General features: G+C 34.5%; 2 protein-coding genes across 4 annotated transcripts in view; one reads left to right on the top strand and one right to left on the bottom strand.

Annotated features, from left to right (window-relative positions):
* LOC150097673 (mediator of RNA polymerase II transcription subunit 25-like) overlaps positions 1 to 9822 on the bottom strand; it is a 35390-nt gene extending 25568 nt beyond the window's left edge. Inside the window, exon 1 of the mRNA XM_090406971.1 lies at positions 9676 to 9822. Within this exon, the coding sequence (XP_090263097.1) occupies positions 9676 to 9822 (147 nt within the window). The remainder of the gene's footprint in view (positions 1 to 9675) is intronic.
* A 10047-nt stretch (positions 9823 to 19869) lies between these two features.
* Positions 19870 to 103240, top strand: NKAIN (Sodium/potassium-transporting ATPase subunit beta-1-interacting protein). 3 transcript variants are annotated; one of them, XM_090407442.1, is made up of 7 exons: positions 19870 to 19964; positions 30368 to 30505; positions 42436 to 42516; positions 59715 to 59906; positions 72557 to 72617; positions 102110 to 102509; positions 103218 to 103240. In XM_090407442.1, the coding sequence occupies exons 2-6, from the start codon at positions 30410 to 30412 to the stop codon at positions 102460 to 102462; spliced, it is 783 nt and encodes a 260-aa protein (XP_090263568.1). In that variant the 5' UTR covers positions 19870 to 19964; positions 30368 to 30409; the 3' UTR covers positions 102463 to 102509; positions 103218 to 103240. The 3 variants fall into 3 exon arrangements, with proteins under 3 accessions (XP_090263568.1, XP_090263567.1, XP_090263569.1); XM_090407441.1 differs by lacking the exon at positions 19870 to 19964 and adding an exon at positions 20406 to 20817; XM_090407443.1 differs by lacking the exons at positions 19870 to 19964; positions 103218 to 103240 and adding exons at positions 20406 to 20817; positions 89804 to 89882 and having other exon boundaries at positions 102110 to 102279.
* Positions 103241 to 117803: the final 14563 nt, after the last annotated feature.

The raw sequence follows: 117803 nt of genomic DNA, 5'->3' as shown, positions 1-117803 counted from the left end.
TGCTGGGGGCAGTGTGACCCCAAGCCGGCGATCCGTATGAGAAAGTGGATCTGATGATTGTTTTGTAGATCTTAAGTTTGTTTGTAATATTCATTTTGCTTCTTCGGTTGATGAGGGAGTAGAGCTGGCTGATTGCTGTGTTGGCTTTATTACAAGCATAAGTAATGCGAGGGTTGAAGCTGAGTCGGCTATCCAGTTGTATACCTAGATACTTGGTTTTGGTTTTCCATGGAATTTCTGTGTTAAAAAGTTTGATTACTCCGTGGTGTGTTGCTTTTCGTCTTGTGAAGAGGATAGCAGTACTTTTCTCCGCATTGACTTCTAATCTCCATTTCCTGAACCAGTCTTCCAGGCTAGTTGCTGCGTTTTGTAGACGCTGCATTGCTAAGTGTGGTCTGAGAGATCTGCTCAGAATCGCCATATCGTCCGCATAGCTAGCAATGGTCGTGACGACCGACCGTTCGTCAAAACACACTCACTCTCGGCACTATAACTCTGAAATCATCACTTTTTGGATGTTAACTTCGCTCAGGCCAGTTTTTGGATGGCCCAGCTTTTCGTAGTCCTCAAGCTCTCACGACCACTTTGAAATCGCTTAAACCACTCATAAACTTGAGTACGGGATCACAGTATGCTTTTTGAAGCATTTGATGCGTTTCGGTAAAACCTTTACCAAGTTTAACACAAAATTCAAACTCAACTCTCTGTTTGAAACTCATTTTCCGACCGTTCGTCAAAACATACTCACTCTCGGCACTATAACTCGGCTTCTAATGTCATAAACAGTTGCCACAACACTAATGAAGTTTGCCGCTTTCGACAATAAAAAGTACAACAGGTGGCGCCACTACTTTCTTTTATTTCCAAAAAGTTCCTTTTCTTTTAGGACAGAGGATATAATAGAAGAAATTCTTGTATATGAATGTTATTTCACTGTACAGATGGTATAATAATAATAAATACTTAGAACTATAAATAAATAGGACATTAAGATTGAAGGTGCCGGGAATCGATTACGGTACCTCTAGCGCTCTTTCATTTGAGCCATGCCCCTGGGGATCGAATTCTACTTTAACCGTGGAAAATTATCGGAAAAGTTCTGACAATGAACCGTGTTACTGCAAAAATATTTTAATCAAGAAAACATATGATGCATACTATTACAAATAAGTAAGAACAACTGTTCCAGGAATAAGTCAATTTAATTAAAATTAGTATTTTCCCAATTTACTGAAGTTTTTTAAGAAATTACATCTAATATAGACGTCTGTATGCCCTGGGGAACCCTACAAGTTGTCGCGAAAAACTAGTAGGGATGGTACAATTTCCAGAATGTCCGACCCTTAGTAACACCACACCAGTCACAGTAAGGTACAATACGTTTACAGATGGGTGGAATTCACATAAAATATGAGAAAATTACGACATAAAAAAAAAACTTTACAGGTATATCCCCAAAACTACAACAAAACGAGAAACAATATTGGGTTTCAGGAAGTACGTTCATCCTCATGACTCTAATCCGGTATTTCACAGGACTAATTTTCTGAAACCATAAACAATATCTTTCGTTTTAAATAATATTCAGAAATATTATTTAATATTTCTTACACATTTATCTCCCTACAGATTAAAATAGTTACGTTACGTTTGTTTGTTTGTTTGTCAACTAAGACGAATATACATCTTGTTCACAGGACAGCAATCAATTCTACTTTTAACTAGTATTTCTAGCAGTAGCATTGCTTATCCGTTTCCGTTAGGTGTGCTGTCGTGTGGCTTATGCAACCAGCGATACAAAATTTCCGTCAACTTGACCGATTGTATTTTGATCGATGCATGAAAGTTTTAAGACATCTTAATTGGACCGATTAAGATGTCCTGATGCTCCCAGCGCATCAGGACATCTTAATCGGTTCAATGCAATTAATTGTAGGATAACTTTTGGATATTTTAATTTAAATATGGAAAGCGTAAAGGTTAAATGAACAATAGCTATGCTTCAAGCGCCGTTTACACGAGAAGCACAAATAATAGAATGAGATACGGATAATTTGAATTTTGATACGATTTTTAAATACACCCATATAATACGCACAGAAATCGGAAGTAAACGCTTGGGAAATTATTTTTTTTTTTCCGATTGGTTGAGCCAAACAAAGGCTGAAATAACTCGTTTTACTTATTTATACAGAAGTTCTAGCCTCCGACTCTAATCAACCGTACGACCCACGAAAGTACTGGCAGAAAACGGGACATTCAGTAGATGGTCAACACTGTTTCCTATTGTAAATATGGGCGAAGTTATAAATTATTTATAGAAAATCATATATTAAAAACTTGTCTACATTGGTGTCATAAACACGTCAGTTGACACTTCGCGCATGCAGAAACTCACAAAACAAAAACATTAACTCATGACAAAGGACAATGTTCAATTGAATTGGTTCACACAATAGCCAATCGCAGCTGCATACGACTTCTGGGTGCTATTGTCTGATCGCGCACCCTACTATTTGCCTTCTGGGCGGTTTAAAACCGCTAAGAATTTGACCTGCTGTGCCAGCTGTAAGTCTGTTTAAATGGCTCAAATGTGTCTGTATTTGTGACTACACACCCGAACTATTAACCTGAATGTGACGGAATTACGAGATTATTTAATAGGAATAAATGCAAAAAATATATCCATGATATTGCTATTCCATGGGTGTGAACCGCCCGTCCTGATTTCTAGTTAGAATTTAAATCAATTCCTATAAACATAAGGTAAAAACAAATTATTTAAAATTTTCAGTTATACTCCATTTCAGATAAATCATATATATATATATATATATATATATATATATATATATAGTATAATATGCAGGTACTCAATACAATATACAATATTGCAATTTTGAATACTGCAGAAATTGCAGTGGTTGGTTAGTTGTCGTTTTGTGTGCATATCAATGCATCTTATGCAATATAGCTAAAGGACCAGGTTTAGTCCATTTAACTGGATGAGTATGCTATGTATGGGATGCACCAAAAGGCTGGTCCAACTTGGAGTACAGATGCTGAAGCCTTACGCCTATCAGCTTTGGCCTTGGCTTACTCAACTGCGGGGTACTGCTCTCCAGTATGGATCAACAGTGTTCATACTTCTAAAGTGGACATCCAACTTAATCAAACAATGAGAAAAGTACCAGGAACTATAAGATCTACACCAAATTATTGGCTTCCTGTCACCAGTAACATCGCACCTCCTAACTTATGCAGAAAAGCAGTTCTTGCTAAGTTATGGACAAATTTAACCAACAATGATAACCAACCTATTCACGAAGACATACAGAATCCCCCCCCCATAAGAAGACTAAAATCAAGAAATCCTAGTTGGAGAACAGTAAAGGAATTAATAGCTGAATCTTTCAACTTGACCAATAGATGGAAAGGTGAATAACTCTCCAATATTATACTGTCACGCATGCACAGTAAAATTTGCATAATCCTTTTTACCTGCATTAACTGCAAATATTCGACTGCTTTTGGCTCCTCCAGCGCCAAAATTTCCCCTATCGGCGACTTTTGGTACTAAATCTTTTTTTTCACGGAATTCATCTCCCCATGCCTTCGAAAGTCTCAATATAAAATGTGGTGGTCCCATTCCGTTTATTGGTTTAAGCTACAGATGTCTCCAAAGAGGGATAGTTAATTCATGGCCACCCTGAATATACAGTAGGACTCGGTTATAACGAATTCCACGGGACCCCATGTATTTGTTCGTAATAACTGTTATTCGTTATATCCAAGAAGGTCATAATTTGAGCGAATTAAACATGTTTTCAGATTTTTCTCAGCATAGGTATATATAACATAAATACATATCTGCATACATACATATAAAGAACAAAAATTCATTTTAAAACTTCACATTTTTACATAAAAAATCATCAAGCGTGCTTTGCTTTGCCAAGAAGCATATTTCATACGTTTGAAATTGTTCCTTATACCACTTAGATGTTTGAATGTGTCGTCTGAACTTACAGATCGCGATTCCATAAATCTTGTTAAAATATGTAAAGCACTTTCTGCTTCACACCAGGTAACGATTTTCTCATCATTGCTATTTTCTTCCTCGGAGTCACTACTGCTATTATCTTCTTCTGGTGTATGAGAGATTTGTTTTAAGATGTTAGTCTCTGTCGGTATACCCTAACTTGCGACGCCATTATCAATGTCTATAAAATTATCAATCTCTGCGCACATTTCAAAATTGCTCAAGTTTCGCGCTTTTAACCACGCTGATAACGGTAAGTTATCCTCTTCATCTTTTTCAGATTCTCACTCGTATTCCACAAGACCGGCTTTCTTAAAAGAGTTTTGTATCGTAGATGATGACGCCAAATTCCAAGCATCACTCATTAAACGTATTGCGTGAAGTACACTGATAGAGTCGTAAGCATAAGCATTTTCCGCGGATTTTTCTCTGCGTTCTATCAGTTTCAAGACTAACAGACGACGAAAATGGGATTTAAAACATTTAATTACGCCTTGATCAAGTGGTTGCAAAACAGATGTCACATTCGGTGGCAAAAAAAAAAAGTTTTAGGTTTGTTAAATTAGCCACTACAGGATGGGCAGGACAGTTGTCTATCAATAACAAAATTTTCTGGTTTTCACTGCGAAGATTTTTATCCCACTTGCGAATTTCATTTTCGAAAATTTAAGATATCATCCAGGCCTTCTTATTCGCTATATAATCAACGGGAAGTTTCTTTATGTTTTTAAAGCATAAAGAAATATGACCGGTAGCGATAAAATTTCTTTTATCGCTACCGGTCATGTTCGCACAAACAAAAACTGTGAGTCTATTTTTGATAAGTTTTCCGCCAATGCACTTTTTCGTTTTGAAATTGAAAAGTTTTATCGGGAGTTAAATTATAAAAAAACCCTGCTTCGTCTGCATTATAAATGTTGTTGTATCCATACCTTCGTTTGATGTCCGGCCATAGATTCTTGATCCTGTCAGAAACAACATTTTTGTCAATGGACAACGCCTCGCCACTTACTTTTGCGTAGACGATGTTTTTTCTGTTCTTAAAGCGATCAATCCACCCATTGCGGCATTTAAAATCGCTATAACCAAGTTGAACAGCAAATTTTTCGTCTTGAACTTTCAAAATTGGTCCGCTAATAGGTAAGCCAACAGTTCTTTGCACTTTAAACCACGAAATAAGTGCCTCGTCAACGTCACTTTTATTACACTTTTTAAGTTTTTTACGCTTCGATAAATTGTTTTCAAAAGCTTTCAGAGTCAACTCGCAATTCTTCCAAATTGTTGATATTGTAGATGGGGACAAATCATATTTCTTTGCTACAGTCAGATTTGATTGGCCACTTTCCACCTCCCGTATAATTTTTACTTTTTCGGAAACCGATAAAATTTTCCGTTTGACTCCCGACATTTTTCCACAACCAGAAAATGCGTACGTACGAAATGTCAGTAAAATTTAATACACGTCATTCCGTTTCACGGGAATAACGTGTATTATTCGTTCGTTATTCCCGCGAAACGAATTCGTAATAAACATGAAATACGTGCATTAAATCAAATGTAATTCAAATATATCTTCAAAATTATTCGTTATAAACGTGAATTTGCTGTAACCATGATCGTTATAACCGAGTTCTACTGTATATATATATATATATTGTGTGTGTGTGTCTTCTTGCATGCTGTCGTGAAGGAATATATTTAGTATATTGCCAATGAGACAACATAATGCACTAAACAGTAACTAGCTCATGCCATTCTCAAATAAGCTCGACATAAGTTGTAAGGATTATGATTATGAATTCGATCATATTTGAACCAGGCCTAATATTTAAAATACTGAAAGGACTGTCAAACAAAAACGGAAAAATATATTCTTTTTACAAATAATGTATAAGCAGAATAATATTAGAATGTTATAGGATGCATGTACATTACATATAATGCACTGCTGGAGCAATTACAAGGAGTATGGGGCATTTTGTCCTTTGAAAAGACTTGGATTCAAATCCCAATTCAGACGCAAAAAACTTTTATAACAGATTTTCCTTTGAAGTGAGTTAGACAATCTCTTTCAGATGGCATGATTTTTCTTCTCCCAGAAATTCAGTTTTTATTTTATTTTATCTTTGTGAAAGAAATGGGTATGACATTAGGATGATAGCTACTCTCCGATACCCACTATGTAAACAAAACCACTTGACGTGGTGGGAGGTCACTTCCGGTGACGATTTAATGTCAACCGAAGTGATATCATACTGCAATCGAAACGTCTTCCATTCTAAGGCTATGAACAAATGCGCCGCCACCCTGAAGACTAGAAGTCATTCCGCAGCAAATTTGGGAACCACCGAATTTCAAAAAGCAAATAAGCCAAGTACCTAATATCCAGAAAGAAATGCTACATAATCATGACAAACAACTCGAATAAACGATAACCTTTCTACAATGCTTTTATTTGCTTAAAGCAGTTCCACCTTCATATATTCGTAATCTACAACCATTAGTTTTGGTCAGAATATAATAAATGCTATATATTAGCATTTCTTTTACTTTTCTTTTCTTTTCTTTTCTTTTCTTTTCTTTTCTTTTCCTTCTTCCAACAACTATCAATTTCACTAAGTTCGAAAAATTATACGATATTCGACTATTTTATGTTCCATCAAAGAAATCATTATAAAAACATTATAAATTATGGAATGAAAGAATAATAGAAGCTAGAATAAAAATAGATAGAGGCTATTTAACAATAATTGGTTTATATGCCCAAGAAGAAGGAAGAGAATAGGATAATATTGATTTTTTTAATCAGCTACAAAACATATATAATAAAATAAATAAAAATGATTACATAATTTTAGCAGGAGACTTAAATGCAAGAATTGGAAACACGAACATTAATAATAATATAGGAATACATGGAGAACATACTCTAAACAGGAATGGTAAAAAATTCATTGACTTTGTAGTTTATAATAACCTAAAAATAATGAATTCCTTCTATAAACATAAAGACATACATAAATATACTTGGGCAGCAAGAGGATGGAAATCAATATTAGATTACTCCATATTAAATGAAAAGACATCAAAATTTTCACTAGATGTTAGAGTTCACAGAGGATATGAAATAAGCAGTGACCACTTCCTTGTTAAAATAAAATTAAGATTACCACCTAAATGGCTACAAGTAACAAGAACAGAAAGAAAAATTGAAACATTTGTTTATAAAACTAGACTATTGAATGACACAAATGTACAATGGCTATATGAACAAAGAATTAACCAGTATCTAGATAAAATAAAACAAAATGAAGAAATAGAAATAGAATGGCTTAATATAAAAACGATACTAAATGCAGCAGCAAATGAAAGCTTAGGAAAGACCAAAAAATTCAATAAAAGAAAAAAACTGAAGAGCTGGGATGATACAATCAAAGAAATAATCAAAAAGAAAAAAGAAGCCTATCACAAATGGTTAAGCAGTAAAAGATTAGAAGATGAAATAGAATATAAAAGAATAAGAGCCATAGCTAGAAGAGAAGTCAGAAAAAGACATAGAGAATCATGGAATAAATTTGTTTCTAATTTAGAACATGATTTATATAAAATAAGACCCAATGTATATAAGATTTTGAAACACCTAAATGCAGATACCAAAGAAAACAAAATTAAACACTGAATTGAAATTAGAAGAATTTCTAAATTACTACACAGAACTGTGGACAGACAAATATTTTAAAAAAGACAACTGGCAAACAATTAACGAAAATGAAAAGGAAATAACTGAAGAAGAATTAGAAATCAGCCTGAAAGAAACAAGAAACGGAAAATCACCTGGAGAAGATAAACTAGGTTCAGAACTATATAAATACGCAGGAACAAGATTCAAAGAAAGATTCTTATTATTTTTAAATAAAATTTACTCAACTGATATTCCCCCCCCCCCCCCCAATAGAATGGAAAAAAGCAATTGTGATTCCTATCTTTAAGAAAGGTAATAGAGATGGCCCTAAAAACTATAGAGGTATCAGTATACTAAATTCATGTTACAAAATATATAGCAGAATCTTAAATAACAAACTAATGAAATATTCCGAAAACTTTATTCTAGAGGTACAAAATGGATTTCGAAAAGGACGATCATGTATAGACCCAGCCTTCTGCCTAAAATTAATAATAGAGAAAAGAAGAGAAAATAATTTAGAAACACATATTGCATTTATTGACTTTGAAAAAGCATTTGACAAAGTTAAAAGAAACATATTATTTAACATATTAAAAGAAAGACAAATACCAAATAATATCCTAAAAGCTGTCACAAGTATATATGAAAATAATCAAATACAAATAAGATTAAATCATGAGCTATCATATACAAGAGAGATAAACCAAGGGGTCCGACAGGGATGTCCCCTCTCAGCAATTCTTTTTAATATCTACTTAAATGAAATAATAATAAAATGGAGTAAAAATTTACATCAAGGAATTAAACTTTCACCTACAGTTAACTTAAACACTCTCCTCTTTGCAGACGACCAAATAATAATTACAAATTCTGAAGATAACTTACAGAAATCTATTTTAAATCTAAATGAGATATCCAAAGATTATGGTATGATAATATCAACGGAAAAATCAAAAACTATGGCCTTTAAAGGACAAGATCCAGCAAGAACTAAAATAGTATTAGATAACAAGATCTTAGAACAGGTGAATTAATTTAACTACCTAGGATGTATGATCACTTATGAAAATGAAAAAGATATAAACATAAAAATTGCAAAATATTTAAAAATAACAGGAGTAATTAACTCTATATTTAAACCAAACCTAGTTCAAAAACAAACCAGGCTAAAAGTATACAATACATTAGCCCTACCGGTCTTAATGTATGGAAGCGAAATCTGGACAATAAAACAAAAAGACAAACAAAGATTAACAACAGCAGAAATGAAGTTTATGAGAAAAACTGCAAAGTATATCCTATTGATCACAAAAGAAACGAAGATGTTATGAAAGAATTAAACCAAGAACCAGTAATTGAAAAAATTAAAAAATATAAACATAAATGGATGGAACACGTTCAAAAAATGAAAACAGAAAGATTACCAAAACAAGCCTTAAAGTACAAGCCATTTGGAAAAAGAAAACCAGGACGTCCTCTTAAACGATTCAACGATGACTTCTAAGGCCGGAACAGGCCATACTAGGCCTAAATCCTTGATACGTATGATGATGATGATGATGATGATCAAAGAAATCAAAAGTTCTCTAAGTTTATTTAAGTTTATACTTGGCACTGTTTGCGTTATGCAAATAGAAAATTCATGTCAAAAACTTATCATTATCCTGGTGAAAACTAAGTTATATTGCATGCTTATATTCTTCTGTTACAGTGATTATTAACTTAAATACACTCATTAATGAATATGTTACTGGTAGTATTTCTTCACTTCCAGTAATGAAATTTAACATCCAATTTATGAAAATGGGCAAAGTCACTGAAACGAACAAATCACCACTTCAACATAAACAATAAAAGCATTTAAAAACATGAAAAACCAATATCAGAAACCATCAACAAGCACCAAACATCTCGGGCCTGTAGCCCTCCGAGATTAACCTACAACTACCTGCTGTGTCCCACCTAAAAACACCCACCATCCTTTAGGTACATCACCGGAAGCAATGTCATTGGCAGCCGATGTGCCACCACGTCGTTCCCCCACCCATTTCAACCTAAAAACACTCACCCTGGTCGCCGAATCAAACCCATCCATCTTCTACCACAAAAACACCTCCACCCGCTGGTGTTCATCTATAAACACCCATCCGCCATCCCCAGCTCAAAGAAACCGACCTCAAAATACACACCCGCCAACTCAGAAACACATGCTTACTTCTCCCCACCTCAAGAAACACCTGCCGCCTCCCCAAAAAAACCATCCTTGCCATCTCCAAAAACACATCTACCACCTTAAAAACTCAATCCTCATAATACACACACTTTCTCCTACAACACACACACACACACACACACACACACACACACACACACACACACACACACACACACACACACACACACACACACACACACACACACACACACACGCACGCACGCACGCACGCACGCAAGCACGCACACACACGTACGCACGCAAGCACGCGCACACACGTGCACGCGCCATTCTCACGTCACACTTATTATAAAAAAATGAACTGCAATTCATAATATAATATGAACACAAAGTAACAAAACAACCATCACAAAGAAGAACATAATAATGACAATTTTACAATTAAGCCACTCAATTCCACATACGAAAAGTATGAAAAACAAATATCCAGTCAAATAGCCCTCTAAAATTATAACAAAAAAATAATAATAATAATAAAAAAATTATCCACATAACAGTTTCCCTTCTTTTGTTGGCTGGCACATAATGGGTCCGAATCTTCCGCTCGCCTACGTACCTCTCACCATAATGTTATACTTCAGGTGACATTTAAATCGTATGGCCACCGTGTCACCTGAGTTTGTTTACGTAGCGAGTATCGGCGAACAGGCGAAGAGAATTTATTTTTAGAGTATTAAAAATACAACGTATTTCGATTTTCTTTCTCTATTAGCTTAGAAGTAGATTAATGTTCTCCCTGTCAGATACTAGCCTGGTGATGGATACTCCAGTAGTAGAGTTGCTACCTTAAGGCTTCTGAACTACCCTTCTTTCCAAATTTAAACCCGAGGAGGATTAGGGTATATTGAAGGGGAAAGAGTAGATTTTAGAGGGGACATAGATATAGGCGATATAGAAAGACCCTACAGTATTTGAATACTCTAAAAGCATAAGGATCATAAAATAAGAAGCGTTGGCTGATAAGGCCATATAGGAGAGTTAAAGTGAGTGGATCTTCCTCAAATTAGGGAAGAAGAGGATAGATTCAGCTAGGGAAGCATGGAAGTCCCACTTCCCTTACAATCAAGATCATTTCCCCTTATGGCCCTGTTGGTCCATGAGTCCTTATTCAATATATTTGCACCACACCACCATATCTAGTTGGCTTCCTTATCCGCTAACCAGGGGACAAGCTCTCTCTCTTGGTTACAGGGTCCCCGAAAATGGTTTACAGACCATTAGGAAAAAGAAAACTAGGACATTCTATAAAGAGATTGAATGATGAATTCTAAGGCCAGAACAAACCACAATGAGCCTAAATCCTTGAAAAGCATGATGATGAAAATACAAGTAATCTCTCTCTCTCTCTCTCTCTCTCATGAACACTTGTTCTGGTATATTGAAATATTTACAACCTATTGCAACTCAGTTCTAGTTGCATTCTCATTGAGGTTGCACTTATTCCTAAATATATATATTACAAAATCTGATGAGTATCTTCGGTTAACGATTAGCGTTTATAGTCTTTTTTTTCTTTTAAGTGTATACTGCAATTATCCAGGTGGTTGGGTTTCTTAGGAGGGAGCCGAAAGATTTCATCCAGTAGATTGATTTAATTTTACCGCTGTTTAAGATATGGCAGACTGAAGCTGCAGCATAGAAGTAACTATGACGACAGCGACAATTGTCATTCGGTTGGGAAAAAAAACCTGGTTTTCAATCTGATGATAAACCTATATAACAGCTTTTCAACCTAATGAAAATTATCCGGTCTCATACAGATGCTGTGGATTTTCTCCTTCTAAAAACAGTATTTTTACATGTATTTTTATTACAGTAAACAGAAACTGTTTGAAGAATAACAGACCAAATCATAACCTTTGTTGCTTTCTGATGTTAACTCTAAACCAACCACCACGCCAGACTGAAAGCCTGTCTATAGCTTGAAATGGTTAGAATTCTGAGATTCAGACGCAAATAATTAATAATCACAGGGAATCGTTTTGTTGCTCTTCCATATGTATCGTGACTCTTAGGAGCAGATATAAGCGCATTCATAATCTTATAATGTAAACCATTAGCTGCATTCGATATTTGTACTTGAATAAGTTCTAAAGGATCGTTAGAGTATGTCAGCTGAGCAGTGATAACGAAATTTATTTTTATCGTTATCATCTTACATCTTGATCTATCTCGTATGTTATTATATTCTGGCTTTAAGAGATTTCATTTTGTGGAATTTGAGCCTTAATTTTGAATTTGAGTTAGTAACGAAATAAGGTTTGACATAGTTTTTTTTTTTCTTTTGAAATTGTGATTGAGCAATGTCTTTAATTTGAGAAAATTTCGATTCCAGGATTCACATTTCTCGGTAATGATCAATATGAATTGTCCACTTCATATTTTCATCTCTGTGGAGACCAAGTTGATGAACATTTTTCATAGTTGTCACTTGAGTTTATTGTATTTCATTTTTATTGGCATACATTGGGTAAGCTGCTGTTTTTGGTGGGCAACTATCTTTATGATATACATGGAGCATTCCGTAATTAATATCACCACTGTGATCTCTCTACCCAAAAGAGTTATATCAGTGAATAATAATAATAATAAAATAAAAAAGATAAAGTCTCCATTTTATTTTCACACTGTACTTTTTGAAACATAATCTTCCTTACTTTAATAATTTTCTCACTGCATAAGAAGTGTTTATCTTCTGATTGTTTTTGGATTCCCCACTTTTTTTTTTCATCTCTGCTTTGACTTGTTCATTTTCAAAGTGGACACCCTTGAGATGCATCGTGAATTTAGGAAACACGTGAAAGTCCAATGGTGTCAAGCATAGGATGATTTTCAACGTGAAATTAGATATCTTCGAAAGCCGTTGAAGCAAACTTGTTTGTGTATTGCCTCACGTTGTCATACTGGTAAAACAATAGATGTTCTTCAGCCCTGATACAGTTAACTTATTGTTACAATATTCGTGAGATGAGATCTCGGTGAATGACACTTTTGCTGTCCCAAAGATAGCAAATACTTTCTGGCAGAATGTTCAGGTTTGAAGTTTTGGGGCCCTGTCGTCAGCCAAAAAATCACATTTCCGTTCGTCCATCAAAATTTAATTATTACTGTTATTTTCTGCTTTGACAAACTTGCAAGTGCTTCTTACCTTATATACATGATAATAAGAGAAATACCATTTCGATCTTACAGCACGGTATACTAAATTGCAGCAAAGAGAAGATGAAACAAAACAAGACCAGATAGGATTAATGCCACTCTGCCTCCAAGCTTAATAATTCGCGCGCAGGCATTATTTTCAGAAACCTTCTGAAAAATAGTCTGTTGTTTAAATTTTGATTAATATCAATACTAAAATCATGTAAGGAATGATTCTGGAACAGAATCTGTTCAATGTTCAGGTCCAAATTTTTAAGACGTTGAATAATTAGATAAAGTTATTGCTATGTATTTTTTTTTTTCAAACTTTAGTCGCAATTATTGAATATGAGACGGAAACCAGAATGATGTCATTAGCATAATGAAATTTGTCTAATTTGTCTAAATACGTTTGGAGAGAGAATTGCTCTGAGATGCTTTAATGCTGTGTAGATGTAATCTTCTATACGAATGGCATGCATGCTCTCATGCAAGTAGTTTAGAAACCAATCGATCCAATTTGCCAAGTGGATAGCATTTCTACTTTCCAAAAATAGACTGAATTGAATCCGATTAAGGTAACTGATATTTGCTGATATTTATGGGATGCCTTTAGGTGGGAAATGAATTTTTCCATCTCCGGACTTGAGCTCAAATGTTCAGTCCACCATCCTGCTCTATCTTGCTTATTAAAGTGACTGGAAAAGCTTCGTGTTTGTTCACTAGAACAAGGTTTACGACTTACCTAATAAGTAGCTTACACACAGTGCCAATCTGTGTGTTAAACCCTTCAGAAGTAGATTATTATTATTATTTCGGGCAACTCCAAAGAGTCGACAGACTCACCGAGGGAGGCCCTAACATCATGTCAAGAACAACTATTCGACATTCACACAGTATCTATCATACCTTGCCTTGAACTCATTCACAGTAATAGCACCCACAACAGACTCTGGAAGCTTATTCCACTCATTCACCACTCTCCAAGTAAAAAACCTAGCTCTAACACCCCCTGCTAACCACATTCTTGCCCAGCTTCCATGTATGGCCCTTAGTCCTCCCACCACCAGTCCTATTCTCAAAAATATCTTATGGATTAATCCTATAGAAACCCTTCAGTAATTTGAATGTCTCAATCATATCACCCCTTTTCCGCCTATCAACCAATTTCTGCAACCCACAAATCTTCAACCTGTTCTCATGAGGTTCATTTCACAGACCTGCTATCATCTTGGTCACTCATCTCTGGATCCTTTCCACCTCCTCCCCATCAAGAAGAAACCCTGGCGTCAATATCTGGGCACAGTAGTCTAGATGTGGTCTTATCAAGGCTCGATATAGTGGAACAATAACTTGTTTGTCTCTGCTTGTTAAAGTATTTTTCAGCAACCAAGTGATTTGATGAGCTGATTTAGCCACTTTTGCAATGTGCCTCTAAACTTCAACTCCCTATCCACCAACACTCCCAAATCCCTGGCCTCATCAATCTCCTGGAGTATGGTTCCACCAATGTGATACACTGCTGCTAATCTTTTCACTCCAAAATGCATAACCTTACACTTTGCCAGATTAAATTGACATCCATTTTCCCTAGCCCAGTCCTCCAAACTATCCAAATTATCCTGCAAAATTTTGACCTCCTGTGCACTCGCAATTCCTCTACCCAACTTTGCATCATCAGCAAACAAATGAACACTTCCCCTCAGATCCTTTCCTATATCGTTAAGGAACAAATTGAAAAGTAGTGGTCCAAGAACAGAATCCTGCGGCACACCACTAGTGACAAGCCGTCTTTTGGACTCCACTCCTGAATAAACCACTCTCTGGTATCTCTCCATCAACCACCCTCCTATCCATCTCACCAACCCTATGTCCATCCACCATCTGCTCCAGTTTACTGATTAGAGTTCCATGTGGTATCCTGTCAAAAGTCTTGTCAAGGTCCAGTAGAATCACTGTAAACCCATTATCCTTATCCAGTTCAGCCGTCAGTGTGTTAAAAACTTGTTTCATATTTGTTTTATATTTATGTTTTATGATTTGCTTTTTTTTGCCAACAGGACCTTTCTGTAGAGAACATCGAATCATTTTTTCCCTGATTACACCCGAATTATATTAAGGAATACAGTATTATCATTACTTCTCTCACATGAGTTTAGCATGAGTTTCGATGTCTTTTGCTACTGGAATAATTAATATGCAAAGTGATTTCAATGTTGAGTGTTAAATGTAAAATCTTCATTGTCACAACTGCATGAACAATAAATATTTCATGAACTAATGATCACCCTATGTAACATATTGTGCAACTGAGGACACCCAAGTTATAGAATTATATGCGTTCTTAACACATTGAGAAATTACATGTACCATTTAAAAAGTAATGTTGTTTTTTTAAAAAAAAAATGAAAGTAGGATGTGTTGCACGTGTTTTGCTTGTTAATTGACAATAATTACAATTGTCGTAACATTCTTAACAAACAATAATTTTCATAATATTTAGTTTGCTTATTTATTTTATTTAGAATCTATTTATTTTTTCAAGATGTAACCTGTTACCACAAAGAAGGCCCTGGATTACCGCAGTATGTTTGGCATGCCCTTCAATAGTATTATCATTACTCTCACACTACATGATAATAATAATAATAATAGAGAAAAATGACAAGAACATTTGTTAAAGGCAGTTTATGAGAAGAAAATACAATAAAACGTCAGAATTTATCATATTTATCAACTGAGGAGCATTTGTTGGGGGACATTTTTAGATTCGTGAAGTCAATATCCTATCAAACCTATTGTTCTGAATGGGTTAGACATGCGTGAAACATGGATGGTTAAACTAGTGTTAAACCTGTATATATATATATATATATATATATATATATATATATATATATATAGAAAGTATTTTACCTTGGGTATAATAAATGTTAATAATACCAAGCAATTTTTAAACCTGGTTTTACTCCATTTCCCAACTAAGCAAACAGACAAATAAGTCAAGTTTGCGCCTGCAAGTGATGCAAGTCTAGCTGATCCTACAGGTAGTGCAGGACCAGGGCAACTCGTGGTAAAGGTGGCATGAGCTCTGATCACTAATCTTAATATTTACCCTTAATGCCAAAACACATCTCCAAGAAGGAGATGCATGATGTTTTGTATTAAAGGCAAGAGGCCACTACCCAGACCGGTTTCGACCTTTATTGAGGTCTCATCAGTGGGAGCTAGGCTAGAAATACCAAGATTTAGCAATACAGAGCTCATAAGTATTTTACCAGAACAAGTTGCCATAAGGTGTTTTAACCTTATTAAATAAAAATCTCTGGAGGAGATATAAATGTAGAAAGTATTTTACCTTGGGTATAATAAATGTTAATAATACCAAGCAATTTTTAAACCTGGTTTAACTCCATTTCCCAAGTAAGCAAACAGACAAATAAGTCAAGTTTGCGCCACATCATGCATCTCCTTCTTGGAGATGTGTTTTGGCATTAAGGGTAAATATTAAGATTAGTGATCAGAGCTCATGCCACCTTTACCACGAGTTGCCCTGGTCCTGCACTACCTGTAGGATCAGTTAGACTTGCATCACTTGCAGGCGCAAACTTGACTTATGCGTCTGTTTGCTTACTTGGGAAATGGAGTAAAACCAGGTTTAAAAATTGCTTGGTATTATTAACATTTATTATACCCAAGGTAAAATACTTTCTACATTTATATCTCCTCCAGAGATTTTTATTTAATAAGGTTAAAACACCTTATGGCAACTTGTTCTGGTGAAATACTTATGAGCTCTGTATTACTAAATCTTGGTATTTCTAGCCTAGCTCCCACTGATGAGACCTCAATAAAGGTCGAAACCCGTCTGGGTAGTGGCCTCTTGCCTTTAATACAAAACATCATGCATTTCCTTCTTGGAGATGTGTTTTGGCATTAAGGGTAAATATTAAGATTAGTGATCAGAGCTCATGCCACCTTTACCACGAGTTGCCCTGGTCCTGCACTTCCTGTAGGATCAGCTAGACTTGCATCACTTGCAGGCGAAAACTTGACTTATTTGTCTGTTTGCTTACTTGGGAAATGGAGTAAAACCAGGTTTAAAAATTGCTTGGTATTATTAACACACACACATATATATATATATATGTTAAAGATACCAAGCAATTTTATAAGCTAGGTTTTTAATCCTTTTTCCAAAGTAAGCAAACAGACAAGTAAGTCAAGTTTGCTGCTGCACGTAGTGCAACACTAGGCAACTCGTGGTAAAGGTGGAATAAGCTCTGATCACTAACCTTAGTATCTCCCATAATACAAAGCACATCTCCTTGCAGACATGTATGATTTTATGAATTAAGGTAATAGTCACTACCCAGGCCGGTTTCGACCTTTATTAAGGTTTCCTCAGTGGGAACCAGAGCTTAAAAAATGCCAAGGGTGAAGTAATACAGAGCTTATAAATTTTACCTAAACTATTTGCCATAATTTGCTTTGACCTCATTAAATAAAAATCTCAGGATGAGAGTAAGATGTAGAAAGTTTTTACCTTGGGTATATATTATGTTAACGATACCAAGGAATTTTATAAGCTAGGTTTTTAATCCATGTTCCCAAGTATGGAAACAGACAAGGTAGTCAAGTTTGCGGCTGCACATAGTGCAACACTAGGCAACTCGTTGTAATTTTTTAGGTCTGGCTAGCGCTGACGAGACCTCAATAAAGGTCGAAACCGATCCGGGTAGTGACCATTACCTTAATGCTTAATATATATATATATATATATATATATATATATATATATATATATATATATATATATATATATATATATATATATATATATATATATATATATATATATATATACAGGGTGTTCGGGATAAATTTGACATATTTATAATTAATTATATTTTTCCGTAAGTTACATGTATTAACACACACTTCTCTTCATTTAAAAGTTTGGACCCTTCTTCATTCATATACAAGATGTCAGAAAGGATGGATAGCTGGAACCCACCTGAATCATGGAAGAGAATAACTTGTATCATGATGATTCGTGCCCGCCATCAAAATAAGGATATTACGACTGCTGCCCAATGCTCCCTGAATACAGTAAAAACAATCAGGCATGAACTAGAGACTTGCAATGGTGACTACGAGGATGTAGCAAGAAGAAAGATCCCTAGCAGACGATCTGATTGCGTTCGTACAGCAGAATTCCTCGCAAATCTGCAGGAACAGGTGTTGAAGAACCCTGGCATTGGAATTCGGGCTTTGTTCGTGGAGTTGCTAACTGTAGTCAAGCCCTGGATAACAAGGGTAGCCAATGGTAGGCAGTATGTATGGCAGCAGGATTCGGCCCCTTGCCACACCTCTGGGAAAAGTCAAAAATGGTTGTCTGAAAATTTCTACGACTTCACCAGTCCAAATGTTTGGCCTCCAAACTCCCCAGACCTTAACCCCATGGATTATTTTGTATGGGGCGCAGTTGAAAAAGACACCAATCGCACTTCCAGTAATACAAAAGCCCAGTTAATGGATAAAATTAAAACAGTTTTTGCGGCCCTTCCCAGGGAGACTGTAGCATCAGCTTGTTCGAGGTTCCGAAGCAGAATTGAAGCTGTGATCGATGCTAATGGTGGTTATTTTGAGTAAATCTTGTTGATAGTATTGTAATTAACTCTGCCTGTAATGTTTTTTTGTCAATTCATTAAATTTAATAGATACAAAGAAGATTTTCTTTTTCCTTACGAAACTGTCAAATTTATCCCGAACACCCTGTATATATATATATATATATATATATATATATATATATATATATATATATATATATATATATATATATATATATATATATATATATATATATATTTAGAGAGAGAGAGAGAGAGAGACAGTAATAAACATTGAAGTATCTAAAAACTTGAGACTACAGGTAAAATATCGCCACACATAATTGATACATAAAAAACGTTGTATTTATTCAAGTTGTTCTAACAGACGTGCCATTGTTTATTGCAAGTATGCGTGCAGACTCACGTGAACGCCAATATTCAATAACTGCAGCATGGCTATCTGGGATGTTATAACTCAAATTGTTGTTTAAGTGGACAGGATTCAGAAGGATTTCCCTTGATTCTAGAATTTTTCTCTCCATCCCATATATTAGCACAGTCTCTGACAAATTAGCAAAAGTCCTTAAAAAATATAACATCAAGACGTTCTTCACCACCCTTCCAGAAATCCGTTCTCTAATCAGTCATCCAAAGCCTCCTCATCACAACCTAAAATATCCAGGTGTATATAAATTATGGTGCGATTGCAATATCCCTTATTTCGGACAAACTAACAAATCTGTTGAGCAACGTATAGAAGAGCATAAAAGAGACATCTCTTACAAGAGATCACATGCAACTGCGTTATCCAGTCATGTTCTTTTTTCAAATAATCCTAATGATGATCAACAAAGCCACTCCGTTGCTGGGATAGATCAGAAAATATTTTTCGCTCTGATTATGAGTTTGAGAGAAAAATTATAGAATCAAGGGAAATCCTTCTGAATCCTGTCCACTTAAACAACAATTTGAGTTATAACATCCCAGATAGCCATGCTGCAGTTATTGAATATTGGCGTTCACGTGAGTCTGCACGCATACTTGCAATAAACAATGGCACGTCTGTTAGAACAACTTGAATAAATACAACGTTTTTTATGTATCAATTAGGTGTGGCGATATTTTGCCTGTATTTTCAAGTTTTTAGATACTTCAATGTTTATTAATATTCTCTTCCTTTAAGAATACCTGATGAAGGCTATTTTAAGCCGAAACAGTTGTATTAATCTTATTAAATCTTTATAGGTAATCTCGGTTTTTAAGTCATTAAATCTATTTTTTAAAAAAAAAAAATTATATATATATATACACACATTTTTATATATTTTATTATATATATTATATATATTGGGTTTATATATTTTATTATATATATTATATATATTGGGTTTATATATATATATATATATATATATATATATATATATATATATATATATATATATATATATATATATATATATATATATATATATATATATCTAAACCCAACCTTTCTTAGTGTTATTTCACTTTGGCGCTATTGGGCTATTAAGTTGTTATTCAGTGAGATGTTCCAATGGTGTAGTGTAGTTTGGCTTATTTCAGTTTGTTGAGCGATGTGTTAAGCTTGATAGTTAATCTTTCCTGTGTTTTCGTTGTAGTGTTTAGGTTTGTGATGTTAGTTGTATATGTAAAAGTGGATTATGTTTCAAATTTTTTAAAGGTGTAAATATGATTTCAAAGAAAATTGAATCGCCTACAATTTTGCAGTTGGAACTGTTTAAAGATGCAGATGAAAATGAAAAGCAGGACATATCATTGTTCATTAAGTTGGATTTCTTAAGAACAGTACATTTAATCGTTTCTTAAATGGTAGACTGGATCGTGCGCTAGTTCTTTTGTTAATATGTGCTGTTTTAGAAGACGTGTTGTATGGATAATTGTGCCCATAAAGAGGACTGAAAATTGACTAAAGGCATTGAAACTCTCTCTCTTGAATCTAGTGTCTTTGCTTTTTGGTGCAGTAGATGTGATATTAACTGAATTATATTAAAAAGAAAAAATGTCTTGCTGCTCTGGAAAATGCCTTCTTCTTACAACCTGTGTTTTGCAGTTGGTGAGTTTTATAATTATAAGAGGATTGTATAGTGAATTGTGTTTTTTGTTGCACTTCCATGTATGGCGTTTATCTTTTTTTATTTTTTTATTTAATTTTTTCGGGCAATAGAACAATAATTGAGAAGGATAATGATAATTAATGAGGGCAGTAGTAAATAAAATAAAAGTGGTATAAAGATCCTGCAGGATGTTTTGAATGAACTGCTTTGTGGGCAAACAATTACAAGTTCAGCATGCCAGTGTCAAGTGAGAAGTGTGTAAAGTTATGCATTTCGTGGTGAAATAGTTGTAAGCTATTAATGGGAGCACTTAGAAATTAAGTCCCGGGATTTCAGTTCTCTGATAGCATATACAAGGAATTGAAATTCGGATGACATGTTGAAACAATCGCAAGTAGGAACGAGAAAGGTATATCTCGTGTAAGGCTTATTTCCACATGAGCTACTGTGCTCATATTTAGGTTACCCAGGTTTCTTAGTGATCCGAAAGTGATGCACAGGTGTCAGAAGCAAGTGACCCAAATTGTGTTAAGCCTATGAAATACCGTATTTGCCGGCGTATAAGACGCATCCCCTTTTTACACATTTTTTAGGGAAAAAAACTTTATCACTGAATATTTTAATGAATTTACAGTATTTCAAATATAAAGTAATAAGTAGGTCTACTTTCAACAAATACCTAATCTGACTAGGAAAAAGTACCCACCTTTTAATCTTCTTCGTCAAAACCCAGAAATTCATCTCCAGAGCTAAATAAGAAACACTTGAAACCTCTTCTAAATCAGAATCTGAGTCCTCATACAACAAATTGTCCTCTCCACCATCCAGTGTATTACTAATGCCACACACTTCTTAAATGATTTAACCACTGTCTCAGTTTTCACAGCATCCCATGAAGCTTTGATCCACTCACAAACTTGCAAAACGCTAAGCCTCTTCCTGATGGCGTAACCTAAAATTCTGAAGACTGCATCCAACTGTTCCACTTATCCTTCATAAATCCCTTAAATGGTTTATTAATACAGACCTAAAGGTTGAAGCTGACTAGTTAGACCTGGAATTACAGCTAACTGAGTTTTCAATTCTTTGAGTTTATTTTTAACATCTTCTGTTCTGTGAGAACGGAACTGATCCCATACTAGCAGGGCAGGCTTCTTCAAAAGTCTGCCAGAGCGCCTAGACCAAATATTATATATCCATAACTGGAATAGCAGAATGTATTCCAGTAACTGGAATATATAACTATCATAACTGGAATGCTCTCACATGCTGCAAGGAAGCAAGAAAGAAATCGCGTAACTCTGAACAGAGAAAATTTACAGAAATGAAAGTAATAAAAACTGAGTATCGGCATATAAGACGTACCCTGTTTTTCAGATCTATTTTCAAAGAAAAAGAATGCGTCTTATACACCGGAAAATACGGTACTTCATATGAGGGTAGATTGAAAGTTATTTGGTTATAGAATTGGTTAGTAGATGAAAGGATATGATAGAAACATATTTTGTGAAAAGAGTTCTATAGAATAAATACTGGGGAAATTTTTCAGTACATGACAGGAGAGGAAATAACATGGGGTTACATAGCAGGGATGTGGGGATTAGATATTTTGTTTCAGGGTACTGAATGAAGGAGTGAAATGGATGTGACCAGTGCATTATCAATGAAAGTGTGAGGAGAAGTGTAATAGGCATTGTGGGAATAATGGTTAGCAAAGGCAAGATGTTAATTTACCTCCCTTCACAAAAATGCACTTTCAACATTGGTATTCTCTTTTGATTTCAAGCCCAAACCTCAATCAATAAATGGGCAGTAATATTGATTTATTATTTAAGGTGAATACTGTATATTTGTAATATTCAGCAAAAAGACATGAAAAATACCCACATTTTGTTATCCACATTTTTTTTTTCTTCTAAAAATGTTTAGACCACTAATTTACCATAAACAACATTTTTTTAGGATTTCTTTTAATAGCAGTCAAAGCTGTACATTATTTGGGCATGAATTTTATGAGCAGATAAACAACTGCCATCTCTTAATACCAAACTCTGGCATTTGCTTCCAATCATCTGTTGTTAGTTTCTCGTTTCTTTTTGCCTGTGTTAATTTTATTAATCAGCTGACTGACAACCACCAAAGTTTTTTTTTTCTTTAACTGGATTTAGATCGCTTGAATTGACATGCCATATCATTTTGTTCACATGTTCTTGCCAATGTTTGACAAGATTGCTGTTATTCAAAATGGCATTATTTTGTTGAAAAAGGAAAGTTGCTATCAATTGATCTCTAGAGAATGGAGGGAAGTTTTTATTTTTTTTTTATGAATATGCATAGTTTTTTTTTTTCTTTCTCTGCTGATAGAATATCTAATGATGTAGGTACAGGATTGAGTCCATGTTATTAAACGTTCTGTCATGAAATAAAAACTAATACAATCCCATATAATACTCAGAGGAAATGTAATATCCTTGTGTGCTGTCATATTGCTTTGTTGGCCTCCATCAACATATTTCTATTAATCCTACACAGCTAAAAATTTTATCTTTTTCTAGTGTATCCCCTCATGGAGTGCACTAAATGTGATAGTTCAATATTTTGTGACTAGTTTCCTATGACTTTCTTTTGCCATGTCATTCCTGCAAATCTAACGATATCATCGATCCATATGATTTTGGTTGGCATCATGGTTGCTTTTCCTCTATCTGGTTATGTTCCCATCCTGTAATTTCAGTGCAAACATCTGCTTATTGCCGTTCATTAATTGTTGAGCTTTTTTTTTGAGACTACAGTAAACCTATATAATTTTTGAGACTGTAGTCTCAAAAATTATATAGGTTTACAATTGACATACACAGTTCTGTTTTATTTTATGAGTTAGCAGCTTGTTTCATTTCTCTTCATTTCTTCCTATACTGTCTTGTTTCTAAAGAAATTTTGTCTTGTTTCTGTTCTGTGGTAACAGCTATTTCAAGTGAGCATTATTACAAAAGGTTTTGTTTAATAATGTCATTGCTTCTTGATGGATCAGCATCAGCATCAAGATTTTTATATCCGTTGTTTAGTTCAGGACTGTATCTTTTTAATGATCAGTATGTGTACATTATGTTCTGCTTTGATTTTTGAAACATTTTTCTTCTTTCTTTTTGGCAATGGAAAGATTTATTTCAATCTTTCTGTTCACCTCCAATGTTGAAGGTGTTGATAATAGAACAGTTCATGAAAGATGTTTTTCTTGTTGCCAAGGATAAAGTCAGTTTCACTAGTTTTTTTTCATTTGGACTTTTCAATGTCTCTACTTCTGTTTTTCTGTACATCATGAAAAAAGAATTCATGATGTACAGGTTTTCTTTTTCTGCAAATTCTAGTAGCTTTGCATCTCTATAATTTCTCTTACTATATCCAAAATTTACCATTGGACTTTCATCTGATTGTTGTCTACCAGTTCTGGTATTAACATCTCCATTCCAATTTTGACATGATGTTTTTTTTGCCGTAAAGTTGGGATACATCATGATAGAAGTTTTCAATTTCTTTATCAGTCTGGTGAAGCCTGAGATATTACTCATAATTTCATGAAACCAACCTATCTTAGTCTTTCTGTGGGTATTTTTCTTTTCCCTGCAGTTTTTACATTAAACTTTTCTAATCTTGCATGTTTAGGTAACCATGCTATGTTGAATTAGCTCTGTTATGCATTCATAAATATAAACAATGCCAAGTTCTTTTATGGTTAATATGTTTCTGTCAGTGATTCACTCTGGTCACTTCCCTAATTTTTCTCACAAGTGTAATATATGTGGTCTCCTGTCTTTGAACATCCATTTTATTTTATATTACTATACATATTATTATTATTCATGACACCTCCAAGGAGTCCGAAGACTCATCGCTGGAGGACACCCACTATACATCTGTTTCCACCACTACACGAACCTCTACCACCAATCATCTCCATCAATGCCATCTACCGCCTACCACCACAACTAGTATTTTTTGTCTGTAAATTGCGTGTGTTCTGAAGGGCCAATTTGTCTGTATGCGGGATGAGAAACCCTAGTTTCCGGGAGAAAAAGCCCTGCTACTTCCGTATGAGATCGGCTAACTCACCTTCGATTGAAAAAGTCCATGTAAAGATTCCTCCCATTGTGACGAGAATCAAACATATATATATATATATATATATATAGATAGATAGAGTATAGTGGAATGGTGTGAATTAGTGAGAAAAGGGTTATTAATCATCCGCATTGTTCTCTTCTGTATTCAGTCATATTTTTAGGAAGCTCTTTAAAGCCACTTGAAATGCAAGAATAGTATTCGATGGTTGGATGGATTCATGATTTATAGAGTTAACCTGCTCTCCAACAGGTTGTGGGTTCAAACCCACCTTGGGCATGGATCTTTGTAAGAGCCTGTTCTGGATGACCATGATAACCTTTTTGAGTTTATAAAGCTTGTCTTGATTGAAAAAAAAAAAAAAAAAGTTCTCAGGTGAAAGTTATTCACTTGAGCAAGAGAGAAAATCTAATTTCTTGGATGCAGAGAAGGCAGTATTTTAATATGTTCATTATAAGGTTTAATGAAATAAAAGCAGCACAAATAAATAAACACACATTTAATCAATACCATATTTTGTCTCAGTCACTGAGGCATCATCAGGAAAACTATTAATATTGTAAAAACACACAAAAATACACAAAATAATAAGTGGGAAAAATTAGGACACTCCCTGTGGTTGCTGTTGGATGGGAGGCCTAAAAACTAGTTTCCCAAATCGTGGGAGGTTTAAAACAACCATATTTATTAAGATTAGGTTAGTTGTTTAAAACCTGGTGCTAATTCTAAAAAAAGGTCTTTCAAATTTGTATTTGTTGTGATGAAGCATAGTAGTTTTTTTCCATTTGATTCTGTGCAAGGTATCCAAGGCATGTCATGGCAAGACCTGATTGATCATACTTATGGTGGCAGATGTTTGCAGATCTAGTTTGACCATAATATGATAAGTTGCAAGAACAAGGAACCTATAAACACCTGGGGGGAGTAGAAGAGGACATCAAGCTTCAGATGTGGTTTGGGTTTGAATGCAGTACAGTGCAGAAAAAGTACTTTTCCTTTTTAGAGTTCTAGCTATTATTTTTGAGGTATAAATCTGTAAAAAAATTTGTAGAAAGTTTTTTTCCTTGGGTATACTATACGTTAAAGATACCAAGCAACTTTATAAACTTGATTTTAATCATTTTTTCTCCAAGTAAGCAAACAGGCAAGTAAGCCAAGTTTGCACCTGAAGTATTTTCAGGTCTGAGGCAACTTGTGGTAAAGGTGGAATAAGCTCTGATCACTTGCCTTAGTATCTCCCATAATGCAAAACATATTTCCTTGCAGACATGTATGATGCTGTGCATTAAGGGAAGGGCCACTACCCAGACTGGTTTTGATCTTTATTGAGGTCTTGTCAGTGGGAGCCAGACCCTAAGGTATAACAAGGTTGAAGTAATGCAGAACTTATAATTTTTACCTATACAAGGTGCTTTGACCTTGTTAAATAAAAATCTCAGGATGAGGGAAAGATGTAGAAAGTTTTTTACATTTGGTATACTATATGGTCTGTGTCTTGGGTCTGGCTCCCACTGATGAGACCTCAATAAAGGTCGAAACCAGTCTGGGTAGTGGCCCTTCCCTTAATGCATAGCATCATACATGTCTGCAAGGAGATGTGCTTTGCATTATGGTAGATACTAAGGCAAGTGATCAGAGCTAATTCCACCTTTACCACGAGTTGCTTCAGACCTGAAAATACTTCAGGTGCAAACTTGGCTTACTTGGGAAAAAAAGGATTAAAACCAAGTTTATAAAATTGCTTGGTATCTTTAACGTGTGTGTAAAACAATTACTGAATATTACAAATTTCTAATTGCATCACATCCATATATCACACATTATGTTAAGGTGCAAGTATACTGTACCATTTTGTACTGTACCAGAAAAATTATTATCATCAACATTCGATTTCCTTGGAGTCGAATGATATATTGCAGGAGGTCTGCTATCTCTCTCTCACACACACACACACACACACACACACACACACACACACACACACACACACACACACACACACACACAGGCTTCTGGAACATCCAGTATGATTCGCTATTAAGACTTCCTTTCACTACTGAAACAGAAATCATAGCTTTCGCCGATGATGCAATGATAATGATTTGGGGACACGACGGCTTACAACTAGAAGTAACGGCCAATGAAGAACTCTTTAAAATTGCATAATGGGCACATGAGAAGAAAGTCTTCCATAGCAGCAAGTTTAAAGTGCTCCACACATCGCATAAAAAATCAAAACAACCTGTAACGGTCTTCCTAAATGGAGAAGTTCTCAAGGTGGCTAGTGAGCTAAAATACCTAGGAGTAATAATAGATGAAAAATTTACCTTCAACAAGCACATCTCATATGTTGCTGAAAAAAAGCTGACAAATTGTAAACTTTCTAGCAAAGTCGCCAAGGATTAAGTGGGGATTAGGCCAACAGGCGCTGAAAACAGTATATACCAGAGCTATACTACCATTACTATCTTATGCTGCACCTGCCTGGAAACATTCATTAAAATCAAAGAAAAATTGACAAAAGCTAAACAGAGTTCAATGTTTTATAGCCATCCATATAATTAAAGGATACAGGACAATATCTTTCGAGGCATCTTGTGTTATTGCAGCTCTAACATTGATCTGCCTGAAAATATAAGCATTATCTGTAATATACGAAGTCACTTCCGCAAGATATAACGGAAATTCCAACTCCGATCCAAATTGATACAACGTCCGCTTCACTACACCAGCAAAGAAAACAAATATTAAGGAGAAGGAAAGCTCTGAAAGTGACGAATTCCATATATACACTGATGGAAGCAAAACCGGAGGGGATGTCAGCTGTTCTTTCATTGCATATTTGCATATAACAGGCAGTCCATTATACAAGACGCAGCTCTAGACCACATCCTCTGTTCCAACAACCAAGCAGAACAACTTGCTATAGTTCATTCCCTTACATATCTCCAGAAATTAGAAGTAAACACCACCTCTCATCAAAAGATAGCAACAATTTACAGTGACAGTAGAAGCACTATAGACAGCATAAAAAACCAGAACAACTATACAGCATTAATAGAACAGACAAGAAAGCTGGCTTGGAATCTCACTCTATCGGGATGAGAAAGTTCTGCTGGGTGAATGCGCCTACTGGGGTAGCAGGAAACGAGAGAGTGGATCAGTTGGTTAAAGAAGCGGCTAGAAACAAAAGTACTCGAAATTTGCTATAAAAACACTTTCAGAAGAAAGAAGCCTAGACTTGTGGGAAGAAGAAGAATGGAAAACATCAAAAAGTGGATCATCAATAAAAGAATTCTTTCCTAGCATCAGAAGCAGATTCCGGCTGAAAAAACATGCCATTTCTTCAGGTGTAACCACGCTACTAATGGGACATGGAAAACTAAGACACTACTTACACAGATTCCATATTCTGGAATTACCATCATGTATTTGTAGTTGCATTAGCGACATCCATCCGGATGTCCCTAATACAACACATCATTACTTCTGGAGACAGTGGCCAGTATCAAAACAGACTTATCGAAAAGTATTACTCAGAACTAATTAAATTTGCCAATAAGATCAACTACCAGTTGTTGTAAAGCATAAATTACTGATATTGTATGAAATATATATAGTGTAAATATATGTATATATAAAAATATAAATATGGATGTAAAGGTCGGAATATGTACATATAGATGTAAAAATATAAATGTAAATAGGAATATTGATACAAAATTGGAAATGTAAATGTTAATCACTTGGAAGCTACATGTAATATATGCATTGTATGCAATGGAGCATGTAGGAATAAATTACCTCCTACCTCCTAAGTGCATTCACCGTCTCTACACCACCATCCCAATCACTTATGACTCTCCATGCAAAAAAAACCTACCAGGGAAGGTCCCCTTGTTCTCTCTCTGTCTCTACCCATTGTATGAAAAATTCTCATTCACATTAATCCAGTGATAACCTGTTACCAACTTATTTCTTGATCATGGCCCCTTCCTTCTATCCCTTAGACTCTGCAAATTGCATTCCCTCAATCTGTCTTCATAGTCAACATTTCAGAGTCCAGCAATCAGCTTAGTCAATTGTCTCTGAACCCCTTTCCAACATCTCTTCATCCATTTGAAAACCAGATGACCAAATCTGGTTTTCAAATCAGATTTGGTCATCCGCATATGGATTACCGTAAATCAATTTACGGTAATCCATATGCGGTCTGATTAAGTCTTATACAGCGGAATCATAGCATCCTTACTCCTACATGTCAATGTTCTCCGCATCATTGCCATAATGCACAGTGCTGTCCTCACAATTTTAGCAAAATATCCCCAAAATTTCTGGTCCCTCCACCAGTGCCCCCAGATCCCTCATCTTCTCCACTTCCTTTAAGATATTCTCACCAATCTTACACTCTGTGCTTTCCAAATTTTAAAACCTTACACTCTGCTACATTGAACTGGCTGACCCATTCATTTGTTCATTTACTCAGTCTCTAAGTTCATTTCCAAATCTACAACATCCGTTCTTCTCAAACAACTGTATATCACTATTCATGTCCTTTCAAATATCATTTACATACAACAACCCCAAAACAGATGGGAACACCACTAGTGACTTTCGCCTTCTGGGATGTTGCTATACATAATTTGCTGATACTACCTTGCTGCAAATCACCAATCCATTGCACTAACCTGTCATCCAATCCAATCTGTTGCAATTTAATTATCAGCTTGTCACGTGGCATTCTTTCAGAGGCCTTTGCAAAATCTAAATATACTACTGTGTATGCATTTCCTTTGTCTTATTCATTTGTCACCTTGTTATAATAAGTAAGCAGATACTAAAACATAATCTTCCTTTAGCAAATCCATACTGTCCATCAAAGAGAATTCTGCTTTTGTGAACGCAATTTAATTCTACCTTACTAGCCTCTCTAACACATGCCCACAACTTCAGACAAGCAGGTTGGCCTGTAATTCAAAGCCTTGGTCTTACTTATCACCCCTTTATGAAGCATAACAGTTGACATTAAGCATTGATTGATACATAACAATGATTAATGTCAGAGGCATCTTTAAGAGGAGTTAAGATAGTATTGTTGTTTACCATATTCTTTTTGTGCCATGCAACTAAAACCATATTTGTGGTTTTAATTTCACATATCCAAAATACTTTCCCCAACGTCCTGCACTTTTGCTTATCTTTTCTATGTATATATTTTTTTTTTATTCCAAACATGAGAGATTGTTCAATTTATAGTACTGCAGGTAAGTATAGTTAGTTAATAGTACTGTAATAATGTATTTGCTTTATTGCATAATTTTTCTCAATTTTACAGTTTCTCCTTTTCTTTTAAAGTCCTCTTAACTATAAGAATTTCTCTATATGGCAATGCCTGTTTGTTGAGTTGATAATATTTTTACACAATTTTAGATTGCTACTATTCAGCGGCAAATATTTGACTTCTTAGGCTATATGTGGGCACCAATTTTTGCAAATTTTCTTCAGTTAATTGTTGTGATACTTGGATTTTTTGGAGCCTATCAGTACCGAACCAAATATATACTTGTGGTAAGTGGCTTTTTTAAACTTTTTTTTTTTTTGTGAGCAAGGTGGATTAATGATTTTATAATAAGATTTTTGTGACAGTTTTTTTTTTCTTTGTGATTTTTTTGATACTGACATTTTGTCATTTGTGATATTGACATCTAATACTTTCCTCCTTGCTGTTGCCAAAATCTTTCCTTAAAGCTCTTGAAACTTGGTCAGATGTGGTTGAAGTTAACAGTTGAATCAGTCATGAAAGATAAGCACAGTAACTCACATGATATCTAAGCATGCATTTTCCAATTCCTATAAACTAGTATCTTCTATTAAATGGTAAATTGATGGTAGCTGCTAATCTGTCATCAAGTGGCCAATTAATAGAAATGACTGAATAGTAGTAGAACTGGAAAATTTGTAATCAGCTGGATAATGAGTAATTATGGTTTTGTCCAATCAGCCAGCCTTGTTGGTTGAGTGGTTAGCATATCTGCTCTAACCAGCATGCTGCAGATTCAAATCCCACCATGGGAGTAGATGTTTGTGAATATCTTTTGGTGGGAGATGAATGTCATTGCCTAGGACCACTGCCCTGCTTATTTCAGGTTTGAAATGGCTTGAAAAAGTTCTGTGTTTGGTCTTTATAGCAGGGTTTCTGGACTATTTAAAAAAAAAAATGAAAAATACAAAAAAATATATAAAATTGCTAAAAATAGAAAAACAAAAATATCCCTAGCCCACCCATTGTACAAAATGAACTATGGGTTTGCCAATAACCTTTCATGGGTGGGAGCAACAAAAAAAATACTGCAATCCTATTAATCTAAAATCTAAAATTTAATTATCTTTTCATCTAAAACAGATGAAATTGATATTCAAACTATCTCAAAAACTGTTGTTTATTATTTTAACGGTATAATAGAACACAGAAACTAAGTAAATAATTAATTTATTAACTTGATGCTGATATTTCGCTGGTGTTATAACCAGCATCTTCAGAGCACAAAAACACTGTTTGTCACAATACGCGAGACTAAAACAACATGGTGTACTTAAACAAAATTGTAGCAACAACACAAAGACTAGAGTCCTGATTTTGGCGCCCTCTATCTGAAAAAAAAAAAAAAGCTATCATATATTACTAGAGTCTTAGAAAAGTGCTAGTTTTTTCTTAATATGACTGTCTCCCAGATCTTCGGCAAGTTAATACAGCCATATTTGTTGAGATTTGGAGTGTGTTTTAGAGCTTCTGTCGCCTCTAAGAACAATCTCTCTGATTTATACGGGTTTCTGTGTAGTACTTTTGTGTTTTTCCAGTTGATCCTGTGTGCAGGGGTATCCAGAGCATGGTCTGCTTGGCCCGACTTCCCATTATGATAATTCCGGACGTATCTTTTATGTTCGCTGATGCGGATGTTCACAGTTCTTCCTGTTTGACCGTAGTAGGCTTGATTGCATGAGCAGGGTACTTGGTAGACTCCTGGATGTGATAAAGGAGGAATGCTGTCCTTGGGTGAGCGGATGAGGGTGGCTAATTTGCTACATGGTCTGAATGTAGTGCGTAGTTTATGTTTATTGAGAATTCTTGAGATCTTTTCGGATGTGCCTTTAATGTAAGGGATGGTGACTGTTTTGTTGTAGTTCTCTGTGGTGGATGGTGGGAGGGGTTTCTTAGGAGTGTTTAGTATTTTGTTTATTTTATGTAGATTGTAGCCGTTGGCCAAGAAGGTGTGGCGTAAGTGAGTCAGTTCAGCAGTAAGAGCCTTGTCATTGGAACAGATTGCTCTCGCTCTATGGGTTAGCGTTTTTAATATGCCATATTGTTGAGAAGGATGATGGTGTGATTGTTTGTGTAAGTATCTACCTGTATGTGTGGGTTTTCTAAAAACTGAAAATGATAAGGAACCATCTGGGAGACGTGTGATGTGCGTATCCAGGAAGGGCAGACAGTTGTTGGCTTCCAGTTCCATAGTAAAGTGGATTTTTGGATGTTGGCTATTTAAATGTGCTAAGAATGTTTTCAATGTCTCAGGGCCATGTGGCCAAATAGCAAGCACATCATCAACATAGCGTAGCCAAAGTGTTGGTTTGAGAGTGGCTGTATTGATTGCTTGTTTTTCCAGGTGTTCTATGTAAAAGTTGGCTGGGGGGGGGGGAGCCCACGGCTGTCCCATCAATTTGTTTGTATATTTTCCCTTTCCATGTGAAATATCCTGCATGTATTGTGAATTTGAATAGTTCAAATATATCGGGGGGAAGTGTTGACTTCAGTAGATTGAAGGTTTCTATTAGACCAACGGCTACAATCCACATAAAATAAACAAAATACTAAACACTCCTAAGAAACCCCTCCCACCATCCATCACAGAGAACTACAACAAAACAGTCACCATCCCTTACATTAAAGGCACATCCAAAAAGATCTCAAGAATTCTCAATAAACATAAACTACGCACTACATTCAGACCATGTAGCAAATTAGCCACCCTCATCCGCTCACCCAAGGACAGCATTCCTTTATCACATCCAGGAGTCTACCAAGTACCCTGCTCATGCAATCAAGCCTACTACAGTCAAACAGGAAGAACTGTGAACATCCGCATCAACGAACATAAAAGATACGTCCGGAATTATCATTATGGGAAGTCGGGCCTAGCAGACCATGCTCTGGATACCCCTGCACACAGGATCAACTGGAAAAACACAAAAGTACTACACAGAAACCCATATAAATCAGAGAGATTGTTCTTAGAGGCGACAGAAGCCCTAAAACACACTCCAAATCTCAACAAATATGGCTGTATTAACTTGCCGAAGATCTACGAGACAGTCATATTAAGAAAAAACTAGCACTTTTCTAGGCCTCTAGTAATATATGATAGCTTTTTTTTTTTTTTTTTTTTTTTTTTTTTTTTTTTTTTTTTTCCAGATAGAGGGTGCCAAAATCAGGACTCTAGTCTTTGTGTTGCTGCTACAATTTTGTTTAAGTACACCGTGTTGTTTTAGTCTTGCGTATTGTGACAAACAGTGTTTTTGTGCTCTGAAGATGCTGGTTATAACACCAGTGAAATATGGTGTTATAACCAGCATCAGCATTAAGTTAATAAATTAATTATTTACTTAGTTTCTGTGTTCTATTATACCGTTAAAATAATAAACAACATGTTCGACGAACACATAAGTCTGTCCACACATATCTCAAAAACTGTATGCTGATTGCCAGTTCATTTGGTGGATCTCTTAGTATCCCTGGATATATTCTCTAAACAAGTGTTAAACAATCATACTGGAAGAAATCATATAGGAGTGAAGTAATGGGAGGGTTCAGGTATGGACATTCATGCTTATTAGATGAAAGACCAAATGACTGCTATATAAAAGATGAATCTGTAGTGTGGCACTATCAACACTTAGTTTGAGCATAACAAGTGCACAGGAAATAATTTCAGAACAATGTATGGTTTTCTTTCCTGGCACAAATTACATCTGTATCTTCAGTCACCAAAAATCTGGTCTCTCTTCATAAAGGTGTACCACTTCTTGCATGCACAACTGCTAACACTGTATAAATACCAAATCTGCCAAGCCTTGAGGCAAATTTAGGTGAGGACATTCCAGTTAAGATAATCCCCTTTCATACACTCACTTCAAGCTTTCTTGTAAATCTGTTTTTACCTTATACTTCTTCTGTAGGTATTTTCATGAGCACTGTAAAACAGTTGCTTCTGCTCAACATTCATTTAATGCTGCAGCTTTGAAACTTGCTGAACCAACCTCCCATTATCTTTCTTTCATTCATTTATCTCTGTTCTTTTGGACAGCCTTTCTCACACTATTGTCTTCCAAAGACTACAATCACCATCTGTTCACAAAATAGATAAATAGGTTCTTTCTCTTTAACCAGTGGTACACATCCAGACACACAGCATGGGTATGCTCAGTTTTGCATTCTCTCATGTGTAGGATTTGAAAAAGAAAAAACTTGTGTTGTTCTTCATTAGCTAAAACTTTCTATTCTTTGTCTGAACATCTCAGACAAGTGAATCTAAAAGATTCATTTGCCTGAGAGCCTGTGTAACTCAGTGGAAGTGGTGCTTGCACTCCTCAGTGCTAAAGCACCCAAAGGTAGACTTAAGTTGAAGTCTAGTCACCGACTAGAGGAACTTTTTCTAAGCCTTTTTTCGACCAGTTCTCGAGATAGTTCATCTCTGGCACGGGCAAGTGGGTTTTTTCCTGTAAACTCAGGTTTTTTGTCCTGTAAACTCAAGAAAAATTGGCCGTCAAAGCCACACAGTATTTTCAGACATGAAAAATATTGTATTAAGGTTAGGGACCACGAGATGGCGGCACTTATTAGCCATCTCTTCACTGCATGCCACTAAATTAGTAATAGCCTTGGGGCTAGCTTCTCTGATTAGCGACCAGTGGAGATTGAACTGCCCATTCAGTCTCCAAAAGTTACATAGGGTTAAAACGACCTCGCCTACTCCCTATACAGGGATAAAAGGCATTAGCTAATTTTTTTTTTTAGATTCATTTGTTGTCTGTTTTGCATTAAATATCATGGTTCATTCTGAATGTTGATTCCCCCCCCCTTTCCCTTTCTATAAATCTTTCTGTCAGTCTAAATACAGTCATCCCTCGACTTAAGTCGGGGTTCCGTTTCATCAGGCAGGACGTAAGTTGATACATTAAATCTGGGGTCGCCAAACTTCTTTGACCATCGACCCCTTCAAGAGTTTCTTGACTTTTTATCGACCCCCCTCTATTTTACTATTACGTAATTATAATAGGACAAGCAAAAAAAGATGCTAATGTGAGTTTTTAGATTGTTTGTTTTATAGTTGCAGTGTTTATTGTATCTATAATATAGTATATATTATTATATTACTATTACTATCACTAGTAATATCACTGGTATTACTACCAGCCCCGCTCAACTCTTCAACATAGAGAAGTTTAGTTTGTGAATGAATAACAATTGAATTATAATATGTATGTTGATGAATTTTAGAACATTAACACTAACTTGTATGTCGATGCACAAAAATAAGAATGAGACGGCACACGTGTTGCAATCTCGCTCCAGCCAGGCTGGAACCTCATACATCCATTTATTGGTAAATACGTCATTTTGGCCTACTTGATTTTCATGACCTTGCTCCATCTTATGGTCCTATTCATGTCACTGTTCCCACGATTCACTCTTAATTGCGTTGTTGTCATTCAGGATGGAGGTAATCCAAGTTAATTAACCAAATTAAATATTACCTGTACAATGATGTCTTATATTTTTCTATCGACCCCTGAGCCAGAATCAACCCCCTAACAATGTTATATCGACCACTTTGGCGACCACTGCATTAAATCAACAGAGTTATAGGGGTCGGGGAACTTAACAGTAATAAGTATACAGTAATCCCTCGATTAGTGCGTCATTTTTTTTCAATACCCAAATTCGATTAGTGCGCCCATATACACCTTAAAAATAAATGTTACAGATTTTAAAAATTTTCTATCTATACATTTTTATGGCTAACTATTTTAAAAAATCACTCACCAGAATCAAATAAAATAATTTAGTTATCGATTTAAAACATTTTACAAAGTTATTTTCAATGGCATACTACACTACTTCCATGTATACTATGTTCCAAATTTTTACCGCTAAATACAACTTCTCTCATACAACCTATGGACCAGGGGATTATCGCAACCTTTAAGGCATACTACCTGAGAAGAACATTTAAACAGGCATTAGAAGCAACATCTGGTGAGAATTATATGACATTAGTAGAATTCTGGAAGAAATTTAATGTTAAATCTGCTATCGAAAATATTCATCAATATTGGAATGAAATTACTGCTAGCAATATGCGAGCTGTTTGGAAGCACATTCTTCCACATTGTGCAAAAGATTTTGGAAGCTTTTCAAATGAAATGGATAATGTTGTTGAGGAAATTGCCAACATCGGGCATGAACTGGGTTTTGATGAGATTGACAATGATAACCTCCAAGAGTTAATTAAATCTCATTCTGAAGAATTGAGTGATTCTGACTTGCTAAATTTAGATGCACAGCAGGAAGATCCCGATGAATATAAAGAAAATTTAACCACTGATAGTCAGCCAAAAGAGATTTCACAGAAACAGTTTGAAAATATTTTTTGTACAATCAAAGTTTTTAAGCAGCAATGCATAGAGGCTGACCCTGATGAAGCAGCAAAATTTGCAGAAGAGTAGGCAATAGGGCCATACCGTCAGTTGTATGAAAAAAAGAAACGAAATGCCCGCCAAACTACATTAGCTCAATTCTTTGTTAAGAAGTAGAATAATAAAATTTATATTCTGAATATGTTTTATTGCCTTTCAGCTTCATGGTTTTCCTTTAACTAGGCCCTGGGTAAATTGGGTGAAATAGTTAACAATAAATACTCAGATAACATATTTTTCAAACACAAAATCAACAGGAGCTGTTGAACCCAAGTGCTGACTGCCAAGGTTGCAGTCGTCACAAAAAGCATAACCTTTTTACATTATGCTTGCCTGCAACTCGTTCGAAAATATAGTCGAAAATGTTATTTATTCCATTATGGGATCACAGACGTATCTTCAAAAGGGCATAAGTTGAGGGACGACTGTATTTATTTTTATTTACTGTAAATTGGACATTCTGATTCAACTTTTCTAATCACAAAACTAATCTCATTTTTTACTAAGTAATTTAAGGAAATTACAGCATCACTAGGATATACATTAAAATAAATTTTAATATACTTCAATATTTCGGCAACGTCACGTTGCTATTTTAAAGAAATTTAAGAACAAGACACGTGCATGCAGGCACAACAAACAGTCAATGAGGAAGAAGCGGTAAGCTATTATTTCTCCTAAAGTCCTGATGGTGCCCCCTAGCGGGCAATGTTGGTATTCTTGGGCGATTGGGCTGAAGGTCTTCTGATGTAGGTTTCCCAAATTTGAGTCAGTCTCATGCAGCCAAAATTGTTCAGGTTCGGATTGTTTCTTAGGCTGAAGCTGATTCCATGAAAAGCCTTTCATATTTGTATTTACTACGGTGTATTATCGTGGCTTTCTTCCACCGTATTCTATGGCAGTTATCCAGCGCATGGTCAGCAAGACCAGAGTGGCTGTATTGGTGAAACCGGATGTAGTCCTTGTGTTCTGAAATTCTGATATTGGTTGTCCTACCTGTTTGGCCAAAGTAGGACAACTTACAGTTGCAAGGGACCTGGTATACATCAGGTAGGTCTGGGGGGAGGTTGGTCTTTAGTAGAGCGGATAAGGGATGCTAATTTTTTATATGGTCTGTAACAAGAAGTTAAGTCATTGATGAAATAATCCAAACCTCACTCAACAAATTTGGCTGCATGAGACTGCCTCAAATTTGGGAAACCTACATCAGAAGACCTTCAGCCCAATCGCCCAAGAATACCAACATTGCCTGCTAGGGGGCACCATCAGGACTTTAGGAGAAATAATAGCTTCCTGCTTCTTCCTCATTTACTGTAGAAAGTATTTTACCTTGGGTTTAATAAATGTTAAAGATACCAAGCTATTTTAAACCTGGTTTTACCCCATTTCCCAAGTAAGCAAACAGACAAACAAGTGAAGTTTGCACCTGCAAGTGTTGCAAGTCTAGCTATTAAGATTAGTGATCAGAGCTTATTCTACTTTTACCATGAGTTGCCTTGGTCTTGCACCACGTGCAGGGTCAGCTAGACTTGCAACACTTGCAGGCACAAACTTGACTTGTTTGTCTGTTTGCTTACTTGGGAAATGGAGTAAAACCAGGTTTAAAATAGCTTGGTATCTTTAACATTTATTATACCTAAGGTAAAATACTTACTACATTTATATCTCCTCCTGAGATTTTTATTTAATAAGGTTAAAACACCTTATGGTAACTTGTTCTGGTAAAATAATTATAAGTTCTGTATTACTGAAATCTTGGTATCTCTAGCCTGACTCCCACTGATGAGACCTCAATAAAGGCCGAAACTAGTCTGGGTAGTGGCCCCTTGCCTTTAATACAAAGCATCATACATCTCCTCCAGGAGATGTGTTTTGCATTAAGGGTAAATATTAAGATTAGTGATCAGAGCTTATTCTACTTTTACCATGAGTTGTGCACTACGTGCAGGGTCAGCTAGACTTGCAACACTTGCAGGTGCAAACTTGACTTGTTTGTCTGTTTGCTTACTTGGGAAATGGAATAAAACCAGGTTTAAAATAGCTTGGTATCTTTAACATTCCTCATTTACTGTTTATTGTGCATGTGTCTTGTTTGTAAGTTTCTTGAAAATGGCAACATGACGTTGCCGAAATATTGAAGTATATTAAAATTTATTTTAATGTATATCCTAGTGACGTTGTAATTTCCTTAAATTACTTAGTAAAAATTGCATAACCAACGTCTAAGCCTTTCCACGAGAATAAAGCTAATCTCAAAATGGAATCTGAAGACATCACCAGAGATCCATGCTAACTCTTATTCACACAACAACTATTATTATTATATGGGCACCTCCATGGAGTCTGAAGACTCATCACAGGAGACCCAATCTATCATACCTCTCCTTGAACCCATTAACAGACAAAGCATTCACAACTGACTGGCAACCCATTCCACTCATTCACAACTCTCCAAGCAAAAAATCTGTTCCTCACACCCCTACTAACCACACCTTTATTCAACTTCCAGGGATGACCCCTTGGTCTGGTCCCTCTAGCCAAGTGCTGAATATTTCCCCTCCATCTATCCTATAAAATCCTTTAAGCAACTTAAATATTTCTATCATATCCCGTCTTTTTCTCCTATCAACCAGCTTTTGCAATTCACTCACCTTCAATCTCTTTTCATGGGGAACATTCCGCAGACCACTGACCATCTTGGTCACTCTCCTCCGAATCCTCTCCACCGCTTCCTCATCCCCAAGAAACCTAAGGGACATTACTTGAGCACAGTAATCCAGATGTGGGCATATCAAGGCCTTATAAAGAGGAATGACAACTTCCTTATCTCTACTTGTTAATGTGTTCATCAATAGCCAAGTAATCTTATGGGCTACCTTAGCAACCTTTGCGCTATGTCCTCAAAACTTTAACTCTCTGTCTACCAGAACCCCTAAATTTCTTGGAGTACAGTGCCATCAATGTGATACATGGTTTGTAATATGTTTATCCCAAAATGCATAACTTTACATTTCCCGACATTAAACTAACAACCTTTAACTTCTGTCCATAAGGACATCCTATTTAACGTCCTGCAAACTCTCTACATTCACCTTGATTAACTATTACTCTACCTAATTTCAAATCATCAGCAAACAACTGAATATTTCCTTTCAGGTTGTTTCCTATATCATTTATGTACAAATTAAACAGCAATGGTCCCAGCACTGGACCTTGCTGTCACCTCTAGTCACCTGTTTTCATCTCGATTCTGCCCCTCTATATACTACTTTTTGATATCTGTCCAGCAGCCAATCCACTTAACCAGTGTCATGTTCATCCACATTTGTTCTAATTTGGATGACAGTTGTTCCCTGTGGTATTCTGTCAAATGCTTTGCCAAATCCATCAAAATCATTGTGTAGCCATTTCCTTTATTCAAATCGGCTGTTATTCTATTATAAAAAGTTAGTAAATTACTAAGGTATCACTGACCCTTCACAGAGCATTATATCTCTCCTAAAACTTGTTCGCTGACAAAACAGTTATGACTTCCTCTAAAAACCCATTGCACTCATTCATCACTTTCCAGGCAAAAAAATATTTAAACTCCAGGCCCTTGTTAACCAAACTCCAGGGGTGAGTCCTTGAGATGTCCTGTCATATATTGGAATTTCTTCAGTATCTGCGCTATAAAATCTCTTTGTGTAACTTGTGTTTGTTATATTCCCTGTATTTTGCTCCTGTCAATTAAACTTTGTAACACACACAAACTTCAGCCTATCCTTATAATGAGCATGCTATAGACCAGTCACCATCTTGGTCCCTCACCTCTGAAATCCTCTCATACTTTGTCCTAAGGAAACCTATTCAGGCAAAACTTTGCACAGTAGTCTAGATGTGGCTATATCCAACCCTTATAAATAGGGATAATAGCCTGTTATCTGTAACATCTAAAGGATCCTTTGTGCTATTTCAGGAATGTGGGCATTCCCAAAATGGCCTTACTTCTGAGGCTTTTACATTAACCTATTTTTATCCTTTACAAGTTTTATGGTGATATTTATCATTAACATCACATAATTGATTACCAAATCAGTTCTTTATTTGTATTGTATATTTAATCATATCTTATCATTATGCTTTTAGTTTTAATTTAAGAGCTGTAGTAAAAAAAAAACACATTCTAATCTAAGAGTACTCCATAAAATTAAAGCTTTGCCTATCTCTTTATATCTAAGATTATAAGAGAAGCTACATGAACTACAGGTTTGTGAGAATATAAAGTGCAAGTTATCTATAGCATTTCTAATATTATAACTCTTCCAGAATTCTTTTAATGTTTGTTGACCTTCTCTATCAAATGTCCTGCATTGTTTTAATGTGAGCTTATGTACTTCATCTTAAGGTTTTCATTGTGAGATGCTGATCTATTGGTCAAATCAATGTGTGATATTTGAAAGCAAAAATTTGAGTTTTATGAAGGTGTAGAACACTCATAGTTTAAGCCAGCATTTCCCAAACTATGTTCCGCGGAACATCAGTGTTCCACAGAAAGTGAATAAGTGTTCCGTGAAAAATTATCAAAATTAATGTGAGCCTGGAATGGTTTTAAATGCTGCGACAAGTTCAAACATGTTTGAAAATCGGGTGCTTCTCACTTTGCGTGTGGATGCTATTAAAGGCCAGCACACACTGGCCTTGAGACCTGCTGGCTGACAACTGCCTACGGTTGTCAACACCTCTGAGCACCAGTGAAGTATGCAGGTATCTATTTTAGGAAATGTGCAGTCACAAGCAAGGTCAATGCAATGCGCTGTGGCCCGGCACGCCTATAGTGTGCACTGTCACATCTTTGTGATGTGATACAGCCTTTAATTGCGGCGAATAGTGTGCACTTAGATTTACATTGAATACAAGACTGATGATACTTGACTCTAAACTACTGAAATTTTGCAGGCTTGCATTTTTCCTGTATATTGATTTTCCTACAGTTTTTATCTTGATCTCCTATTTTACACCCAAAGTAATAAAAGATATTCTGAAAACAGGCAACACTTCCATCTGTGCCATCATTCATATTAGAAAGGACCCCAACACCAAAGAGGCCATCCACAAGAATATGATACAGACTCTAGGAGAGAATGTACCATCATACCTAATGAAGAAATGAGTGGCTACATTTGACTATGGCAGAATGGTGATTTAGTCAATTTAGTAATGTGTAACAGCATAATTTATACATATTGTAGATTTTTCACATGACATTTACTTTGCTGCAAACAAATTATATTTTATGATTTCCTCAAACTAAATAAATGAATTGACTACTCATTTAGGAAAATGTCATTGATAGTCAACTTCTGTTAGTATCTCAGTCAGTAGAACAACACGTGTCCTTTCATTTATAAAGACAATATCTCACAACTAATGAAACTGTCTGAGGTAAGTTTCGTGGAGGTGGCTCTTTATTGCTTGAAACTTTTCTTGCGAAGAGGCCAAATTGGACTAAGAATATATACATTTATCAGAAACATCCATTGAAATTAATATAACATTCAGATGCCATTGAAATAACATGGAGATAAAGCATAAAATTGACTAATGTATTTCAAACTGGACATTTTGGTGGTTAATGACTACAGTGGGGTGGGTGGATATTGGCAAAATGGTCTTTCACAGTGACTTCTGTGATGCCATACAATTCACCAAAAAATAATAATAATAATCTGCAAATTTAACATAAACATTTGTTTGTATTACAGTATGCCATATGGATATTGTTATGGATTGGATGGAATATCTTTGTGATATGCTTTTATATGGAAGTTGGGAATCTCAGCAGGGTAAGTATATTTGCATGTTCACTTGTAGACATAAAAATGATTTTAATTTACATATATTTTAAAATTCGATGTTGCCAAAATAAATTATCTAAAAACATTTACCTTTTACAGTAGGAATTCACCTAAATTTTCTTGTAAAAATGTATATTTTAGTTCTCTATGTAAAGTTATCTGTATAAAGAGCAAAATAAGCCCAAGGGGAATTAACTTGCTCATTGTTTAAGAAGGGATATAGAAGTATTGAAACCAAGAGCATCGCCCGAAATTCGGCATGTCTTTTGAAGATTGGTTGCAAGACCCATCGCAGGTGACCTTCAAGATCAATATTGAAAGGTCGTGGTGCAAATCAAAAAGAGAGGCCCGTAGGCAAGATTAAGGCAGTAAAGGGAGGAAGTCAGATTTTCAGCGAATTTTCAAGAAACATTATACAGGGTTCTCCAAACTATTAGCAAGACTCGCATAGGGATGCTAGGGGTCCCAAAAACTTAATCAAATGTGCAGGAACTCTGGTGTGTAAAAGGGTTGGTTCGAAGATGAGAAGGGCTTCCTTTTCTTCATCCTGAGTGAACCATCCACAAGAGAGGACCCGAGGTGTAAGTTCCGGAGGGGAAGGTGGAGAGACCCATCCACCGACATCGTTCCAGTCACAGCCGAAGATATCCAGAGGCGATAGTTGGAGAAATCTTGCCGTAAAGGTCCTGTAGTTGAATAAGTGCGACCAGGCCTATGCAGAAATCGTTTGCCGGGCAGTTCAAGATGCTAGAACGCCTACCCTATATCCCGCCTGCTGCTACGACTATTCATCGGTGCCTGGTGTCGCTTTGAGGAGAATTCCAAAACACGAAACGGAGGAGAGAAACCCCACTCAAGCGCCGGAATAAGGAAAGAAGGACGGAAGACACATACAAGATGGGAAGAGACCCATGTGAGTCTATACATGTTCATTTATTGTTTACGAATTAAGAAAGAATTCCCTATCACCCTGTTAAATTGTCTAGTTTAAAGAGATAGTATTTAGAGCAAATGTGTGTAATCGCAAAATGAGTGCAGCATTAGCACAGTTAATTTCCCTTGGAGAAAATGTTGAGCTGTTGAAATTTCTTTAATGAATTATAGGTGTGCTTAGGATTGAATTACACATGTAAGATAGGAAGAGACCCATGTGAGTCTATACATGTTCATTTATTGTTTACGAATTAAGAAAGAATTCCCTATCACCCTGTTAAATTGTCTAGTTTAAAGAGATAGTATTTAGAGCAAATGTGTGTAATCGCAAAATGAGTGCAGCATTAGCACAGTTAATTTCCCTTGGAGAAAATGTTGAGCTGTTGAAATTTCTTTAATGAATTATAGGTGTGCTTAGGATTGAATTACACATGTAAGATAGGAAGAAACCCATGTGAGTCTATACATTCATTTATTGTTTGTGAATAAAGAAAGAATTCCCTATCGAACTGCTAAATTGTCTAGTTTAAAGAGATAGTATTTAGAGTGTTAATATTTCTCATAAATGTGTGTAATCGCAAATGAGTGAAGCATGAGCGCAGTTAATTTCCTTTGGAGAAAAGATTGAGCTATTGAAATTTCTTGAATTAATTATATGTGTTCTTATGATTGAATTTTGTGATAGAGTATGTTCCTGCTATCGTATCATTGGAATGTTTGAAACTCAATGAGGTAGATTGTATAAATATAATTGCCTAGATTATAATTAAGTGTTTGAAAGGAATGAGATTCTGAGAGATATATTTGTATATGTGTATGTTGTATTTTGATTGATGCTAAATTAGGAATGTCAAGCGCAACTAACGATTTCATGTTATAGGTGTAACTTCCTAATATTTGTATTATAAAGTATGCTTGTTGAAGGTCCAACTAAGTAAGTGTGAGAGAATTTAATAGAAACCAAGTTGAGTGATTGAGAAAGACTAAGAATTACCTTTTATAAAATAAATCTTGTGATTTCAAGTGATATGTATAATTATGCGATCAGAAATTAAACTTGTTGTTATTGTTGATAAAAATAGTTGTCTGATTCAATCTTTTGCAGTTCACTGATTCAAAAAAAAAAAAATTATTTCGGACCGGACAGCAGAACCCCATTGATTAGTAGTGATTTATGAGTAAATTTTGCCATGACTGCAAACCTTGGCTAAAATAGGATATAAGTGATTAATTGATCTACTAGGGTATAAAAACTTTCTTTCATTCAGAGGCACAGTCTTCAATCAAATAAATATCTGGAGATCCCAGGCAAAGAAATAAGCTAAGAAATAAGACCAATAAAGATAAACAATATCGAGATATTAAGAGCCATATGTAAATAAAATTAGAAATGATAAGACAGGTCCCAAATATTACACTATATCATCATCATGAGTTTCCTGATATGTATCTTTAAGAAATGCATATGAACAATTTTCCTCTAAATCAGTCTATTATCTGCCAAAGGACTCCAGTATGATCATATCTTATATTTTGGCCTTCTAAATCACTTCTAACTATTCTTTTTTATCCTTCCATCAAATATCTACTTTGCTAATGTTTTCTCTCTCATTCTGTTTATGTGATCATACCACTTGAGATTAGCTGTGTTTATATATATATATATATATATATATATATATATATATATATATATACCCTGAATGTTGACAATGTTAAGTTGTTACTAATCACCAATGTCTTCATTTTTAACATGATTCTGTCATCGATGCCATCTTTACTTCGTGAGAATATAAAGTACAAGTTATCTATAGCATTTCTGATGTTATAATTCTTCCAGAATTCTTTTAATGTTTGCTGACCTTCTCTATCAATCAGCATGGAGCATTGTTTTAATGTGAGCTTATGTAATTCATCTTAAGGTTTTTTCATTGTGAGATGAAATTATTAATTTTTCTTGGAATTTTCATATTTGTGGTTCCATTCTTTGATCACTTGTTTTATATTTAATCCAGCTCTCAGATCTATAAGTCAAAATTGGTTTGAACAGTTAGTGTTTTGATTAATTTCTCTCTTAAGTTCATATAAATTTATTCAGTTGACATTAAATACATTCACTGCCATAATAATGGCAGTGAATGTATTTAACGTATGAACTTAAGTAGTACAGATCCTACTTATATTCCCATAATTTCTCAGCTATTTGTAGTAAAGTGAAAATCTGATCCCAACAATCTCTATTTGGGCTGATTCCAGCTTGTTCTCCCAATTTCCCTTCCACATTTCCCAGCCTTTTTTCAGGTATGCTTGCATAAATCTTATCTGGAAAATTAGAGAAATTCCTCTAATTCTCACATTCAGTTTTATTTCTTTTTTTATAGATGGGAGCTATGAGAGCTGTCTCCATTCATCTGGAATTTGACCTTCTGACTAAGCCCTCTAAATAATGCAGTGTAGCCACTGCAAAACTTTTATACCTACATATTTGAGCATTTCTGGTCAAATATCAGCTACTCCAGCTGCCTTTCCACATTTCAAGTTTTTGACAACTTCATTTTTTTTATATATGTACTCCTATTTGCATTCCTCTTGAAAATTTTCTGCTATGGTTCTGTCACGGCTTCTTTCATTTAAGTCTTTCAAAGTAATTACTCCAGAAATCTAGGATATCATTAGCTTCAATTTTCATGTCACTTTTATCATCTTTGATTCCTTTTACAGTACTCTTTCCTCCATTTCTGAGTGTTTTTAATAACCTCCATAACATTTTATCACTTTCCTGATTTTTATTTTCTATCTTCTTACCAGTTTTTCCATGACTTTTGTATAACTACTTTTACAAAAAGCTTAGCTCTCTTATATATTTTTCTCTGTATTATTTGCAAAGAACTTTCAGTATGCTTTTTACTTTTCCAGGACTGCTTCTTCCACCATGGTGTTCTTATTTTTCTATCCTTGTAGACAACTTTACTGCATGCCTCCCTAGCTGAATCAATCAGTTTTCTTCAGAGTTTGCCACTGAGACTCCAAGTCTTGGTTCTTGTTTTCAAACTGCTTCATTCTTTCTTGCAAAAGTAAAAGGAATTATAAAAAATATATATATAATAAAAGGAGTAAAAAAGAAAATTCTTTCTTGTACATGTAAAAAAGTTCTTAAAAGTTTCTAAATACTGTTTCTTTCTATGTGATATTCATTTTTATCCTACTTTGTGTAGGATAAAAATGAATTAAACTAAGTGATGGTCACTTCCAATTTCAAATACTCTGTACACTCTTGTATCCAGAACCAGCATGAAGATATCACTATCACCAATAACATAGTGAGTGAGGCTTCTCTTATTTCTTGTGTCTTCTCTCCACATGAACTTGTGCACATCTTTATGTTGGAACATAGTGTTAGTAATGACTGGTTTTCCTGAGCAGAAATCCAGCAGATATTTACCATTATTATTAGCTTTTCTATAAATTTTCTCAAAACATTTCTCCATGCCTAGTGGGATTCCTACATTCCTTCACCATCCTTCCCAAAAATTAGGCATAAACCATATCATAAAGAACCAAGCAGTTTCAATTATACAAAATGAGGACAAACTCAAAACTGAACTTTAGACTCTCTAAAATTTATTTGTTCTTAATGGCTATTCCAAGAAAACAATTGATAGGAATTTATTATTGGACCTTCCTCTCTCAATAACCAGAATATCCAGCATAGACTTGATCACAGTTTCATATATTGACAGTCTATTGATTAAAATAGCAAGTTTTCAAGATCACATCAGAGTGCCTTTTAAACTGATGCAGTCTCCTAAGGACAGCACATCCTTCTACAAATACCTAGGGTATATGGAATCCCATGCTCATATGGCTTAGCCTACATTGAAGAGACAAGCCATGGATTTTGAGGTTAGAAAAAAAAACATGTTGCAGATGTCGAGCATAAAAGAAATGAAAGATCTGGTCTGGCTTCTAATACTGACCATGCTGTCATTTGTAACATTTTCATCCATTCCTTATTTAGAAGATTTTTACTCCAGACTTCTAAAAGAACCATTTGCAGTGATCCAATCTCACAGATTATCAAATAAAAACCAAGGTCTTATATTAAGTGACATGGAAATTGCTCATTAAATCTTTTAACATCATAGTGGATGATGTTGATTCTCGTAGACAGGCTTATACGTTGGTTATGCATTTTTAAATAACTTAGGGAATTGAAACAACGTAGATCCGAATATAAATTAAATTATATTTTAATAGATATTTCCGATATTTCGGCAATGTCACATTGCCATTTTCTAAAGGAACTTACAAAAAGGCAGGTGCATACAAGGCAATAACAATACAGTAACTGAGAATGAAGATTTGAAGCTATCGTTCTCCTAGAAGTCCTGATGGTGCCCTCTGGAGGGCTAAGTAGGCGTTCTTGGCCGTTGGGCTGAAAGTCTGCTGATGTATGCCTCCCAAATTTGGGGCAGTCGCATACAACCAAATTTGTTGAGGTTTGGAGAGTTTCTTAGGGCAGAGGCTGATTCCATAAATAATCTTTCGAATTTATATTTGCTCCGGTGTATTATTGTTGCTTTCTTCCACCGTATTCTGTGGTGAGTATCCAGAGCATGGTCTGCAAGACCAGAATGGCTATACTTGTAAAACCGGATGTAGTCCTTGTGTTCAGAAATTCTGATATCCGCTGTCCTGCCTGTTTGGCCAAAGTACGACAGTTTACAACTGCAAGGGACCTGGTATACACCAGGTAGGTCTAGGGGAAGTGGTTGGTCTTTGGTAGAGCGGATTAGGGATGCCAATTTTCTGTAAGGCCTGTAACAGGAGGTGAGGTCATGTTTTTTTAGAATTTTGGTAATTTTTTCTGAGGTGCCTCAGATGTAGGGAATGGTGATGGATTTAGAGTAATCTTTTTTGTGGAGGGGGGAGGAGGGGGGGTTGTGGTTTGTAGGTTTTAATATTTTGGGGGGGGGGGGGTAGCCATTGGCTGAGAAAGTGTTGAGGATGTGATTTAGTTCAGTGTTAAGGGCTATGTCGTTAGAACAGATTAGTTTAGCCCTGTTGTATAGTGTTTTTACCACTCCATATTGTTGTGAGGGGGGGGGGGGTTGTTGGTGGATGTATCTGCCTGTATGGGTGGGTTTTCTGTAAACTGAGAAAACCAAAGTTCCATCAGGCTGGCGGGTGACTAGTGTGTCTAGGAAAGGGAGGCAGTTGTTTTCCTCTTTTTCCAGGGTGAACTTGATTCTGGCGTGTTGGTTGTTTAAGTGTGTAAGGAAGGAGAGGAGTGTTTCAGAGCCATGTGGCTAAATAGCGAACACATCATCAACGTAGCGAAGCCATATGGTTGGTTTTTGTGGGGCAGAGGCTAAGGCTTTTTCCTCAAAGGTCTCCATAAAGAAATTGGCCAAGGGTGGTGAGAGTGGTGAGCCCATGGCTGTCCCCTCTATTTGTTTGTAGAATTTTCCCTGCCAAACGAAATAGCCTGAGTTCATTGTGAACTGAAATAGGGCTGAGATATCGGGGGAGAATTTAGCTTGGATTAGCTCTAAAGTTTCCTTCAGTGGGACATTTGTGAATAAGGAGGAGACGTCGAAGCTGACCATTATGTCAGTATGTTGGAGTGTAAGGTTTTCTATGCTGGCTTTGAAGTGGGCTGAGTTTTTTATGTGTGATGGTGTGTTGCCAGTATAGTGTGTGAGCTCTTTGGCCAAATGTTTAGCTAATTTGTATGTGGGGGAATCAATGCCATCCACTATGGGACGTAATGGCACATTTTCTTTATGTATTTTTGGGAGTCCGTAAATACGGGGGGGGGGGGGGTATAGAGTTAAACGGTTTTAATCTGTTGGTAACTTCTACAGGTCAAGAAGTGACTTTCTTAAGGAGCCTGTGAAGTTTTCTAATTTGTGAGTTGGTGGGATTGTAATTGATAGGGAGGTAAGTAGCCCGATCTAATAGAAGAGCATTCAGCTTACCTTTGTAGTCCTTTTGGTTAAGTACTACAGTTGCATTTCCTTTAGTAGTACTGTAGTACTTAACCAAAAGGACTACAAATGTAAGCTGAATGCTCTTCTATTAGATCGGGCTACTTACCTCCCTATCAATTACAATCCCACCAACTCACAAATTAGAAAACTTCACAGGCTCCTTAAGAAAGTCACTTCTTGGCCTGTAGAAGTTACCAACAGATTAAACCCGTTTAACTCTATACCCCCCCCCCCCCCCGTATTTACGGACTCCCAAAAATACATAAAGAAAATGTGCCATTACGTCCCATAGTGGATGGCATTGATTAGCCCACATACAAATTAGCTAAACATTTGGCCAGAGCTCACATACTATACTGGCAACACACCATCACACATAAAAAACTCAGCCCACTTCAAAGCCAGCATAGAAAACCTTACACTCCAACATACTGACATAATGGTCAGCTTCGACGTCGCCTCCTTATTCACAAATGTCCCACTCAAGGAAACTTTAGAGCTAATCCAAGCTAAATTCTCCCCTGATATCTCAGCCCTATTTCAGTTCACAATGAACTCAGGCTATTTCGTTTGGCAGGGAAAATTCTACAAACAAATAGAGGGGACAGCCATGGGCTCACCACTCTCACCACCCTTGGCCAATTTCTTTATGGAGACCTTTGAGGAAAAAGCCTTAGCCTCTGCCCCACAAAAACCAACCATATGGCTTCGCTACGTTGATGATGTGTTCGCTATTTAGCCACATGGCTCTGAAACACTCCTCTCCTTCCTTACACACTTAAACAACCAACACGCCAGAATCAAGTTCACCCTGGAAAAAGAGGAAAACAACTGCCTCCCTTTCCTAGACACACTAGTCACCCGCCAGCCTGATGGAACTTTGGTTTTCTCAGTTTACAGAAAACCCACCCATACAGGCAGATACATCCACCAGCAATCCCCCCCTCCCCCACAACAATATGGAGTGGTAAAAACACTATACAACAGGGCTAAACTAATCTGTTCTAACGGCATAGCCCTTAACACTGAACTAAATCACATCCTCAACACTTTCTCAGCCAATGGCTACCCCCACAAAAAAGATTACTCTAAATCCATCACCATTCCCTACATCCGAGGCACCTCAGAAAAAATTACCAAAATTCTAAAAAAACATGACCTCACCTCCTGTTACAGGCCTTACAGAAAATTGGCATCCCTAATCTGCTCTACCAAAGACCAACCACTTCCCCTAGACCTACCTGGTGTATACCAGGTCCCTTGCAGTTGTAAACTGTCGTACTTTGGCCAAACAGGCAGGACAGCGAATATCAGAATTTCTGAACACAAGGACTACATCCGGTTTTACAAGTATAGCCATTCTGGTCTTGCAGACCATGCTCTGGATACTCGCCACAGAATACGGTGGAAGAAAGCAACAATAATACACCGGAGCAAATATAAATTCGAAAGATTATTTATGGAATCAGCCTCTGCCCTAAGAAACTCTCCAAACCTCAGCAAATTTGGTTGTATGTGACTGCCCCAAATTTGGGAGGCATACATCAGCAGACCTTCAGCCCAACGGCCAAGAACGCCTACTTAGACCTCCAGAGGGCACCATCAGGACTTCTAGGAGAACGATAGCTTCAAATCTTCATACTCAGTTACTGTATTGTTATTGCCTTGTGTGCACCTGCCTTTTTGTAAGTTCCTTTAGAAAATGGCAATGTGACATTGCCGAAATATCGGAAATATCTATTAAAATATAATTTAATTTATATTCGGATCTACGTTGTTTCAATTCCCTAAGTTATTTAGAAATTTTAACATCATAGATTTCAACTTTGCTAACATTCATTAACTGGAGTAAAGACAGCTAATAATGGATGCCACACAATTTTATATTTATTTGTTAGCATGAATTTATTTTTCTTGTAATGGTCTTTTAGTGTTTGGACAACTTTGTTATCTATTTATATATTTTGATGTTTATTAAGCCATGATGAAGCCACCAGCTGTTGTTTTTTTTTTTTTTTTTTTTTTTGTAGGTTAGCAAAACTAGTGGGTGTAAGTTTCAAATTTTAATGAGTGTTAAATTTCCTTGATTAATGCATGTTTGTAATAGTCAAATATTCTCAAATAACATTTTATTTTGTATAACTTGCAAGTCATCACCATTCTTATATTCATAAAAAATAAGAGATACCATTAAACAACAGAATATATATATATATAATTTAAGAAGACCGATTTTCATTTATTTCGCTACTAGCTGTAATACAAAATAAGACAGATTTATATTATTCTCCCAGCATCTTCTTTATCCCTTAAGTAGGTATGCAGTTGGAATATAGTATTGGTATAAGCTTAGTTTCACAATTCACCACATGAATTAGCTTGAAGTAATTATATTCTTGGATGTATGAAAAGGTATTTTTTAATAGTGTAATTAAAAAAAAAAATTATCTTGTAAAGATGGGTTGGAGACTGGATCATACTATTGACATCGTGTAAAGTTTAGCTAGTGTTGACCATTTTCAGTGTTTTCATAAACTTCATTATTTGGAAAATAATGCAAAAGAAATGCAAACTGCACTTTTTAGTTTTGTAAAACAGTGCAAAACTAAAGGCAAAAGGGTCCAGAAATATTTGAGAAAATAGTTCTGTTTTGTCATGAGCTAAAAACAATATTTAGCAAGACTGGTCTGGCCAGTCTAGTTATAAAGGTAACGTTGCATTCTGTAATGTATAAAAAATATCATGGGGCTGCTAACAGAAACTGGCCCTTTTATAAAGAATTTGTGTCAGTTATTGCTGATGTTAAACAAAAATTAGTTAAGGAAATCAAAGACTCCAGTAGTGAGTCTTCTGTATACTTCTGTAGATATTTCAAATGAAGAGAAACCTGTCTATTATATGAGATATATAGATAAAAATCTAGCCTTTGTAGCTCAGTAGAAGTGGTGTTTGCACTCTACGATGCTTGACACATGAAGGAAGACTTGGGTTCAAATCTGGTTGTCGACCAGAGAAACATTTTCTAAGCCTTTTTTCGACCGGTTCCCAAGTTAGTCAATCTCCAGCACAGGCAAGTGGGGTTTTTCTCCTGGAAACTCAGGTTTTTCATCCTGTAAACTCAAGAAAATCAACCATTAAACCCACAGTATTTTCAGACATCAAAATATTGTGTTGGAGAGACCACAAAGATAACAGCACTTGTTAACCGTCTCTTCACTGCATGGTGATTAAATTAGTGATAGTCTTGAGCCAGCTATCTCTGATTGGCTACAAGTGGGGATTGAACTGCCCACTCAGTCTCCAAAAGTTAGATAGGGCTAAAATGGCCTCGTCTACTCCCTATATGGGAATAAAAGGCGTTAGCCGATTTTTTTTTTTTTTTTTTTTAGATAAAAATCAGAAAGACATTTGTTTACATAATTCCTCTCAAAAACACAGTTGCAGCATATTTTGATACGTTAGAGAGCAAAATGAACTAACTTTTCTTGCCAGAATACTGCTCATTGGAACAGAAGTAGGCATATAACATGCTAGGATAAAAGCAATGGACTAATAGCAAAATTAAAGAAAAACATGCCATATCATACAAATTATTGCGCATGATTTGAATTTGTTTTTTGCATGTGTGTGTGTGTGTGTGTGTGTATGCACACACATGCAAATAAAACAGAATAAGGTAAATGGAAGGCTATGTTAGCTGGCTGATTTTTTAATGTGTTGCCATTTGCAACACGTTTTAATTTTTTTACAGATCATTTATTTGTATTTTGTTCTCACATTAAAACTGTTTTGGTTGAAACTCGGTTTATTTTATTTGTTATTTTTTATTTTATTTTATTTTTTTTTTCCACTTAACCCTTTCTGACCTGAATTTTTTTTTACAAGTGAAAAAAATTTTTCTTTCTATTTATTTTGTCTTTAGGTCTAAAAAAGCAAGGATATAGAGTATTTTTCTGAAAAATATATTTTCATTTTTCAGAAAATGAAAATGTATTTTTTTTTCAATGATTCATGGAAATTTCATTTTCAATGAATCATTAAAAATGAAATGATTCATTTTCAATGAATCATTTCAGAATTGGAATCATGTGCAATATGGGCTATGAAGGCCAAGAAAGTTAGTGATTCCAATTGGAATCGCTAGGGCAGAAAGGGTTAAGAACAAAGTTGTTTTACTACTGTCCCAAGTTAAAGTAAAAGCAGTTCTTTTCTATAGCCAGTTCAGAATAAGTGTCACAAAAGTATTATTATGATCTGTATTTGTCATGTTGTTTTTCTTAAGTTATGTATGAGGGTTGTTTGAAAAGTTTGGTAAAAAAATATAGGTTAAACACATTTTTTTGAAAAAAAAATCACCTTCATTTCTCAACATAGTCTCCATTGAGCTCTACATATTTGGTACAGTGAGTTTCCAATTTTTTCATCCCATCTAAAAAGTAGGATTTGTCAAATTGCGCAAAATAGTCATTGACAACCTTGATGACATCCTCGTTCGAAGAAAATTTTTTTCCCACCGAGCCAAATTTTTAAGTTTGGGAATAAGGAGAAGTCACACAGGGCCAAGTTCGGAGAATACTATGGATGTGGAACCAATTCTAACCTCAATTCGTGCAATTTTGCCATTGCAATGTCTGATGTGTGGGACGGTGCATTGTCTTGATGAAAGAGCACTTTTTTTTTTTTTTGCTCCAATCTTGTCAGTTTTTTCTTCAGTTCTTCTTTTAAACAGTCCAACAATGATGCATAATAGATTTCTGTTATTGTCTTTCCAAATAGTCTATCATGATAAAATCTTGGGAATCCCAAAAAACAGTGGCCATCACCTTCCCAGCTGAGAAAACGGTCTTTGCTTTTTTTCGGTGCTCTTTCACTGGACATTGTCCACCGTTTTGACTAATGCTTAGACTCAGGTGTGTAGGGATCCAAGTTTTGTCTACAGTCACGAATCGATGCAAAAAAATCCTGCGAATTGCGATTAAACATTGCCAAACCACGTTGAAATGTCTTTTCACATGTGTTTTTGATCGCCAGTCAACAGTCATTGCACACACAGCTTTTTCATGTGCAATTTTTCGTGCAGGATATTATACACTTGTTCAGTTGAGATGCCTACAATCTCAGCAATCTTGCGCACTTTCACTCGGAGGTCTTCCATAACGATACCATGGATTTTGTCAATCATTTCCTTTGTAGTGACCTCAGTCGGGCAGCTGGAACGTGCTTCATCTTCGATGGACTTACGACCATGCTTAAACTCATTTATCCAAAAATAAGTAGTCTTTAATGCTGGTGCAGAGTCCCCATGTACAGCATAACTAGGCTTTGATCTGCACAGCCATCCACTTCTTCAAATAAAAGTGTTTTATCATTGCACAAAACTTGTTTTTCTCCATTTTTATGAAAAATGCAAACAAGGTAATTTTAAATGTTTGACAAACGAGAACTGCGCATCACACGTGACTAAAATTTTGCCAGGAGTCATGAAAAAGATTATATTTGTTGATACTGGTATGTATGAATAAATTGTGCCACCATCTATTGGAAATTTACCAAACTTTTCAAACAACCCTTGTATATGATGTGCATTGTTTTTCTCTGTTTTGTGCATATGCATTTTCTTTACCAGTTGACTTAATAATCAAAGAAGTTGTGAAAGTAACATTTGATTTGATTGTTACTTTGTTTTCTGGTGTTTTCAAGTGTCTATGACCATATCATAAAAAGGTTGTTTACAATTTTTAAAATTTTATTTTAAGAGTAAGCCACAAGCAAGGATTTCCTTTGTAAGACAATACCATGACTTGAAGGTAATTTTTAACTTTGCCAAGCATGGTCTTGCCCTGAATATTCACAACATCTCACTTCAAGAGACAATATCCTCTGTCTTAAACACTGCCTTGGTTTTAGATTTATCTAGGCAATCTCTCCAACATTCTTACAATAAAAACAGACTTATTCTTGACTACAAGTTTGATTCACTTACTCAAAAGCAAAAACCAACCAACCAAGGGAAATGTGCCGATTAACAGATGAGTAGTCAACACATCCACACATTCCCTTGCTCCTGCAGAAACTTCATTTCTTGTGAAAGGACATGATTTTGCTGTAGTGCCTAAAAGAATTCCATATCTGGATATCCTGCATAACATTGAGAGGAACCTAACCACCCCGCACTGTTACATCTGTTACAAGATCAGTCTGCTTACTAGGAGATTCTGCAGAACCCTACCACAGTTAAATCAACAAACTTAATTCCTTACTCAACAAAGCGATTACTTGGTATGAAGACAAAATTGAAGACCCATTTTGGTAGGAATCCACATTTTTATGGCCTTCCAAAAATCCATAAGGAACGAGTTCCACTCAGACCCATGGTGGACTGCATAGACTCCCCAATCTATCACTTAGCCAAATTCCTAGCTCAAGTTTTAAGCTCCAACACTGGCCATGAACAAATCTCTGTGAAGAATTCATCAGGTTTTTTTTTTTTTTTTGACAAAAATAAAAAACTTAACTCTTCAACATACAGACCTCATGAATAGCTTTGATATCATCATCATCAAAATCCTGACATGTACTCTCAAGCGGTGTACAGGATATGATAGTACTACATGAAAAACTTACATCATTATTAACTTCCTTTCTACAATTTTCCTACAAATCAATCTGTTACCTGTCAAGACTCCAACAATATCAGATCTTATATTTCTGTCTTCTAAGGCACTTTTTACTGTATCAATCCACCTATATCTTGGTCTTCCTCTGGTTTTTTTTTTTTTTCCTGTCAACCTGGCAGAGAACACTTGTTTTGTTGATCTCTCCTCTCCATTTCTGTTTAAGCGACCACCTCAGATTAGCTCTGCTAACACATTCCTGGCTGCTAACAATATCAAGTTCTTTCTTAATATCCTCATTTTTAATATGATATTGCCATTGGTGCCATCTGTTGACTCCAATAATCTTTCTCAGAATCTCATATCAGAGGTCTCCAGTCTTTGATGAAGTGTTTTATTTCTAACCAAGCTCTCAGATCCAATAGTTAAAATTGGTTTGAACACTGTCTTGTTTACAGCTAATTTAGTGTTTTGACTAATTTCTCTCTTATTCCATATAAATTTATTCAGTTGACTTCCTACCATACCAGCTTTGTTGATTCTGTTGTCTATTTCCATATTTAATTTACCATCTTCACTAAAAATCGTGCCTAAGTAGCTGAAATGCTTTACTTGTTCTATAGGGGTTCTCTATTTACAATGCAGCAGTTATTCAATTTAGTCAGGGAATCTTGCAGACTTGTACCAGATTTATTTAGAAGTATAACATCATCCGCATAAAGAAAGAGCTGACATTAACATCTCCAATTTTGATATCAGATTTAATACCACTTTCCTTCATAATGTGATCCATATAGATAATGAATAAGAGAGGGAATAAAGTACATCGTTGTCTGACACCAGATTTAACATTAAACCACCTTCCTGTACTTCCTTCAATTCTAACCTGCTGACTTACAACTCAAATAAAGACTAAGTATTGCTTGATATAATGCCCCACTGACACCATATAACTGTAGTGTTTTGATTAGCTTCTCTTACCACCTTGTCATATGCCTTTTCCAGATCTACAAAACTTAAATACAGATCTTTGTTATATTCCCATGATTTCTCAACTTTTTGTCGTAAAGTGAAAATCTGATCCCGACATCCTTTATATGGCTTGAATGCAGTTTGTTCTTCACCTAGTTTCCCTTCCAGAATCCTTCTCGACCATTTCTCAAGTATAATTGCATAAATCTTACCAGCAACACTCAGAAGGAAAATACCTTTTGTAATTCTCACATTCAGTTTTATTTCCCTTTTTATATATGGGTACTATGAGAGTTCTATTCCAATCATCTGTTATTCTTCCCTCTGTCCAGGCCTTTTGAACTATGCAGTGCATTGACTCTAAGACTTTTATACTTCCATACTTGAGCATTTTTGGTCAAATATCTTCTACTCCAGTCGTCTGTTGAGTGTTTTTTACCACTGTGCTGTCACTGATTGTTCATTTAGCTTTGATATCCAGTCCTTATTTGCTAGTGTAGCTCTGGCTGACATTCTCCAACTGTTATCAGATGAGTTCTCCAGACATAGTTTAACTGTTCAACTTTTGTCGTGTGCTCAGGCTATTTCATCTGCAGAAACCAATTCTACAAACAGATTGAAGAAACCATCATGGGAAGCCCCTTGTCACCTGCACTTGCTACTTTGTAGTAGTTAGAACATCTTTAAGAATTCCTATTCTCTTCAATACAATTTCCACCTTCCTTTTCGGCTTGATATGTAGATGATGTGTTTGCTATCTGGCCAGACTCAGAAGAATCTACTTACCTTTTTTACCAAAACCAACAGCCTACACCCATGCATCAACTTCACTATGGAAAAAGAAAAGGATGGACAGTTAACCTTCCTGACTGTCCTCCTTTTCCATACCCCTTCGGAACTATTTGCCTTATGTTCACCATAAACCTACCTCACAGGCCACTATATACAGAAAGATTCAGCACACCACCCATCTCAAAAAATCTATCTATCCTTCTCGTCCATCCTAGGATGGGTTGAGTCCCTTCCTAATGAGGGGTTACTGATGTATTGATGCAACCGGTTTGCGACTCCTCTGCTGCATCCCCTAAGGGCGATATTCATGACCATAATTATATTAACAACAATAAATCTGAAAAATCTGACCTTGCTCCATGTGTGTTTACGGGGCCGGTTTGCCTGCTGTCCACGCCCAAGACTAGCTAACTCGGCTGTGGCTTGAGCTCCTCACGTTGTAGACAGGAATCGAACCTAGGACACTTCTTCCCCGGGCATATGGTTGCGAAGCGCATACCCACTAGGCTAACCGCGCCGACTTCTCAAAAAATAGGCATCTTCAAATCCTTGCTCAACAGAGCACATGTTATCTGCTCCAATTCCCAAGCTCTCCAACAAGAATTGAGCACCATCGAATGCATCTTACTACAGAATGGTTTTATTTCAAAGAAGTTTAAATGCATCTTGGACTTACAAACCCATTGCCAAAACCCTTAACCTGTATTGCAAATCCCTATCCTATATATCGTAAGCATGTCTGAAACAGTTGCTAAAATCCTGAAAAGATATAATTTAGTTCCTACTTTTTTCCCTATCAACGAAATCTCTTGGTTACCATCCACAAAAGATAAACAGCCCACCCCCTCTCTCTCTCCCCAGTGTTTACAAAGTGGACTGCAACTTTAGACATACATACTTAGCACAAACAGGATGGAAAAATAAAGACTAGAAGAACACCAATCTTATATTAACAATAATAAACCTGAAAAATATGGCCTTGCTCAACATGGATTGGACACTTACCATGATATCTTATGGTCCAGTACTTGCCTTTTACATAAGTTCAGGTTTAGGTTTCAGTGATTATTTAAAGAGAGTGCCGAAGCACTTCTACACTGCCCAAATTTAAATATGAATGAGTGTCTCTGTTCCCAAGATTTGGGAGTCTCATCCTTATAAATAGCAAGCAATAACGTTCTCCTTCCTTTTTTTAATATAATGCTGTTTCATTTCATTATCTAATTGAATTTGATTTTATTTCAAATCAATTAATTTTAAAATGGACCTTAAATGTAATCTTATTTTATTGTAACCATCCACTAAGTGACATCTCACTCAGTTCTATAAATAGGATTAACAATCTTTGTTGTAGCTTTGATTTTCGATTTCGATTCACCTTGTGATTTTCTGATGCATTGATGATGACCAGATGGTTTCTGGTTGAAATATTTGTAGTAATAAAATTACTACAAATTACTTGTGCATGTATAATAAATATTATAATAGCACAAGTTCCATTATAAATTCCTAAAAATTTCCTACACGTTTTTGGATATAATAAGAACAATAGAGTATAATAGTCGGGTTTCTGATACTGATACTGTATAAATTGAAAATTCAGTTCGATGCATATCATGATTTATGATTTCATAATCTGAGTTGTCTTGGCAATTAGGCTGCGTAATGCCATTAAGCATTGTAAACATTTATTGGTACTGTAAATGAGTATTATGATACTTAAATATAAAGAGCCAACAGGCTTCTGTGTTATGATTCTGTAAATATGTCATATGTAAATCTAAGAAGAAAATGGTCCTAATATTTTCTGTTTCAGATTAATTCTTTGTTTTTATATTAAAAAAAAAAAACTTTTTAAAATTTTTCTCATCCTATATTACAGAATTCTAGCATTTTGAATATGGGAACAGGTAGTAGAAGTTGGTGGGAAGTAAATGGAAGTGGTTGTCATCCAGTTTATAATTTCACAGGACAGAATTCCCTTTATTTTCCTACTCCATCTTCAGTAGAAGGCTGCCTCATTGAATACTATTATGTTGAGTGTATACAGGCTGGGATGCAGTGCTTTCTAGCTGTAAGTTTTACATTGCTTTTTGATAAATATGCTTTGTTATTATTATTTTTTTTTAATTATTCAATATATACACTGCTTGGATAGAAGTCAACAGACATAGTATGAGAAACAAACAGCCATGGCACCCACCTTATTAAGATGTAAGGCCTCCTTTTGCTGTGACTACAGCAATCCTGTGGGGCATACTTTACACAAGCATACGATAGCAATCGGGGGAATTTTGGACCATTCTTCCTCTAGGCATGTATTGAGCTCCTGGACTGTTGTGGGGTGGATATCCCTTGACCTCACCCGACGTTCCAATTCATCCCACAGATTGAATTCAGGGCTCTGTGGAGGCTATTCAGATATGGTGATGTTCATGTCCACAAACCACACAGTTATACAGCAGCCTTGTGACACAGTGCATTGCCTTGCTGAAGGAGACGGTGTTTTTTTCGTAGAAATGCCACAAAGTAGGAAGCATTGCCCTGCAATGTTCAGATACTTCTCGCAGCTCAGTGTTTGTGTCACTACAAACAGAGGTCTGATGCCAAATAAGAAAAAACAGGACCATACCATCACATAGCCACCTCTGAATTTCATAGTTGGGGTTATGCACTCTGGTGAGACTTTCGCTGGGCATCCGCTATACCCCCCCCCCACCCCACCCATTTTCTAGGTAGAAGGGTGTTGGGTGATTTGTAACTCCATAACACAAGTTTCCATGTCCCACTGTACATACTTTTTGCACCACTGAAGACGATGTTGCATATTGTTTTGGGTGATGTGGAGCTTGCATAATGCAGTCCCACCATGGAAAGCCATGTTTGTGAGCCTCGACTGAATGTTTTTGTGCAGATTTGTGTTTCCATTGAGCCCAGAATTCTGCATTCAACACATTGGCCGATGAATGCCGTTTTTACATATTATCCTTTGTATCACCCTACGATCACGTTCGGTGAGTGTGGTGGGTTGTCCACTGTGGGTAGCACTTGCAGTTGACTCCCTTCACTTCTATCTCAGTGTGGCATCACTGATTGTTGACCTGGGATGGCAAAATTTGTTGACAATTTGCTGAACAGATAGGCCTTTAACATAGCATCCTATCACAACCCCTCTTTCAAACTCCATCAGTTTCCAGGAGGCATCATATTCCTCCAATTTATGCTGGCTACAGACACGTGACTCGTTACATGGCATGATTCACCTTGTCCATGGTGGGGGAGGGTTCCTTTGATTTCTTTCCAAGCAGCATGCTTTTCTATAACTGAAATCAGTCTATAAAAATCCTCTTACTACTACTTGATAGGCACTAAGTAGTTTAGTGTATGAATTAACTTCTTCCTCATCTATCCATCTTTTGTTCATTATTTTCTTGAAAATTTCTTCATGGACTCTTTTGTAGCAAATGGTATCAAGTACTTCATACTCAAATGCTGAAATGCTTGCTATTTGGAATAGGTATTACTAAGGTTGCACTCATGTGTGGTAAGTAGATTCTGCCATCTTGGTAGTGGTTGCAGAGCCTCCATCAGATGAAAGAGGATATATTTTTTATTTAATAAAAAATAACTTAGCAAAATCTTTGTCATCTTTAAAAAAAAAAAAATGCAAGCTTTGCTTTTTTTTTTGAATGGTTAATCACCTGTGTGAAACCACGGTTGGTCTTGGTTCCTGGGTTATTTAATTCAAAGCCTATTCAAAATGCCTAATGTGTTTCTCTTTTTTTCCCCCCTCCCTTTTGATATAACTCAGTCAATATTTAATAATGAAAATCAGTTTATATTTTACTTTCCCAAAACATAAGCATAATTTTTTTTAATTAAAAAAATAAGATAATTTTACTGTTTTCCTTTTTCGTATGTATCTGCTGATATGATAATTCATACATCCATGTGGTAATTTTCATTGCTCCAGTAAGCAAGGCACTTGTCTGTAATTTGTGAGCATTTTTAGTTAATGACTAAAAAAATTAGATGAGTATTAATTTAATCGCTAGTTTTATTTACAATAAGATGGATTCTGTTTCATGTTCATTAACATCATAAAATTCCTGACATCTACCCTCAGGAGGTGTACGGGATATTATGATAGTACTAAATGAAAAGGTTACATCATTACTCATTTACTATTGATGGTTTTCCTCCAATCTGTTATTTGCTAATCTAATTAATCTGTTTTTTGTCAAACCACCAATTTTGCTACTTATATGTGTATATTCTAAGGCATTTTTATTGAATCAGTCCACCTAGATCTTGGTCTTCCTGTGGGTCTTTTTCTTGCCATCCTGAAAAAAGAACACCTGTTTTGCTAACCTTTCTTCTCTCATTCTGTTTAAGTGGCCATACCACCTGAGATTAGCTCTGCTAACACATTCCTGAATGCTACCAACTTCTTTCTTAATATCCTCAGGTTTCAGTATACTATCAGTATACATTGATGCCATCTGCTCACTTTCCTAATCTTTCTTGGAGCTCTCATATCTGTAGTCATCAATCTTTGATTAAGTGTTAATTTCAAACCCAGCTCTCAGATCCATATTAAAATTGGTTTCAACACTTATAGAAAGCTAATTTAGTGTTTTGATTAATTTCTCTCTCATTCTGTATAAATTTATTCAGTTGATTTCCTACCATACCAGTTTTGCTAATTCTGTTGTCTGTTTCCATATTTAATTTGTTATCTTCACTAAAAATCGTGCCCAGGTAGCTGAAATGCTTTGTTCTGTAGGTTCTCCATTCAAGATATGGTTGACATTTTCAGTGTTTCTGCATATTTTCATACCAAATTTATTACAAAAGTTATTCAGTTTAGTTAAGTAATCTTGCAGACTTGCAAGATTACTTAACTAAACTGAATAGCATCGTCTGCATAAAGTAAACGGCTGACATTTTAACATCTCTAATTTTGATATCAGGTTGAATACCACTTTCCTTTGTAATGTAATCCATATAGAAGATGAATAACAGTAGAGATAATATAGACCCTTGTCTCACATCTGATTAATTAACATCAAACCCTCTTCTTTTATCTCCTTCAATTCTAATTGCTGACTTACAACTCAAATATATACTGAGTATTGCTGATATAATGTTCCATTAACATCATATAACTGTAACATTTTGAACAACTTTTCTCTTGATACCTGTCTCATGCCGTTTTTAAGATCTTGAATACTTGCATGTAAATCTTGTTATCTTCTCATGATTTCTGAGCTGTTTGTCTCAAAGTCAAAATTCTGATCTTGACAGCCTCGATTTCGCTGAATCCTTTTCTTCTCCAAGCTTCCTTGCCACAATTTTTCTTAGCCGCTTCTCAAGTATATTTGTATAAATCTTGCTGAGAACACTCAGTAGGGAAATTCTTCTATATTTTTCACATTTTTTTAAATTTTTTTTTTTATTTTCCCTTTTATAGATGGATACTATGAGAGCTCGACTTCCAATTATCTGGAATTCAACCCTCTGATTAGGCCTTCTGAACTATGCAGCGTAGCTACTGCAAAACATTATGCCTCCATATTGGAGCAATTCTGGTCAATTGTCATTTACTCCAATTAGTTGCCTTTACACATTTCAGGTTTTTTGATAGCTTTTTCTACTTGAAGTATTGATGTATTCCTGATTGCATTTCTGCTGTCATTACTTGTTTCATTTAGCAATCTTTGGGAGTAATTATGTCTGCGCGGTTAGCCTAGTGGCTGTATGCTTCTCGACCATATGTCTGGGGAAGGAGTGTCCTAGGTTCGATTCCTGTCGGTGATGTGAGGAACTGAAGGATCTTCCGACCATAGCCAAGTTAGCCAGTCTTGGGCGTGGACAGTAGGGTTTTTCATCCCACAAAGCAGGCAAACCGGCCTTGAGAACTCAACACTACAGACATAGGATACACCGGGGCATAGGACTGACCACCTTATCCTGTGAACAGTTTGAGGTCCGATGATTAATAAACCCTCGACACTGCAGAGGGAAAAGGAAGATGAGATGAAAGTAATTAGTCTGAAGTTCCTACAACATCTTTTTTCATATCAGTTCTTTTAACAGTACTCTTTCCTCCATCTAAGCTTTTCAGTAGCTTCAAGAATATATTGCTACCTTCCAGATATTTATTTTGCTAATAGTTTTGCAGATTGCTTCACTTTCTCACATTTTTGTCTGTATTCTCTAAGAACACAAGCTGACTTACTTGCCAGGAACTTGTAATATGGTTTCTTCTTTTTCCTTGCCTTCTTCTTAAATATCTTGAGTCCACCATGGAGCTCTGATTTTTCTAACCTTACAGGCATCCTGACAACATGCCTCTCTCTAGCTGAATGTTTACCGCTGAATTTCCAAGGTTTGGTTGTTGTTTTCAAACTCTCATTTTTTTTTCTTGAATAATGTTTGCATATCTTAGTCGACAGTTCACCTCTGAAATATCCTTGACTTTGACTGATTTTAAAACTTTTTTATACACTTCTTTTCATTGTGATACTCCATTTTATCCTGCTCAACACTAATGATGATCACTTACAAATTTGAATCCTCTGTATACGTGAAACAGAGTATACTCTGCTTTATGTCATAAATATTTTCATATGTTTACCTTATTGCATGTATTGGGGAATGCTTGTCATTACGAATATCTGCTTTTGTCGTAATGGAATATAGGAGAGGATAGGATATGCATACACCATTTAATCTTTAAAGCAGTTAGTTTTTTATTAAATTTTTCATAAGAGTTCTGCAAAAAAGAAATATATTTATGTAGGGTTTCCAAACATTAAAAAATGTTGGTTTATAAAGAGAGAGTCCAGTTGTGCAGTGAGGAAACTGATTAATTGTGACACCATACCTTAGAATAGATATTTAGCAGGCAGCATTAATTAGCTTATTTCTTACCCAATGATGGTATATGCAGAATTTTACCTTTATAGTTTGATATTAAAACTTTGAAGTTGAGAAAGAAGTATTTATTTTCCAAAAATATTTCTTTATATTGATTCTAACAAAATTGTTTTTTGATTGTTTTCTGGGTTGCCTCTGTGTCATATTGCATTGCTGGCCCTGCCCATCCAACAATGTTTTGAAGCTAATCGAATTCAGAAATGCACTAATGTAGAATCAAGGATTTTATTTTGAGAGTTTTTATGATACTCAATGTTTTCAACATTTATAATGGCAGAGGAGAAATCATTTCATTTTTCCCCATAAAAGTTGTTCTTCACAACAGTGTTAGAAGCTAAAATGTAGTGAAAAATACTATCATTAATAATAATAAAAAAAGATAAATAAATGGTCTTGTGTATCACTTATAAAATGCATGAATTTTTTTTTATGCATTCATATATAAATATATAAATAGTTAGTATATTTGCTTCAGCACTGGTAATCATACAGTATTAAAATTAGACCACATTAACAAAAGCATTAAATTGACCAGATCTAGGATTAAACACATGACTGATATAATCACATGTTTAATCTTGGATCCAGTTCTAAGCTAAGCTAAGATCTGACTGGTGTGGTAATTGTTACTGGTGAGCCAACACAAAATGTTTCAAAATCTACCCAATGAAAAAATGAAAATATGTTTCTCAACCTTTCATAAACATTTTTTTTCTTTAGTCATGTTTAACTGCTCATGGATAAGTGCTAGGGTGGTTAGAAATAGAACCTTTGATCAGAGACGAGACCTGCAATTTGAGAGTTCTATGAAACAGAGGAGTGAATAGATAGCATCAGTGGCAACACCACATTAAACATGAGGATATTAGGAAGCAACTTGACATTATTATCATTCAGGAAAGTGAGCAGAGCTAATTTAAGATGGTATGGTTACTTAAACAAAATGGGAGAGGAAAGATGAACTAAAGTGCTTTGCCAGGAAGATGAATATGTAGATGGATTGATAAATTATAAGGTGCCTTGGGTCTCAAACTCAAATTGCACGCGGGCCGAATGCACAATGTGAAAGCAGCTGATGGGCTGGAACTTTTTTTTTAACAAAATGAGAGTGAATATATATATATTGAACCGTACTTACCCCTAATGTATGGATACCACCCCTTTATAACCTTTATAATTTGAGAATAAATAATGACAACCTATTCTCTTTCTTTTATTTATTAAATTTTTCTTCAACACATACAGAAAAAATACATATGTTTGTATGTAAATAATTATAAACTTCTTTATCTCTTCCTGCAACTTGACACATGATGGCATTTCGATTCTAATAAAGTTTTGTAGTCATGGAGAAAAATTACTAGAAACTATCTTCATCTCGGATTGTAAATGCTCATCGGTCGATCGGGTTCTTTTCTTAGACTTATTAATTTTCAACTGCGAAAAAACTGTTCACATATAAATGTACTCCCAAACAAAGCGATTATTCCTATTGCAAAAATTCGTAACTGAGAGTATTTATCTTTTGACAAGTACGAATAAAAGTTAATCAAATCTGTATCTTCAAATCTTTGAATAAGATTTATATCACACTGTAAATTAATTAGCTCCATTTGTAGATTTTCTGGTGCATTATTCACGTTCATTTTTAATAGTAATGAAAATAATGTAAAATCAGACTCCAAATCATTAAAATCTTTAAATCTTTCCTCAAATTCTTGTCGTAATAATGCTATTTTTCTTGCATATTCTTGAGATTTTTCATTTGAAATAATAGGGCAGGATTTAAGATGTAGGAAATGTACGAAATTTTTTGATTCCAGTTGTGTTTCCCATAATTGCAATTTAACTTTAAAAGCTTTAATACAAGCATGCATGTCAATGATAAGTTTATTCTTTCCTTGCATGAGAATATTTAAATGGCCAGTTAAGTCAACAAGAATGCTAAATCTGTTATCCATATATCATTACGTAGCTCGTTCATGGTTTTATTTTTTTGTGTCATGAAAATTTTGATTACATTTATTAAATCAAAAAACCATTTTAATACAGCTCCTCGACTTAACCTCCTCACCTCATTATAATAAATCATTTCTCCGTACTCACTTTCAATTCCTTCAAGCAATGCAACAAATTCTCAATGATTCGGAGCTCGTCCACGGATAAAGTTTACTGTTTTCATAACATTATCAATCTGCAAACTTTTGGCACAAAGTGCTTCTTGATGAATAATGCAATGTGTAGTGCAAAATTTATTCTGAAATTTTTCTTTTTTCATTATATTTCTTAACCACTACTCCATTTTTTTTTTACTAACCATAGCAGCTGCACCATCACTTGCAAATCCAACCATTTTATCCCAAACTTAATTTATATTTATCTATTACAGTTTTTATTTCAGAAAAAATATCCTGTGCACCAGTTTTCCTTTCATAGGAATTATTTCCAATAATTCCTCAATTACTTCAAATTCATCAGTAACACCTCGTACGGAAACAGCAAGTTGTGCTATATCTGTGATGCCAGTACTTTCATCAACTGCTATTGAGAATGCTGCAAAATATATACTTTTTTCTTTTAACTGACATCGTAAATCACTAGCGATTTCGTTAATATGTTCCGCTTCCGTGTTGGCTGACAAACTAATATTTTTAAATAATTGTTATTTGTCAGGACAAAGAAGTTCAGCAGACTTAATCAAACAATCTTTAAGGAATTCACCATCAGTAAATGGTTTTGATCGTTTTGCAATGATGTACGTGAGAGCAAAACTTGCGTTAACTGTTGCTTCACTGGATTTATTTGCTTCAGTAAAAAAATTTTGTCGTTGTAAGCCAGATTTCAGAAACTAACTTTTCTTCCCTCAATTTGCCTTCCAACATTTCAAATTTTTCTTCATGATTCGTTTCGTAATGGCGACATAAATTGTATTATTTTGGAACTGATATTCCCTTATTACAAATAAAACATACAATTTTATTGCGCACAACACCACAAAAGTACATAATTTCCCATTTATCTTGAAAAACACTTCCTTTTTCATCCACTTTTCTTTTACTCTTTGTTAAAGACATGGCTTGCAGTTTAATCTCTTAATTAAAATCACTATTATAATTTTATTTACAACTTTAATTCAACAAGATGAATTTTCGTATGAAAGCAACACTCAAAAGTTATGCACAATTCTAAACGATAGGTATTGATATAATGTAGATCTAACAACAAGCATAAATAAACAGGTTTTATAAGCCGTACGTTAGTTTGTCTCCATCTATATTACAATATGAACTGCGCAGCTGTGCATCGGAAACACCAGAATACTGAAGCGCCACCAACTGTTGGTTGGCGAACTAAATTTACTGATTGTAAATTGTAGATATGGACTGAACTTATGCGCCCATAAGCTCAGTCCATATCTCTATGTCTCTAAAACTATAAGCACCGTATTTACAACAAATACATAATTGAAATGTATTCGTGGGCCATGTAAAATTGCTTCGGGAATGGATGCGGCCCGTAGGGTCTAGTTTGTGACCACTGCCTTAGAAGACCAAAATATAAGGTTTGACAATACTGAAGTCCTGACATAGATTAATTTGAAAAAAAAAAAAAAAAATATTGATATGAAGTTAGTAACGATGTCAACGTTTTTTACATCGTACTATCATAATAACAAGTGCATCTTCCATGAGTACATATCTGGAATTTGATGATGGTGACATATAGAACTCCAGAAATCAACTTGCCCACTTGCCACAGGCGAGTTATCAGAGATGAGTGGTGAGAATTTCCAGCTTCATTATAAATTAATTTCAAATATATTATTTGTTTTGCATAATTTACCCCCTCCCCTCAAACGTCATCTCATTCACTGTTAAATTGTTTTATCGTGGGTGGCTGTCAGTGAATTTATTAAAGAAGTTTAATTTTCATCTTTCTATGAGTAAAACTTCAGGATCTGAAATCCTTAATTTGAACACTATGGCAATCTCTTTTAAAGAATCGCAAAAACATGTGCAATTTTAGTTGCTCATTTTCTCTAAAAAGTCATAACATCAACCATTCATCTTCACTATCATTAATGATAATTTCTTCCACCCTTTTATCCTCTAAAGGAGATAAAATTTTTCTTTCTGTATGAAAGACTTCATAAATATCCCCTGTCGATTCTAAAATCTCCCTAATTTCTTCCACATATTATACTGTATAATACAGTTATTATACAGTGTTCTCACTCCACGCATGCTCCACTACTTGTACTTTTGGTTTGTTTCAGTCATGAAGCAGGAAAATGAGCTTCTATTACATGTTACTGTTACAGTGCTTTGTTTGAAAATTCAAACAAAACAAGTAAGTTTTTCATATTGTGTAAGTGTAAGTTTTTCATATAAATGTGAACTGAATATCCAGTTCACATTTATATAGCATGGACGACATATGTAATAAGCAATCTTGTTCTAAAAAAAATAAAAATGTGAGAAAAAGTAATGCTTTTCTCACAATATAATTTCATTAACTAAAACAATTAGTTATTACGAACTCCAAATTAAAATTTGCACAATTTAATTAAATGCTCTAGTATGTCTATACATCTTATTCTTTCAGCATCTGTAACTCTTAATTAGTTGTGCAATATTGTTTTGTAATATTGTTATAATCTGATTTTCACAGCTCACAACATGAATTAACTTAGTATAATTAAATATTCAAACATTTTACATAACAAAAAGGTTTTCAAGATAGTTATTTATAAAAAAAAAATTATTTTGCAAAGACAAGTTAAAGACTCGATCGTGTGATTTAGTCTGACACCACAGAGAGAAAGCAACAAGAAAGCAGGTAGCACAGAGAGTGCTACCTGCTTTCTTGTTGTTCTCATCAATTTTATTGCCTTTCTTAATTAAATTACTGTTTATGTTATTATGTTTTACCTTATATAAATTCATCATTCATTATATACAAACACAAACTGAATTGTGATGACCTCTATTGTGGCATGCATCTTAAACCCACATTAAAATTTTCTGTATAAGTTACATGTAGTATGTAGTGAGAATTAAAGAATGTATTACTTTGTTGGCATAACATTTAGTATTTTAAAATCTTGATATAATTATAATAACATTATATCAAGGAATACATCTGGCAAGTAAAATTTTTTTTTGTGGCTGGTAGATTTAAGTTGTATTTCTGGAGCCATAGTGATATATATATATGTGTGTGTGTGTGTCAACTTTCCATTAACATATACTGGCTAATGGTCTGTCATAGCCAATTTGACTTCATATGAATCCAGTTAAGGCTGTGATAATGCAGTTAAGACATCTGTATAGTACTATGTTCTCTGGCTAGTTTGCTAGTTTTACAGAATAAAAAACCCAGAATTTTAGTAGGAAAAACTAGCATCTCCATATGAGACTGGCAAACTCTGTCAGTTGAAAAGTCCTTATGAAGTTCCTTGTGTTCTAAGCAAGAATGTAAATCCAGTTCTTTTTTGACCAAAGATCTTTATCAGCTGAACTATGGGGACTTAAAACATCATCTACCCCTTAATAACAAGCCACCTAGGTTTGGTGGCTTGTTACAGTGAAATCACTTGGCTTTATGGAAAACCTCATTAATACATCATCATCAATTTTTTTATATTCTCTGGCTGGTTGGTCTTGGAACAAATCTGTGCTGCCTCATGAGACCAATTAACTCGCCTTTAGTTGAATAGCCCTTATATAGTTTCTTTGTGTCCCAAATAAATGTGAATGCTGGTCTTTCCAACTAAAAGCATCATTATGAACTGAACTATATAAGATATACAGAATATTTTAGAAGAAATCAGCCAAATTTCAAGGGTTAATTTCTTGAGTGATTTTAATGCAAAAAAAAGTTATAACATGGTTCTGATTATAGATTAGTGGAGAGCGATATCGTTTCACAATTCAGCCACTAGTAAGTGCATTACTGTCTGACCATGTATATATCATGGTCTAGTTATGTAACCTAGTCCTCAAATGCATTCGAAACGTCTGAACAATGTTCTGTTTTGCATTATTAGGTTTGACTGTTTAGCCTTGTCCTTTTATTGAATGTTCAAATGCATCATAAAAACTGTAAATGAATGACTAGCTGTAAATTTACAGCTAGTCATTCATTTACAGTTTTTATGATGCAATGCAAGAGCTGCTGTTGAAGAAAACTATTGAATATTTCCTGACTGCATTATCCCTAATCAATAAATTTTTATTAATTATATAGTAGGTTTTATCCTTTATCCTAGTGTAAGCAAACAAGTTTGCGCCTGAAGTACTTTCAGGACTGGGGAAACTCATGGTAAAGGTGGTATAAGTTCTCATCACTTGCCTTAGTATCTCCCATAATGTGAAGCACATCTCTTTGCAGGCATGTATAATGCTATGCATTAAGGGAAGAGCCACTATCCAGACCAGTTTTGACCTTTATTTAGGTCTCATCAGTGGAAGCCAGACCCAGAAGTGGAAGTAACGGAGAAGTCATATTTACTATTTATAATCATATTTATGAGAAGTCAACTTATACCACCTTTACCATGAGTTGTTCAGTCATGAAAGTACTTCAGGCGCAAACTTTGTTTGCTTACACTTGGATAAAGGATAAAACCCACTATATAATTAGTAGCATAGGCAAGTGAAAAGAACTTCCATAATCTTATCTCTAATCCAGAGAATTTTAATAATAGGATGTGACACCCTTTGGCAACTCGTATAGGTAAATGACCTCTCCATTATTTCTACCTTAGTATCACCACCTCTAGGTCTTGCTCCCATTGATGAGACCTCAATAAAGGTCAAAACTGGTTTGGGTAGTGGCCCTTCCCTTAATGCATAGCATTATACATGTCTGCAAGGAGATGTGCTTTGCATTATGGGAGATACTAAGGCAAGCGTTGAGAACTTATACCACCTTTACCACGAGTTTCCCAGTCCTGAAAGTACTTCAAGTGCAAACTTTGAAGGATAAAACCCACTATATACTCAGTAGCATAGCCAAGTGAAAAAACTTCCATAAATTTTTATTTCTGTACATCGACGTCTGTGCAAAATGACATACTTTGAGTACATCATTTTTTATTAGTAAGAAGGAAGGTTTTTATTCTAAGTTCCTCTTAGAATAAAAACATTTGTGACAACACCAAACATACACAGATCAGTAGTCTGACTAAACAAATGCAGACATTAGTTTCCACTAGGAAAGAGGATAATATGTTTAAAATTGCTGCCATAGTGTTCCATAGAGGAATGTTATCCCCTCATATCCCCTAATAATAATAATAATAATATTTCATTAATATTCATAAACCAGGAGGGCTTTATCTCAGTTCACAATCCATCTAGAAATGAGATAAAGCCCTCCTGGTCTATGAACATTAATGAAATATTATTATTAGATGAAACTTCCAGGGAGTCCAAAGACTCATCGAGGGAGAGCACCTACTCTACAACTCTCCATCTCCACTACTTAATCCACCAACTACAACTACATTCATCATCTACACCAATGCCATCTACTGCCAACCACCACCACTAGTATTTTCACAGACAATCACAAACACCCACAGCAGGATTTGAACCTGCAGCCTTTTGGCTGGAGAAAGGATATGCTAACCACTCGGCCAACCAGTCCGGCAAATATTAATAGTTTATGAAATAATTGAATTTAAAATTCACATTGACCTATTGAATTACAAAAAAGAAAAAGTTGATGTTTGTCTCCTTACTTATTGTGAAATCTGACATTTCTTTTATTGGTTAGATTATTGGTCTTGGAGCTGCATTATATCTCTTTTTTATGTTGAGGAAGGATGATGACTCATGTAAGTGCCATTTTTTTACGAGTTGTATTTCTTTATGTAAACTTAGTTATACTCATTTAAAAAAACTATAATTTGTACAATTGTTGTTATTTTTTATTTATATCCACTTTTAAATTAATAATGTTTTATAATAGGGCTTATTGTAGTTGCTACCATGTGATCAGTCGCAATAGTATCCAAGTAATAATTTTTTATTATGACAGCATTTGATTATAATTTCAGTAAATTATACCATGTTATGATTATTATAAGAAATATTTGATCATCTTAATTAACTGTACAGAAATATATATTCTTGTTTCTTTAATGTTTTTAATCAAATTTTACACCCACATGTACAAGGGTGGTCTGAAAAGTTCTCAGCCTCGACCATAGATGGCAACATTATCGGCAAGATTTTTTTTTTCTCAGTTGGTACATTTTTCAGAAATTGCAAGTCATTATATCAACTAGTTTGTTTTATACAGCTGTCTGAAGCGAAAGTGTTGTCTGTCTCCCTTGAAATGGATAAAATTGAGCATTGTGTGGTTATAAAATTCTTTGTAAAAGAAGGTTTAATGCTAAAAGAAATTCATTCGAAGTTCATAAAAGTTTATGGGCACTCTTCTCCTTCATTTTCGACAATTAAGAAATGGGCTGTTGAGTTTAAATGCGGCTGTACCAGCCTTGAAGATAATCCACATGAAGGATGTCCAAAAAGTGTAACAACACCAGAAATCATTGATCAGTTTACGATATGTTATTGGATGACCAGCGAGTCAAAGTGCATGAAATCGCTGAGACTATAGGCATTTCAAAAGAACGTGTAGGATATATTTTACATGAAGAATTGCAAATGAAAAAGCTTTGCTCAAGATGGGTGCCGTGTTTGCTCACAGCAGATCAAAAATGCACTTGTGTAAAAATCTCTGAACAGTGCTTGAAGCATTTTAACATGAATAAAACTAATTTTTTGCATCGATTTATTACTATGGATGAGACTTGGATTCACCATTACACACCAGAATCCAAACAGCAGTGAAAACAGTGGACAGAAGCCGGTTGTTCAGCACCAAAGAAGACAAAGTTGGTTCCATCAGCAGGAAAGGTCATGGCATCAGTGTTTTGGGATGCTAAAGGCATTTTGTTTATTAATTACCTTGAAAAGGGTAAAACAGTAACTAGGGAATATTATTCCGATCTTTGAACCAGACTAAACAAAAAAATTTGTGAAAAAAGACCCGGTTTGCAGAAGAAAAAAAAAATCATCTTTCATCAGGAATGAATGCACACCTGCCCACGAAGGTGTTTTGGCAATAGGAAAATTAAGAGATTTGCACTATGAATTGTTGGAACATCCACCCTATTCCCCTCTGACTTCTATCTCTTCCCAAAACTAAAACTCTTCCTCACTGATCAGCGCTTTTCTTCAAATCAAGGGGTAATTGCAGCTGTAGAGGGATTTTTTGCAGATCTTGCTGAGAACCACTACAGGGATGGGATAATGGCACTGGAGCATATTAGTTTTGATTGAGATTATGTTGAAAATTAAAAATAATTTTGAAATTATAAATTTGTTTTTTCATTGTTAGGCCGAAAACTTTTCAGACCAGCCTCGTAAGTGTGAATTTATGCTTATTCTTGGATTATGAAAGTGATCTAAATTATATGTAACCCATGTTATATTGTATAACTTTTCAATTCATAAGGGGTGGGCCCTTTGTAAGAAATAAATGTAAAGCGCTTTATTTTTAAACTACATCGAGATTTTACAAAGGCCCACCCCTTCGTGAAAAATTTTTCTTTAATCTGTCTCTGTATCATGTCTCATGCTTTCTCTGGGTCAGACAATACTCAGTTTTGTTATCTAAATTTGAACAGGGAACGTCGTCAGCCTGACCTGTGGGCTCTTCTTGGCACAACTGACACTGTGGCTTATGTTTATTATTATCCCTCAGGTGTCTAATTTTCTTCCGACCTCTTGCTCTCTTTCTATTTCTCCCGTTGCCTGGACGGTGAATTTCCTTACTGCTTCTCTCTATAATGTTTACTTCTGCTACATTTTGATTACTCTCCCTTAATTCCTTTTTCTTTATGCTCTGATCATTAACTAATTTTACACTTGAGATGAGGTAAGTCTTAGATTAACTATTATTTTCGGATGTAGAAGCTATTGAAGGATCAGTATGATTATTTTGAGACATTTCATTACCTCTTTCAGTCTGCCCGACAGTTCTTTCATTCTGCTTTCTCTCTTCACGAGATTTCTCCTGACTCTATTTTTAAATTTACGGTTCCCTTTACCAGGCCGTTTTCTACCCATTAGGCATATTTCATTTCTAGAGAAGTAGCATGAGAACCTGTATTTCTCTAGTAAGTTGGTTCCTAGGATAATCTGTGCTCTTGTGTGAGGTGTCCTGGGAAGGACCAACAACTCTTGCCAAACACACAAATTAAATTCTGGCAAGTAAATTTTTACCCTAACTTTTTTGGTTACACGAAACACAGAAGATGAAAGTTCCAATAATCCAATTGGTCTCTTTAGCTTAGTAATGCCTCTCCATATCTTGGATTTCATTTCCTGAAAAAAATCTTCAGTTATGATTGAGATGTGGGAACCAGTATCTAATAATACGTCACAATACGATCCTTGTACCTTCCCCTCTATGATCATTTTAGACTTCCATGGGTATTCTCGATTTCTGTTCTCTTCTCTCCATGGTTTGTTTGCATAATTATGATGAGGGTGCCCAAAATTTGATTCATGTCTCTTATTTCTGTTGGAGCATCTTTATCTTGAAAGCAATTGCGAGCTATGTGTCCAATCTTATTGCAACTAAAACATCTGGGAGATTCCCTCTTGTCTTTTATTCCATTAGTCCTCTCTGATTGAGGTACAGTTGATTCAGAGGTCCCTTCTGTTACTGCTGCCAGCTGCTTCAGTACAGCCTCAAGACTTTCCATGATAGGCTGTTGTAGCCGTTCAACTTCTTGTCTAATTAAAATGCATACTTCCTCCATATTAATAGACTCTGCAACATTCAATCTGTTGTGGTCTATGTTATTTATTTCTGTGGCCTTATTTTCCTTCTTTTTGTTTATTTTTTTCTTTAGGATTGCCTTTATTTTTCCCTTTCTTAATCCCAGTTTGTTGATCTGTCACTTCTGTAATGTTGTGTATCTGGCTGGCACTAGAGTCAGGATGATGATTGCCTAGCCTTTCTTCTTTTTCTTTTATGGCCTGATAGCATTCTTCTAAAGTGTTTATTTTCCTTTTGTACGCTGTCTCTTTATATTCTTCTCTCACTCCTAACCTGAATTGGTTGAAGACAGTCCAATCAAAGTGACTCCTTTCCTCACTAGACATGATCAAGCTATTTGCTAAAGTGAGCAGTCTATTATAATAATCTGTGATGGATTCTTTCTTCTCCTGTTTACGCTTTTGGATCCTCCACAGGTTCGGACCCATGCTTTTAACTTTGGAAAACTGGGATAATCGAATGCTATGCCATTGTAATAATATGTTATTATCTATTTATTACTTGTAATGTCTTTTGCTCTCTACTTTCTATATTATCTATATCTTTATATGCCGTTATTCTGATTTAGCTGTGTGCGCTTTCTCTCTCTGAATCTTTCTTGCGTATATTATTAAGTACTATGTTTATTTACCCTTCGCACTAAGAGTCTTATGCCTAAGATACTAGAAAATTTATTTAATTTAGACTGTGCCACTAATATCATTTAATTTGCATAAAACTTAATAATACGGTAGATTTCTCTCTCTCTTTCTTTAACACAAATTTCTTCAATAAAACTTTACACAAACAGTCGTGGTTTATTCTTTTACTTAACTTTACACTTCTGCTATCTCACTTAGTTTCCCGCTCACAAGTCTGATATTTTTGGGAACAGTGCAGTAGTAATATAAATAAACAGGCAGCACTCTTTTAACAAAAAAAACAAAACAATTTAATTACATTACAATGAAATATACATGAATTTAAACATTAGGGAGATTGCTTTCTCTATCCATTTATAAAATCTTTAGCATAAATTATAACCTATTTACTTTAACACTAATTAACTTCTTTAATTCACAATCTTATTTACTCTCCGCTTACAAATTCAACTTATTAAACTTCTAGTTTACTTGCAAAGAGGTTAGCTAATTCTCTGTTAAGCTATCTTTACAAATTTTATATCCACTTCCAATATGTCAATCGATTCTCTTAATGACAATTCTTACTACTATTGAACAATTTCTTAAAAATCTTTCTATAACCTACTATGAGAGGGAATATACAAAAGGTTTGAACTTGCAAAAAACTCTGCATCGCACATTCAATCAAAAGCCTCACTACAATCTTATGGCATTTCTTTCATCTCAGATCTTGAGCTTCCTCAGGAATGTCTGGCTTCAGTAATATCTCATCAGGAAAATAGTGGACTGTGGACTGTGACTGGCAAAAGGTTGTTCTCCCACGGCGAAAAAGAAAATCTTCCGAGCGAAGTTGCTTCGGGTAATTTACATCGCCTTATTTCCTCTGCTTGGGCTCGCTGTAAGGCCTGGGCGACTGGCTTTTCTATCTGCCGTTTCCAATAGCTCTAACTGCTGCCTCCAATGATCTTAATTGCCGCCAACTGACTCTCTTATGGACTCTTGAATCTGTTCCCTCTCTCTGGCGATGACAGGAAGCTGGGAAGCCTTTCCTTCTTCGGCAGTGTCTGGAAGCCCTCTCTTTGGCCTGGACTGGAAGCAGGGAGCTTCGTCTGTGGCCTCTGGAAACCCTCTCTCTGGCCTAGAAGTCTTCTCTCTCTAGCGATGTCTCGAACTGGGAAGCTCCCTATGCTTGGCTCTGTCCCTTTTTAATCATCAGCCCGCTTTCTTTTGATTGTAAGTTGCCGGCCATCGGAAAGTTGTATGAAACTAACTTCAGAGGTGTTTATGTGCAGAGCTTGTAAGCCTTTCACATACACACAAAATTTCATAAACATTCTTTTTTATGCTGCCATGTAGATCTATTACATACAGCTCCGGCAGCAAAACATTGCCTTGTTTTTTTAACTCTCTGAAATATTCTTATTAAAGGAGTACATACAGTTAATTTCTAAAGAATTATTTACAAAAATGTCTAGTACAAAATATACAGAGACAAACAAGTTATTTTTACTGGCATTATACTATCTGCATTTTCATGAAGTGTATGTGTGATCTGCAAACAGTTAGAAAGCTGCTTGGAGAACATAAGCTTGAAAATCTTTGTAGTGTATGTAGTGTGTATATATACTCTGTAGTATGTGTAGTATATATGAATACAGTCTGTACATACACTGCATTTCTGAAATTAGAACAGTAATGCATGCCTGAAAATCAACATTTGCCAAATGGGGTTTGTTTTGAATAATTTGCTGTACATAAGTTTTTTAATGGTGATTTCAAGTGCTATCCATTCTTTTGAGTTGCATAAGGATGTTTCACAAATCAGTGAAAACCAGAAAAGGATGTTTCTTGATTTTCTTAAATTTATTTAATAATTTAATAAGTATTAATTAGCAATAAGACAGAAAAAATGGCCAGGAGGAATAAGTTTACCTTTTGTTTCTTAATGGTGAAATCATTAAGAAACAAAAGATAAATCAGAAAATTTGGAAATTTTGCAAAAATTTGATTTAATCTAAAATGCTTCCATGTGATGATATAAAAATTCTAGTTTCAACACTGTTATTTTCGTGATGAATTTGAGAGTTTTCATTTGCTACTCTTAAAAGAAGGGAGGAGTGAGAATTATAGTAGGTTTCCTTTAATGTGTTTGCTTGAAGTTAATGCAAGCATTAATCAGAACTCCATGGATGGTGGGTTCAGGAAGTGAAAGAGGTAAATCTGGAAAACGAGAGCATATCATGCTGGCCTGGTTGGCCGAGTTGGTTAGCGTATCCACTCTCCAGCCAGAAGGTTGCAGATTCGAATCCTGCCGTGGGCATGGATGTTTGTGATTGTCTCTGAAAATACTATTGTGGTAGTGATGGCGTTGGTGTAGTTCTAGTTGTGGATTTGAGTAGAGACAGAGAGTAGGTGCCCTCCCTCGATGAGTCTTTGGATTCCATTGAGGTATCACGTAATAATAATAATATTATTAAAAGTGCCCAGTGAGTAAGTCAAGTATGTGCCTTAAAGAGAGAGAATTAAGAAAGTGGAGTAATGTGCTAAAATGCTGAACAAAAGTTATGGGAAGACTGATAAGAATTTAGAAGATAAATATCTGGAAGGTGGCAAGATGTTCTGCAGGATACTGAGAGTTCAAAAATGGAGGAAAGAGAACTTTAAAAAGGATCAGGTGATAAGGCATTATCTGAAGATATTCTGATTGGAGGAATTACTTTGAAAGACTGTTAAATGAGAGTGAAAAGACAGTAGTGGAAATATTCAAGGAAATCAGAATATGTATCAATACTTGGGGCATAAAGGCATCAGAAGTCTGAAATGTGTAAAGTGCTGAAATAAAAAAAAGTTTCACAATGGCAACACTGCCTAATTCAGATGGCCTGGTCAGAAAGATTGAATTCCAGGTATTTACAGTAGGACTCTTTTAGTACTATCTAGAATTATGTATTCTTGAGAGTATAATTAAAAAAAAAAATCGTGTGAGAAAAACTTCAGAAGAAGGATTCAGATCATATGATTTGTAATGATCAGATGTATCACTTTAAGGATTAATAGTTGAGAAATGCTGGGAATGTAAGGATCTGTATTTAACTTTTGTAGATCTAGAAAAAAGTCATTTGACCTTAGATATTATTTTTCTGAAATTGACAAGGAAATTATACATATTTCCTAGTCAACATGATTACGAAGTCACCTACACAGGCTCGACGATCAGATCACTATGGTCGAAATTACAAAAACACATTTGCGACTATAACATACCCATTCTGGAATATCTATGTAACAAGAAGAATAAAAACCATAGCTAGAATAAAAAATAAAATACCGGAAAAACTGAAATCATGATCCACGCATTCTAACAGAACACACCCCACATATTGAAAAAAAACTTGTAATTCGTATACAAATAATGAGACAATGTTAAGAATTTCAGAAAAAAAAACCATAAAGTGTGACAGGGATTCCATAAATGTCCACTGTCTCGACGTGATTTCAGAAATTTGGAAGCTCCACCAGATACAAATTTATCCAAGATTTCCTCCAATAAGCAATAACCTAGAAAATTTGATGCAACCATAAAGAATCCAGTATGATATAGACCCCACTTTTATTCCCTTGAGCTCTGAAGATGACTCATATGTTGAAACTGCTCACACACCATAAAGACTCTTTTAATTTTTAATTTCAGTCATTCATCCTTCATATTGATGCCATCATGGCACCACTGTGTGTATTCCTTTGTTTTTAATTTCAATATTTTTTATTTTTACTGTATTCCCTTCTGAAAAAAAGTTCCATGCATTTTTAATCTGATTGATGGTCTTTAAACTCCTCCTTTTATAGCTCATTATGCTTTAAGAGTTTCATTTATATTTTTACCAATTTTATATTTCCCGATGTTGTTCCATTAAAAGTTTTAAGGCAAACACAAGGATCCACCAAAGGTATGTCAAAAATTACTTTTTTTTTTTCGTATAATTTCTTTTTCAATATATGTTTGAGCATATGACATTCATGTCTTAATTTAACTGCAGTAAAATGCCAGTGGTTTAATACTAGGGATGTTCCTTTAGAAAATAAGCAAATATGCTATAAATGCTGTTGTCATATGATAAGATGCTAAGAGAAAAACTGTTCAAACACTACAAGTCAACAGGATGTTATACAGAGCAATACATCACATTTTAATTGTAACTTATCATTATCAGCAACATACTCCTGATATATATATCTTCGGGGGAAGGAGGTTAGGATACTCTAATATTACCAGAAGAAAAGTTTTCATGATTACTCAGTTCCTATCAACAATTTTCCTATAAATTATTCATCTGTTAGGACTCCAGTATTGTTGTATCTGATATTGCAGTCTTTTAAGGCATGTCTAACTGCATCAGCGCCCTTATATCTTAGTCCTCCTTTGGATTTTTTGCATTTTACCCATTTTGATAAGAGTTTCTTTCCCATTCTGATATTTGTCCACATCAATCTACTTGAAATTGCCTGCCAATCAAGATTAGCCTCATATTTAGTGTTGAATACTATGGCTACTCCTTCTTTTCCTTGATTGTTATTGTCTGAATATGACATTTTGTATTTATTGCTCAGAAAGATTGATGAAAAAAGATGCCTTTTTTGTTTCAGTCACCCCTATTATGTCGATCTGGTGCTTATCCATTTCCTCAACTAGCTCCATTTCTTTGCCATTCAGGCTTTTAATGTCGATAGTACTGATCTTGAACTCTGGTGATATTGAGTTGGGGTGTGTTTTAGGATTTGTTCCAGTAGCTGACTTTTCGCTGTTCGCCTTGGTTCTTTGCGAAAACATTGAGTGTCTTGTTTAACCGGGCAACGCCCCATCCAGTATGAAATTCTGTCATGTTGTACTATCGTTTAATATTGTGATTTAAGCCAATAAAAATACAATTTGGTCGTCTAAATCCCAAATTACCAACCCATCCTCATTCATTCAGTATCCAGGTTGATACCTAACAGGGTGCACCGCGAGAGGATGAGGATTGGACATTAGGTCAGAAGCGCTGGTCGGTTCTCCACATTCCCTTAAAGGCTATGTGGAGGTCTCCTCTCAGTTATACAGCTTTGACCCTTAAGTGCCCTGTGATATTTATTTTCTGTTTTCTTACCTGTCTTCCCATGATTGTTTAGCTACTTTTACATATAGCTTTGCTTGCTTACATTTTTCTCTGTATTCTTTTAGGGCATCTGCTGACTTATTTGCTAGGAACTTTTGGTATGCTTTCTTCTTTTCCAGGACTGCTTCTTTAACTTCTTGTGGCCAGCATGGTGTTCTTATTTTTCTATCCTTGTAAACAGCTTCACCACATACCTCCCTAGCTGAATCAATCAATGTCTTCTTCTTCAGAGTTTGCTAATGAGACTCCAAGGTTTGGTTCTTGTTTTCAAACTACTGCAAATTTTTTTCAATAATGTTTGCATAGTTGAGTCTACAATTTACCTGTAAAAGCTGTTCAACTTTAATTCTTTTGAAAACTTTCTTACGTACTGTCTTTTCAACTTGATATCCATTTTTATTCTGCTTAGTACCTAAGTAATGGTCACTTCCAATTTGAAATCCCCTGTACACTCTTGTATCCTTTCTGTCTTTATTTTTAATGTGATTCTGCTAGTCATGCTATCTCTTCACTATACTGATTTTAAAGACTTGCATTATTTAGCCTCTAGTGTGAACAACTGTTATTTTAACCGACTTCTCAGCTCCATAACTTAAAATTCTTTGAGCACTGTCTTGTATGTATCAAGCTTAGTGTTTGTTGTATTTCTGTCTTATTGCATATAAATTTCTTCAATGGACTTTCTGCCATACTAGTTTTGCTTATTCTGTTGTCTATTTCCATATTTAATTTGCTGTTTTCACTAAAATTATTCCTAAATAGTTGAAGTATTTTAGCTGAAGTTCCCCATACAATATGCTAACATTTTGATGTTTCTACCTATTTTAATAGTTTATCTTTTTTATTGTTGATTTTCATGCTATATTTGAATATTTCCACTTTTCATATTTGTGGGGGTGCTTAAGGGTCAAAGCTATATAACTGAGAGGAAACCTCCACATAGCCTTTAAAGAAATGCAGAGAACCGAGCAGGGCTTCTGACCTAATGTCCAATCCTCACCTTCTCGTGGTGTACCCTGTTGGGTATCTACCTGGATACTGAATGAACGAGGATGGGCTGGCAATTTGGAATTTATTGTGGTCTAGCTGACCAGATTGTATACTTATTGACTTAAACCAAAGTAAAAAAATGATGGTACAACATGACAAAATTTCATGCAGGCTGGGGTTAAACAAGGCCCCCAATGTTTTTGCCAGGGAACCAGGGTAAACAGCAAAAAGTCATCTACTGGAACAAATCCTAAAACCCACCTCAACTCAACATCACCAGAGTTCAAGATCGGTACTATCAACATAAGAAGCCTGAATGGCAAAGAAATGGAGCTAGCTGAGGAATTGGATAAGTACCAGATCAACATAATAGGTGTGACTGAAACAAAAAAGGCAAAAACTGGTGAGATCTTTCTGAGCAATAAATACAAAATGTTATATTCAGGCAGTGACAATCAAGGAAAAGAAGGAGTAGCCATATTCAACACTAAATACGCTTAACACAAGAACTTTTCAGACCACCCTCGTATATAATATCTTTTCCTCCATGTGAATTTGTGCATGTCTTCATGTTGAAACATGGTATTAGTAATGAATAGTCCACATTCTGGACAGAGATCTAATGTGTAGTTATTGTTATTAGCTTTGCCCTTTTTCAGCACATTTCTCTATGTCTGGTATTCATTTCCTACTCTGCTGTTTAGATTTTCAACTTCATGTTAATGTTGAACATGAAGTAACTGAAAAAGAGAGAAAACAAGTATTAATTAGATCTTAATACTTAGTTACTCTCTTTTTCCAACCTGGATGGTGCCTAATTAGGACTTTGACAAACTGTTGTTGTGCTCTGAAGATGCTGGATATAATACCAGTGAAATATCAGCAAATAAGTTAATAAATATTATTTTCTTATCATTCTGTGTTGTCATCAATACTGTGAAAATAAAATAACATTTTACTTTCTTGTTATTTAGATTGAGAAACAATCTTTCAATAATAATAATTTCAATTATTACAATAATAATATTTCAGTAATTTAAATACTTTCTGTATTTAAATTATACCCTATCATAAGTATAAGCTCAGTCTAACAGAGTCCACATTTAATATTTTAGTAGGATCCTTTATACCTTATATTATAAAATTTACTGGAGATAATATCTTACACGGACCTAAAGTCTTACCTAATTTAACAATCTTATCTTTTTATGGATGTCCTTGTTTTCTGGAAACTAAAAGTTTACTAGTTTCTGCTATAAGTTCACAAGCAACTGAATTTCTTTCTACTATTCTATTCTCAAGATATTCATTAATATCTGAGAAACCTGAGTTAATATGTATACATGTTAACACATTTGGAAAGTTAGGATCAAATCCATGTAATAGCGAAGCACGGTTTTTCTTTTATAGCAGAATGAATTGCTGTTCTATGTGTGAATAAAGCTTGTGGAGAGTATAAGTTTAAGTAAGACATACTAGTTAATAATACATATTTATAATAAATAACTAAATAAATATAATTAATAATAATTAACAAATAACACTTCTTTATTCATAATTTTTTTTTTTTCAATTTATAGTGGGTTATGGTTTAGTTTTTTTTTTTTAATATCACTCCCACACACAAGAGGCAGTAGGGGTTATTTTCTATAAATCATCCTGATCTACAGCAAATAAATGCCATATGCGAGCTGCGGTCAGGAGCAGAGTAATCTCTTGATATTGTTTTTAAACAATTGGAGGTTGTAGGCCTTGGAAATACTTCATTTGGGTAGGAACGAAAGATGACTTGGGGCAGCAGGTTCAATAAGTAGTTAGACTATAAAGGGATGTTAGGTAGTAGTTGCCATCTTTTAAGTTTATAATCATTCTTTTCCAGTTGAATTGCTGACTTATCAAGCCTGATACTCCTATTTATCTTTCATTTCCATCTACCTTGGTTCTCTGGAACTACCTTTTCCACAAAGTATTCCCCAAAACCAGATTACTTTTTTTCTTGACCCCTGTCCACATGTGGCACCGATTTGCTTTGCAGTTCCTTGCATATAGGAGTGATAGCTTTTTTAATATATAACTTGCATGATGCCAGATTAGCAAATGTAGCATCATGGAAGTAACTAGGGGAACTTTGGGCATTTTTTTGCCTGAAATTCCCAAGAACAACCATGGCAGGTGGTGGTGGTGTTATGGTAGTAAGCTGAGATCATGAATTGATGAAGGTTGTAGTGACAGTTATAAGGAGCACATATTGAAAAAATCTAGTGAAACAGACTGTAAGTCATTAATGAATGCAATTTTGCATTTCACTTAGATCACATTCAAAAAATAAATAAAAATGAAAGTCCAACAGTGAATCCTAGCCTCCTTTTCATGGAGAAAACCAGAGATAGGACAAAATCCTCTGAGCTTAACCATGAAACCAATATCTCCTACAGATTTTGCAAAAACATTGGAGACACGTTTAGCTCATTCTCACAATTATAATCAGTTTTTTCCTTTGCTTATCTGCCTAGATGTCATTACTCATTTTTTCAGTATATTTATTATAGTTTTATAGTTCATAATTTTGTGTTGGACTTTTTCCAGTGGGTATACTGCGAAAGTTGTTTTGTGTGCATGTCAAAATGTGGGAAAGAACAGTGGTGCCTCGTAGTTCAAATACTTCTAACTTCAAACGTTCTAGAGTTCAAACGCTTGAGAACGCAAGAAATTTGATTCACAGTTTGAACTAAGTTGGGCATGCTTCTCCCCCACTAATTTTCCTCACTCACTTCCCCGTGCCATGTGTGTCTGTCTCAGTCCGCTGTGCGTTGTCACTTACTTTACACAGCCTAGTCATTGCCGATACATTTGTGTTGAGAATTTTTAACTTTTTAGCATTTTTTTTATTGCCCATGTCATCCAAGAATGTAGAAAGAACAAAACCTAAAAGAAAAGTTGTAGTATCGACAATTGAGATGAAAAAAGAAATTATCATGAAACACGAAAGCAGTACACTTTTGACGGATCTGGAGATGATGTTTAAAATGTCAAAGTCAACGATAAGTAGCATTCTTAAGAATAAGGAAGCAATCAAAGCAGCAAACGTGGCTAAAGGTGTGACAACATTGACCTCCAGCAGATCTCATGTTATTGAAGAGATGGAAAAACTCCTTTTAGTGTGGATAAACGAGAAGCGATTACGTGGTGGCGTTATTACCGAGAGAATTATTTGTGAGAAAGCCAAATCGTTTGCATAGTGAAATTGTTTCTATTAAAACAATGATTTCTGCTTGGAAAAAACTGGCTAGATTGTATTTCAGTCAGTGAAGTAGTAAGTTGTGAAGAAGAGTCTGTTGTAAACGAAATTGTGTCTTTGGGTAAAGCTATGGGTTAGAGGTGAGTGATGAGGATGTAGAGGAGTTAATAGATGATCATAAAACTGAACTCAGCACAGAAGAACTTCAACATCTTCACGATGAACAGCAAAAAAAAAAGTGGAAAAATAAATTTTTATGGAAGAGAAGGATGCCAAAGGATGCATTTCCAATGCTGACCTTCAAGAATTGTTCTCTGTTTGGGTTAGAACACAAGCTATTGTGGAAGAATGGCACCCTAATAAGACAGTAGTTACCAGGAATATCGAAGAAAATTGTCAGTGCCAAACAACATTAGATAGATTCTTCTCTGCAGAAAAAAGAGAACGTGAATTAGCATTCTCAACTCCAGCTAAGAAGTAGAAAGAAGACGCTTAACAACGGGAGCATTATTTTCATCTTTGTGATTTTTATATTAAAAAAATATTCTTCACCGTTATTTTTATGTTGTTGTAATAATTAAAATTAATAAAATAAATATAACGTTATTTTGTTTAATTTTTTCTAAATTATTAACATGTAATTTTTTCTAAGTTATTAACATTTAAAAAACCTAAAATAGATAAAATTTTAAAAAAATTATTGAAATTTTTTGGATATGGGAACGGATTATTTTGCTTTCCATTATTTCTTATGTAAAATCTTGATTCGGACTTCGACCGGTTCATAGTTCGAATGGGTTTCTGGAACAAATTCAATACGAACTACTAGGCACCACTGTATTAGAGTGCAAGAAGTGTGCAGTGATGGAAGATATTTGAAGAAAGAAAACATTGTAGCCAAAAATATGGGGGAATGTGAAAAAACTTAGGGATTGTTAACTTGATGCAAATTAGCAAGAGAGAGACAGAAAGGAGTACATTATTAAAATAAAGAAGCTGTTCAAGGATGCATTTGTGGCATTGTAAAAGGATCTAATTTGCTGAAGATATAGTGATTAACAGTGTACATAATGTTTTATAACATGTTTATGGACAGCAAGGCAAGATGAATGAATGAAGTTTTGCATGGAAGAAGGAATTGCTTAAGGGTCAAACTGAGGGAGACCTCCATATAGCCTTTTAAGGAATGTGGAGAATCAGTGAGCTTATAATGTAACATCCTATTCTCACCTTGTGTATCCCATTAGTAGTTATCTTCATATATTAAATGAACAAGGATGAACTGTCAGTTTGGAATTTAGCTGACCAAATTGTATTCTGTATTGTCCTAAACCAAAAGATAATGATTGTACAACAAAATGCAATGCCGTGATAGTTGGGACATTGCTCCATTAAACAGTGAAAAGTCAGTAACTGAAACAGCCTCCAATTCTACATTACTAGAATTCAAGAGAATTTAATTTGGAGAAAAATTGTTGATAGTAAGTAGTTAATAGTGATATAACTTTCATGTGACAATACCTTAATATCCTGGATATCCCCTGAGAGTGCATATCAGGAATTTGATGATGATGATATAAGGAAATGACATGATGTTCTGGGTGCTGTTGAAAAGGCTTAGAAATGGAAGAAAGAGTGACATAAAATGAATCATAGATTATAAAGGTGACATGAAGACTGAGGATAAGGATATTCTACATGTCCGGAGTAATTACTTTGAAAAACTTAAATGTAGCAAGCAGTGACAGAACAGCAGTGGAAAATTTTCAAGAATAATACAGCAGGAGTACATATCAGTACTTAGGTGGAAAAAGCCACCTAAAATCTGAAAAGGCAGCTGGACTAGATGATATTCAGCCAGAAATGCTCAAAAAAAAAAAAGGTATAAAAATTTTGCAGTGGCTGTATTGCATAGTTCAGAAGGTCCAATTCCAGATGATTAGAGTAGAACCTTCATAGTTCTCACCTATAAAAAGGAGAATAAGATTTGCTCGCAATTTTACAGGTTATAACTTGCAAAATTGCGAGTAAATCTTATTCTAAATTAATTAATTTAATTTAGTTAATTTATTATACTAAATTAATTTGCTTAAATCCACATAGCTACAAATCCATCACCTTTTTGCAAAAATTCTAGTCTAGTACAGTCACTTGAACTTTTACAGAAGGTGATGTAAAAGTCACTTGAACTTTTACATCACCTTTTGTAAAAGTTCAAGTGACTGTACTAGACTAGACAGTATAGTCACAAATATGCTTTTACAGTTTGCTCACACAGCATAGGCTAAAAGTAACTAATTAGAGTGTATTGAGTTGGAATAGGTTAAAGTAATATTGGAGTGGAGACATTGGAGAAACTACTAAATAAAATAAGTGTGAAATAAAATAAAACAAGTATGATTTATGATAAAATTTGTTTTTATAGTACTTTAAAAAATTATTTACTGTGACTTAGAAATTTTGAAAGCAAAAGTACAAATTTATTGCATGCAGTTACTAGGAATGTGTACTCCCTTTTGGCCAGTGTGCATGCACACAGCTTAGAGAAGATTTTCCCATAATTCATCATGCATTTCTCCACCTCATGTAGCATGTTGCACAATATGGGATGTTGTTATGCAAAAAATTTGTTGAATGTATTGTATGTTAAATCATCCAGTCTCTGGAGATTGCTTGAGTAAATAGGAACAAATGTAGGCAGGACAGAAACAGGAAGGCTGGAGCCATGGAATCAAGTACTCACCAAAGAACTCCTTAAGGAAGCATGTAGTGCATGCATATCTTCAGTAGTGTTGGTCATTTCTGACATAAAAAAAATGACTATAAGAAATGAAAGGTTACTTGTTGGGGTTGGGGTCGGGAAGATAGACAAACCTAAACAGTGGAGTAGGATATGAATTACAAACCTATGGTAATGTTTTGAGAAAATTTGAAGAAAAAAGTCAGGACTAATTATAATGTCAAGTACACATGCTAAATTCTTATTTTAGAAACAAGAGTGTACAGGAGATTTGCAATAGGAAGTGATCACCATTTAGTTCTGAGCTGGAAAAAATTAAGTATCAGATTGACAAAGGAAACGTACATGCAGTCAATTTTAAAAAGAGACTGTGGATATGTGTGCACATAATATTCCAAAACCTATATAACAAGGACAAAAAAAAAAAAAAAATTAAGGACATAATTATCAGTTGAAATACACAAGATGGAATTTTTACCGTCATTCATAAAATATAAAATATTTGTCATTTGAAATATAGTTTTTAGATGAATGTTTTTATTAATTACTAATGGAGAGATTATTGAAGGAGCTATCCAAGAATTTTTTAAAATTGAGATTAAGGCATGTAGAAAGACTTAGATGGCTGCTATTCATGTTAATTTTTACAGTATTGACTCACAAAACACCACACAAGCAAAATAAGTATGATACTAAGGTGTCATGTAAAGGCCCTTTAGTTCGTGAGCTATAGACTTTCTTTTATCTTGTCTTGATAATGACATGATAGAACATTAGTTATTTTTTTCCATTACAGTTTGAATTGTCATAATTTCTTGATTACAGTGCCATGGTATTCTTTAATAAATGACCTGGTGATACTGTTTTGAAATCAAATCCAACAAAATATCTGTCTCTTAACATGGCTGGCTGCCATAATGTTAGATATTTGCAAAATGGATGGACCCTTTGAAAACCATTTGTATTGGAAACCAATTACATTGCGTCAGTCTTTACCTCTATTATGTAGTTGGTTATAGGCAATTCGATAATACACTGTATATCATCCACTAGTGAGCAACAGGTTAACTGTTTTGTCCTTGCATGGTATTTTGAGTCAGTACTGTAAAAATTTAACATGAACATTAAGATATAAAATTATTTACATTCTTTTATGCAAATGTAAAAGTTATGTATTTAACAAAAATTTCACTTTATATTATTTTCTGTTATTCTTTGGTAACTCCTGTATATTTTATAATGAGATTTTAAAGAGAAACCGAGGCCAGCATATCAGATCAATTTTATTGCAACCATTGCTTTTTTAATTGCATGGTATGTAGTATTTTAGACATCTACATGATTACTCCTGGTAAACATTAACCTGTGCACAATTTTGGCATTTGGCAAAGCCTATCTAACAGCACCCTTTCTCTGTTTCAGTTGATTTCATTGGTGGCTTTGATTCTTTCTCCACCTATAACACTCCAGCAAAGGCTTCACACATGCACCTGCAGCCGATGTATGTATTTATTTTCTTGCTAAATAACATTGGAATATAAGGACTTAGTCCTTTGGTTAATATCTGTCTTCTTACTCCTTGTCTTTTTCAGATGTAACTTCCAGATGAAATTTTACTAATTTCCTTGGCATGTGCTTATACAGTTAAGCATAACTTTTAAGTTATTACTAATATGCATTTATACTAATCACAGTCATTAAGAAATTGCAGTTTTTTTAAGAAGTTTGATTTTTTGATGGTATTTCATGATAATTTAATCATCTATAAAATACATTCGTTATTTGATAAATTTAAATTATGTATAGAATAAGTGAGAAATACATATAACTTGGTTTAAAAGCTTTTCATCCATTCAGTTACTAAGTCATATTGTTTGTATAAAGGTATGTAATTTGTGTGTGAGAATTCTACCAGTATATATATTCTGAACATAAAACAAATTGTATTTTGAATAGTATATAGCATAATTCTCTTATTTTATTTGTCAGTATATACTATTTAGGGTAATGAAAATGACTGCTCCTCATGTCTGTAGAAATAAGTTTATTTTTGCATTAATTGTTATTGTTCAACTGCTTGTTATATGGTAGATTGAAATAACAAAAGAATAAATAACTCGGAATTTTTAGCTACGAGTCTTTATTAATTATATGAAAATTCAAATTTATCGAACAGAATTGTACCATTATGAATGATAATTACTGACAAATTTATTTATAGTAGTTTTAAGCAGTTGGCCAGCTTGATAATTTTTGCAAGATTATGTTAATAATTCAGTTTCTTGATGTACTATAATATTACATTTATGTTTTTATGTTGAAACACATTTTGAATCAAAGCTTATTGCTATTATTGCTACTTTATCATTGCACATTTGTGTTTCTTCCAGTTTTTTTTGTAAGTACCAAACTAAATAGGAGGAGATACAAACAATATTCTTAGGATAATAATTAAATAACTAAATTTATTTAGTTAATTATATCTAATTGAGTATTTAGGCTTAGGTGCTGATTTACATTCATGTTGCACTTTAAAGTGGAACATGAATAGATCACTAATCAACATTATTTCACATTGATCACAAAGGCATATTCTTGAGCACAAAGAAATATACTAGGCACATGCATGCAGGCATATTTATTCACAAGATATAAATCAGTGAAACTTCCAGTAGAACAAAAATCACAGAATAAAACACACACACTCAAAAAAAAAAAGTTGTGTAAAACTTAAAGGAAATCACGAGAAACATAACAGGGGAAATCTCCAGAATTAGTGTAAAAGAAATCACAGGAAATAACTAAAGAAATTGCAGGAAATATTAATAATAATAAAAAAAAATCCAATAAATAGAACAAAAGAAATCACAGGAAATAGAACAGAGAGAAAAAGGATTGGCAGGAACCTTACATACACACAAAATGACAACATGAAAAGTACATGTGCAAACAATAATTGAGACAAAGGAGGGAACTAGAAGAGTGAGAAAGTATAAAAATGAAAATCCAGAATTAATGTTTAAATTTTGAAATATTGCTTTAGCTTAATGCTACTTATTCGAATTCTTCATAATAAACTAAATTTTTGATTTATACCATTAAAATCAAAAATAACCTGAAACTTCAGCAGACAGTCACCCTCCAATTACAAAGAGGAAGGGAAAGTGATAAACACAACTAGTGTGAATGTCAGCTTCCTGATTGGACTGGGGCCCCTTTTACAGCTGCATAAATTAACACTGTTCACTTAAAACTGTAAATTAAAGAAATATTGCACAACATATAGTATTTACTTAATTTGTAATTTAAGTAAAATCTATGAAATTTGTTTTGGTAACAGCTCATTTTTCGTTTGAAAAACCCCTTATCTATACAGTAAATAAAAAAATTCTGAATTTCTGATTTTGAATGTTTAAGTTTTTGACTTACGTCCTAATTTTTTAATGTTTAATTGTAAAATCTTTACATAATGTTTACAGTTATTCATTAGGAAGATTTCAGATGAGTGACATTAATTTAAGCTAAAGTAACTTTTCAAAATGTACATGTTTATACTTTCACTCTTAGTTCTTTCTTGTGTCTCTTATTGTTCCTTGTATTTGTATTTTTTCATGTCATTTTGTGAGCTTTCTGTATGGTTCCAGTCAGTCTTTTATATTGTTTCCTCAATTTATGAATTCCCACTATTCCTTTGTTGTTTCCCATTATTTTCTTTTGTATGAACATACTTTCCACAAAATAAGACAAAGGAAATGCCCAGAAATTTATATTTTCCACCATTTCTTGTCATATTATATTTTGCAACAAACTATTTTCAGAAGAAAACTCATATTAAAACTTATTTGCAGAATTTTCTCTTTTCTCCTTAAGTTTCATAGGTGTCTTCAGTACACAAAAAATAAACATAGAACAGCAGTTAAACTAACAGAAAATTGTACAACAAAGCACCACCTTAATAGCTATTTTGATGTAAGACTAAAAGGGGTCAGTATTTTCCTAACTGCAGGAGGGGGGAAATAAATAAATATATATATACACACACACACACACACACACAGTGGAACCTCGGTTTGTCAAATATCTCTTTCCTCGAACAATTCGGTTCCCGAACAAGCAAACGGCAACCACGTGCTGAGCTGTAAGGTGCGGGAAAGCATCAGTTATGCGGCAGCCTTCGTTCAGTGCAGACACTTGCTCGAATTTGCAGTGTGTTTTCTTGATTTTCCTTGTTTTTTTTTTAAAATTATTATTAAATAAGCCACCATGGGACCGAAGAAGGGTAGTGATAGCAGCAAAGCGAAAAGAAAGGTTGTTAGAACCACGATAGAAATGAAAAAAGAAATCATATCCAAACATGAAAATGGCGTTCATGTCTCGAATCTTGCTATGCAGTTCGGTATGGCGAAATCAGCAATATGTACAATACTCAAAAATAAAGAGGCAATCAAGAGAGCTGATGTTGCAAGAGGAGTGAAAGTTCTTACTAAACAAAGATCACAGATGATTGAAGAAGTGTCAATCGAAAAATTGTTGCTGATTTGAATAAACGAGAAACAGTTAGCTGGTGATAGTGTTTCTGAGGCTATAATTTGTGAAAACGAGGCGATTACATGATGACCTGTTAAAGAAAAACCCTAGTATGAGTGCTGATACTGATGTGTTCAAAGCTAGTAGAGGGTGGTTCGAGAAATTTAAGAGGAGAAGCGGCATACATAGTGTGGTTAGGCATGGAGAGGCTGCGAGTTCGAACCAAGAAGCTGCTGAGAAATATGTGCAAGAATTTTGTGACTATGTAAAGGCTGAGGGTTTTCTTATCCAACAAGTGTTCAACTGTGATGAAACCGGCCTATTTTGGAAAAAATTGCCAAAGAGGACCTACATCACTCAGGAGGAAAAACCATTGCCAGGACACAAGCCAATGAAGGACAGGCTGACTCTTTTGCTATGTGGAAACACAAGTGGGGACTTCAAGGTCAAGCCATTCCTTGTGTACCACTCTGAGAATCCGAGGATGTTTAAGAAAAATAATGTGATGAAAAGTGAATTGCCTGTTATGTGGAGGGCTAATAGTAGGGCTTGGGTAACCAGGCAATTGTTTATTGAGTGGATCCATGAAGTCTTTGCCCCAAGTGTGAGAAAATAAAGACCTTCAAGAAAAAAATTTGCTAATTAGATTCCTTCTTTTGATGGCCAATGCTCTTGCTCACCCTCCAGGCTTGGAGAACGAGTTAGTGGAGGAGTCTGATTTTATCACAGTGAAGTTCCTGTCCCCTAACATAACTTCTCTAATTCAGCCCATGGACCAGCAGGTCATTTTGAACTTTAAGAAACTCTACACCAAAGCGCTGTTTCAAAGGTGTTTTGAAGTGACCTCTGAGACAGAATTAACACTCAGATAATTCTGGAAAAATCACTTCAACATCCTCCATTGCTTAAGTATCCTTGACAAAGCCTGGGTGCAAGTGACTTATAGGACCATGAACTCGACCTGGAGGAAATTGTGGCAAGCTGTGTAGCAGACAGAAACATTGAGGCTGAGCATGTTGCTCTTGTCGATGATATTGTTTCTCTGGGCAAAAACATGGGCTTGGAAGTTGACAGTGCTAATGTGGAGGATCACAGGAATGAGCTCACCATGGGAGAACTGGAACACCTTCAGAAGGAGCAGCAAAAGGCGAAGGTGGAGGAAATGTCTTCAGGCACAGAGGAAAGGATTGAGGATGTTTCTAGTTCTTTGATCAAAGAAATGGGGTGAGGTGCAAAGTTTTGTGGAAAGATATCACCCTCACAAAGCTGTAGCAAACCGCATCATAAACCTTATCAATGACGGTGCCATGTCTCACTTCAGAAACATTTTAAAATGCAGGCAAAAACAAATCTAGTTGGACAGGTTTTTAGTGAGACAGAGGCCCAGTGTGTCTCAACCAGAGTCGAGTGGTGCCAAGAGACAGAAAAGAGAAAGAGAAAAAAACCTCAGGACAGTAACCTGGTGTTTTTATGGAAGGGGACTCCCCTTACTCACCTCCTTCCGGTGAGTAAGATATAGATGAAGTTAAATTTTCATCTATATTTTATCTATTTATTGTGTTTATTCTTTTATGTAAGATTTTATACATTTTCATTATGTTTTTATACGATCTTATGCATGAAGTACCATTGTAAAGGTTTAAATAAACAATCGTCTGGGGTTCGGGAACGGATTAATCCATTTTACATTAATTCTTATGGGAAAATGGTTTCGGTTTTCGAATGAATCGGTTTCTGAACAGCCTTTAGGAACGAATTATGTTCGACAACCGAGGTTGCACTGTGTGTGTGTGTGTGCGCGCGCGTGCGTGCGCACACGTATCAAATTGAAAAAATCAGCTAATGCCTTTTATTCCCTTATAGGGAGAGTAGGCAAGGGCATTTTGGAGACTGAGTGGGCAGTTTGGTCTTCATCGTAGCAGTTAGAGATAGCTGGTCCAAGATTATCATCATTAATTGTAAGCAGCATCTGATGAAGAGATGTTTGACAAATGTTGCCATCTCATGGTCACTAATACAATATTGTTTAAAATATTGTGGATTCTATGGATTTTTTTTTTTTTTTTTTTTTTTTTTTGTAAGTGTAGAGGATGAAAAATCCCAGTTTCTGGGAGAAAGGCTTAGAAAAAGTTCTGTAATCTAGACTAGAGGAAAAAGTAGAGGTGACTAGACTCAAACTTAAGTCTTTCTTTGGGCTGGCACAGCACAGAGGATGCAAATGCCACTTCCAGCAAGCTACAGGCTTCATTTATTTATTTAAGAAAGAACTCTTTTTATAATTGTATCATTCTTTATTCCTTCCCTCCATGAAAGATCTCGTTGTCTTGTCTCTGATAATACAAAGCTCCTCAGACAAGATCAGATATCTCTTCTGAGGCTGACTTACATCTGTAGCTTTTCTGCAGAAGATGTTTGTTTATACCAGCACCAACACATCTGCAAACTGCAATAGTTTTTACATATAAATCCCAAAAACCTATTTAAAAATGCTATCCAGATTAGGGCAAGGATAGTCTGATTAACAGATAACCTTCTCACCCCCCCCCATCATTCTGTCTGCCTGTCTGTCTGTCTCTCTCCCTCTTTCATATGCACACAGAGAGAGAGAGAGATTGTAGTCTCCTGCTTTCATTCTGTTACTGTCTTGTCTTCTCAGTGGTATTTCTGTGGGCATGGTTCTGCCTTTATTTCTCCATGTCTTTTGAGCCTGTAAAAACACATGTAGCTTCTGGTCACTATCCAGCTTAAAATCTACTGAACCAATTTCTTGTCATCCTCTTTCATTCACTCTGTCTTTTTTACAATCTTCCTTATAGTGACCCCCCTTCCCAGGTTTACAGCCTCTGTTCTGTTCAAGAAGTATCATTAAGTTCTGCTTGACCACTACAACACATTCAGCAGTGATGTGATACACACTTTGCAATCTTTCATCTATAGGACTGATAGATAAAATTCTCCTGTACTGTTTTAATAAATTGTTTGACAAAAATGGTTGGCTGTCTCAACCAACAGACATCTTGGGTTCGAATCCAACTATAATATGGATAATCAAGTAGATGTTTAAGAAAAGATGATTTTCATTGCCCATTATGAAAACAACATTATTGGAGGCTCAAAGTAACTTGAAATGTTTAGCCCACCCACAGTTCTAATTTGCTACAGGTTTACAAAACATGGGATAAAAATAGCTACACCACTTAAAATTTATTCTGCTCGCATACATTCTTGAATATTAATCATGCAAAATTTTAACTGTAATAGCATTAGAACTCAGTTTATCTGTTGCCTCTAGATATTAAAATACTTTTTATTTCTAACCGAAAAACTCTTAATCATTATTTTAAAACTGACTTGAAATTTGAGCATTTAATTGTATAATGTTCAGTATACAATAAAATTTGATGTTTTGGTTGATTTCCTTTTCACATAAATTTAACTGACTACCCGCTATACCAACCTAATTTATTTAACTTTTATGAGTAAAGACACACATGCACAGGGAGAGAGAAAACATTTATTTTATTCAGTTTTGATAAAACTAAGTTGTTGCTTTATCATATTGTATTCTGATCTATTTTTAACTTTATCATAATATTCCTTTAAGTTGTAGTCTTTTCTCATCAATTGCTATGATTCTTGTTTATTTCTTATCTGTTTTGGTATCCATCAGATCTGTTGCTTTATACTGTTTTTCATTGCTCTTATACAGTAACGAACAAATTAATCCAAACAAGCCGAATTTTCATCAAGTTTTTGGTTTTTGTTTCAGCTCACAATAATTTTGGTTTTGGTTGAGTGCTGCATGTTTTAACTGTCTCTATGATATTTATTAGTAATGTCATGCATTTTTAATAGTGTAAACAAGTTGGCATTCATAGTGTTTTATTCATTTTGTGTAGCTATAAAATGGATAGATCTCCAAGAAAATGTTCAAAAATATGTACTCTTTATCAGCACACATCCATGGCTCAGATACAAATTTCTGATGAGTGTTGTGTTGGTTTTTTGTACTGTTAATGTAATTTTAAAGAGGTCTAGGGAGAGGGGTAACTTTTCTCCTGACAGAAAAGGAATATGTGGGTGAAAAAGGAAAACTACACTTACTCAGGTTTGTTTACTAGTTAGGAAAAGCAAAATGAATCCAAGATTATCTGTTGTAGACTCATCCTTTGTACATCAAAGTGTACAAAGATTGGACTGTTGAGAAGTGGAAGAAGATCATATTTGCAGATAACAGCCATTTCTTTTCCAAGCAGAGCAAGTATCCTTCGTTTGCAAATCATCGGCTGAGATGACTTCTCCCACCCACTTTCAACAAGCTCCTAAACACCCAGCTAAAAAAGATGTTCTGGGGTTGTTTTATACATGATGGTCCAGGATCACTTGTGCCTGTTGATGGTATAATTGAAAAGTGACTAATACATAAAAATATTGGAGAAGAGAGTGATCCCACAGATCCAGAAAGACAAAGAACTCATCTCTTCCAACATGATCTCACCCCATGCCACACTTCAAAAAAAAGTGAGAGTTCCTCAAAAATCACAACATCCAATTGCTTCAGTGGCCAGGTAATGTCTCACGTCTCCTGAAATAGAAAATATAAATAGAAAATTTGTGGGCCAAAATGAAAAAGAGACCTTGAAAATTAAATTGTGATACAAAGGATAACTTAATACAGTCGATTATAAAAGTATGGTTTTGAGATGCAGAAATAGGAAAAATGTGTTCTACATTGGTAGAGTCCTTTTTTTCCAGCTATGGACTCATGAAAAAAAATAATTTTTGTTTTTCACTTGCAAGGAATTCAAGGAACTGTTTAATGTCCATTATTTAAAAAAATGATGTGTTAAAATTTAATTAAACCATATTAAATGCCCTTTTGTTTATAATATTTTTTGAACTTGGAGAGATACAAATATAGAGAGAGCTGTATTACTATTTGTTTAGTGTCTCTTAGGGACCACAGAAATAGTTTATTCTAGTGGTTCATGCTTATGATTATAGATGAATTGCAGCCAACTAGAGTAGGGATTGGGAGCAACTCTGATAGTGTAATTCAGCCAAAGGCTTTGGAGGCTGTCTGGTGCAGAGTAGAAAATATGTGAGATAAAATGCATAGTTCAATACTAACTGTAGACTAGGGTGAGCTGAAGAGGACTTGGAACTACACAGATGAATTAATCATAATGGTAGCCCTTTTCTGGATACAGAAAAGGCTCATTGTGGGCTATTTTAACTATGGAGATATAAACTAGAGGGATAAGAGAACATGCAAGAGAAGGGGAAAGAGAATTACTGAGGGATAACTTCTTTAGGCTGCACATTATAGATGGAACTTGTGGTACTAAAATATTAGATTTGGTAATAATATCTGAGAATCTGTCCATATATGAGGTAACTGTTTTGCTTCTATTTGGCAAAAGTTATCATAGAGTTTTGGTTTGAGAAGTGACAATGCATGTAAGTTCTGTTCTTACTCTCACCAAAAAGTGATATATGTAGAACTATAAAGCAGGTGATCATGATAAACTGTATAGGCATCTTGTATCTGTGTCATGGGATTGGAAATTACATGGTAGAGGAATTAGTAGTGTATGGAAAGTGGTCAAGGGATGTTTGAAGGAAGCAATAACTGATTATTCCTAGAGTCAGCAGAATGAATAAGAAGGGTGACTAAATCTTTGAAGCATGAACAAGATGAGTGCATTTTATGGAACCTAAATTGTACAAAATGTTATGATGCAAGTGACAAATATGGTGAGGAAGTTGGACTATAAAAAGTTGTTAGCTGAACAGGTTAAAGTAAATCCAAAGGAATTCTTTTGCTATGTGGCAAGTAAAAGGTAGAATGATTGTGGCAGGAAAATGTCTGGAAATAGCTGACTTGCAGGTATAGACTTCTGTGGCTAATTGGTTCAAAAATTTTTGGTATAATCATCAAAATATATCTTTTGAATAGCTGACTTATTAAATAATCATCATTTTGGTAAGTTGTACAATCCTGACAGACCCATTTGTTCTGTGGAAGCTGACATGGATCTGGCTGTCCATTATGTCCATAACAAATGCAGCTAATTATAAACCTATCAGTATTGGTGATGGGGAGTAGATGGCATTGATAATAGTAATGTCATTGCATCTGTGTATCATAGGGGAGATGGTGAGTTGTGTGTGTGTAGCAGAGTAGAGTGCCCTGTCCTTGGAAGTGTCGCATGGTAGTAATAATAATAATTACAGCACATATGTGGTTTTTCATCGATTCCAAAAGTTGTTGGATTGCATCTATCTACAACATACCAGCCATTCACCAGACAGTCCTTTAACTGGTTCATATTTGATGAAAGAGGACTTTGCTTCCCGATCTGTTTTTCTAACATATCCCATACATTCTTAATGGGGCTCAGATTCTGACTTTGTGGTGGCTAGTGATGATGGTGGAAGTCGTTATCATGCTTGCTGTACCACTGCTGAACAATTCTTGCACAATGGACAGTAGCATTGTCATCCATGAAACAACTGTCACCTACTGGATAAAAAGCCAACATTGGACTTGTTCAAATATTCCTTGGAGAATACCTGCCTTTTCAGGGGACCTGTTCCATACCCACAGAACATACCCCACTTCATGACACCACCTCCAGAACCAGTAACAGCAGCCCTGACACCACTGTAGATGAACTTTCCAGTTCTTCACAGAAATTAGTGGTTTTCGTATAGGCATGTGATTGCCAACACCGATCCTCCTCAATTCCCTGTACATAGTTCACTTAAATATGGGTCAGGATGGCCTTCATTAAATGCTTCAATCAATTGCTGCACATAAGAAGTTCTGTTTGTCTGTACAAGCCTTCAAAGATGATCTCATTCTAGACAGACTCTTAAGACTACAGTTATGTCTCTTAAGCAAGGAGTTATTTTAAGAGTTATTTTTCCTTAGATTAAACACCCAGAATATCTTGCCTTTTGAGAAACAGTCGGCTGTGTTGTTTTCAAAATCATGGCCACAGCCAGATGGGCAACCATAATAAGCCCTTTATTGAACTCTGAAAGATCCTTTGTTTTGATCAACACTGTTGACAATTGTTGACCAGCAGTAGCATTCTTAAATAGTTACCTACAATACACAGTGATGCACATAAACAAGTATTTTGCATATTCGCTGCTTAAGTGATGTTTACGTTCATTTACATAAATTTTTCTAATTCATTGGCTAGTATGTGTAGGTACACAGTGTGAAGCTGCTCTCAAGCTTCCAGACAGTTGAAGTAGGAGGGTATCTTCTCGTCTATTGTTATATCTAGGCATGCTGAAAGATCTTGCCTTGGTTTGCACAGTCCCAGTTTGTTTCTAATTCCCATCTCTTCCTAAAACTTGAAACTACTGAAAGTCATTATTTCATATCACGGTGAGGTGAAGTGCAGATGTGGTTCTCCAATAAGATGATCAGTTCTGTTGTAATAAACTCATAGAATTACCTGAATGTTGGAAAAAAAACAGCACTTTGTATGCATGTTCCTTTCTCTCCATATGCATCCTTATTTCACTTCAGATAATGGGAGTAGATGTTTCATTGAAATAAAAATATAGATAGATACTTTTACTTTCCTTGAACTTTATAAGTTTACACAATCATTTCTAAACATAATCATATTTACAGTCCATGCACCTCCAGTATTTAGGTAGCTTCATGCGTTTGTTACAATAGAACCAAGCACCTTGTTGTCAGAATTGCATCTTTTTTTGCTATCTTCACTTCACCATCTTACATGAACTGATAGCTTCTCAAATGTTCCTTCTTTCACAAAGAGACAGAAATCAGAGCCAAGTCTGTGTGTGTGTGTGCGCGCGCGCGTGCATGCACGCACGCACGCATGGCCACGTGTTATGTTTGAAGAAAACCTGCTGCATAGGTCTTCAGTTTTTACAGTGTTCCAGTATTGCTCAGAACTAATAATGATGCAGGTGGGCATGAATTTTGAATTACTGCACTATTCATATCTCACCTATAAATGCTTTTCATTCACCAATAAATGTTAGTCAGCAGAACATGTTTTCTGCATTCAGAAACCTGATCACTATATTTTGTTCCATCTGCATTATCTTTTCACTTGCAATTATTGTTTAATCCATTATCCAAGTGTAAGCACACAGAGTTTACATGTGAAGTATCTTCATGACTAGGCTACTTGTATATAGAAGCTGACTTTACATCAATTGCCTTGGTATCCCATAATGCAAAGCACACTTCCTTTTGGACATGCATAGTGCTATGCATTATGAGAAGGGCCACTACATGCCAGACCATTTTCTACCTTTATTGAGGTCTCATCAGTGGAAGCTAGACCCAGAAGAGATACCAAGATCGAATTAATGCAGAAGTCATATATTTTCCATATGCAAGTAGTAAAAAGACATAATCACCTTATTAATAAGATCCTCTGAATCAGAGATAGTTGTAGATAGTTTTGAAAAACATTATGTGCAAACTTTGTTTGCAATACATTTGGATGAAGGATTAAACAAGAATACGATTTCTTGGCAAGTTTAGTTTAATTCATATAAAAAAACTTGGTTATAAACTAGAAATCCCTAAAACACAGAAATGACAACATTCTGTGCCATTTTCTTTGCTTGTTTTAGGGATTTCTAGTTGCTGAACTCTAAAACTGAAAGTAATAAAAGAGTAAAATACACATTGATACATATATATATATATATATATATATATATATATATATATATTTAAAAAAAGCTTACTTTTCAGTAAGCTTTTTATAAATGATGCAATAAAACAAAGACTCAGAGCAAGGCAATTAGAATTCACATCTTGTGAAATTTACAGTTTGTATCATCTAAGGTGCAGATGCTGATCTGGAGTGGTGAACAAATAAGTTTTTCATGAATTGTATTAAAGTCTGGCCATTGCAGAGCAGAATCATTTTCCATTTGTTTAATGAGTTGGTCTCTTAATATGATCTTCCTACGTGCTAAAGTAAACATCATAAAAAAAAATATTCTCTTCTCTAACTTGTTGAAGAGCATTTGCATCACATCCCAAAGTTTGTCTACACTGTATATTGGAACAGTATTTTTTTTTTAAAATTAGCATGAAGTTTTTTTATATATGTGAGTGCAGATTTAATATTGAATGCTTTTAAATCATATGAAAATTAAATGCCATGAAAAACTTTTTTTTTCTAGCTATACCAAGGCCATCCCCCAAGACCCTTCCCTATAGCATTGAATATCGAACTCAATCACCTCCAGAAACAAATACCATGTATCAAAGGCCTATGACTCCAAGAAAAGTAAAGCAGAGATCAACACGTTCAAAACGGGGTTCAAGAAGAAGATATTATCAAAACCCTGTAACAAAATTAATTAATGCATCAAGTGTTGAAAGTTGTCATTCTGCAGAACTGTGTACAGGACAGACTAACCCAATGTATACATCTAGAACCACTTCTCAAGTTGGTTCTCGACCTGGGTCCATATTATTTTTAAATGGAAGACCAAGTCCAATTTACATGAATGATTCAGATACTGTTATATAGCATTTTATATTGCTTTAATATCTTGCCATACAATTTTTTTGTATCATGTATGTATATTTTGTATTTAATTTTTTTAATTTGTATTTGTTTAAATCAAAGTTAGTGCATTTGTTAGTCATTTTGCACTAAATATGTGTAGTAAGAATTTTGCATGCATATACAGAATTCCATTTAAATTTTTTTATATATATATATATTTTGTTTACTAGAAGAATAATAATAGTACTTGATTATTTAAATACACGTAATCTTAAAAATGAAGCAGTTGTAGTGTTTAAAACAGTTCCAAGTTAATATCCTAGTCACAAGGTATTCTGTGTGTGTATTATGTATATATATATATATATATGATCTTTGACATCTTCACTATATAACTTTTTGTCCCTATTTTTGTCATATAGTCTTAAAATGCATTTTAAGACTTTATTTTTCTAAGAAAGAAATGCCAAGAAACATGATTCACACACTGAAAAATAGTCACTACACAACATAAGTGTGGTTTGCATGTAAATAAATTCTATTTTTATTTTTATTATTATTTTTTTTAACTCTCGAAGAAGTGATCTTAATGGAGATAAAACATCTCTTAAAGTAAACATTACTTCAAACATGCTGACATTTCAGCAAACATATCATTTGGGGTTTTGAAATAGTCTCTTGACTTGTAGCATTTATGCTGTGAATCACAAATTTTATATGCTTCATTTTCACAGTGAGTTTCAGAAATTTTTTCCATTATTTATTTTTAATTCTAGGCTGTCATTGTAGGAAGAATTTTGCATAATCAAGGTATTTGCATTTAAGCTCTGATTTTATTTTTAGAAATCTAATTTTCATTATTTTATATATGATAATAATTATTCATTTGTCTTTTTCATTTATCTTGTGTATTCCATCTTCTTTATCTAATTTTTTACTCCAGCATATGGTATATATTTTATAAAATGTGCAACATACCCATTACAATGCACCATGCATTGTAATATGTATTTTATAGTATAAAGTTTTCATTTGGACTTTGTATACATGAGAAGTCATTTGTGAAAGTTTGTTTTTACTGTAGCAATAACATTGTGATATCTACATATTTTGTTCTGCAACTGAAATTGCCATATCATAGCATATCATACATATCCAGTAAATATCATCCAATGTTACCACTGCCACTTAAATTACACAATCATAAGTATTTGGTAAAAGTTATTGGTATGATCTTTTTAAAAGATCATACCAATAACAATGCACTGCTCAGTATCAACATGAAAAATTATTTCTTTGAATATATGCTGCATCCCCAGTTGTTAGTCTGTGCATATGTATTTATGAGGAGGACTCGGGACTTAAGCACTGAAAAAAACCGAACATTTACAAAAACTTAGTGTAAAAATTATCATGACAGTCACAAGAGTATGAACAGCACTAATTTTCACTATTCACTTTTATTGCTTTTTCCCCCTTCCTCTATATAATAAACAAAGTTTTGTGTTGTCAGCTTAAGCAAGTAGATTGTCATGTTTCCATGGCAGCAGTAGATACGTTGTTTATCCTGCCCACTGAAATATATTGTCAAGAAAAATAGACAACCATCAACCTGCATGGTAAAGTTGCATTTTAGTGGCCTGTTTGCACCAAAAAGGTGATATTGCATATTATTTTGCTGATGCAGCAAAGGATCTATTTAGTATGGCTCATTAATCTCAGGGTTTACCTTTAGTTTCTTCATCATTGCATATTGTACATAGCTAAGCATCTCTAAAATGTAGCACTCTCACTTCTTTCTGTATTTCAAATTCTTCTTTCTGGCTCTGTAATGTACATACATTACTGATGTCATTTGAACAAAGCTTAGTGTAGTGGAGATGTAACTTCACACTGGAAATATTGATAGATAGCTTTGTTCTTGTGTTTGAGCCAAATTAGGGGGATGTGTCTTAGATTTAAAGAAATGTGGTTATCTAGTAAACGTGATTTTAATTTTACTATGTATTGAAATGAACAGCTCAGAGATAAGGAAATTAAAGCATTTCTGTAGAAATTATTATATACAAAATTAATATAAGTCTACCACTGATGCTCATGCACATAACATTTAACTGTAGCCATTAGCTTTTTGCCCCTCTCAGGATCTCATCTGGATTAATGTATTATTCCAATAAATTCATGCATGTTATAATTGTTAAATCATTCCATGCATGTTATAATTAATCACATCATTCCACTGATATTATAATTATTTTTCTACATTAGAGAATACTTCTTTTTAATATTAGTGATAAAAAAAGTATTGTAAATATATTTCTTCCATAAGCATTTTAAATATTTAGTATTTATTTTCTCTCAGTTTGTCCTCCACTACTAAAGCTGATCTCTGTTGCCTAAAGTTATTTAATACCATATATTTACTTGGGATTGTTAATTGTTGTATAACCCAACCAATTTTTTACATTTTACACACTGTAAAATGTAATTGAGCCACACTTGGCCTTTTACTTATCTCAGGAAGAATATATTCTTTCAAATCCTGATAGTTAAGATAGCATGTTCATGATAGTTGTTCTGCCCACAGCTCAATTATTACTTAGATATGTGAATTAATATTACTTTCCTACATTTCATTTTTACTTTGAGTTTATTTTGATGTGAGAATGCTATATACAAAGCAGTATTAATACTTTTTTTTTGTCATACTTTTACTAGGTATAGCATATACTTTAAAATTTCTTCAATTTTCACAAAAAAACAAAAGTTTTTCCGTTTCTTATATTATTGTGTAATGTGATTAGACCAAAACTTGAATATTTTATTTGATAACCATTTGGAAGTTATTTTTATTTGCTCTCACAGTAATCTTATCCACTAAACAGAAGAAAGTTAACCTCCATTTCAAAGCCAAGGGCTATTTGATCTTTTTCTTTCATCATTGCTAACATGTTGATGTGAACTTTCATTTGATTTATAGTGTTTGAACATTCCATTTCATTTCTCCCTTTCCCTCTATTTTGTGTGATTTTTATCGTTATCAGGACACAACTGGGTGAAATAGGTCAGTGATATCAATCTAGCTGTGAAGGGGATTGAATAAAGTGTTATTATGCATTACAAGGTGCCTATATTGCTAATTGACACTTATTACTGCTATTCTTTTTGGACAGAAAAAGAGAGAGAGAGAGATTGGCATACATCAAACTAATGCACAGTAATGTCCCTTTGATGGAATATATGGCTAGAAATACATCAATCCCTCAAATAATGCAGTAGTTAATGTGTTCAAAGAAAACACCATAATAAATGAAATTATGCTAATTAAACATAATATTCAATATGCAAAATTATGATTGATTCATCAAGTAAAAATATGTGAGGAATTTTTTTAAACTTTTCTTTTTTACTGTTTTGTAATTGTGAAAAATAACTGTGAAGAAGAATAAAAATTATTGTAATTCAGGTATCCGTTGCTTAACGCAGGATTTGATTAATGCAGCGAAATTCATTGTGACAATCCCTTGATATATACGGCAAGACTTTTAATTAATGCGCCTTTACATTTACCATGCAAAAACATGAAAGCCTCAAGGCTTCAGCATGATGATGTCATTCCTCCCATGTAGCCATGCTGGAGAGTTATTTTGCTTGTTATCGTAGAATTCATTCTGATAAGAAAAATAAATAAAATGTTCAAACGACCCTTCATTTTTTTTTTTTTTTGTTTGTTTGTTTTGTTTTGTTAAAAAAAATTACAGTAACTAATGTAGGTTCAAGCATTTATTAAACATTTACTTTGCATTCATTTTTTATCTTTCCTAAAAAAGTACCATATAAAACTAATCATTAATACAGTAATCGATCACGGACAAATTGTAATTTTTACCATTGATTATTATATTTGATTAATGCGATTTTGATATATTCGGTAACATCGAGGGATTAATTAATTGCATTAATCAAGGGATACCTGTACTTAAGTTTATTACTTAAATAGAACATTTTGTTTTAGAACAACCATTTTTATTTGTTTGAAAAATATTTCTTCAGAGTAGTTGTGAACCTTTTTTTTTTCTTCTACACATTTGACAGTAGCAGGTAAAATCTTTCTTCAAGTTTAAACAGACTTGCATACTTTGCTCACTGTTAGGATGATTGTCTATAAGTTGACTTTTTTCATCTGCTTCACAATTTTCAGTATCTCTATCTTCATATGAGTATGTAAGCTAATCATCTAAATTAAGGAGGTCATAGTTACTAAGTTCTTTAATTGTGATTCACATAATTCATGAATATTCTTAGTTTTCCTTTCATCTAAACTAGGCTCTCTTCCAATGTTAATTATTTCTTCAATAATATTGTTTACTTGCTAGCAAAATCACTTGTACAACGTATGTTTCCAAACTGCTTTCATGTTGCTTGATGTCACTTTGTACCGTGATTTTTGACCAGCATCTCTTATAGTATAATTTTTCCAGAATCCTGGCAATGAAATTACATTGTGTCGCTCTCACTATAGCTGAAAAGCTATAGTGAGAGAAACATGCAGAAGTTCTTTATAGATAGTAGGCCTTAAAAGTTGTGATCTTCCCTTGGTCCATAGGCTATAATAATGTTGTATATTTGACTTTAAAATACTGCCATCTCAAAAGTAAAAAATTTTTCTTTGTAAAAATAATGTCAAGTCCAGTGGGATTGCCAAAAAAAAAAAAAAGAAAAAGGGATGGCCAAAAAGAAAATGTTGAATGAGATTTCGAATTGGGTTTCATTTTGAAATCTCATTCAACGTTACTTCCTAATAAGTGTTACGCAATCTTTTGACACTTTGTATCCAAGTTGAGATTTTTCTGTTTTAGCCAGAAAGTCTTGAAAGGCATTCATTTCCAGAATAATCCTGTTTCATCAACATTAAATTGTTATTTATCACCTATAACCTCTATTTTCACTATTTAATGTTCATGAAACAGGATTTTGCTTCATTATCTTTATCTGCTCATGCAGATGATTTGTTTATTATTCAAACGTTATGCAGCCCTGTTTTTTAAAACACTCAAGTTGTCTAGAACTGTCAGTAAAAGTTCTTGGTCTATTTTAATGCATACAGTACTAAAAGGAATTTATGTTTGAATTATGATCTTTAATTCATGTTGATAAAACATGCTTCATTTCAGTTATTGCAATAGTGGTTTGTAAACTTGATGTAAAGTTGATGCAACTTTGTTTCCTTATGTTCATGTATTTTATTCAAAATAGTTCATACTATTGACTCATTCATTCCCAAATCTACCTATGTTCATGTATTTTATTCAAAATAGTTCATACTATTGACTCATTCATTCCCAAATCTACCTATGTTCATGTATTTTATTCAAAATAGTTCATACTATTGACTCATTCATTCCCAAATCTACCTATGTTCACATATTTTATTACTTAAACTTTTCTTCTGAAGTAATTGCCTTTTACTTCTTTTTAGCAGGCACTGTTTATTTCATTCTTTCTGTTATCCATGGTCAATGAGGGATATATGTTAAGTTTTTAATTTAAAATGTGCTGTATTATATAATGGCAAGAAACAAGCAAACAGCAGTGCGTGTGCATTGTCATTCATTTTGCATATCACTTTCAGCAACCATTTAGAAAAATAAATGAACTCTTGCTGGACATCATGTTAACAGAATATCTATTTATAAACTGTTAATTCGAGAAGTATGCTAATTGGATGTGCATTAATTGAGGATTACCATACATTATCATAAAGGGAAAGCTTCAAAAAAAGTTATGTCATAGCAGGATTCTTTAAGTTATGATTAATTGTTTAACTTGTAATGGTGAAACTCAAATATAGCTGTCATAGAAAGCAACTCACCTTATTGTCTGATTGGTATAAGCATGCTGTACGTATACCATTCATCTTTGTTAGCTAAATGAAGAGTGTTATTTCTCTCTTATTTTTTCTTGATGACATTGCCATATTTTGGACATTGTTTTGAAAATTCAGTGTTCAGGGATGACATATTCCATCACTCATGATATTACTGTGTTAATGTGGGGTTAATCTTTCTCTTTGGATGGCACAGTCATTTAAAAGTGTCAAGTAATTTTCCTGGTTACAAGATTTTAACAACTCCCTCTCCTAGGATTTGGAAGTATTGCATTTATTTTTAAGTTATATTTTATAATTATCATAAATGTATAAGCAAATAATTTTTTAGAATAAGGTTTGGTTTTGATTTTTGTGTGTATTTATATTATGTGCAAAAAGCAGAGAATTTGTGTGAATGTCCTGAAATGTTGATAAAATGTAGTGTTCACTCAAATTTTGAGGATATGATTATAAAATAGTTCAGCATTTTCATTTTATTAATCAGCTTATTGAAAATATTTTCATCTAATTATAAATAATCATTTTAAAGAATTTGTATCATTTGACATGGTTAGTTTCACAACACCTACATCAATTTCAATCTGTAACATTGGTCTTATTTTCAGCATATTTTGATATAAATCTGTTCTCATAGTACATTATTAGTCAACCTGCAATGCAAATAATAAGGAAGAAATTTATTTCAAAGAAGTATGCTACTGAAGGCTATTATAATTGTGTATTTGTGGAAATTGTGTGCATAGAAAAATTTCAGGATGTTTTATGTTGAGCCTATATACAAGAGGTTGGTTAATCAACCTATATTAATGTGTGTATGAGTAAAATGGGTAAAAGGATGTTGTAGGCCATGTAGAATGCCATTGTTCTTGGAACATAATTCTTTGGAATTTTAGATGTAAATAAAAATCATGACACTAGTAGAGAATGAGGCAGTGCCAAAGTGAATAAAGAAGAAAAACACTTAAAATGATAGATGAATGAAATAAAATGTAATCACAAAATTAAAAGGAATAAGTGAAAGATTTTATAATAAATAGAGAAGCAAGCTTAAACTTGTAGATACTAAGTTGAAAGAAGCTTTCATTTTAAAAATTTATGGAATTTACAACCGTGTTAAAAAAAACTTTATTATCCCGACGTTTCGATCTTCACATCAAGATCATCATCTGGTGCATACACCAATATACAAGACAAGCTGAGTTACATTATTAACTGTAAGCTAAAGAAACAATGATTTGATCACATGTTATTCTACTAGCATGACCTCTAGTGAAAAAAAAAAAAAAAAAAAAAATTGAAGCTAAATTCTATTTACGATGACAGGAATAAACATTCTTTCAGATGGTTTTCTTTCAGAAACAATGATGTCCTATTTTTAGTATTACAATTCTTATTTTTGCTTTTAAGATACTGGATTTTCTACAGTCCTGTTTATAGTTGTTCTTAGTGAAGAACGTTCCGTGGGTCGAATATATACCTTCCATATGTTTAGGATTTTTAGACCATTAGACCATGGTCTAAAAATCCCAAACAATGTTTGGGAATGTTTCTGAATCTGAAAGAATGTTTATTCCTGTCATCATAAATAGAATTTAGCTTGATGTAATTTTTTTTTTTCCCACTAGAGGTCATGCCAGTAGAATAACATGTGATTAAATCATTGTTTCTTTAGCTTACAGTTAATAATGTAACTCAGCTTGTCTTGTATATTGATGTGTGCTCCAGACGATGATCTTGATGTGAAGATCGAAACATCGGGATAATAAAAAAGTTTTTTTAACATGGTTGTAAATTCCATAAATTTTTAAAATGAATGCTGATCACTGTGTAACTCTAAAAGAAAGGATTGAAAGAAGCTTCTTTTTCAGTACCACTGATGTATATTGTTGCTTTTCAAGAATAATACACTAATACTTGTTCATTAATAGTACCAACACTCAAATAAGATGCATATCACATGTAATTTAACTCATATAACATGTATACTACTTGGTAGGGTGCTAGATTAAATTCAACATTTAACCTGGCAACTGTAGCACTATATTTAGAATGAAATACTCTTGAATCAGCAGATGCTGATCTTGTGTGTGTGTGCATATATATTTCACTGCAACATACTTTCAGAGACTAAAGTAGAGGGATAGTTCGTTATATGGGATTTTGCTACAGTTAATTTGCTTTAGAATAATATAGATGTGAGACTTTGGCAAGTATCTGTTTTAGTAGTTTGTATAAGTGAGTTCATTACAACAGTGTTTGCAATAATAACATTTAGCTTTACCTTTTTGATTATAATCTTTTATTTTACTATTTAGACCTAACTATAAAAGTTAATTTATTATTTTTATATATATTATCTGTTTGAATTTGAGCAAGTATTATAGCTATTGTGTAAGAACCACATAAATGTTAGATGATACTTAATAGGCTGTAATGTTGTACATATATGTGATGAGAAAATAATCAAGATTATAATTGTTATATACTATATATATTTTCAAAAGATATGAGTATCATTTACTCAGTTTATAGTTTTGATTTGAAACGATTCTCTGGTTGCTAACCATAGATATTTCAAACCTATCCTATCACTTGAATCATTTAGTTTTGTAGGATAAGGATATTTCCTTTGTTCTGTCTGTGAAAACAAATATTATCAAAATAGAATTATGGAAAATCAGCTGTGTTATCACAGAACCATTTTTTGCCTTAAGTGTAGTTTATATTTCTATTGAAACCAAACCTAACCTTGAACTGAAAAATTTTAGTAAAAATCTAATCAGAAGTTTTCAAATTCCGTCCATTCATGAGTGGCTTTGTTTACAAACAGACAAAATAACATAAACAGGTACTTAAACATTCTGCAAAATATAATGGGAGTAATAAATTGCTTATAAAAAATAGTTTGTCATTCCATTAATGAAATATTTACATTTAGATTTGTTGTGTATTTACATATCTGCAAACAGCTAAAGGGAATATTTTTATATAAGACCAAGTGGATGCACTTTAATTTCTTTAAACCTTTACCTTTGGTTTCATATTTCATGTTAAAATAAATTTTATAACTGGTTATAGTATTTTAACTTTTAATATAACTTAGGTTACCATAGTGCTATATGAATGTTTTTAAACAAATTAATATTAGCAAGCTTAGTGCAGAAAAATGAACCATGTTGTTCATTTTTCTGCAGTAATGAAGGATGTTTCATAAAAACAGCTGTGAATACAAATGCTTATATAGGAAATGCCTTTTACAAATAGGAACATCCGGTATTGCAACAGAAGGAAGTATCCAGTTTCTCACTAAAGTAACATTCCTTCCACTCACAGATTTTCATTGCTTCCACAACTGTCAAAATGACTAGCCCTCAAAAACAGAGGCATTGATATTGTTGATTTTGAAAATTGGTAATGGCCACAGTTGCTATAGGATATTCTTGTAGAGGTTGAAATATTAAGTGGAGTCTCTATTAGACCTGTTGAATGCACAAACATCAAGGAATATATTTACAGACTAGGCAGGAATTTGAATACAGGCTGGATACTACTGAAGATGATTCTATGCAATCCTTGTAACTTGCAATATTTGGAATAAAAATTTGGTTATCCCTGCTAAATGTGTGTTTGCTAACTCACATAATATCTTCAGAGATATAAACATTTATAATCAGTCAGGTTTTCATGGAATATCCTGTTATACCCACTCCAAAAGTTTTGCACAATAGTATTTTTGTGTGTGTCTCCCCCACCCACAAAACATAAACCTAGAGTAAATCCGTGCCATGGGCAGGCTAAGGAGTTTTTTTTATATTTTATTCTGTATTTATTATTTATTTTTTGCATAGTCCAGAAATAACCTTATCCCAAATGAATTTTTTCAAGCCATTTCTGGCCTCTAATACATAGGATCCATAAATTTAGATTGTAAATATTCAAATTCAATCTCAGTTTGATTCAGGCATGAATTTTGGACATTTCTATACTTGATGTTGATTTTAGTAGCCTTCATTCAAAATGAAAGTAGGACTTGTATGTTAAATGTGTCCTACTTGATAAAGGAGTTGTATTTTATTGTTAAAAAAAATTGAGGAAGAAAAAATATTTCTGAATTATTTTCAGTTTCAAAGACTTATCAGGTGAAATAACACCAGTTTTTAAAGATATATATTTAACAATGGAAATCACTTTGAAAGAGGGTCTCATTTCTCATGCATGTGTAAAAATAGCTGTTGAACTGAAGAGTTCTATATTGACTACACATTTTTAATCCTTTTAGTTAAGATTTTGTACTAGGGATTTTATAAAGTTGAACTAAAGCAGAATGTAATGTGCTTGATATTTGCCAAATATGTATAAATGTTTAGCTTATTTACATTTAAATTAAAATTTGGTCAACAAACTCAGCCTTTGCAAATATAAGTAATAGTATTTGCATGTTTTAAGAATATCTCCTATATTTTCTTATCTGGTGAACTTTCATAATCGAAGAAGCTGAGACCTCACAGTTTCATCTTCATCATTTCTAAAACATTTCAACATCCAGGTCATACATCATTTATTAGAATTTTAGTTCATACTACTGGAAATTAAATAGATGAACTTGCAGTATAAGTTAAATGACTAACTAGGACTTAAAAAGTTTGACAGTCATGTGTGTAATTTTTTATCTAAGGTAAAGAATTAAACAACAAATGCTAATTTTGATTGTAGTGCTAAATAACAATAAATAGTAATATAGCTGGATGACAAAGTGTGTCTGGTTAGAAAGTCCTAAAATCAGATCCCATCTGAGTTAGCTAATCTTATCTCTGGGCATGGTGGAGTTTTAACTCTCTAAAACTCACATCTCATTTCCTGTGAAACAGATAAACTGGACTATAAATAGGATTAACTGTCCTGTCCAAACTAAACTCAGGTTTATGCAATGAAAAGTTTAGCAAAGTGCTCATCTTATCCTGTCATGGCACTTTAATACATCAATGGAAGAATTTTTTTTTTTTTTTTTTTTTTTTTTTTTTTTTTTTCTGATGGAAGAAAATATGAAATATTTAATGTTATCTTTTGAAAACCTCTTTTGGATTATGACTCAATTTTATTGCCACCACTTTAATGCAGATGATCTGACTTGTAGCAGATAATTTCATATATAGCATATTAATTTATATACAGGTATTAATTGGGATTGTTACAGCTATCTTATTAATGAATTATTCAAGTTTATTAACATTTAATATCAATATATGCTGAAAATGAGCAGTTGATCTACTTAAAAAAATAGTTGTTTTGTAGATATACAGATCAATTTGCTGAAAAACTACTCTGAATGTTATTTTAATGTGACACTTTTTTTTTTTTTTGTAAAATTTATTTTACTAACTTTAACTGATTCCGATGTTGAAAGTTTATTTTTCACTTGGTTAGAGTATAATAAAATTAGTTTGTACTTACTGGGGTAAGGTGTTGTACCACCTTACCCCAGTCCTGAAGATACTTTCAGGTGCAAACTTTGTTTGCTCACACTTGGATAAAGGATTAAACTAATTTTATTATATTTAACTGATTCCATTCGAGTATAAAATGCCCTCCATTTTTATGTTGTAAAAAGTGGCAAATTTTTGATAGAACAATTTTTAGCTTTCCATCTTGGCATGAAATAATAAAAGTAATAGCATGAATATGCAGCATAAGACAACTTCCATAAAAATATTTTATAAAATACAAAAGTGATTCTCATTATAATTTCATTACTCAGCAGATTCCCCATGTTGATAAATACTAGGTGTCATAGTAGATAATGGTAGCCAAACTTAGTTTCATAGCATGACATTTTCCCATCACAGCACTTGTCCCAGCAGATTTTTGTGGTATTTCTGTGTGCGTATGCACATACACATTTTCCTCATCTCATAATCTCTATCTGCATTGTTTGGGAATAGTGCTTTAAGTGATTCTAATGTTTCATTCACAAGTTTTCATGGAGCAAGGCATAAAGTGCCCAGATGATTACGGTTAAGGATTATACTCCTTTCATTAGACAGTGTTTTTCATGTAAAAAAAAGTAATAACATAGCAATGAATATTTCATGAAATTAATTCTGTTATGTAAGTTCTTAAATGTCACTTTAGTGCCATTGCTTATTCCAGAAATGTAATAATGGACAGTTAACACATTTCTAGTGCCTTTCTCTGTATTCTTATCAAAATGTACAGTGCCTTTATGTATCGGCAACCTGATATGATGTTACTTTTTTTTGCTGTGTTTCTGTGTGAGTATCATAAATTTGTATAATATTAGTAATATGCTGTATAATTTTGCCATTTTTTGTTGACTAGTCCAGATCAATCTCATTTTTGAATATTTATATGTGTATTGAACATTTTGTTTTCAAATATGTGTACAAAACCATGCGCCTGTTTGAGATTAGCATTTGTGTATATTAAGCAACCACTTCAAATTATTGAGACATTTGTTACTGTTGTAAAATAGTTAACTAGCTTCCTTTGAGATTATTTGAGCGAGTTTGATATTTTTGTATTGTTAGTTGCAAATATATAAGATACACATTTATTGCAAAAAAAAAAAATCCTGATGTAAGGAAAAAAAATCTTACAATATAGCTTATTGTAGGTCTTCCATTTTCACTGTTGATCTGCACAGTTATGTAGATTGGCAGTATTAATTTTGTATTATGCAGTTGAAAAAAAAATAATTTTGTATTGCACTTCAGTGTATTTGAACAATCTGACATGTAATAAAGAATCGCATGAAACATTTCTTTATTGCAAAAATGACTTTTAAAATAACCTTTAACATAAAAAAAAAATTATGAACATTAATATTCACCCCCAGGAGCCTTGTGTAGCTCAGTGGAAGTGGTGTTTGCACTTCTCAGCACTAAACTGCCTGAAGATTTAAGTTCAAGTCCAGTTGCTGACTACAGGAACTTTTTCTAAGTTGAAAGTTAGCTGGTTCTTATTGAAGATAGCAGTTTTTCATCCCATAACTGGACACCAGCCAGTAGAACATGAAATTATGCACTTTCTTCAACTAGCTTTCCTTCCAAATACAATACTGGCAACTGAATTAGAAATATTTAATATGGTGGTCAACCTCCTTTAGCCCGAATTACAGCACGTATGCAGTTTGGCATTTTCCACAAGGTGTGGACAGCATTTATGTCTACAACTTAAGAGGCCTTCACCACAGTCCTTTAACTGGCTCGGATTTGACAGAAGAGGACATTAGTAACATAGATGGCTAAGTTTTTTTTATTTAGTATTTGTTGTGTTTTATAGTATTTTTTACATTATCTGGAAGCCCTGTAGAGACCAAACATGGACTACCTTGCTGCTTATAATAGACCACATCGACTTTCTTATACACAGGAAGAATAAAATCCTGCTCCCAACAACAGGCAATTACAAACAGCCATGCCCATGATGGAATTGAAATTTGCAGCCTGTTGGTCATAGAGCAGTAAAGTAGTAAATTATTTAGGTTGGCCAATAAGGCGGGCTGATTTAGTGTGTAATAATCTAAAAGCAGGTTCTAACTATAAATTAACTGACCAACTAGGACATCTTTTTTTTCTGTTGTTACAGAATGAGCAGAGTGAACCATTTTATAACAGTGGCTCATATACTAAACAATGATCTCCAAAGCGTAAAACTTCCCACAAGAAACCGCCCCCCCCCCACCCCAAAAAAAATAAATTCAGATTAAACCTTAGGGTGTGTAAAAATAGTTGTTTACTGAGATACGATTTATCAATTACAGTTTAGTTTACTGATTCCTTTATTTAACCCTAGTGGGGTAACTAAATGCTGTCAAACTCGACAATCTGGTCCAAAAAATGGTTCAGATTCCCAGTGAGAAGCTTGTTGTTTTGGCAGCTGAAAAGCCAAATGCCCTAGTAACCGCTTCTTAGGGTGTATTCCTGAGTACTTTATATGCAGAGGGTGCTTCGAAAACCTGGCGAACTTCGAGGAATCGATTCATAGTGTAATTTTAAGCAAAAAAAAAAGTTTATATATCAACATACGATTTCTAACAGGATAGAAATATAATTGCAAAACTATATTTCCATCCCGTTGTAAAGAACGCGTTGTCATCACCAGTTGGTAATTTCGAATGCAATCCGCATTGTAAAAAAGCCTTCAATTCAATACATCGCTCCTCCAGCTAGAGCCCTCGACCAGGATCAGGGAGCTTTTAGTGGGGGAAAAGATATGACAATCAACGAATTCAGCGGTTGGAGTGGTCAGATAATCGAAAGCCTGTCAAAAAAAAAATGTAGTGGAGGTCAGTAATTGGATGACATGTCGACTCATCAATAAAAACCTTATTTTACAAAAAAGAATTAAGCAGTTCATTTCAATTTGCATGAGAATTTTCAACAAATGTCATTACAAATATTGTTCACTTCATCTCGAGTAAAACCTCTTCATTGGTGAGATGTTTTTAAATGCCCAACGACAAAAGTTCACCTGCCATTGATAATCCGCCTCTTAAACGCGTTGTGTTCGTCTCAAATGGTACAAATACAAACTCTACTTAGTACCTTTCACATAGTCGTTTCTAGAAACTCCAAGCTGTGCGAATATTCGCTGAGTACTTGTGAAAGGGAGCCTCCATAGCTCAGTTGATATAGATACAAAGCCCTTTAGGCGGAGAGAAGGGTTCGATTCTTGTCAGTTGACGTGAGGAACCTTTATCTGGTTTCTTTCGACTGAACGTGAGTTAGACGGTCTCGTACGGGGATAGGGGGTTTTTCGTCCCTCAGAAGTTTACAGACAAGAATACTTATAGGCATGGGGTAACTGCTTTATTCTCATAATACAGTTAGGAAATCCAAGGATACTTGGAAGGCCGTGGGTGCTTAAGTGCCTGTTAAAAGCCACTGCTGATTACAACTTGTGAAAGGACTACTGCTCAAAGCAAGATATTTTGACTTGGTGATTAATGTCCCGTCCTGATGCAACAAATGATCCACTTTTCCCCAACGGTCAAATACGTGAATAAAATTTTCTCCTAGATAATGTCGGAAAATTACCATCAGTATGTATTCTTCAAGAGTTCTTGAAGTTATCTCGTATTGCTGTTACAAAAACCCAGAATGATGTTACTGTTAGCCTACTTTGCGTTTCAGAAATTAGTCAGCATATATTTTCAGTAAAAGCACACAAACACGATCAGTACCACACAGGCGCGTGCGCACACATTCGGAATACTGTAACGGAATACTATAACAGCTGCCTAACCATGGACATGGTTAGGCAGCTGCATTTAGAAATCAAATATTGAAGGTTACAATCAAAAATTTCGGAATTTTTAAGTATCCCCATCCCTAAAAATAAGAATAAATAAACCCACTTCTTGAGTATTCTGCAATTGAGCAGGTTCTTTTAGTAGCAGAAACTTTCCTTCTACTCTCTTCTGTTCTGAGCCTTCTCTTTCAAGATTGTGTAC

This window comes from Typopeltis vanoorti, chromosome 17 (assembly GCF_054136105.1).
Source record: "Typopeltis vanoorti isolate ZY-2024b chromosome 17, IOZ_Tvanoo_1.0, whole genome shotgun sequence".
In the NCBI taxonomy this organism is placed as follows: domain Eukaryota; kingdom Metazoa; phylum Arthropoda; class Arachnida; order Uropygi; family Thelyphonidae; genus Typopeltis; species Typopeltis vanoorti.
The sequence above is the reverse complement of the archived record's forward strand: the minus strand, read 5'-3'. Positions and strand labels throughout refer to the sequence as shown.

Excerpts from the sequence above, each read along its gene's own strand:
- NKAIN (XM_090407441.1), top strand. The coding sequence starts at position 20,764 with ATGTCTTGCTGCTCTGGAAAATGCCTTCTTCTTACAACCTGTGTTTTG. Across the intron at positions 20,818-30,367 it reads CAACCTGTGTTTTGCAGTTG|ATTGCTACTATTCAGCGGCA; the intron begins GTGAGTTTTATA and ends ACACAATTTTAG. Across the intron at positions 72,618-102,109 it reads GAGGAAGGATGATGACTCAT|CTATACCAAGGCCATCCCCC; the intron begins GTAAGTGCCATT and ends TTTTTTTTCTAG.